The 121,896-nt window shown below is 47.9% G+C and overlaps 1 protein-coding gene across 4 annotated transcripts; it reads right to left on the reverse strand.

Annotated features, from left to right (window-relative positions):
* Positions 1 to 31,022: 31,022 nt before the first annotated feature.
* Positions 31,023 to 119,713, reverse strand: NRP2 (neuropilin 2). Of its 4 annotated transcripts, none has more exons than XM_053947490.1 (17): positions 119,488 to 119,713; positions 107,596 to 107,773; positions 90,890 to 91,071; positions 86,343 to 86,573; positions 85,651 to 85,806; positions 83,621 to 83,790; positions 82,439 to 82,594; positions 74,238 to 74,382; positions 73,590 to 73,939; positions 72,305 to 72,449; positions 68,526 to 68,642; positions 65,832 to 65,984; positions 56,067 to 56,329; positions 53,844 to 53,940; positions 51,377 to 51,397; positions 35,049 to 35,117; positions 31,023 to 34,375 (listed from the first exon to the last, which is right to left on the reverse strand). In XM_053947490.1, the coding sequence occupies exons 1-17, from the start codon at positions 119,558 to 119,560 to the stop codon at positions 34,122 to 34,124; spliced, it is 2,760 nt and encodes a 919-aa protein (XP_053803465.1). In that variant the 5' UTR covers positions 119,561 to 119,713; the 3' UTR covers positions 31,023 to 34,121. The 4 variants fall into 4 exon arrangements, with proteins under 4 accessions (XP_053803465.1, XP_053803464.1, XP_053803467.1 ...); XM_053947489.1 differs by having other exon boundaries at positions 31,023 to 34,426; XM_053947492.1 differs by lacking the exons at positions 31,023 to 34,375; positions 35,049 to 35,117 and adding an exon at positions 42,541 to 45,441.
* Positions 119,714 to 121,896: the final 2,183 nt, after the last annotated feature.

Raw genomic sequence — 121,896 nt, forward strand, 5'->3', positions numbered from 1 at the left:
CTTGCACTTGGGGTATTAAGTTTTATGGCTTTCCCACTGCTGTAAAACCAACACATGCCATTTTATTTTTCATTTTGGACATAATTCTGTTTATTTTTCTTGCAAGGTTTTATACTAAGATAAGCATTCTCAGAGGTTTTTGTTTACTCTGGGAAAATAGCTTGGCAAAGGAAAATATTACTGTGCAAGGCCCATAATGTGAAATTGCTTATTGGCTGTAATTTTAATGTGAAAGATGCCAGACTGTTAACAATCAAGAATTAAGTTTTCTCCATTTGTTTTCAAACAGGTCATTTGCTAATTATTTACCTAGGGATTGTTCCTTGCTAATGGCCTATCTGAGTGCATGGCATCCTTCTAATAATCTTACTGTCATGATCTGTGCAGGAGAGAAATGCTGCTCTTCAGGGTGGAGGTGCAGAGTGAAGGCAGTGGCGCTCTCCTCTGCAGTCACCCCAACAGTGTGTGATGGAGCAGAGCCCTGGTGTCTCAAAGGACGTAATCTGATGCTAGCAGTGTTATCTGCAGAGGTGTGTTTGCCCCAGCTGCAGGGCAGGGCCCAGGGATCAGTGCCTGCTGAGTTGCTCTCCAGGTGGGAGCAGCTTTCTTGTGCCCACACAGAACGTGCAGTGGTGGAAGAGTGCAAAGTGCTGTGAGCACAGACTCAATACAGCTAAGGCAGGACTGTAGGATATTCTTGTCTGAGATTCAGGCTGAATGAGCCTTGCTGTCAGGGGCTCTCCTGCTTAGTCCTTCTGTGCCCTGAACTACACCCAAATGGAGCTGTGTCCTCCAGACCAGACGTGTGGCAGTCCGACAGGGCTCTTTGAAGTGGCCTCAGAAGCGTGGTGCCTGGAAGTGTGTGGGTACTGCTGCACATGGTGCTGGGCCCTGGAAGAAGCAAATAATGAGAATCCTGGTGGATGGCCATGGGCTGGGCAAAGATGTTGCAGTTTGCCCCAGAGGAGGACTAGACCTGCTTGGTCCATCATCCTTAGTTTTGCATTCCTGATTTCATTTCATTGCCCAGACTCTGTAAGGAGCATTGTAAGAGGTTTTTATAAATATAAGTGTAGCCTGAGTTTTAATAATCAACCCAAGGTAGTTCCTGTCCCATGCTGGGTTTATTCCAGAATGGCCATGACAGAGCTGTCAGAGAGCACCTGGTGGCAATGACAGTGACAATGTGTGTGTGACCTGTAGAGCTGGGGATGCTGACAAGCACAACAGGGCTCTCAGTTCCAATTGTTCTTTTCAAACCAAGAAATTACATCCTGCAGTGTGTCGCATAGTGTGTGCAAAAGCTCACATGTGAGCAGAATCAATGCTCCCCAAGTGATGTGAGAAAAGGGAGAGCATGGGGAAGTGGAATATCTTTATTACTTTTTACAAGGGAAGATTCTTTTTCACTTTTCATTTCCTCTTGCATTTCCTTTCTGTATTTGAGCTTTAACATTAGATTTGATTCTGTCTTTATAGCATTCAGGTGAAGACTTACATATTTAATCGGGATTGTCTCTCTTGTTTTCAGGACTGAAAGTCCTAAACAATATGAAGCAATCACAGCCGTGTACACATCTGGAGTCTTTTCATCTGCTCCAAAGAGGCACTTTCCTTTATTCCTATTCACTCTCATTACTTAATTTCCTAAAGAGGCTGCAGCTCTTCAATGCCTGAGTATGTATGTCAAAATGTCTCACTAGGCTCTTCCACTATGTGAAACAGTATATCCCATTGCCAGAACTGAGGAAATACATTTCCTTCATTTTAGCTCATTACTCTTTAAGAAATTGTTTTTCTTCAATTATCCTGACAACCTGGATGTTGACAGCTCCAGACTCGCTGGGTGAAGCTCCTGCATCTCTGCAAACACCTTTCTTTCTTTGAGACTTCTCTATCATCTCTCATGTCCTTCCTAGGGAGGACCTTTGATTTGGGACTTTTCTTATGTCTGCCACTGGAAGCTGGATGTCAGCACACAATTTACAACACTGATTGTGAGGTTTTAAAGTACACCTGGTTTACAGGCCCCTCTCTGAAAGGTAACGCATGGCTTTGCAGGCTGAAGGCAATCTCCACAGGTGAGCTTGTACTACCTGTCCTGTGCTAATGTAACTTCTATGGCCAAGTTTTATAAAAAGAGTCATCACTTGCATTGTCTGGCATAGGATTTTAAAGGAAGCATTAGCAAAGATAAACTACCAGGAGCACTGCTCAGCACTTTCTAATCTGAGAGTCACTTCACCTATCCACAGGAAAACCCACAGATTATCTTGCAGAGAGCTGTTAGGAGAGCTTTCACTCATGACCAAATGCAGGTGAGACCAAACTTCAGGGTCTGAACGCTGTTCTCCTTCCTCCTCTGCACTATTATTGTGCATGTAGGAAGATGGGCTTCCCCTTTCCCACCCTTCATGCTCCCTGAGCCTCCCTGAGCCTCCTCCCTGTTAGCAGCCCTTGCCATGCTGGTTTGCTCAGAAACTTTTCCCCAGTGCTTCGTGGTGTCTTATGAGGCTCAGGTCCAGGGGGAGAGTGGCCCCATGCTGAGACACTTGGTCATCCCATGGCTAAACCAGAAATGTCCCGTGCTCCTGCACATGCTTTTTGATGCTGTAGGCTGCTAATTGCACCTTCCTACCTCTTGGGAATGTCTTGAAGAGGAAGCATGTGACTGTGAGGTGTTGCCATGCCATGTGATGGAGGAGGCAGCAAAGATTGAAATCCAGACCAGTTCATAAGAAGAAAATACTATACCAACACAAGGGGCTATTTATACTTAATGAAAACCCTGCATTTGAATCCTAGACCTTACTAAACCCATTTTTTTCCAAAATTGCTTCACTTCACCTGCACAAAAATCATGACTGCCATCCATCCCACACTCCTAGGGGCTGTCCTGATGCAGCCATTCATCCGTCTGCTGCAGAAATCCCACTTGCAAGCTGAGTGATCCTCTCTGTTTTCAGTTTCCATTGGTTCTAGGTGAATGCAGCACATGAGTCCCCCCAGCCTCCCTTGGGAAGTAAGAGGCTCCTGGCTCTTTCTTTTCACCGTATCCCATTAAGAACTGCATGTTTTACGGTAAAGTTTCCACTTCCTTAACCAGCCCTATGCTGGTGACACTGGGTAAGATGCATTAATTTGCCGGAAACTTGCAGACAATGTTGATGCTACTCCTTTCCTAACCACTGCTCTGAACATGTATCTCATTTTCAGGTGTAATGAACCTCTCTAAGCTTTTCCTTGTCTCATCTTCCAGTCTGAACATTTTTTGGCAGTTACTTGTGACAGTCTGATGGGAAAGAAGCTTTACTAGAAGAGTGTATCACTTGCTGATTATTTTTTTCCTCTTTTGTGACGAAAAAGCTCCTGTTGGGTATTTATCACCTCAGCTCTTCTTCAGGAAAGAGAACAGACTGGCTGGCAGCAGCTTCAGCACTAACTGGCTGTCAGGTAAGTGGGTCTCATGGTCCTTTTAGGGACACAGCAACTGTGCCTGCCTGGCTCCACAGGTGACAACAGCTGCCCTGTCCTGCTGGGATGGCTCTTCTGCAGGCTTCATCAGCTTGCCTGACTTTGATTCTGGATTTTGTAGCTGTTTGTCACTGATTTTAAAGGCAGCCTCAAAACTGCAGGTGTGCTCTCCTGTTGACAACTCTCTTGCCTCCAGTTAACACCAGACACCAAACTGTGGGGAAAATTAATGGCACCTGCAAATTCTGTGCACTTAAATACTGAGATGCTACATTTGCAAGTCCAATGAGGTATTTTGGTGTCTGAGGCCTGTGCCTCATGTATCTGCATATCTTAAGCATGTAAACAGCTGGCATGTGCTCTGCAGACCTGCGGGGCTGGCAGGCAGGCAGGCTGGTGTGGCTGTGCACAGCGTGCTGGGGACAGCTCCTCAGCATGTCCAGCGGCGTGCATGTCATGTTGGTGATCCCTGCCAAAACAGCAGCCCCTGCTCTCCCCCTGTCCTCCAGTGGCTTTGGGAACAGCTCTCTATGGTTCTCTTCAGCACAGCTGATTATAGCTGAGGACTCAAGATCACCTTAAACCTCCAGGGTACCCTAGCCCAGTTGAGACCCTGTATCAGAGCCAGAAAGGGAGATTTAGGCCCAGGGGACCTGCCCAGTCCTTGCTGAGCTGGTCACTTATGAAGAGGACCCATGTGCCCTCAGCCAAGGGTGCAATTTTCCAGAGCCCACCAGGGCTACATTGCCTGGGCTTTGCAGAAGGGCAGCATGTGCATGGTGTGCAAGCAGTTAAATCAAGCAGGGATGTGTTTTGGACTCCCTCTCTGTTGTTTCCCTCCAGCTCATCTCAAGTCATTTTGAAAGCTCATATTTTGATCTCACTGTATACAGAAAACGTAACAGCTCCACACCCTGATCCCAACAGTACACAGGAGGGCCATTGCTGTGCTCTCTGTCAGCACACACAGCTTTCTGTCGTGTCCTGAGGCTTGGGTCAGCAGGCAGAGCTCTCCTACAATGCTCCCAGGCTGGCAGGAGCTCAGGCAACTCCAATACCCTCACAGCCCACCCAGTGGGATGTCACGCTGGGGGAATATGGGTGGAGTTTGCTCCCTGGACCTTTGTGCCCCTCAGAGACAGGCAGTGACAACAGGAGCTTCAGCAGCAGGCTGGGACAGGGGTGCATGGCTGGCCAAGGCAGCAGATTGTTGAAGCTTTGCACATGGCAGCCCCGAGATATTGCCCATAGGGCTGCTGGGGTGAGGCCCAGGGGGCCTTCCTGGGGAAATAGAAACCTTGCTCTTAGGAAACAAAATTCTATTGTAGGCACCTCAGATGCCAGGTTGCTTTGTGGGTGGGTGGCAAGGCTCATGGTACTCACCTATCTCTTGGGCTCTCTGCCAGAAGCCCCAAGGACACATGGAGTACAACACGTAGCAAATCCTAATTTTAATTCTAACATCCAATTGCAGGAGCAGCTGCCTGATCCCCGAGCTCCTCTGCCCTCCATCCCATAGGGGGTACAGCTGAAGAAGTGCCTGCAGTTCCTCCTGCATCGGAGGCTGGCTGGCTCCTGAGCAGATCAGCCCTGTGCCTGGCCAGGGAATGCCAGCTGCCCTCCTTCGCCTCCCCTTATCTCCTCACCTCTCAGAAAGGGCTGAGGCTGCCACCTCCTCACAGTCCAGCTGTGGGCAGTGCTGTGCAAGGCTGGCATTCACAGCTTCAGCTCGTCCCTTGCACTGGGTAAGAAGGAAATGTGTTTCCAAAGCTGAACTGCTGAGGAAACACGGGGTTGAGCATGCAGGTGAGACAGGCAGAGCTGCCGTGGGGGCTCTGCAGGACAATCGGACGATGTGAAGTCATTAGACAGGCAGGTGAGCTGCGTCAAATAGAGCAGAACTCCCTGCAAATGCAAAAAAATCAAGGTTGTCAGGGAAAGCAGGAATACAGATGGGATAAAGAACTCAGTATTAACCTCTTGGGAAGAGTGTCAGGGCAATAATAACTTGCCAGGGCTTTGATTTCTGGTGAATGCCTACGATATAAGTGATTTTTTCACTGCTGGTGGAAGATTTTGTTGGGGGTAAAGAGACCAGAGGAAGCAGCCCATGCTCATTGGCTCTCTCCAGATGAGGAATTGTTTGATAATGTGGCATCTCTGCTTTCTGAGTGAGTAGAGCTCATGGACTGCTCTGCACAGGCAATTCAGTCCAGCTGGCAGCATGCAGGGTTCTTTATTACTGTTTCTTATGATTATTGTAATTTTTGTTATTATGATTACTGTTATTTGTTATTACAGACACCTGCCAAGACACACATGCCATTTTTTCTGCCTTCCTAAATGCCAATACCTAGTTTGTTAGCTGTGAATCTGTGGGCACATATTTGAGCGAGCCACAGCTTCCCCTGCCAGAGCCAATGTGGGGCCTTCACAGGGGATTTCTCAGAATGAACTGGGCCAGGTGTGTTGTGGGGTGTGTGTGTGCATGTGAAAAACGCCAATCACTTGTTTTAAAAATTTATAAAAGTTTAATAAAAATAAAATGGTTATAAAAATAATAATACAAGTATAGTAATAAAAATTAGACAATTAGAGTTAGGACAATTAATGAGACAATAACAGCAAAGAGTTACAGCCCGGGCTGGGTACCTCTCTCTGGACAAAAACGAGCCAGAAAAAGGACCCCGTTAAAAGAGATTTTACTCCTTAAGAGGGGTAACCTGTTGCATATACAAAACACTTCATGATTATGCATATATTTTATTTAAAACAAGAAATTCATATGGTACTTGTCAAAAAGTTTCTGTTAATCCCCAGGCGCCTTCGAGTCCAAGTCAGGCTTGAAGAACTTCGTTTCTGTTGATAAGGAAAACCATAAATTCCTCTTCTCTGGAAAATTTAGGGGTTTCTGTAATTGTTATCTCTGTGTGAAGAATTCCTTGATTATCTTCTCCTTTTCTAATAAAAAGAATATCCCACACACATAGTTTCTATTTTAACTACTAATGCTCAATTTTGATTACAAAACTACATTTACTATATTATTAAAATGTTAATACAGCATAACTTTCAGCAAAATACATATAGTAAATATCTGCATAGAGCCATATAATATGCATTTTTCACATGCACATCCATAAAACAGACTGTCATTTTTTACCTGTCTTGTCCTTTCCTCCATAAGGCAATGGCCAGACCACATAAAATCAAGCTTCAATATATGGAGAAATGTGTTTCTCCATACACTTTTATATGCCCAAGGCTTGGTGTCTCACCGGGCTGTAGGCTGTGTTCTTTGGAGTCAAGTTCTTGATACATCTTGGGAAAGCCAGAACAAAAAGACTTTAAATTGGTGATGTTTTCAGGTGCAGAAAAGCTGACTAAGTCAATTTGTTGTTCTCTGTATGGACTTCTGTCCTGGAGCACCGAGTGCAATTTGGGGATCAGGTGCCCAATGCTATTCCTAGAGAGAGTCAGAGCCACCCCTGCTGCAACAGATGGGTAGCCAGGGCACAGGCAGGAGCATTGCTGGCAAAGCTTTCGCAGACCCTGATTTACAATTTATTCTGTTTTTTCTGGTGGAAGAGGTGGGTGATGTCTGGACTCATTTGATTTGCCAGGTGGAAGCAGCCAGCCGTGGTGTCGGCAGTGCCTGCGGCCCGTGTGCCAGCACAGCACAGCACAGCACCCTGCTGGCTTGGCCATCGGCCCTCCCTGAACCTTTCCAGGTGCAGATGGCACCAGCTCTGAAACACGGCAGGCACGGTGGCAGGGGCACTGCGAGGCCACGGAAAGCCTGGGTCGCTGATGAGGCTGTTAGCGCTCTTTCAGTCCTTTAATGTCCAAGTCCTTACAGAAGACCCTGGCTTAATCTCAGCTCAGCTGGAAAAATGCCGATGACTGGAAATGTCATCAGCTGCCTGTGGGCCAGGTTGGCCCTGAGCTGATAAGGAGCAACACCAAATAAAAACGTCAACACAAAAGTGGAGAAACACAGAGGATGGTTGCAGCTCTTCTCCATCCTGTAGGAAGCAGGGCCCCTCTGTTACCAGGCCTTCTAGGAGCTGAACTTTCCCTATAGCCTCAGTGACAAACTCTGCTCTTCCTTACAAAAGGGAAAGGTGGCTGCTCTCAATGCTGCAGAGAAAAAACTGAGCTCTTGCCCTATTGACTTAAATAAAGACGGTAAGTCAATTTTTGTTGCTTTCTTTAATTTTTTAGGGTAAATCTCACTATATTCTGTGCTGCATCCTTGTTTTCTTTAAGCATTTGTAAATGGTGGGGGAAGGAAACCCAGCCAGAAGGAGGGCTGATCCACCTCCCTCTCATCTGGAGTATGAGCTTTGAACACCACTTGGACACTAGGTTTGGGCAGCAGCTCCTCTCACCCCATGCCAAGTGTGCTCTCAGGACTCCACAGGAACACCAAATACTGCATCCTTTGGGCAAAAAGTAATGCTAGAAGTGACTACCTAACCTTCTCTCTTTGGTGGGAGGGACGTGTTAATTCTCCATGGAGAATGGGGTGCAAAAGCTCAGACCCTGTGACTTCTGGAGCAGAGCAGTGTCTGAAAATGTCACCTAGGCCTTTAATCTGTCTGTATCCTTTCTCCAAGTTTACAGAGAAAATAAAATCTAAAAAGTCCAGGGAACTATACATGAACAGCCAGCAGATTATAAGTAACTTACTCATAAAAACAACCTGTGAACTTTTCCATGAGTGTTTTAGTGAGGAATCTTGGAGAGAAGGAGCAATTTAGAAAGCCTGCAGTTGGAATCAATGCTGGCTTTATGTCACTAAAGCACTGGGGTTTAGAAAGGATGAAAAGATGCAAACATTTCCCACCCCACTGAATTCCTTGGCTAAACTCTGACCCTGGGATGTGCTTGCTCTGCCGCAGGTACCGCAGCCATCTGGGTTGATGTTATCATACCTTGCAACACCAGCCCCGGTGCCGGCTCTGCCCGGGAAGGCCCACGGGAAGCAGTGTTGCCACGTGTGTGTGCTCGGGGTGATATCTGTAGATGGTCCTTTAGAAGCCATTCCTTCTGGGGCCGCCTGTGCGGGGACAGCCCCTTGCCACCGCAAACCACTCTCCCCAGCCGAGTTCCCCGCTCCTTTCGGTAGCACGGGCTCTCTTCGCCTGTCATTACGGGCTCATCTTTGAGATTAACCCGCCGAGCCAGCTGCTGGCTCTGGTCTCCTCTGCACGGACACGGGCCCTGTGCGCAGCCGAGCGGCGGCGGGGCTCTGGGCGAAGGCCGGCAGCGGTGTCCCCGGAGGGAGGCAGCGGTGTCCCCGGAGGGAGGCAGCGGTGTCCCCGGCAGCACGGGGCTCTACAGATGGGCCCGGCCCGGCCCCTGCCGGCCCCGCTAGATGGAGCTCGGGGCTCACGCACCGAGCGGGCCCCGCGCCGTGCCCGGCCGTGCCGGCCCCAGAGCCTGACGGGCCCCGCCGGTGGCAGCCCCAAAGCCCGCGGGGCCCCGCCGGTGGCAGCCCCAGAGCCCGCGGGGCCCCGCCGGTGGCAGCCCCAAAGCCCGCGGGGCCCCGCCAGACCCGAGGCCGCGCTCTGCGCTCTCCTGCTGGAGCCGGACAGGCCCTGCGCTGGGGAACTGGAAATGTCAGTGTGGGGCTCGGGGGAGGCAGCCACGAGGCGTGGGCAGAAGACGGGTGTTGGGACAGCAGGGGGAATGATGCGGCGGTGAAGGTCAGCGTGACAAATGTCATGCTCGCCGTCAGCCACCGCCACGTGCCTTTGAAGCGCTGTGGCAGTGATGGGCTTTCAGGAGAGATGCGTCGGCGCAAGAAGAGGGGGCCTGGCAGGCACTGAGCTCCTGATGTGCAGATGTAGGAGAGAAGAAAAAAGCTTTGCTGAAACGCTTGCTTTTTGAATGGATAATTTAATCAGTGACACTAAGTCCTTCCAATTATTTCTTTCCATGGGTACTTCCTATTTATTAATTTACTTCATATAAATCCATCAAGCAGTTGCCACACAGCAAGTAAACAAAAGCACCCCAGAGTTTTGCTGGGAAGGCATGAAAGTAATCGAAGAGGTTAATTATCACTGTTAATTAATTGCTTAACAGATTTGACTGTGCACAGCATCTCCCGGTGCCCTTGGAAAGCCAGGGCCGTGTGGCTGGGGTGATGGCAGCAGCAGGGGCACCAGGCAGGGTGCCATTGGCAGGGCACTCATGGAGGGATGATGGTCGGGAATCAGCGTATCTAGTCTGGGACAAGGAAGTTTTGTGGAAGCCTCCGGACACCAAGGGTGTGTCCATCAGCATATTTCCTTACCTTCCAGAGTGATTTGCTTAATCAGCTTTGGCTTCCTGCTCAATTAAGCAGCTCCTTTGGTGGAGCAGTGGGGCCAGAGCGGTTGCCAGGGGTTGCCTTGGGAGAGAAGAAGGTTCAGAGGTTGGAAAACTCTCTGAAGGGAGCCATGAAGAACGTTTAAACTAATTTAGCATGACAAAGGAAAGGTTAAGAGGTGACTGGATCATCATCTCTAAGTACTTATTTAGAAATAAGCCTTCTGGGAGCAGAGTGCCCTTTAATTTGGAGGACAAAAGTATAACAATATACAATGCCTTAAAGATGAAGACAGGTGAAAATGGGGTGTCTCCCTTATTAATGCTTAAGATTCCCTACTAATGTATTTGGAAGAGTTTCCATCCTTCAGTATTTTCAAATCCAGACTGAAGATCTCTCTAAGAGACAAGCCTGGGGTCAGACAGAAATTATGGGCCTGTGTTTCTGTGGCCTGTGTCTTGCAGGAGTTCACATGAAATGATTTTATTTGATCCTTTAGCCTTCAGATCTATACATCTCTCTGCAATAGCTAACACTGCCACAAATGTGCTAATTCCATCTGGTTGTTTGCAGATGACCATAATGTGACACATTTTGTGTCTGCCTCTCCCCAAAATGTGGTTCCGGGGCCTCTGTGCCATTGCAGACAGCAAAGTCCCCTGTGAGCTCCCTTTCCCTCAAGTGGATTTCAGTGATGCAGCATTTTGCTGTACTGGTTTTCTCTCCACAGATGGCTGAAAACTTACTGCTGCACAGTCTGGTTAAAACAAGTTTTGTGGTCCAGGCTCTGCTGTTTACTGAGGACTACGCAGTATCCCATCATCTGCAGAGGCCATATGACTTTATTTTTGCTGAGCTCTGGCTACTCTGGAAAGTGACTGTCACTGAAATAGTGGAAACAAATACCTGCTTTTACAGAAAATGTTATAGTTTGGGATAAGGAGTCCTCTTCCCCCAGAAAAGTTCAGGTTGCTGCTCCATGAATCCCAATTTACCTGATGAGGACATTAAAAAGCTCTTGGCTTCCAAATCCATGTGATTTATGATAGCTGCATGGTTTGAATTTCTTCTCCTCGGAGTCCTTGAGTTGCTCAGCTGAGCGTTGTGTTAATGCTGGGCTTTGAATTTGCTATTCCTCCCTTGAATGGTTATGCTCTGTTGCCCAACCGTGTGGTGGCTGATGTAAATCAGTTTAGCTCCACTGCCTTTGCTCCTCTGTCACATAGCCCAGCTTAGAGCGTCTCCCACAGCCTGGTGCCCCAAGGCAGCCACCTCAGCAGCCTCACTTGCCCCCAGGGGCCATGCAAAGGAAGGTGGGGTTTAGCTGGAGTTCCAATTAAAGCTCAGGTGGCTGAGACAGAATTTCGGTGGAGCGGTGCTGTTGGAATCTTGACGAGCGTCCAGGGCCAGGGCTGGACACTCCTGTCTCCCACTCTTTGGAACAGGTGGGTGAAGTGTTGCTCTCCTTGAGCCCCCTTGGTGCTGCAGAGCATTCGACCCGCTGAACATCGCTGTGAGCAATACAAAGGAAGGCAGCGTCCCTGCACTAGGACCTTGACTGCAGCAGGCTTCCTGGTGGATTCAAACTTCCAGCATGACTCAGGGTATCGCAGTGAATCTTTAAGATAACATCTTTTGCTTGCCAGCATGTAGGCTGGCTGCCAAAGGTGGGGGAGGAGATCTGTTATGAGTCTTTTGTATGTGCTCATAGTAAATAGATAGATGCCAAATTGATTACACTTGCCTTTCTATTTCTCCACTAGGAATTGAAGGAAAGGAAGAAGTAGTCCCCTGTGGTCTGCCCCAAACCACTGCCTCACACACTTGGTTTCTCAGGTGCCTATAGGTGCCCACTGCTGCTGCTGCAGCCAGCACACACCCCAGAAACAATGGCATCGGGCTCCAGATTTTGCAGCATGGATTGAGATCCCTGACCTGTTGGGCAGGATGCTCTCCCACTCCATGGTGGGATGCTCTCCCACTCCCCAACGTGCTGCCAGGTGAGAGTGTGCTCGTGTCCTTGGTGATAGGTGAAGGGAACCAGGATGCAGCAAAGCAAAGTGACATGGGGTGCTGCTGGCTGAGGTCTGAGCTGCCCATGGCAGGGACACCCTACCTGGCTCAGCCCTCATTCTGCAGAGCTGAAGAGCATGCTGGGCCAGCTCAGCCCCACCTCATGCCCTTGGTCCTTGACTACTTGCAAAACCCCAGGACAGTGTCAGTTTTTGATCTAGTCTCTCACTGCCAAACCATTATTTTTTTCAGTTTAAATGCTTAATACAATGGCCCTGTTTTGAAGTCTGCCAGCTGAGCTGCCTCTGAGCTGCTTAGGACTATAATTTCCAACTGTTCTCTGGCAAGACGATTTCTCAAATGATTTAAAAAAAATAATCAAAGTTCTAACCACATCTGTGGCTGCCTATATCTCTGGGAACAGGGAAAATTAGCTCAGAGGCCATCAGGTGCTTTCTGAAATGGAAGTCTTCTCCTGCAGATGACACAACTGCTGGCGGTGGAAAGACCAGCCACTAATGTGGCTCTTGCTGAGATTTCTGGCATCAGTGTTTTGTGGCTGAGTGAAAAAAGCAGCCTAAAACCACCTGATTTAGGCTGTTATCCTAAATCAGCTGTGGGTTCTCTTCACACACACCATCCAGCTGTATTGATGCATTGGCAGGCTGACCTGGTAAGATCTACAGTGTTAGTGAGTGGTTTTACTTAAATGCTTCTCTATTCCTATTAGTTCTTCCTAGACTGCAGTATTGGTCCTCCACCCTTCCCTAGCACAGCTGACAGAGGAGGCAGCAATACAAATTTTTACTTCCATGGCAGAGACAAGCTAAGATAGAGTGCACATTTGGAACCTTCTCTGTGACATACCAATGAGATTCTACTTGTGCACTGCGGCTGAAGCACTGCTACCATCATCTCTAGGAAAAGTTGATTAGGTCCAGTGGATTGCTGACTTCTTTTATGAAGAAGCTGTAAAAAGTTTTTTTCTTCTGCTAGTGTTTTTCTCCAGGGAGTTGTTGGCAGAGAGAGAGGCGAGTGTCTCAGCAATAATACATTTCAAAGTTATTATGCCAGCAGAAAAGAAACACAAGGGTTTGAACTTGGTAATATATTTTTTTTTATGACAGGACAGAACTCTGAAGGGGCCCTCCTGCTGTGCAGACCTCCCTGGGTTTGCAGGACTCCTGGCTGGCTGCACTGTGGGGTGACGGTGGCTGCAACTGGAGTCCCACTTCAGGCCTAATCCTGGGGGAGGTTTCTGCCACTGAGCTGGCTCCCACGCTGGCTGGGGAACATGGGGATTTGGATAGAACTTGTGTGTCCCTTGGACATGTCCCTTCTTCTGACTCTGGACAGACAGGGGCCCTTCTTCCTGCACCTACCGGTCATGGTGGCACATTCAGGTAGCGAGCAGTGCCACCGAGCCCGAACCTTTGTGCTGCTGTGGTAATGGTAGTGCTTTCACATAGGAAATCAGTGTTTTGTCATCTGAGACCTCTTCTTTTTGTAATGATTAGCCTTCTGCTAATGATTTGATATAACATTGGGCGACATTGAGTGCTGCGATATTGATGTTTAATGTGTTCCAAAGCAAGGGCTCAGGAAGCAATAAAGATTTACTCCAGCTAATGTGTGAGGGCTGGGTTGTCCCTGGGCCCTGCACTCACTGATGGCCTGATATGTTTGCCGTGGTGTGGCAGCATCGTCTAACAGAAGCTGAATTTCTGGCTAATAATTTAATGAAGGCTTTGCTGTATTTCCAATTACTGGAAAAAGCCATGATTCTATTCTGATATATGTTATAAAATCAGCCCTTCATACTGGAAAGAGCAGGGGAGAGCACCTCATATCTCTCTTTTGGCTCTGATCAGTCCTACAACAAAGCCTGCCGGCCCCATAACAACATGTTGGGCCATACAGAGGTGCTGCCCATGGGTCTGGGAGGCAGGTCCTAAATGGAAGAAAGTAGCAGAGGCAGAGCACCTAACTGGGGCACCCATCCAGCCCCAGGACCCTCCATGCCCCACACATGGCTGAGGTAGATGGAGCTGGCAGAGGCTGACACCACAAATAAGATGGCGTGGGAGGAAAACTTGGAAGGACAAATTACTGTGAATATTGATTCCCCTGACTGCTTGCAGAGGGATTTCATTTAGCAACACTGCCAATGACATTATGTGCAGCATCTTGTCCATGGCTGGTTCAGTGGCATTAAGAGAATTACTTTGGCCTAATGAATAGGAATAAGAATATTTCAACCTCCTCCCTGGAAAGTAATGGTGGATCATCAAGTGTGCAGCCAAGTTCAGGTCTAGTCACTTGCCAAGTGAATGCAAATGACAGGTTGTTTTATTTAATGGATGCCATGGTGTGTTGGCCAAAACTGTTGTCTCTTTTCTTTGTAGATTGGTTTTTCCCCCTCTCTTCTAAATCAGACTGTCTCTGCTCTCTGCTCCTGATTGGCTTTTTTTTTTTTTTTTTCAAGCAGAAGACATTTTTGCTGACTCTTGCACTGAAATCTGTCTGTAGATTGCACCAAAACTCCTCTATCAGCTGTATTTTATGCTGTGCTGAGGGAAGAGGCAGAAGCTGGTGTGCTGGTAGTGGTCACTGTCATAGCCAGTGGGGCCGCAGCTCCCTGTCTCCTTCCAGCTCAGAACCAGTGAGATGCTCCCTCCATGTCACTGCTGCTGTCCCATCACTGGGACCACAGGGACATTTTGGAGTCCCACACTCTGACATTGGGCCATTTGCTGACCATGGTGGCCTGGCAGCAGCTGGGCTGTGGTGCACTTGGGTTTGCTCAGAGCACTTGCTCTTACAGCGCTCCAGCACCTCTGCTGCCAGCTGCCATTCAGCCAGTGCCCCACAGTTACTCTCCTCCAAAGCCTCCTCCTCCGGCATGGCTCGTGGAAGTGCTGCTCGCCTCAGCTGCTGTTGTTGTCAAGAGGTTTGCAGGAGTGAAAGTTCCTGTGAATGGCCAGCCCCTCATCTGCTGCATGCTCGCTCAGCCCAAGAGCGAGGTGGGTGCTCTGAGCTGCAGGGTCTGGGCAGTGCTAAAGCACAGCTGCATCCCCAGTACAGAGTCCAGCCAGCCAGGGGCACTGCAGATGGGGAATCCCATTCCATCAGGGCCTGGATTTAGTCCTACACATACAGTGACTCTTTGAACACGGGCTGTGCCTCACCACGGCTCACAAATTAGAGCAGCATGAGCCAAAATATCATCACGGATGAATATTTTCAGATGAGACATGGTGTTTTGCTTCATACAACAGTGAGGATTTGCAATGGCCAAGGGTGGGTGTAGGTGCAGGTTTTGTGGTAATTGGGAGTGGGGCTGCAGCCGAGCCTCAGCCCTAATGGACTACAGCTGTGAAAAGCAGGTGAGCAGCATTGACAGCAATGAGCCAGAGTGCCCAGGTGCACTGACCAATCACCACAGGGAACAGAGGGCACAGGTGCAATGTTTGAATGATGAGGGTATAAAACATTGGGCTAAAAAACAAGAAGGGCAGATGCTTGTAGCCTTCTGAAGTGATGTGATGTTACTCTGTATGGGCAGATGTTTTAAGCCTTCTGATGTGGTATGCTGTTACTCTGTATGGGCAAATGCTTAAAGCTTTCTGAAATTGTATGGCGATACTCTGTGTATTGTGGCTGTCTCAACTGTAATGTATGCTGTGACAGGTGGGCTTTTCCCCCCTTCTTTTGTAAAAACAAAACAAAAAAAAAAATGAGAAAAGCGTTTGCAAAGTAAACTCTGACATTTCAGCTACAGACTAGTCACCTTTTAAGCTAAATGGCTGTTATTGCTCACTGGCAGTTAATCCTTGCACGGAGACTTTTGCTTAAAGAGCTGGAGGGAGGTGGGGTTTTTACTTATTTGTTCAGAATCAGGGTTCTATCCTAATTAATTTTTTAGTTGACAGGTTTCTGCTTTGTTTTTCCAAGTGTTTTGATGTATGAGTAGAGATGTCGCACGGGATGTGTGTTTGCAAAAGAGGCTGATGGGAAAGATCAAAACTGATTTGTTTTGTTTGCAGAGAAAGAGGCTCCAGATCTGTGGAACAGAGCAGGGAGTGTTTGACGGCCCTAGACACCAGCATTTTCAAGCTGAAAATGCGGCTGTAAGCTGGTGACCAAAGCCCTGCTGACCTTGCAGAAGCCTCAATCTCATGTCAGATGTCTGTCACATCCTGGTGCCCCCCCCCCCCCCCACCCCCAAATCTGCCCTGAACAAAGTAACTCAGCACAGACTTAGGGATGAGCCCAAGGGCTTCTCCATCTCCAAGACTGAGCACAACAGGGGCTGCTGAGCAATTTAGGAATGAGCTGGGCTGGGGAGAATTGCTAAACAGGTCTCTGACTGTTTGCAAATAAGCTGCAAAATCATGCTTACAATAGGGCTGCAGAGCTGCCTTTTGACTGGAACCATGCCTGGAAAATGTATTTCCCAAGTGGGGACTTACAGCCATTACAAATCCCTGACTGATGTGGTCGAGGAACATGGCAAACACATGACCCATTACCACGATCAGCCAGGCTGGATCCTGCTAATGTGCTTGTTTAACCCTCTCCAGCACTACCCAGAAGCTTCTGCCTCTGAGTGTCTCCATGTCAGCCCTTCCTGGTGCAAACCCCTATCCCCACAGGCACAGGCAGATGGGAACTCCCTGGAGGAGAGCTGGTCTGGCTGCTGGGAAAGCAGCAGTGGAGAGCATGGGAACAGGCAAGGAGCTGGCTGCACTGCTCCCACGGTGCCTGGGAGTGAGTGCTTGCTGTGGGGGCTCATTAGGGCAGTGGTTTCAATGCTGTGTGGGGTGGGACAGGGGATTGTCACCTCTTTCCTGACCCCTGTCTTCTTCTGAAAACTGTCAGTCCCTCTGGTTCGCTTTCTTCTGCCTGGTTTGCTTGCAGCCTTTGTCCTTCATGGCAAGCTGTTGCCAGGGTGGATGGCTGTGGTGTGGGGTCTATGATGGGATGGATGGAGGTAGGATGGTAGTCCTATTTGGGCTCCATAGCAAAACTATAAAGCATAGCTTTATGGGCATGGTGTCATGCTTTTGGGGACCCTTAAGGGCATGGGTACCATGTGAGGAGCTCCCTGTCCCACTCTAAATTTTGTTGAGCATGTTCACCTATGTAGGCAGACAGTGAGCTGCCATTGTCCTTCACAAGCTGTTCTAACTTGTCTCTAACAGGGCTCCAAGAGCACAGTTTTCCTGGAATGATTGTCATCCACAGCAGCATTGTGGCTGGGCCTGAAGTTGGAGCTGGCTGAGATGCACAGATGTGGAGCTGGGTGCTCTCACATTTCCAAAGAGCTGTGGCACTGTGTCCTGGTGTTGGCATAGGCTGGCAGTATGCGTGGTTAATTCAGAGGATTGTTTTTAAACAATGGTGGCTAGGAAGGATTGAAGAGGGTTTCTTCATCTTTTTAAACAATAGGTAACAGCAAAATCCATCCCCTGCCTCTTTTAAAGATAGCTCCTTTTCCTGATAGGTAGATAGATATAATGAGATTCTCAAACTCATAAATCTGCTGCGACTTTGTTGCCTGCATGTGTTGGAGATGATGTGAAGAGAACTTCATACAGAGAAGACTCTTGAAAGGTTACAAAGGGAGCCAGCAGTCTTCAGAAAATCTTGATCTAGAGAAAACAGCCAAGAAAACCCCCACAGAAGAAAGCACTTGAGCTGAATGAATAGGTGTCAGGGATGAATGCAAGTGACACTGGCAATGGGGCACCTTGTTGTGAAAGCAAACTGAAGCTAGTCCCCTGTGTGGGGCAGCTCTGGTTCAGGAGCCAGCCTGTGGCTGCTGTGCACAGCCCCTTCCAGCAAGGGGTTGGCCAGCACCCCTACCCTCACACCTGACACCCCTAAGCTGACAAGGGGGGCACGAATGGGGCAGAGTGGAAATGTGTTGTGGCTTTTTTATTTGTGCTCTGGTGAATATTGCCCCCATTTCGGTCTCTGCTCTGAGGCAGGGACACTGGTGAGAGGCATCCCTGTTGCTTAGACCCTTCTCCAGGCTGCTGGGTCCACCACAGTGGGCAGCCCCATGGGTGGGCTGATGGCACACCATGGCCTCACCACATCCCAATGCTGCTCCACCTTCCCTCTGGGCTCTCACAGGGTCACTCGTGGGCCCAGGTACATGGGAAGGGAAAGGGGTTGTGTTTGTTTGAAAAGACAGGAGTCTGTGAAGGAAGGCAGGGGCCTTCCATGAAATGGAAAAGGTAAACCCCTCCCTCCAAATTACCACAATTTCAAAATAAAAAGGCTCTCAGACAAAGATATGGGAATGGGAATAACAGTTCTTTACTAGGAAAAAACTAAATCTAAAAAAAATGTAATTAATACAAACAAAACTACTGATAGAGTCAGAAACCTGACACCCTGATGAGTCAGGGTGTTAGTGATAGTCCAGTTAAATGGTGGCTGCTCCTCCTGCTCCTGGAGTGGCAGATGAAATGCTGTTGAAGTGATGGTCCAGTAGAAGGGTGTAGTTTTCTCTGAAGGTCTGGTGATAGAGTAGATGGGCCTGGTCTTCCTCTGGGAATCCAGTGAAGAGGCTGAGGCTGAGTTGCTGTTTCAAGAAATGCTGATTTTATGCAGGTAGGGATGCTTGGCTCCTCCCTCTGGGTGGAGCATCTTACAATGGGATGATGTAACTTTCTCAGTCATGCAGTGAGCCGTTCAATGGCACATTAACAGAAGATATCGGAGGGAGACATTGTTCTTGGAAAATATAAGAAAACTGCTGTTGGGCAACAGATGGCAAATAGAATATATGCTTATTTTACAAGCCAGGACAGGGGTGCAGGAAATGGCCACAGAAATTAATGGCATGTTAAGCTGGTCAGTAGATCAATGGGGATCTGATCAGCACCCAGATGAGCTGGGGGCAGCTCTGTATTGTTGAGGAGCCCTGGTCCAAGGATTGGCAAAACCCTGAAAAGATTCCAGTAGCTCCTATGCAGGGTGGCTATTTCTCAGCTGGGACAGCTTGCTCAATGTGGCTGTGGCCAAGAGAGTGGAAGGAAAATGAGATGTCCCAGCCTGTGCCTTGCCCCAGGACCAGTGGTCAGGGAGCTGTGATTGCCAGGCAGGGGACTGAAAATAGTGAAAATGGGCTGGACATGGTACCAGATGGTGCAGCCTGCTCCCAGAGCACAAGCTGTCATGCAAGGTGATGACTGTAGTGTGATACAATGATGTCCTCATGATGTCATAATGCAAGCTGGCAGCTATTTTAGTGGCAGAGAGTTAGACTGAAACCTTCCACTTCCCATTGCAAGGGGCAAGATGTGTTTGCTGGTTTTTGTGCCCCAGGTAGCCTCTGCTCCTGCTGACACCTCACCCTTGCTGAGACAGGGAAGCAATCCTGAAAGCAGAGCTGCAAGTGGGGAGAGAGCAGATGACATCTTTAAGCTGTGATCATTGAAGAATATTAACTGCTCTTGGGCTTTCTGACTGCCAAAAAGTGATGCTTGAGCAATGTGGCGCCAGGAATCCTGAAGTCACTTTTGTAGCCTTGGAAAATGCAGCTGCTTTGGGATTTCAGCCCAAGACGGCTGTTATTATCCACTGTGCAGAATGAAGCTTCTGTTGGGAGCTTTTACAAAGGCCATCAGTCTTCCCAAATAGTGGTTTTTTTATCACCTGGCAGTAATGATACTCTCTGGTCCCTTTAATATCTGAGTGTGTTCCCAAAGTGAGACCAGGAAACTCATTTAGGGCTCACCCCCTCCAAGGGAAACAGCTTACAATTTTCTGCCAGGTAGCCCTACTGTTGTGAGAATGGGCAGCACTCACCTAATAAAAACCTTGCTGACAGACACGACCTCCTGGAGGTTTATCGGAGTTGTTTGTTGCGGAGCAGAGCAACATATATCAGGGCTGAAATAGGTGCCAAGCAGCAATCCTAATGCACACCGTGGCTGCTGTAATTGATTCGCAGGCAGGACAAATACCTGGTGGAGAGCACGAGGGGCCCTGCCTACTCTCTCAGCTAAAATGTTATAATGCTCTGAAATCGTATTGCTAAAGCCCGTGGCTAAAATCCATCTCGTGGGCTGGCTGGCTGTAAAGCTGCATCATCCAAAATATCCCTGTCCCTGCACGCACTGGCTGGGACACTTGGGCTCCAGTTCAGAAGGAAACATATTAAAAAATGGATCAAAAGTTATGACTCTTGCCAATAATGTGCATGCAGCATTGCACGTGCATTGGCTTCCATTTTTTGCCTATGCTGTTTTATTGTTCCTCCAGGTAAATGTTGAATGAGGAAAGGCTTAAAACTTGAGGAAGCCACTTAAAACCATGGGGAGTTGTGAATTTTAGGGATGGCTAATGCTGATGGGGATGGCTTGGTGTGGCAGTGTGGTGGTGGCTCTAGGAACATCCCAAATTCCTCACACTAGGAAACAGCCTTAAACTCTGTTGATCGTCTGGCATCTACTACATACATGTGGGGCGAGATGTGGTACTGCCTTCCCATTGCTCAACTGGGGAGCTTGGTGGGAGGTGTCCCCGGAGGAGTGTGAAAAGTCACTGGACAGCCCTAAGCAGTCTCCCCAAAAATATAGTCTGGCTGGGGGAGCAGGCAGGAGAGAGAATCTGTCATCTCCTGCAAGCTTCTTAATTTCATTAGCTGCACAGGGCTGCTTCACCACACATCCCCCTCAGCATGGGATCAGGCGGAATTAGAGATTTGATCCTTGGGAAGGGCTGGGGGAATGTCTTAGAGTGTGAAACTGGAGGAGCTCAGCTTGTTTAGCTTACCAAAAAGAAGATTAAGAGGTGACTTAATTGTGCTGTGTGAGGTACCTTCATGGGGAGAGAAAGGCAGGTATTAAAAGGCTGTTTAATCTAGAGGAGAAAGGCATTGCACGAGCCCGCACCTGGAAGCTAAAGCCAGACAAATTCAAATTGTGAATCAAACAGACCTTTTAAAAAGTGAATGTTAATAAAGATTAAACTACCCAGGAGAGCTGTGCATTCCCTTGCCTTTGATATATTTGGATGCAGATAGGACATGTATGCTTGCCCCACACACTTGAGCCAAGCAGGAGTTACCGGTCTTGGTATGGAGTAACTGAATGCCAGACCTGGCCCTGCATCAGGGAAGGTCAGGTGAGATGATCTAATGGTCTCTGCTGGCCATCAGTGCTCCTATGCCTGGAGGCTGTGATTTGTGTGCTTGTGTCCAGGCAGCTGGCAGAGACGTGGCTCTACCAAGAAAAATCAGTGGAGAAACACGAGGAATGTGGCACTGTGTCAGAAGGGACAAGAAGACAAGTGAAGACTGATGTGTATGTGCAGAGTTAGAATACTAGAAAGGAAAGGCTTTTAGCCAGAAAAAGGCTTTTTATGAAAAAAACCCAACAGATTATTTCTGGACATTAGCAGACATGTAAATTTTTTGTGCTCAGCTACCCCTAATTTTCCTCACAATTCATTAAAAATAAAACCATCCCTCAAGTTTTATGTTGATCAGAAAATCAAGGCATCGACATGAAAGCCTTGTTTGGGGAAAGACAAAGACAAGTCATATCCCAATTTTATGTAAGTACGTGAAACAATACCTGAAAACCTCGGAGGCCCAGGAGTGGCTCAGGAACCACTGCTCACTAGGCCATGCTGCAGTATGGTGCCAATTAATTCTTTACTTTTATGAGCCACTCCTCAGGGCTGGCAGATGAGTATGGATGCAGAGAGGAACTGCTGTGGGGTGTCCCTCATCATTTTTAATAATACTAGGATTCAGAAGAGCTTATCTCATACTCTGTGCTCTGAGTCCCTGTCCTGGCCCTGGGGATGGTCTGCCCAGAACAGGATTCTGAGATGCAGCACAGCAGTGTGGAGGGATGCACTGGGCCTCAGCTGCTCCCAGGCTGAGTGATGGGCTCCTGCAGCAAAGGATGGAGCCCAAGAGAGGATCTTGCTGAGAAGTTGTTGTTCAAGGTGCTTTTCATAATATTTAAAAAATGTGTTTGCTTCCTCTTGCAAATGTTCAAACATCTTTAAAGTGTCTGTGGTGCCAAGCTGCTTCTCGCCCTGTTTTAAGAGAAATAAGCTTTCTTTAAAGAAAAGGAGCCACAAAAAGCGCAGTGAGCCCAAAGTTAACAGCGAGCAGACCGAAACGAAATTAACACCAGCAGGATTTCAGCTGCCCCTCCGAAATATTGTGTCTCACGGCAAAGGGTCTGCGAAAAGATGGGAGAACAGATTGCTTTAGCGCATCTTCATGGTGTCTCTGCGGCACAGATGAAGCTCAGGCTGGGTCCCCTTCCCCTTGCCAAGCCTGCAGTGAGGGCTCACAGCCCCCAAAAGTGGACATTCAGAGGTGCAGGCTCTGCAGTGCCATCAACACGCATGGGTCCAGCACCACAAGGGGATGTGACTCGGGACACAGTAGCCAAAGAGTTTAGAGAAGCATCACCTGCAAAACCAGAGTGTGAGCCCAAAAGAGAAGCAGTGAAGAGAAGGCAAGGGACAGGGAAGGAGAGCCTGGCCCTTCTCCACTGCCATAAATTGGAGGCGAGAGAATGGGAGCGTTGGTCGTTGGCCATGGTGTCACAGCTCTGTGTGGATTACATTGGCCAGCTTCAGTGATGAAAATAGGCAGCCAGCAGTGAGTTCCTCTTTGTAACAGAAAATAGTCAAAACAGCTTGAAAACTATTCATAATGAGAGCTCTGAGAACAGCCAATGCTACACACACAGAGTGAATACTGTCATTAAGCACTCTTTGGATGACAGTCCTAGCAGTTCATTATCCCCCATCACTGCTTGGGGAGGGTGGTGGAGGAGAGAGAGGAGTGAGCTTTTTTTCAAATGATCTTTTTTTTTTTTTTTTTTTTTTAATTAATCTCCACTGTAAAGCAGAGCACCAAAGGAGCAGTATAAAGGCAGCATCCTGCCTTGCCAGTGACCTCTGAGGCTGGAGTGCGGGGCTCTTGCAAAAACCAGTGCCACCAAAACACAATAAACACAATCCCAGCCTTGATTTTATTTAATTTGCTAATGGATTGTATTTATCCTTTCCTTTTTTTTTTTTTTTTTTTTTTTTTTTAAGATATGGTTTCTGGTTCTGTCTTCTTCCTCTGAAAGTGCAAACAAAAGTTTACTCTTAAGACCCTAGCTAACATTTCTCATATTAATATGAGTCTAATATGACTCAGATATTAGGCAGTGTGTCCAGCAGATGTGAGCTCCAGCCTCACCACCCATTCACCATGAATGATGCAGCAGCTGCTGGAAGCCTCTTTCTCTGTGTGAGGATACTCACCTGCAGGTTGTGACTTCTTTGTGTGGATGCAGGTGGGTGTCCTGGGCTGTGTCTGTGAAGCCCCTTCACGTGGGAACTGTGGGGCAGGGGGACAGCCAGGAGGAGCAGGTCTCCCTGCCCTTGTCCTGAAGTGGACCAAATCCTGTAGTTCCCTGTGCTTAGGGAAGAGGTGCAGGATGCCAAGCTGGGTACGGGGGAAGGACTGGCAGCGTTGTCCATGTTTGCAGGCCAAGCCAAAGTCTGGGCCAAATGTGGATGTCAGCTGGAGGTGCTTTATAATTAGTTTATAATTAGCAGCTTGTTTGAAGAAGAAGTGTATGTCAGGGACAGCGTTACAATGCACATTGGGTCTCCTAACCAGAGGTTTTTAGGATGTGAATTGTCCAAGATTGAGAAGCAGGATGTTTTCTATTACCATCTGTGTAGCAGTTGTCTTCTGGGCAGTTTTCCTTATCTCCTGTTAATGGGCCCATCAATGTCTTGCCGCATGACTCAGAGATAACTCCCTCCAGGAGCCGTTTCTGTTTAACAGGTGATGAAGGACCCACCCATGACTCAGAATGACATCAGCCCATTGTGAGATGCTCCGTCCAGGGGGGAGCAGCTAAGCATTCCCACCTAGATATAGTCTGGGATTTTTGGACAGGCAGGCAGCCTTCCCACAGGTTTCCAAGAGGACACAGCTGGGGTTTCCACTGGACGACTACACCTTTTCTACAGGAGCACTGCTCCAACACAGGCTCCATCTGCCACTCCAAGAGGACTGCATCCACTCCAATTTGGACTGCTACTAACACACTAGCCAAAGGGGTGTCAGGTTGTATTCTGACTTTGTCAGTGGTCTTCCTTTTGTATTATTGCATGTATTTTAGTTTTTCCCCCTTTTCCCAATAAACTGTATTTCTGACTTAGAGTTTCTCACTGGTTTTGCTTTCAAACTAGAACAGAATATCCTTGTATGCCCAGAGGAGAACTCTGTGCCCTTGGCTGGTCAGAGGAGCCCAGTACCCTATTACTGCCATCCAAATTCATCAGGGCATCCCTTGGCATCAGGGGGAACACTTCTTAAAACTTGTGCTAATATTTCCCCAGCCTGTAAAGTCACCTGGGCATCTGTGATGAGTCACTGTGGCTGTGTGTGGCTCCCTGCACTTCATCACCATTATCTTTCCTTCATCTCCAGTATCTGAGGAAAGCATCAAACCTTGTTCCTGAGTCAGAATGCTGAATCTCTTCAATTCCAGCAACATTGCTGTGTTCACAACCTTGTCATCATCCTGAGGCTGATAACCTCAGGCAGGGGTGTTAATTTTTTAAGTCATTGAGCAATGTCCTGTTTGTGACACTAGATATCCAGAAATACAAGATACAGCAGCCCTTCCCATCCTCCCAAATCATCCACCAAATCCTCCACCATTCCACCCATCTTCACTGTCCTCCTCAGCCCTTGAAATAGATCCTGATTTAGAGCTGCTCAGCTGCAGGTCCCATTACAGCCCCCTGCTCACGTGCTGTGGTCTGGCATCGTTGCATGGCAGGGACTGCAGATCGCTATTGGAATGGTTTTATCCCAGAGCAGTACACTGCTTGTTCCCAAGTGTGGCACTGCTCTGTTTTAATGAGCTTTGGACATGGCACTGTCAGCAGAGCCCTGGCTGTTTGATGATGGCCACTGGGGATAATTAACCCAGTGTGTGCCCAGAGCCCTGTGCCTGCCTGTGGCCCCGGCTGGGGCAATGCCAACAGCATGGATGGGCTGTGGCTGAGAGGTGAAACTGCCTTAAAGGGGCCTCTTACCCATCTCTTTCTCTTAAGTTGAGGCTAACATTGTTTCTAAGTTCATAGTCTAACTTCTTCCTTGGAAAAAAAAAAAAGACTGTTTTTGAAAAACAATTCCAAGTGGGACTCTGTGACTCACTCTATAGTGCTACCAGGCCCAGATTAGGATGCTCCTTGCTGATACCTGTGTCTATACTTGGCCTTCACAGAGCTGGTGGGGATAAGGGTAGGGCTCCTCATCCCAGGGAAATGGGCTAATGTGCTTTGCACCATCCCCTTCCCTGAATCCCCAAGGCACACAGCTCCATGGGGATGCCTGGGGAAGGGTTAACTGTGCTTTTGCCTTTGCCACTTAAGCGTGTTTCTTCCATGTTTGTCTCAGCCCTTTGGAGTGTGCTGCTGCTGCAGCTGGAAGGAACTGCTTGAATGGCACTGAGTACTTGTGTATTTGAAATTCAGAAAAGCAAGAGTTACTGAGCTGGCTTTCCCTTTCCGGGAGGAAAGCCAGAACTGGAACTTGCTTTTTCTTCCTCCTTCTTTCCTCTAAACCAAAACAAACAGATGTTTTTAGCTGCTTCAGCAGGTAATCACTGCCTGTGTGTCAGAAAGAGCCATGGAAAACTCCCTTTGTTTCATAAAACTGAGGCGGCACATTTGTCACGCTCCTGGACACAACTGACCTGCCACGTGTTGGCAGGGAAGTGGCACCTTCCTGGCACTGGGATTTTCTTGCAGTGGCAGCAATGGGCAGTAGTAACAGGACAGCCTGTGGCAGGAAGTGGCACGGCTTCCCTGCCTATCCCCATCCTCATCCCTCCCCAGGCTGGGAGGCCTCATGTGCTTTTGGCACAGGTTGTTTAGGCAGGGTCACCACCACCACCTGGGAAAGCACCCAGAAGGCTCCAGACCAGGCTCCCATCACCCCCTGTGTGGGTGCAAGGGAGGGATGTGGTGAGCACAGGCATGGGTGCCACAAGCCACATCTCCTTGGCTGAAAGGGCGTGTGTCACCCATTGAGATCGCCAGGCCTGGTTTTCTATGTGTTTGCAGAATGTCTTCTCATCCAACAAAATAAATAAATGGATAAATAAGAATTGCTGGGCGAGATGTGGTGGCAGGGTGCCAGTCCCAGCACAGCCAATTCATTTTAATTTCTCATTAATTTGGACTGACCTTTGCTCACATTACCACCATGAGCACGTTCAAAACAAGGCAGACATTTAACTCTGTTTTGGGCAACGCTACTCTAATATGGCTTTTTTTTTTTTTTTGCATAGCTCTTTCTTTTATGGTAAGCAAATGTACTGCCAACTTTTCTCTTGCTATGTACACCAGCGAAGGGAACCAGATGCTTTGTGTTTTCCTCCGAAATGTATCTGAATGTTGTTTTTTGTTTAGTGTTTCAGAGGGAGGGCTGGCTTACAGACAGCATTTCATAAATCCAGTCCTCACTGCACACTGTTTCCCAACTTACAGTGGGTCCTGGCTGTGGCTCCTGGCTGGATTTGTGTTCTCTCTTCACACAGTGTGGCAGCAGCCCCTGAGGCGCTCAGGGGCTGATTCCCGCCTCTCCCATTCTCAGTGGAGCGTGGCTGCCTCTGGGGGAGACTCCATTGGAGGGGTCCCAAGTGGTGAAGGGTGTGGGGCTGGGCAGGCTCACCCCACTGGCTTCTTGCACAATAGACCATCCACAGCCTGGCCCCGTGCAAAGGCCATGGCTCTTGAGGAAGCTCTTAGTTCAGCCTGGAGACACATCCCAGGGGAAAAAATCTCCAGTTCAGGAATGGGATTTGCTGCTTGTGGGTATCAGGATGTGGGGATTAGCCTGGTGAGTGCTGCTCTGCTTCTGGGAATGGAGGAGTTTCACTCTCAAAGACACTAGGGCCATATGGGGCTGCCTGTGCCCACCCCTCTTTGCTGGGGGCGCTCAGAGCTGGTGTTCTGCATGGTGGGGGCTGCTCCTCCTCCTCTCCGTGCAGACCCGAGCTGTTGAAGCCATCCCAACAAATTCTTGCTGTCCAGGAAAATCATGTGGTATTGGGCAAGATTGTCAAAAATACCTATGCCACCAGGGAACTTCTGGCCATTTAAAATAATTTCTTTCCTCTACCTCCATCAGTACTTCTGCTGCTATTTTTATAATCACTCTTCTGCTTTCAACTCCTTATCTTCTTTAGCTTTCCCTCTCCTTTTCACACTTCATGCCCTAAAATCTTTTCATCACTTTTTTTTTTTTTGGGGGGTCTGATTGGGCTTTATTTCTTCTCCTCCACCAGATTTATGTGAGTTGTCAAGTCCAGCAGCCGTTTGTCTCTGCCTGATGACAGACTTGCGTCCCACCCCCCTCCGAAATCAGATTCATGGCTGTTCTTTAAGGCCCTTTAATATTTTAATGCTTTGACTATAAATTCCATTTTCTCTAAGCTTCAATCCTTCTGCGGGCCTTCCCGCGGAGGGCCGGGGCGGCCCCCCCGCTCTCCGCCGTGATTTGCGGTGTGTCACAGGCGGCGTTTGCCATGGCTTTGCTCCACGCACGGGAGAGGAGGGCAGGGGAGGGGAGCATAGCAGGAATTCGCTTTTCCTTAAGCTCAAACGATTCTTCAAACCTTGACAGGAATTGACTTTTTTTTTTCTTTCAAGACATGATTTGTTGTGGGCTTGTTGTGCTTTTTATTAAAATGCTCTCGTGGAGTGCTTAGAAAGGTTGGCTTTGCACAGCCTCAGCTTCCTTCTTTAATAAATGCAGCCTCGGCTTACAGTTTTTCCCTCTGATGTGTCAGCTGGGGGACTCACTCTCCATCTCAAATACACCCAGACTGCTTAAATCATCCTTATTTCTCTCAGAGGGAAGAGAGACTTTTGCTCTCCAAAACTTTTCACACCCTAAGTTAATAAAACTTCTCTGTTGAAAGGGATGGATGTGACACTGTGCTGAGGATTTCATGGCCGAGTGCTGGATTATTGCTGTGGTGTAAAAGGCTCCCCAGCCTTGGTAAGCACATTGAATGTCTTCTTAAAATATGAGGTTGAAATGCATTTGGCAACAGCTGTGTTGCTCAACACAGCCCATCACTGAGGTGTCCTGTGCCTCTGCAGAAGCCACTCTGCTCGGGAGTGTGCTTCCAGGGCTGCAAAGAGAGCTGGGCTGGGAGCCAGGGCAGAGTTACTCCATATAAACCCGAGAGACCAGGAGGGCAAAAACAGTGCTAGAAATTTTGACAGTCTTTGTAGAGAAGTCAAGTCTGTTATGAAGCATGAGATTGGCAGCTGATCCAAAGGGTGACAAATCAGCCCTGCACTGCACCAGGAGGGACCTGATAGGAAATTATCAGCAACATCTTGGACAGCTATTTCCTCTAGGTTTGTAAACATTTAACCAAGGAAATATTAGCAAAATCTATTGCAGCAAACAGTCCTGAGCCACCAGCACGGGCTGGCTCACCCTACAGCCCTCCACCCACTGCTGCAGCACAGGGAAGCAGAGGTGTATTTCTTCTGTTGATTTTTGGCGCTCAGGCCAAGGCAGGGGTAGAGCTGGTGAGTGTTTAATTCAGTGCTTTCCATTTCGGATATTAGTAGTGCAACTGAGTTATGACACAGGAGCTGAGAGAGGAGTCATTCCCTCTCAACACATTCAGGATTAGTTATTTTCCCATTATACTGCTTTAGACACGGTGAGTTTGTTGCCTCAAACGGGTCACTGCATGTAACAGGAGCTGATAGGAAAGCCTAGTCCTCTCTGATCAGTGTGAGTGACAACACGGACCTATTGAATTCAATGCAAATTTTGCTACAGATGTATACAGACCAAAACTCTGTGTGACCCTCTGTATTTACACCACAGGGTTCTACTGAGCTGCCACAGTAAGGCTGAAAGGACACAGCAGGGACACAGCACTTGTTGGCACTGGCTGCAGTCAGGTCCCCAGTGTTCAGGAGTCAGCACCTGGGGGTTCACCAGCACCTCTCATGGCCAGGTGGGTTTGTCCACTTGGGGTGTAAAGGGGGAAGATGTGAACTCTTTCAGTGCAGCTATTGAATAGAGGCAGCTTTCATGGGAAGGGGCCATTGGGAGCTTCCCAGTGGAGAGAATATGCCTTTATGTGTATTTGTCATCAGGGTTCAGGGGGCCTGATAATTATGGATGCAATGGACAGGCTCCCTGTGGTCCCTTCAGGGAGGAGGTGGAGCACCAGCCTCCCTGAGTCAGCCTGACAAAGTCATTGTCCACAGCAAAGCTGGCACCAGGTTTTGCTCAATCCCGTTGGATAGCTGGTGATAGTGCCAGGCTCCAAGAGACAGAGACATTCCTCAGAGAGAGACAGAAGAGAGTGAGGCAACGGGAGGCTCTACTTGCACCTGCCTGCAATTAATTAATTACGAATCCACTCATTAGCTCAGCCCCATGGCTCCCCTTACTGCCAAGCCCCCAGCTGTCCAGGGAGCAAGTCATTATTTGAAAAGATTTCCCATTAAATCCAAAAGAAAAGGAATATTGGAAAGAAGAAGGAGCAAGAGAAACAGCAAGGGTGCACACACGATTGCAATCAGCTCTAGAGGATGTGCAGGAGTGGCTGGATCCCCATCTTGGAGCAGCCCGAGAATGATGAAATCTATTTTATTAGCCTGCTTAGCCCCTGATTACTCTTGTGCCATGTGAAACACCCCTCATGGCTCCCCACAGTCCGGCCTCTGCTTGCAGTGGGTACCCTTATGTGCATGGCAAATGAACCAGGGCACTCCAGGTCCCACCCCATCCTGCTTGGCTCCACAGCAGCCCCATCCATGTGCAATCCCAGCTTGTGTGGAGAAAAAAATGCCTGAAGATTTAAATTTCCTGAAATGGGTACCTGTCTCTCCTTGGTGCCCAGGCAGCAGTTTCAGCCCAGCTCACAGGCTTTTAACCTCAGCCAGAGCACACATCTGCTTTGCCCGCTGTGTTTCTATTACCTGCTCTCTGCTCCCTGCGTTAGTGGAGGCTCCCTTAAACTGCAGTGATTTACAGGCGGTGTTACGGCAGGACAGGTCTGACACTGATTGAGTCGCTTATCTGCCGTCTCCGTCCTGCTCTCTGACAGCCTCTCCCCCAGGTATCAATCTCCACATCAGTTCTTTATTCCTAGGTGAGAGGAGAGCTGTCAAGGTTGCAGCTACACTGTCATCTTCATCTAAGCTGCCAGCCACCCTTCATCGCTTAAAGACCCTCTTTAACACACAAACGCTTTGGGAGAGGGTCACCGTGCTGGAGACGGCAGCAAAATTTCATTTGCTCTCGAGGTGCTCAGAGCTTGATGGATTGGCTCTCATTTGTCAGGGTGCCCATAAATAAACAAGAGTTTCCAAGCTGTAGGTTCAGCCCCATAGCTTCTCTTTTCTGCAGCCCTGCAGTGGCTCCTGGCTGCCTGCTATAGGGTACCAGGACCCCTCTGAGACATGAGGCTCCCCTGGGCCTGGGCTGCCACCAGGGTGGTGTGACAGAGCAGAGGGAGGGTGGAGAAAACAAGTATATGGAGCCAGGCTTGGCACTGGGGTTTGCCAGGAGTCCCCACTGTCTTTGTGATGAAGAACAGGGCTGAAGCTGAACTGCAGAACATCACCCCATCCCAGTCACTGCCCGCTTCGGCAGGTTCATAGAAACAGGACAGGGACACACTGGGATACCAGCACCTGTACCCTTGTGAGGTGGACAAACTGACAGGCTGGCCCCCACCAGTGCACTTTAATTCTAAATAATTTTTCTAAATTATTTTTAGCCTAAAACTGCACTGGTGAGAGTGATCCTCTCTGGGATCACTGGCAACATTGGGCTATGGCACAGGGTGACAGGAAAGGACCTGCATCCACTTTGGGGTTTGCTATCAGATGCTGCTTCTGGGCCAGAGCAGCTTCCAGCCATCCCCAGCTCTGATAGGAGATGCTGTGTGTGTGCACTGGATCTGTGTTAAAACCCCTTGGTGTGCCACGCAGCCTGGGGTAATCCAAAGGGAGAGGCAGTGCACAGCAAAGGAGAGCAGTGGGCATGGCCCTGTGTGCCTCCAGTTGCACCTCATTTTGCTCGGGCTTCTGCTACCCACAGCCCTCTTCAGTTTGGTTTCCTTATTGCTGCTCTTTCATTAATAAAAAAGCCACTGAAACATAATCTCTACCATAATGTTTATTAAATAGTAATTTTAAAAGGTTTTTATACAAATCATATAAACACAGTTTTATTTTTTGTTTTGTTTTGTTTGTTTGTTACACCGAAGAATCACAGTAAAAGCTCTTTAAGTCCGTAAGTCCTGGCTCAGCCAGTAAATGGTCAAATACCTTGAACTGCAAACCTTGGAGAATTTCCATTTCTGCATATAATTTCTTAATGGTTTAATTCCCATGCTCACCTCCGGCACCTTCCCACAAAATGAAGTCACCCAGAACTACAGCCCGCTCATTAGCAACATGTCCTGCCATGGGAAGCGTGTGGAGGCAACGGCCCATTTAAGCAAAGGCATTAATGCCGATTTTCTTTTCTGAATTTCACAGAGGGAATTGCAATCAGTAAACCAAATCTATTTGCAGAGGAGGATGCAATGAATTGAATGCACTGATGACCTTTCACCCCCTCCCTGTTGAAGTCACAATCAAACACAGTTTTCCGTAGAACAGTAAAGCACCCGGCAGAGGTAAGTGAGGTATTGGCTGTGCAGCATGATCGGCCTTCTCTCGCCTGGCGAGCTCACGCGTGGGCCCTGCCCCAGCTGCCAGGGCCGAGCGGGACACATGGGCTTTGCTGGGCCCGTGCCACGTTAGTGCCAAGGTCAGCAGTACTCCCCTGCCCCAGATCAAGAGATACATTAACACGAGTCAGTCCCACGGAATAAGTCACATACACGATACATACAGAGAATTCACGTGCGTGTGCAAACACACTGTTTCTGAATATATCTATATATGAACTCTTCTCTCTGTACGCCTACTAGACACCATAACATCACCTTTTAAATTATATATTTTCACCTATTGTTTGCCTAAGTTGGCTTTTCTACTGTATGGTCCTTTTCCATTCATCCTTCCCCTCTCTGGTGATTTGAAGGGAATGAAATCATTGAGCAGCAGCAATCCAGCTTTGAAATGGTCTGGTACATTTCCTCTCACTGCCTCTGTTTCTTTTGTACAGTAAAATAACACCCCTGTGGAATTTGTCTGTGAAAAACGCCAAAAGAAATAAGGTGATTCGAAAGGAGAATCAGAGACACATTTACTGCTGTTTTTGTCGGGTGCACAGTGTGAATTAAAGAAATGAAGGCCTTTGTGTGCGCGCATCTCTGCGTGTGTATATGAACCGCGGATGTGCTGATGACGCAGCTGCCGTATCTGTTCCCCCAGTACATGTGCACCTTTCTCACAGCAGAGCAGGGTTTTTTCCCTAAAATCTTATTGTCTGAGTGAGCTCTTCATGAAACAGTAGACAATGTTCCTATTCCCATAGTACCAAGGAGCAGCTGTGGCGCTGCTCATGTGTCCATGCTCATCTCCTCTCCAGATGTTGCTTGTGTCCCCAAACACCTGGACTCCTGCACGATGTGTTTGTGGGGCTGGGCAAACTGAGCTTCACAACACATCATAGCTTTGTCAATAGCAGTTGGTGAGGAAAATAATGTCATCCACAACTCAAACTACTTGCCAGGTAAAATGTAAAAATCAGGACATGTCAGGTATTACCAAAGAGCCCCTTATTTATGTATGTACAAGCTGATAGAGGTGATCCATCTGTACAGAACTGGAAATGAAGGCATTGGTTTGGGGTTCAGCATTTCAACTCTTTTTCTCCATTCAGTTGTTTTCATAACACTCTTCTTCCACAGCACATTGGTAAATGGAGAGGTACCAGCTGCCAGACAATGTAGCCAGACCATTTGAAAGTAGAAGGACCAGATTTCTGCTGGGCTCTAACCAGCAGAGAGTGGTGAAGAAGAGCATTTTGTGGGGAAGGATGAAGGCCTCACTTGCTATTTGCTACAGCACTGATCATCAGCTGGAGGAAAAATATTTCTAAGGCACTTGTTCAAAGTAAAAAAAAAAAAAAAGCTCATAGATAGATCTTGGGGTTTTTGCTACTGATCAGGAGCAGCGCAGCTTTCCTCCAAAGGGGATGTGGTGGCAGCTGTTTGGTCCAGCAGTGCTGATGGCACCAGCTCACACCCCCCAGCTCCAGGGACAAAGGGAGCACCAGGAAGGTGAGGAGGTGCCAGCAGGCACCATGGCCAGGGTCCCCAGTGCTGTGGGCATGGCTCCAGCCTCCTTCCCTGTTCATTTTTCCTTCCTGGCACTTTGGAGAGGCCTCAGCACTGTACCTCAAGTCAAACCCCAAGTGAAGCCCCCTTCCCAAAGCCATTGCCTAAGCACCAGCAGCCCAACAGGCTCTATCTTTCGTTTGCTGCAATTTTCTCATTATAGCAAAAAGAAAAATGGCAGGCTCAAGAGGGGTGGGAGATTCAAATAAAAGCCTTCCTGATGAAGGCCTCCACTGTTGCAATCAAAGATATGGATTTAATAAATGGCTCTTATTCACAAATCACTTTAAGGCTCTTCAGCTTTTCTCAAAGAGGTGCTTCTACACATAGGGTTTCCCTTCTATTTTCTTTCTTAATGATTTCAGAAAGCGCTGTTGTTACTGTTGACAGTAAAGCCAGTATCCCACCTTTCCCCTGCTACCAGGAGAAGAAAAATTGAAGGTAACAACATGCTTCCATTTTCAGGACTGCAAACTGCAGCTTCCTGTTCTTAGTCTGAAGTGCACAAATCCCTACAATGATATCTTGACGGAGTCTAAAATGGACAGGGGCTCCGTGTGTGTGTGTATGTTATTTCTAAAGAAATCCCTCAGCCTTCTCAGCAACTTACCAGAGAAAGGAGGTGGGAAATAACAATCAACATTTAGCTTCTCACATCCAAAATGTAAACCAGGCTCCCTTAACACATTCCAGCCACTCACATTGGCAGAAAATGAAGATGAACCAACAAACAAGGGGTTCAGTCCCCCCTCGCCCGGCACAGTCTGGTTTGCAGGAAAGCCACTCGGTCCTGGTGGAGTGTGACCTGGCAGCAAGACTTGGTGGCAGGACCACTGCCTCCCCTCACTTCTGCTCCCCTCATTCCTTGTTATGACATTCAGTTCCCATAGAAAACAGCAAAAAAAGTACCCCCCTGCCAACCCACCTCACCGGGCACAATGCCAAGGGTGATCCCCAGGCACCCATCAGGCCTCTGAGCAGCACTTCTGGTGGTTCATCTTCACCTTGTGCTTGATGCCATCGTACAGTTCGAAGTTGTAGTTCTCCAGCGTGGTGGAGCTGCGCGAGGACAGCCCGGCGTACGAGCACGTGCAGTAGAGGAGCAGACCAGCGCAGATGGCCCCAAGGAGGACACCGAGGGAGCTCATTGCTATAATGGTCACCAGGATGGGATCCAGGGTGTACAGCCAGCTTTTCTCTTTGTCCAGCTTCGGGGTTCCTGGAGAGTTAGTAGAGAACAGTGTGTCGTTCCTATCCGATCCAAAGTAATCTGCAGTGGAACGGGCACTTATTATCCAGGGATCACTCTTTATTTCCCCCTCACCTTTATAGATTTCTTACTTGGAGTTGTGATGGCTTTACAAGAGTTAAAGTATATATATATATGGGAATATCTCAGCAGGATTCACTAACCCAGGTCTAGAAATCATGTGAAGCACCAAACTGATTCACTTTTAGACATCAGACTATTGACACGGCATGCAAGCATTTTACACCCACCGAAACTCTGGCCCTTCCAGTGCCACTAGGTTCAAAACTATGGAATCAATCTGTCACAGGTCTCAGACTTAATTTTCTTCATTTACAAGTCAAAATGCCGTGCAAGCATCAATTAATGCTTAAAAGATCAGTTTCACTTGTCCTAACACAAATACAATACATTGACTTTGCAAGGTTGCTGGCTGTTGGAAAACAGGAAAAGAAAACCAATGCCTTTGAATACTAAGCCATCACTGCAATGTATGTTCTCCAGTGTGTTCTAACTCCTAACACCACTAAAGCTGAGGTTTGTGAGTAATCTGAGTATCTGTTACTAAAACATAAGCTGCCACAGCTGAATTGTCCATGTGCATATGGATAATGTCCATGTCCATGTCCATTTGCATACCAACCTGGATTGTCGTCATCTTCAAAGTCTTGCTCAGAGCTTGGGAAATCATCCTCCATTCTTGGGAAGTTCACTAGAACAACAAAATGGGAAGCACTGCTTGTTAAATTAGGCCTTCTGGCAGCATCATTGTCACTGGTCACTGGACTGTGAGACCAGCCAGAAGAAAGTAATTGTTAAACTACTACAAGGCTCTTCCTTGTGGAATGAGGAGGAGCTCATTATCTTCTTCCCTTGGCCAAAGTCAATGAAGACTCTTGCACACTTGAGAGAAGAGGATCTTCACACTACATCACATTTAATAACCACCAAATCACCAGCTTTTAAGAAGAAAAGAGAGTGAGCGAAAAGCAAAGAAATCAGATACCTTGAATAGCACTAAAATATTGTCACGGGTGCCTCCATAATGGCCATAATTCACTATTAACATGCTCATGGGTATTACCCTTACACCTTTGAGTAGGATCTTAGTGCCTGTCATTACTTGCCACTAATGCTGGATCCATTTAGCACACACTCTGCTTTTAATCTTTTCCCATATGTCTGACTGGATATAGAGCTTCAATGACCCAGTTCCTCTTTGGGTTTCAGATAAATTCACAGTAATTTGAGGAATTTATGTATCTTCATTATATGTTTTAATACAAAAACTGGTTGAAATGGAGAGAGAGGCAAATGGGTGTCCATATCTAGGCCCTTATGTTAACATTTCCCTGATCCAAATTCCTTTTACTGGTGACATTTCTTTCTGTTCAGCACACACCAAGGACTAGGAACCAAATGCACATATTATAATCTGAGCAGAAGTAAGTTGTTTTCCTGTGCAGTCTTTCTATCATTTTCTCTGCGTAGAGTTAGCATGGCTCTTTTCCACTTTTCTAAAAGAAAATGTCTTTCCCTTTCAATCTGTGAAGAGTTTTCAAAGCTGACTGTGACTTGGGGCTCTCAACTGAAAAGGTGTCTCAAAATGATCAGGAATGCAAAAAATCAGGGACTAGAAAGCGATAGAAGTCACACCTTGGAAGTAGTTGTGGTTGGAACCAAGATTACTTTAAGTCTTGTGCCAAAATGGCAGGAGTTTAAAGAGGTTACTTACAAACAACCAAAACTAAAGATTGTAACTTGTACCCAAAAAGCCACATGCAAAGAAATTATTCAAAACCTTATAAAAGACTATTTCTGCATATTTGCATGGATATTTAGGACTTGAAAAGGCCTCCTGAATTGTCAAATACAGTTCACTTCCAGAGTGGGGTCTCTGCTGAAAGCCATGCTGCCCCAACACCACCCAACCTCTGACAGCAGCAATCCTCTGCTGGTATTAATGACACCTTCTCACTCCTTGGGTAGAATTGTATCTGCACCCAAAGAATTAAGGGATTTCTTTGAATTTGCAAGTGAACCTGGCAACAGGAAGGCTCACAGCCCAACACCTGCCCCTCCTGCCGATGAGTTCTGCATCGAGTGAGTCAGTTAAGCTGACTCAAGGCTGCTGGTACCTTGTCGAAGAAACACAGGTGCACACTGCCTTCTGTAAATCCTCACTTTGGCAGCGAGTTCACCTGATTTCTCAACAGCTCTCAAACTGACAGGCCCAGATGGCAACATCTTAGGGCTGGGAGAACTGCCTGAGGGCCTCTTGCAAACATTTAGATCCAAACATGTGGAAAAATAACTTGCAAAGTAGTTCACATGTGGAGACGTCTGAACTGCAAGTCGCCCATTGGAAGACAAGCAGTGAGATTTGCCGTCCGTGTCACCCACACAACCTTAAAGAAACTGTATGTTGCTCAAAGATGAGCAGAGGTCGAAATTAGATGACAGTCTGCCCAAGGAGTCCATGTGTGGAGAAAGGCTCTTAGAAGTCATTTGACATTCCATATTGTAGCTGCTCTAAATTTTGTGTGAGAACAAGCTAGCAATTTGATCCTTTTGTAATTTCCCAGGGTAGCCTTGAGGGAGAAGGCAGAAATAAAAAAAGTATTGGTTAATCAACACTTTCAAAAGAACACCAGTTCTTCCAGCCTGAAAGGAAGGAGCACTGGGAAAACTTGAAAAGAGAGAACATTTATACAAAAAGCCCAGCCTAGAATCTGTTTACTCTTTTAGTGATTTTCTCAATTCCCCATGCTAATATGACTCTTAAGTCCTGCTTAAATGATATCTTCCTACTTGCCCATTTTCCTTCCTCCTCAGGCCCTCATTCTTCTGCTCCCCACATGCCATTTCATTGCTGTTTGATTGTATGTTACCATGCAGGGCTCTACACCCTCTGGAAAGCTTTAGAAAAATATAATTTGATGTTTCTTTTTCCATACTGGGGCTTCTCGAGTCATTAACTGAATCAGCTCAGGCTGTGTGGGTGTCTGTGGGAATTGAAGCTGGTGGTCTCAGTTCAGTTCCTAGTGGAGATGATTTAGAATCTAGCCTGTCACAGAATCTAGCCTGCTGTTTGTCATCAGTTAGGCTCCTTTGGGACAAGTCCCAGCAATACAGTGACAAGTGGAGCAGGCCACAGAAGGCAAATTCCCTTAGAAAGCGGTCCTCAGAAAAGCCTTGCAAACTGGTGGGCAGAATGGGAGAAACAAACATCGCTCTGTGTTGTAGAAAGCTGCTTCCTTAAAGGGTAGATTTCAGGCACAACTTACATTGCATTTTAAAAGGGAAAAAACATTATGGAGAAAGGTAATCAAGAAAGTTAGGGGTAAACTGTAATTAAATGTGAGGAATGATTTCTCATGAGTGAAAGGCCATTTTTAAAGCCCGTGTGCCAAATGGTAGCTGTGAGCACCTAGCCAGTTCTGGCCAAAAGATGATATTAGCAATGATGTTGGAAACAGCCGGATGCCAAGAAAGGCTGTTATCTGTTGGATCTGAGAGCACTGCCAGCTAAAAGGCTAATTTATGGGACTTGAAAAAAGAAAGATAAAATTCTAATCAGACAAGGGCTGATTTAAGTACCATATTTGTATGAGCTCACATGGAGGGAGAGCAGGAGAGAATTAGTATTTCCAGAGATTAAAGAGTTTCAGTGTACATCTGTTTTAAAATAGTAGCAGGGGTGAGAGGGATTGTGCCAGGGCGGACGAGAGGGGCAGGAGAGCAGACAAGGTTCTCTGGTGTCCCACCACAGACATACACATGCCTCTTGCAGGAAAGCTCTCCAAACCTGCCCAAAGCAGCTCACCTCTCCAAAGCTGAGCTCAGCATGTCTTATGGCCTGGCACGTACTTCCCACCACCGCAGGTGCTCGACGCCAGCCTTCCTGCATGGGCTCACCAGCAGCACCACCACCGCTGGCAGAGACCTCCGCACCAAGCCAAGAGCTATTGCTTTGGAGACAACACCCAGCCCTGATTGCAGGAACCTGGACACATTCTTCCAAGGCAGATGACAACTGTCAAGAAAAAAAATTGCTGTTTCTTCTAGCCTGACTTTGTCTGGTTTATGTCCAGGCACCAGGTGCTGCCTCCTGCCAGGTCACTGAGGGGAGCTCAATCACCCTGGGACAGAGCTCTAACATCTGGCATCTCCCTCTACTCACAGGCATTTGCAGATTATCTGTGGTGCCTCTTGGAGTCTTTCTGACTGAACAAAATGAGCTCTCAGTAGGAGTTGCCTTTCCCAAACAATGTATCAAACTTGCAGTAATTTCCAGATATTATTGTCCGCCTAGAGCCACTCTGGCACAGGACAGCCTGGCCTGGAGAGCGCCCAGGATGCACTCTCACTACCCCTGTGCTCCTGCTCCCCACTTTCTGCAGGGGTCCACAACCTCTGGGGCTGAAAGTGATGCACCAGTTGATGGGTGCTTTGTGAGCTTGCTCCCTACAGTCTTTCATTCCCAGTAATGTCTGTGGCTGTGCCTGCTGGGACAAAAAAAGCAGAGTGTGTAGGAGGAAGAAAAACAAATTGCTGGTTTTGGGGAAATAAGCAGCACATGGTTGTTTCCCCACTGTGGAAAGGACTCTAGGGCAGCCAGCTACATGCTCACCCCTCTCTCCTGCTGCTACAACATCCCTCTTGGCCAGTGCTATCCTGCCCAGTGAAGGGAGCGTAGGAGGTACACTGCTGCTCTGCTGCCAAACAAGTGCCCATGAGGGTCTGAAACATTAAATGCAGCCAAAGCTAGGAAAATGGGGTCAGAAATTGACATTTCCCAGTTTTGGCATAACAAGACAGAGCCCCAGCTCTGCTCTCATCCTTGCTTTCTCTCTTTGCTCATTCCCAGTCCTTTTCTCTCCACAGCAATAGTGTGACTCCAACACACATCATTTTGTTTTGACACAGCAGAGCAGCCGCCGTGGCCTTGCCTTGACACCGCTCTGCTTGGCGGCGGCGCAGCGCTGCTTCTCTGGCTGGGAGCCCCGGGGGCTGGGGGTGACACCTCCCACCCTCGGCAAATGGAGAAGCACTTCTCAAAGCAGCAGCACAGCACAGGCTCCAAGCAGAAACACTCCCTCTGAATCCCTCATTGCTCGATTTCCAGCTGAAAATCCACCTCACTTCTCTCTTTCCCACTCCTCCAGAAACACAGGACTACTTTAGTTTACAGAAGGGATGAATCCCTGCCAAATTTCAAATTAGAACAGTGCTTTGGCTACAGTTGAGCATTAAAGAAAGCAAACAAGCTGCCACTCCCTGGCCCGGCCTTCCTCTGCAGTGCAGGAACCTCTGGACCTTATTCTCAGATCGCCTTCGGGCTGCCTTGGTGGTAGCCAACTGTGCACACCTCAGGCCACCACAGAACCATTGTAAAACTGGGGGGCATGGATGATCTCTTGCAATCCTTGGGCTTCCCATATGAAGATAAGGTGGGAAAGTATGGCTGGGCAGGTGAAGACCCCCCACCAAAAGCACTTGGAGACATGAAGCCAGGCTGGGCATATGGTGTGGAGGTGGCCATGAGCAGGCAGCTATTTGCAGCCCTGGTGCTGCCCTCCAATATGTGGCAGGGCACATGGCTGCAGGCATGGCAGATGGCCAAGGTGGCTACCCAAAATGAGTACCCTGCCAAGCCTTCCCTGCAGCAGCCTGACCCCTTCTCCAGCCCTGCTTTTGCACTTCTCCTCAGCAGCGGCACCAGGCCAAGGGAACAGTGGTGGCGGCATGTGTGCATACGGTGTGACTGTGGCATTACACAGAGTAATCCTCTCCCTCTCCCTCTCTCTCAGCTCTGGACAACCCAGGTCCTGACACGCAGGTCCTGTGCTCCGTGCCGAGCTCACCTACCCCAAACCGAGCAGCATCTCGGCACAAGGGCAGCACTGGCCCCCGTTGCCACCACACAAGGGCTCGGAGCTGGGGGAGAAGCTGGCAGCTCTGTGGCATCCTGGTATGTTTATCACCCTCCCTGTTGTTGCTGTTTGTTTTTACAGTGCAGTGGCTAACGACACGATTCCTCAAGCTGCCAGTCACGCCTGCAGTCTCTGCTAAGAGCCGCCAAAGCCACTGATGGAGGAGCTGTGGCGGAAAGCCAAGCGGCTGTCCAAGCTCGCCTCGGGGCCTCGCCTGCTGTCTGCACGCCTCACTCTGCTGCCCTGACATGGGCTAAGTGAGGGCTGGCCCTGGTAATATCACTAGGTTTTCACAGGGTTTCTAGAGGGAAAAAAATCCAAACACAGCCCCCACGCACAGCCTGGTTTCTACCTTGTTCCCTTGCATGCGGCAGCAGAGGCATTTCCAGCAGGTCAGGAAAAGCCAACCTCACATCCACAGCCCGGGGACAAGCAGCTCTGGGGTCCCTTTGCCAAGTGCCATCCTGCAGGTGTCCTGCCCTGGCAGGAGGCTGACCCAACTGTGCAGCCGGTCCCTCGGCTGGTGAATGTGCTCTGCAGCCTGCTCCTGCTCGATCAGCCATCTCAGGCACGCTGACATTGCCAAGGCACAGCACCGCCTTTCCCACGGCGCCCTTTGCTTTGCCAGGTCAGTGCTCCCTCTCTCACATCACCGTTAGGCACTGGCTTTGCCCCAGTGCTTACTGAGAGTGCCCATGGACTCCCTGCTGCTCCTTCAGCACAACACCAACTGTAGAGATAAGATAAAAAGATTGACACCATCACAGCACATACCACTAGGGAGCTACGCCCAAAGCCTCCACATGACACACAGGACACAATGCTGTTCCCTGAATAATAGAGCCCCCACTGCTCCCCCAAAAAGTTTTCCTCTTTTTTTTAAGTAGACACTTAGATGCCTGAAGTTACTGGCAGAAGAGTTTGCATCAGAATCACACTAAGCTGTATTTATTTCCTTAAACAAAGCATGCTAATTTTAGCTGCTTTCTTCCCTAGGATGTGCTGCAGCCTGAGCAGCACCCAACTCTCCGGCCAATCTGTCTGTGGCGCACGTACGGAATAATTAATCCTGAACGATTTCTCCCTTTTCGTCTGTTTACTTAACAGAATTTTTTTCTTCCTTGTTGGGAAGCCATCAGTCAGTCTCTCCCTCCCTGTTTTTCACATGTGCATATTTGTTTTGAATTTTGCTTGAACAGTCACTGAAGTGTATAAAATGCAAATTACAAGTGCAATTTGCTTTGCTGTACAATTACAGAAAAAAAAAAAAAGAAGTCCTCTCCCAAAAAAGCAGCATGGGTCCTTAGCTTTGCTTGTGTTTGAATAGCCAGTGTGAGGGATCACATTTGAATTATTTTTTGTTGATGGCCTGAATTCCTAGTAAAGTCAGGAAGTTTCATCGCAAAGCTGAGCTTTATGCCAGGGTAAAGGATATGAGAGAAAGAAAATAAAGAGGGAAGGAAAAACCTCTCAAACTGGCAGCAAAATATATTTCACATGAAATGTGATGCTGCTGACTCTACTGAAGGGGTGAAAGGTGCACTTAGGGAAGATGTGAAGCAGAACTGCTGCAGCAGAGGTCCCTGTAACAAGTTGGGAGGACTCAAATGTAGGGAAAGCAGGGGACATACACGTGTCCAAACACTCGCATATAGGTCCCCTGCACAGTCTGATAGGCAAAACCAGGGATTGTACAGAAGAGGAAAGCATTGCTGTTTTCATTATTAATTTTGATAATGGCTTGCCTGTTTTTTGCTGAGCTCAGGGACAGAGCGTGCGGCTCAGCTGAGCTGGCAGCCAGGCCAGCCCCAGGGGCCCTGGAAAGTCGGATGTCCTGTCTCCAGGGGACCCAGCTGGAGAAATTCTGTGTAATCACACTGAGCAATTTAGCACTTAGGCAACGCTGGTGAAATCCCCAAACAATCCCAAGAGTGAGTCCAGCCTCCCAAAACTCCCATAAGGATTGGTACAAATGTAATGGATCTAAAAGCTGCTATTAATGGCCCAATCCTGAGTGCAGCGAGGCAGGGAGCCCACAGCAGCTGTGCTGCTGGGAGCTGGGTCTGCACGCAGCAGGAACTGGAGCTTCCCTTGGCTAAAAGGAATAGCCCTGATGCTCTGAAGAGTTTTGGAACTCTGCTTTGCTTCAACCAACAGCATGCTCATTAGCAAAGAAAGAAGAAAGAAAAACCCCAGATATTTGTATAAAAATATCATCATTTTATTACATTCCACACAATACATCTTCAAAGAACTTCAAATTTCCACAAGATATTTTTCACACACAGGCAACTGGGCAATGCTGGGGATGTCAGGGCTCAAGGAGCAGGGGAGAACTAGGAGTAAAAATCTCGAAGTGACCTGTTTTGTCTTTGGTGATTTTGGTTTAAAAGACAGGGTGCCACATTCTCCTCTCTGACACACCAATGCACACTTGCTAAGTCTGTGGGGGTGAACCTGATCAAAGTGAAATTGTCTGAACTAGGGAGACTGAACTGACTTTGGAAACAGGACAATATCATCTGCTGACATGGCTTGGGCTGACCTGAAAGTAAGCACATGCCAGTATTTCACATCTGTTTTAATTTGCAGCTGACCGAGGGGGATAGGAATCCACATCCCAAACCAGATGCGCTGCAACACCAGTGCTGTGTGATGGGGAGGCTCATGGTGAAAGCACTCTGGCCCTGGAAGCCCCTCTCTAGGGACCTTTCAATGGCACTGCCTTCCAGGTGGCAGGAGCTCCCCGGGTCCATTCTGGCCCGGTGGGACAGGCATGTCCCTTCTGCTCTCAAAACCCTTGTGGGAGCCAGGCCCACGTGCAGCGGTGCCACGAGCACCCACCACGCCTAATGTGCTCACCATGGCACATCACCCTGGGCTTTTCTGCACTCCTTGCTTGTTTCAGATACTTGCTGCTGCAGCTGAGAGGATCCCACTGAAATCTGCTGTGAAACCAGCATGGGGAACTGAAACTGGCTCCATGAATTAAGGCAAGGAGGGGAATAGAGTGACACCCCCATCGACAGACATCCCTTGGGGATAGGGCTATGCTGCAACAGGGGCCAATACCACTTCAGCACAGTTTGTATTTTTACTTTTTTCCCCAGACCAAAAGGCAGCTCAAGCCTGCAGGGAAGTTAACGGAGCTGCTCATCTTGATTCATTTTATCCAATATTAATGGGCAAAGGAGGGATGGGCACTAGCAAGTTGAGAAGGGGGGAGGGAATCTGATCACTCATCACAGATGGACACAAACAAGATGGAGAACCTTGCTCACTGGAGGTACTTTTTTTGCCTGCAAACAAATTAGGGTTAAAAATTCAAACCACTTTTGCATGTCATCATTCAGTAATTTATATAAGGCATTTCCACTACAATACGCTGGGCCATTCAACAGTTGGAGGCGTGTGGAGGCTCCTCCTTGCCTCCCCAGTTAAAGCAGCAGCAATAGCTGGGCCCCCAGGCACACTGCCTGGGCTTGGCTTGCTAGATGTTACTGGCGCTCTAAGAAGCAGAACATTAGCAAACGCAAAACTGACATTCTAGAAAGTCAACAGGCAATTTTTATGATTCAGCAGCTATGGATTGGGCAGAAGGAAAAAAACCAAACCCAGAAAGAGGAACTATACTTGTCCCTTGAACATTTCTAGCAGAAAGACAAGGAGGAGCCCTCTCCCCCTTCTCTGTGTAAAAGCAAAACCATCAGCACCCAGAGTGAGGATACTTATTAAATAAATAAACCTTCAATTCTCAAGAAACTACAGTATTTAGCATCCACTAAGACCTGCTGAAGTCTAGTGTTACCCTAAGGCTGGCTTTAACAGATAGAAACAAAACATTCATTATGAGCTTCTCTGATATAAGGCAACTTTAAATAGATTCACTTGTAGGTGGGGGAAGAGGAGGGCCTCCCCTCCCTCTTCCAAACAATGGCTGTGTTATCATGTTGGCTGCAGAAAGAACAAAATGGAGAGATCTTGCTTTTTGAACAAGTCTATGGACCTCTCTGGATTCTTCTAGCCATCTGAGGTGGACATTCCCACTGTCCAGCCTGGCCTTTTCTCAATTTGCACCCAAGACATTAACACTATCAAACAAGAAACCCAGCCAAAGCTAGATAAGGCAACAAAAAAGCATTGCTCTCTTCCCCAAGTAAACAAATCAGGGCATTCACCATAAACACGTCCCAGACCTTCCAGAGAGGATGTGGGAAGGAGGGAAAATTAACAACAACAAAAACAAAAACAAAAGCATTCCCTGTGCAAGTAGAAGCAACAACAAGCAAATTAAAAAGGGGCTGTTTCTAAATATACATTCAGTCAGTCAGACACACAGAGTCCCATGCACACTCACACGCAGGTTTAGCACGCATGCACACGAGCCTCACACACAAGCTTCCAGGCTCACCATCAGGTTCCCTTGCAGGTTGCCTACTGGGAGGAGAAAAAAACCCCAAACCAAAAGAAGCCGACCAACAACAACAACAACAACAAAAAAACTCCCCAAACAAACACAACAAAACAAAATAAACCCCCACCTGACAACCCAAGTATCCTTGAAAAGTAATAGAAAGGGAGCATTCACTTTTGAAGTGAAGGGGCGGTGTGTCTCTTCTGGCGATCCAAGATGCAGCATTAGTATAGAGTTTGTAAAAGATTCAGGGAGGGCTGGGGGACAGAGAAGGGATGGAGATATCTAAGAGTTCAAACGTATGCTAGGTAAGGAAAAAGTGCAAAACTGAGGCAACGTATTTGAAGTCTTAGTTTCTGTCTGTCTGTTTTGTGTTTTGTTTGCTTTCTTGTTCCTGTTCGGCTCTCAGCAGCGCAAGCTGGGGTCTTGCTCTAGTTTTATGGTTAGGGTGGGCTCCACGGCCACAGGGGCCCCGTTGGCATAGTGGGAGGTTTTGTAGGTGATGGAGTGATCACTCTTCTTGGCCGCATAGCGGAACCGGTGGTAGTGGAGCACAAGGGCCAGCGCGACGGAGACCAGCACCACAACAGCACCTCCGGCGGCAATAACGTAATACCAGTAGGCTGGGATGGGCTGCACTGACACCGTGTCCACTGTGGGCTCGGTCCCTGGCAGGAGGGTTGCCCCTGGGGAGGAGACACAGAACAGGGTTGCTAGGTGGGAGGCATGCAGATGCACAAAAAGAAACACACATGCTTTCAAGACTACAGCACGGAGCAACACGAGGTCCCACAGCCGCCTCCAGATACAGGGCGTGCTCCTAGGGGAGGGCATAGCCTGGCATTTGCTGAGCCCACATATTCAAGGGCCTTTCTCTTCCCTTTTAATTAATCAGGCTGCCTGGAACGCAATACAAATTCCATATGCACTATTATTACTGTTATTTCTGGCATCAATGAATGTTTTTTTCCCTTCTTTATTTTGGCCATCTCCAGATCGGCCACCTGGTTTTGTCTCCACATGGCAGATGTTGTCAAGCAGTGACAAAACACATCACGTTCGTAATTGGAAGAAAAGCATGATCTCAGATGGCCGAGGAAGTTACCACAGGAGACTGGGAAAGAGATTACAGGGAGAAGCATTTGTAATTTTTACTGAAAAGACAGAGAAGAAGTTCTCGGTCTGAAAGTGCTCTGCACACAGGTCTAGTCTCACTAGATGCCCTATTCACAGACCTACACAGATTTCCTTAGTATTTCTTGAAGCGAGAAGGGATGGTTATAATTATTTACAGGGCATGGGCTGCAAAATTCAACCCAATATTCAGACATGGAACTCATGCTCTCTGCAGCTTCAGCAAGCCAGGACTATGAATTCATGCTGATAAAGCAACACACCTCAGGAGGGGTGGAAAAGCACCTGGCTCTTTGAACTCATGGGCAGGCAGTGCCCAGACTCAGCCCAGCAATGGTCAACCCTTCCTACTCTTGCAGCTGTGGCATGTTGCAGGGCACAGCTGCCGGGCTGCTGTCCCTGGCCAGGTCACACGGGGACAGCCCTGCACACATCTGTTGCTCAGGCGGGCCCGCACAGCCTGCGCACAGCGGCAGCGCCGGGCTCTGTGCGCGCCCGCCCACGGCGGGACCGCTCTGCACTACTGCTCCTACCTCCCCAGCAGCACTCGTGGGGAGAGCTGCAAATAACTAGGGAGGGATGTATTTTTGCACCACGTTTATTTACTGGTTACTTCAAGGTGGCTGGAGTTCCCACAGAAATTCTCAGGAGGGTTTGCTCTACTGCTGGACACATTGACCCCCCTCCTGCGCTCACCCTCTCCTCCTGCTCCTGGCTGGCTAGTGGGGGGGGCAGCCCCCTGACTCTGTACTGGCTAGCAGAACTTTGGAGGCTCCTGAGTTTGGTGTCAGCACATTGTTGAGCTCTGTGCTAACTAAACTCCAGCTTGGTTTCCTGAGCAGGCTTGGAGGATGCCAAGGGGAAAATACAAAACAGTGCAGGATGCACTCAGCTTTGCCAGCAGCAAGGGCATCTTGCAGCACAGCCTCTGCCCTCCCCTACTAACACTGCCTAACAGCAGAGTCACTGGCTGGAAATTTGGGATAGTGATGGCTTTGCTGCTAGTGGCACAGGAGATGAGGCAAAATGATGGTTCCTCTGCCATTCACAAGGCTTTTCTCCTGTCCCCATTCCCCAAAAACTGGGCACAGGGACTAAAACCAAGAATGAACAGTGCACCCAGATGAATAGCTACAACAACAACAAAAAAAAAACACCTCAAAAGCTAGAAAAAAAACCACACAAGCAAGACAAACCCTGCTTTTGTAGAGCAGGAGGCTGGGAACCACCCACATATTTGTCATTGTAGGCAAGAAACTCAGGTGTCTCAGGAGAAGCTTAACTGCCATATATGCTGCTCTCAACCTGTCTCACCCCAGCTGCCCCTTGCCATCAGGAGTGGGGGTGGCCCTGTCCCTCCTGTCCTCCAACAGTGCCGGCAGAAGGGGCATACAGGCTGGGCTGTGTGTTGAGGATGGCAAAGGTAGGGAGCAGGCAGCCCTCTGACCTCTTTCCCTAACTCCACTGGGCATGCTGGTTTGGGGGAATGAAAGCAGCACATCCCTGTGCCTCCCCGAGCAGCTGCTGCCCCTCAGCCCTCTGCATGGGGGTGGAAGTGTGGGACACCCTATGGGGGCTGCTGCCAGCTCCCTGTGAGGCTGAGCATGTTCAATGCTGCCTTGAGCCTCACTGATAACCCCCCACTGTCTCCCTCCACAGATCCAGCTGGCTGAGCTGGCCCAGACCCAAATGTGACCCACCACCATCCCCACTGGATCAGCAACACCTCTCCTGTGCCTGACAGCATGGGGGTGCAGGGCTGACCCCAGGGATATCGTGGGGCTGCTTGCTGCTTGTGTTTACACTTGGTGACAGTCTCTGCTTACATAGCACCTTGTTTCAGTGAGAGATTTACAAACAAACAGCCTCTCACACCACTGATATGCACCAGGTCCCATGGTGGAAGCTGGGGTGGGGAGAGGGGCAGGTGTCAGGGGTGACAACAGCTCCTGAGTGTCAAGAGAGTGGGAGGAAGGCTTCCTCCTGATGGCTGTACATTGCCCAGTGGAAGGCTGAGCGTACAAAGGGTGGGTGAGGAGCACATGACATAGTGCCCAGCCTGCAGCCCTTGCTCCTTCCCCGTGCATCTCTGCCCTCTGCCTGTCTGGGGATGGAGGGAAGCAGTATGACGTACTGCAGATGATTCTGCTTGTGGGAAAGATCCCTTGGGGAACTCAAGCTTTCTGCAGCTTCAGGACAGCCACTACTTGGCCCTGACCTACTCCAGATGTCCCAGCCAGGGCTTCAAGCATGAGGGGTGGTGCACAGCCCTTCCTCAACCCCCGTTTCCGCACCTCATGGTCCTGCTGAGGAGATAGCAGAAGTCTGGAAAGTTCATTTAGCAACTGAAGTCATTAAGGAATCACACTCAGTTGTCTCTAAGCCCTAATGAAGCCAATTCCCAACATTAATGATTGTTCTTCCTTACATTGCCAGACACTAAATATAGCTGCCCATCCACTCAGCACACAGAGCTGATGTTATCAGCTCTGTTTTTACTGGCTCTGCTGCTCTCTGGAAGTTTTCTGTTATATCAGTGGAAAAGTTCACTGCTCAGGGAGATGGAAAAAAAATCCATCTTCTTAGCTTAATAATTTTTCCACTCCCCTTTGCCTTCTGCCACACACACACACTTGCCCTTCCTCATTTATTCACTCGCACTCTCGTCTTAATAAAGAACTGCCTCCTGCTGTTGCTGTCAAGTTTGTGGCTGCTGTGTTTATGGCACAGCTTGGAACACCAGTCAGTGGAAACCTGATTTAATCCCTACAGGGTGGATATCTTATGTGGTTGTGCTGCTGGTGCTCACACCTCCAACCTGGCCAGGTACTGCCCCATTTTCTTTTCAATAGGGAAGATTCTATAGGGACTAGTTTTGGAGTTTTGCACTGAGAATCAAAATCAAAGAAGGAAAAGCAATAGTTATCTGGGGAAAAAAAAGGAGAAAATCCTTTCCAGAAAGCTGCCTGGAGGGCTGCCTGCCTTGCTCTGCCACTGCCGTGTCACAGCTCATATTCCTTCCTGAAATCACTGACATTAACTGCTGTGGACAAGCAACACAGCTGGACTTTTCATAGATGACACAGATGAAAGCAAGTATTACACTCATCTAATCTGAATGCCACAAAACCAGTGTCAGTCTCCACCCCATAACTGCTACCTGTCATTGCTCCCGGGAGATATCTCTATCTTGATTTCAGGATACTTGCGGGGAGAGAATCTACCAGTCCCAAAGGCAGATTCTCCCCATGGTTTTTCTCCTGCATTATTTGGAATATATCTGTTATTTTTAGCCTGGTATTTATCTAATTCCTTGCTTCCAGACACTTGTTGTACCCTTTCTTTACGTGTGGAATGCATTAATGCTCAAATGCAGTACAGTTGAAGCACACTTTCCTGGTCCTGTAAGGTCCCAACCCACTAGGTTAAACATATTTCACCTACACAAATTCTCTTCTTATTATGTGCTTTGTGATCCTGGAGCCTGTAAGGTGCATATTTTCAGCTTTGCTCCCAAGCCAGGAGAGGAAGAATTTGCTATTATTTTTTAATGGCATCTGACTTTTTCAGCTCATCATATAACTGCAGGAATGGGGGCTATAGAACATCTCAGGACTTAATGCATAGTTTTTTTCTCTCCAGCTCCATTTTTTTCTCCAGCCAGGGACTTCTTTCCCTCATTTTACTCTCTCCTTCAGGGCATGCCTGTCTCTCCCTCATTTTAATTATCATGTAATTGCCTCCAGTCTTCACTTCTTCATCTTTTCCCTCTGCACTTTGCTTTTTCCCAGGTCACTCCATCCCTCGGTGCCGTCTATTCCTGCCTGTCATCCAGGGAAACCTTTTCAACTTTTTGCTGCAATTGCAATTGCTCCCCTGTTATGACCAATGCTAGGATGTCCTTGAGGAAGCCAGGAATGGGCAGGAGCTGTTGGAACAAGCTGGCAAGTTCCAGTGGGAAGGGGAGGTGTGCCTGTAGCAGCATCTGCCTGTGGTGTTCAGGGACCTCACTGTTTCTCCCAAGCCAGTGTGCCCTGGGGAATACGATGGGGAAGTAGAGGCACTCAGGCAGCAGGGCAGGGGCAAAGGGGAAGACAATACGAATTCGCAGGACTTGAGTATAGACTGCAGAATAGAATGTGAGGACCCAGAGGTTCAAACTGCAACAAGTCCCAAAAGACAAGGATGGTGTTTGCAAAATGAATGGTTGTGAGGCTTTAACTGTCACCTGAGAATATCGCAGCAGCTTTTCAGTAACACCACAAGCCTGAATATCAGATAAATAAGCCTATAAACAAGCAGAACTGAATTCCTAATTGCTACAGTATGGGTGTGACTGTAAAACATGGTGTTAGACCCTGCACTTGTCCCTCACATTGGTAACACTCCACAGCCTGAATCCCCAGGGACAGAGTTGTGCATGTGACTTCAGTCTCGGCGCCTCCTTTGCCATTGCTGCCACTGCTCCCAATGCAAGCAGCCAGGAGAGACAGCTCTGCCCACATGGAAATGCAGATGCTTCTAGGGTAGAGTCCAGCCATATCTTACAGTTCACCAGCACAGTACAGACATCATGTCCCAGTGAGAGCAAAGGGCATGTTGACTGAATTGACAAAACAACTCTCAAAATTAAGAGGAGCTCCAAGTTTACTCTTCATCACAACACAGCCCCAAAAAACAAAATCCAAATTTAAAAAACATGTAAACCCCTCAGACTAAACTGATGTCTTCAAAAGTAGATAGTTTTTCCCCCCACAGAGCAAGACAAACAGCAACCCCCCCCTGAAAGCAGAGAGGCAGTTCCTTGGAGTTCCTCACCTTTTCTCCTACCCTGCAGGTTTGATCAGAGAAGTGTTGGTTTCTATTCTCCAGGCTAGTATTAAGCAGTTAAATGTACCATTTTCACCTTGTTTTCCTTTTATTCACTGTCACCTTCAGAGCTTCTCATGGCAGTTTGCTCTCCCACTTGTACCTCCCAACTCCTTTCCCCTTCCAAGCAGACTGGCCACACCCTCCTTCGCCAGCACTGAGCACCGCTGCCCGAACATCTGTGAACTAGAGAACCACCTTCCCTCACAACAATGTGAATTACTGCCACCAGATTTCACTTTTAACTGGCTACTCTTTTTTTTTCCATTTAAGTCAGTTGAAAACTACTCTTTACTCCTCAGCCTTCCCATTTTAGGCTTAGCTGCTCTTCAGGAGCTAAGTGCTTCTCATGACAGCAGGTTTCCTAATTCAGCCATTCAGTCCCAAGATGGGGGACTTGCCTGCTTGCCTGTTCCCTGTCACCTAGCAGAAGTCAGAGGATGCCATCTCCTGCTGCTGTGGTGGGGGAGGTTTAGTACACACTTGCCATTTCAGTGCTCAGAACATTTGCTGTTTGTACAAGCACACACATTGCTTTCCTTCGATGTAAAAGCCCATGCCAGCAGAAAAAAAACACCGAGAGAAGTGCAGTTTTACCTGGAAAGTAGGAATTCTCACCTGGGAAAGCTGTGATGGGTTCTGCAGAGGAAAAACAAAAGCTTGTATTAGAGAGGGGAGTATTACACACCAAGCCCCCCAGTTCATGTCACCGTTGATTTGCAGTGGCCAAGTGAAGCAGGCATGTGGCTGTGCCCCACAGGAGCCACTGGCTGGGAACAGTACCAGGAGCCAGCCATCCTCAGCCAGGACCATGGGAAACCTGGCCCCAGCTGGGGACCAAACAGACACAAAAAGCTTTGACTCAAACACACTTCAGAGAAAAATATGTCTGAGGTTGAGGGTAATTTGGATTCCGCCTGGCTGGCCTGAATCATCCAATGACAAAGCCTCACCTGGCCCAGTGATGAAACCCTGAAACCCCCTAAATTTCCAAAAGTGGTTTTGGTTTCTGGCTCAACTCTGGCACTGTTTCTCACATGGGAATTGTGTTAATTCTGGGCAGTGATGCCCTGCTCCTCCCTATTGCACAATGACAAGAAACAGAGGCAAGTGATGGTTTTCCTTCTTTCAAGACACTTTGAAGATGTAATCTATTACAAATTACTGGATCTGAAAAGCAATAATCGGTACTTACTACTGATTACTTTCTTGTAGAAGTAATAGACTTCTGATTATTTTTAGATTACTTCTGCATTATGCCTGTGAGTCACAGAAGCAGAGTCTGGCTCTACTGAGTGCTATGAAATCATCACTCGGGTTCAAAATGCAAATGACACATTTGTCAAAGGAAAAAATTATTGTGACTTATTAGCATTCTTTCATGCTAAAAAGGAATCAGATTACTTCCAAGAATTATATTTGAAAAAACAGTAGCCTGTGCTGGTGTCACCTATTCTCATGGCTCTGAAAGAAAGAGCAGCTTGGTATCGCTACCATTTCATTATTATTTTGGTAAAACTGGAAATGACCCCTAAGTTATGTTAAAGTTTGCAGTGGGAACCCTTTGCTGGAAATGATGTGAAACAATCCTTATAGGTTTTAAGATCCACATTCAACTTCCTAGACTGGGTAAAATAATTTTGTGTAGTAGTTGGGTGTCGTTTTTTGGGCTGAAAATGCTCAAAACTTCATAATTTATGAATGCTTTTGTTTTTGAAATATTAAGCTTTAGGTTCATGAGGCCCAAGATACAATAAGACTGGAGCTAGGTGAATTGCTGAGCTCCAAAGAAGTTAGATAGGAAATACTATTAGTGTTAAACTTGGGTCTTACTTCTCTTTAATGCTATAGAAGGCAAGAGATTAAAACACCACTGTCAAGCCTTAAATACCGGGAATTTAACATCTGAAGTATTAGCTCCTTTGACAGATGGGAGACCAGCAGAGTTCAAAGCACCAAAGAAACGGGGACTGACGGTGCTTAAGAGCCTCTCTGGGGCAGTCCTACTCCTCTGTTTAATTATCAGTGCTCGTTTCTGCACCATCTTCACCCTCACCTGCTCGCATAGGGGGGCAAGCAATGTAAGCAGCTCTTCCCAAGCATGGTTTGTCTGGTGCTTCCTCCCCTGAGAAACACCCCTTTGGAGAGAGTGTTTGTCCTGCTTGGGTTAGGAGGCACTGGGATCCTCCCTTGGTGGGGGTGAGGAGAGCAGCTTCACTGAATGGGGCCTTCAAAAGCCCAAAAGGGAGAGAGGCTCTTCTCCACTTTTTCCATTGGCTTCAGGATGGGCCAGACACTTCTAGTGAAACATGCTTCTCCCAGGTCATGCAGAAGAGCAGGACCTCGCTGCTCTGGTCAGCTCTCAGCAGAAATCCCACTAATTAAATACTGCTGGTCCCATGCTCAACTGGGATACCTGTAAATGCACACCCAAGCAAGATGGGAGCCGGAGCCATCAGTGTGATTGCCTGGATATGCCAGCTAGAGGAAATGTGCAGGGCAATCACTCTACCTGCAAACTGCTGAAACACACTTTTTTTGCTCTTTTTTTTTTTTTTTCCCCAAGTCCTTTCCGTTTTTACCAGGCTTTTGGCCTGGTTTGGGAAATGGTGAATTCTACGGCAAAAATTTCTTTTGTTATTCTGTTAACATTGCTGTGAAACCTCAGTGCTGGTTTTTTTTTTTTTTTTCTTATTAGAGAATACTCCTTTTGAACTCATTGGTCCCTCTAAGTGTGTAATACTGACTGATAGCTGGCTTTCTTTTGTTCAGCACTTTCCTTTTAAATTTGGTTTATGTCCTTATCACATAGAATAGTCCTCAGTAACCCTCAGCTGCTCTTTCAGCTTTGCGTGGCAGAGACATGTGCTTCCTTCTCCTCACACCAACGCAGGCAGAGCCCCTGTCCCCCAGAGGCTGAGTCGTCCTCATTTCTTTCATGGGCAATCAAAGTCCCAGCTGAGATCCAGAAACTCCTGGTACCTCAGCCAGGGGAGGTGTGGCCCACTGACAGCTCGCAAGCCAAGGTTCTCCAGCCTGAGCTGCCCCCTCCCTCCCTGCCCCCACGGCAGGCCGCAGCACGTACCCATGCAGTTCTCCAGCGGGATGTCAGTGCCTAGCCGGATGTCATCCAGGGCCAGCTCTCCCGAGTGGCCACTGCGGATAAATCCCTCAAACACGATCTGTGGGAAAGCAGGACAGAAATGTCAATGCTAAGTTGGGCGCTTCCCAGCTTAGAACCACCTACGGAGAGTGGCTGCTGCTCCCAGAGGAAAGGGTGGGAAATTGCTCCGAGCTTTCCCTACAGACCTGTGGATCACCTGACACCAGTCCTGCTTCCTTGCCCTGCCTCTGCCAGCCTTTTCCTAGGGAAAGCTGCTGTGCATGGACAGGTTCAACAGAGAGATCTTTGCCTGGCCTGGCAGTTCTTGGCTTGCAATTTTTTCAGTTAAATGCCTCTCATAAGGAATAAAGACTCAATGAACACCCTGCTAGCCCTTGCACAGATGGTGCAAGTGGCATAACTCTGAGTTACTGCAGCAGCAGCTTTGACCCATGGTATTAACTGAGCTATGATCACAAAAAGGAAGGGAAGGACACAAAATGCACAGCAACATTAACTGTAAAGTGTTGTTCCAATCAACATTACATAAGAAGTATTGAAATGTCAGAGGAGACAGGTCAGTTTATTCCTACTTAATCACAGGCAAAATATATTTACAAAATAAGTAGAGTCGTTGGCTCTAAGAACTGCTGAGTGGAGACACTTGCAATATTTACATAATGACACCATTATTCAGCATGCTGGTATATTCATGTTTAGCACACAGAGTAGTCAGCCAGTGCCCATCATTCTTATCTGTAGGCATATTGTGTTTTCTGGTATTTTATTAAAAAGCCAAACCCATACAAACAAACTAGTCAGGCAGCTCCAGTGCAAAGCTTTTGTTTTATATCCCCCTGCCTACTCTGAAGGCATTGGAATAGGCTGCCAAGTGAACTGCTGGAATCACCATCCCAAGAAGTGTTCAAAAGGTATGTGGATGTGGCACTTGTGGATACGGTTTAGTGCTGCACATGATGATGCTGGGTTAATGATTGGACTTGATGATCCTGGTGGCCTTTTCCAACCCTACTGATACTAGGATTCTAAGGGTCCAAATAATTTCCTAGGGCTATGTACTTCACAAACCTCCTCTCCCCATATTAGGTGCCCCTTTTCACCTAAGGTGCCTGGGATCCATGCCTGCCTGCAAGGACACCTCCCTGAAGGGCTGAGCATCTGACTACACAGGCAATGGAATTTCTGGGCTGTGGGTCCCAAGCTCAGGCTGTCAACCCATATGGGAGGCTGCAGTTTGGAGGGGTCAGTGGCCTGACAGCAGCAGATCCCTGGGTCAGGGTCAAGGCTGGGAGCTGGCTGGAGCAAGGCTCCCCACCAGGGTGGTCACTAAAGTGCTGCCTCAAGCCTGGAAGTCCATATTTCCTTCTGCCTTGGAGGGTGCTGGATGCTGTGCTGATGCTCATTAGCAAGTGACAACAGTAGTGCTGTCTCCCTGGCAAATGGCACGCTGCCCGGAAGGGACAGCCATGCCAAAGGCACTCCTGGAAGCAGCAGCCTCTCCATGGGGTGCTGTGCCAGAGGGGCTCAGGTGGCTGTGGCAAGGCAGCGCAGCTCCCTTCCTCCCTCCAGCTCATCCCTTCTCTTCTGTTGATCTCTGAGAGTGGGACAGGGCCATGATCCCACAGCCCTGCACCAAGCCCTCTGATCTAGGCTAAAGTATCAGAGAAGAGGATTCACAAACGAGCCTGCATTCCCTCTTCCTTCTCCTATGTCAACACTTGCAGCTGAGGCTGGAGAATGGCTGTTTGCTGCCCACCCTTAAAGAGTTGGCTGTGCTCCCTCCCAGCTTCCCACTTCTCCTGGCTGCTGGGTTTGCTCCCTGGAGCTGCATATCTGCCTCTGGTCAGACTATCTGATGACCTTCAGTTGGAGGGGAAAGAAATGCACAAAACAAAATGAAGGAAAAAAAAAAAAAGGAGAAAAAAAAAGAAAAAGGGAGAATATTTGCAAAATGGGAGATCTGAGGAATACGAAAGGCAACAGGATGAACAAAGGCCCAAGTCTGTGCAGAAGACAGTCACTCTCAGAATAACAAACAGTGTAGCTTAGTTACTATGGTAACTTGAGAAACACAATGAAAACAGCCACATTTCCCAGTGATGAATGGGTCTGAGCTCTGAAACACTGAAATCAAGATGCTGGAGAAGTCTACCTGGTCCAGCACACTTTCTGCAAGCATCTTACCCGGTACTCCATGTCGTAGCTTGGCAAAATGATGCGGCCTTCCCTCCACTCCTCCCCTTGGTCCTCAGTGATGACCCACAGTGCCTTGTGCTCCTGGCTGGCTTCCCGCCAGACCCGCAGCATCACCCCATTGCTGCCCCATGCCTGGTACTGGAAAACCATGCAGACAGCACTCTGGGGCAAATAGATGGTGGGGCTGATGAGCCGGGCTCGCTGGCCTTCCCGCCTTCCACTGCTTTGCAGTTGCAAGTAGCTCTTGACATCTGTTCAGAGAGAAAAATACCATTCTATTATTTTCTGCAGCCACTGGCAACAAGTGTCTCAGCCACTGCCAAGTAGCTTTGGCAGTGCTGCATGGCAGTGCAGCCTCATGCCTGCAAAAGTGGGGTCTCACACCAGCACCCTTTGTGTGCTCATCCAGCTGTGCCACTGCTGTAGCCGGTGCAGCCCAGGCAGGGCATCGAGTCGCACACTTCCCTCACCAGCCACCACCCTCTCCCTGGGTAGGAGACCAACAGCAGAAAGTAGTTAAGAAAAAGACTGACATAATTAGAAGAAGTTAAAAAGCTGGAGCAAGTTATTGTCAGAGGAAGTGATGCCACGATAATTGCATTGGCAGGGGGTATGTGTGTTTATTCTGCTGGGAGCTTCCTCAGTGAACAAGCCTGAGGTGGGTTTTTCTAAATGCCAGTGCTCAAAACTCATCTTGTTTTGAAGATACACACAACAAAATGAAACTCTGGCTCTCAGTTTTTCTGTAATGCAGCAAAACAGCCTCTAAAGCACAGCACAGAGGAAAGACGTGGACCCAATGCGTGAAGCATGCATAGGTGACAACTGGGTGGTTGCAATCTTGATGGTAGCTGAAATACATACAGCAGAGGATTCACTTGCTCTAATATTACATTTAAATTGTGCCACATTTTTTGTCAGTCCTAAGGGAGGAGAGATGTGATACACTTGATATCTCAGGAGAAGTTCAAGGCTGAGGCTGGAACTGGAGATATTTGATCTGAATACCAATAGCAGCGAAAGCGCATGGATACAAATCCCCAGGCACACTTGACTTTATCTGGAATCAGTGGTTTCCAGTGGTCTCTGATGAAAAGCCTCCTCAAGGAGTTTCCCATTTGCAGCTTGGAAGTCCCTTAGCACAGACTGAAAGCCAAGTGTGTAGCTGAAGTGATCTTTACCTGTCCCTCCATCATGACCAATGTCAGGACAGAGTCCCTTGGGTCACTCCAGCTGCAGAGCAAGGTGACCCAGACAGGCCAGCTACAAATATTGCTAGATTTTGCATTTTGCTTAACAGAGGGATGTGCACACTTGCTCTTGCTACACAGTAGGCAAGTGCCACTGGTGCTTCATGCCAGCATATGCCAGCCCAGGCACAAGAGGATTATCTCTGCCTCAGAGCTACATTGAAGGGTTTGTTAGTTCCTTCCCCCACATCTTAGCCTGCTGTGCCTGATGGGCCAAACTCTGAGCAGCAGCTTGGCCCTGCCTACCCTGCTCCCCCTGTGGCTTCAGTGCCCACAGCAGTAGCAGGAGCAGCATCTGTACTCAGAATGTTTGCAAAGTGCACTCAAAACACCTCCAAAACTTAAACCAGAGAGACCTGAACTTGGAATCCATGGAAAGATAGGTCCCAACAGAAAACAGCAGCTGACATCACTGCTGCTCAGCAGTCAGGTGACATCACAGCCCAAGGGAGATCTATGAACAGTGCTGGCCCTGCTACAAGATTGTCAGTGCCAGAGAGCAGAAACCAACCACTGTGACCTACACAGCCTTCTAAATAAATTTAGGACAAGATAACAGGAATATTTGCCATCATTCTTCTCCTAGCATATGTGATCAAAGTACTTCAAAAGCATATCCACTCCTATGAACTTTCACTGATTTTGCTATTTGAAGGACAAATCTGTTCCCGACTGGCCATATAAAGAAACAGCAACACTTTAGCAAAATTTTCCAGCACCTGTGAAATGTCCCTGGGACACTTGGCCCTTTATGCCAACAAACAGTAGCAGAAAAAAAAGGATGAAAGTGTGTTTGCCCACTCCAGCTTGAGTGAATCACTTGAAAAAGTACCATGCTGTTTTCTAATGGAGGAGTGTTCTTGTGATTTACCTCAGAGTGGTAGTAGTGGAGGAGGAGATGTGGGAGATAAACAAGTGGAGGAATTAAAAAAAGAACAAGCTGTACTCCATGCCTAAGGAGTGATAAGGCATAATAAGTCATCAAGGTCTCCTGAATTAAAATCCTCTTTTTATAATTCACTACAAGCCTCTTCAAATAAAAAAGCAGCAACAAGAAAAGAACAGCAGCAACAAACAAGGGAGCAAATCAGTCTGCAGTCATACACTTATCTCACAGCTGAAATGGTCTCACAGGCAAATCTTAAATAAAAGCACTAGCCAGGTTCAAGAATGATCAAATCCAGATCCTCAAAGTTCAGGACCAACCTTTGGTGCCAGTTTCTAAGCAGCCTAAGTGCAGGGTTTTGGGGCATCCTTGGATCTACCCATAGCCCACAGCTGACTAGAGGGGACTGACTATTCTAATTTTGCAGCTGGACACCTCCCATTATCCACACCCCAGAAGCCAGTGGTATCTAGTGTGGCTGCCTTGCCACTTCAGCAGAAGAGCCTGTGTGCCTCTGAGTTACATCCCTCCTGCCAGGATTGACACTGACCTTCTGTTTGTTCCCATTCCTATCAAACAGTGAAATCAAAGAAACTCCTAAACTGCAGCCAAAACTAATGCTCCCCTCAGCAACACAGGATCTATCAGAGACTTGGGAACCTTCCATCTCCTGTGCTCCCTGCCCAATTCTTGCTGGAGCCCACAGAGCTCTCCAGGACCTACTGTCAGTCCCAAGGGCTGCAAGGAGGCTCAGTCCTTGGGTGGTGATTCCAGTTGCTCCCCTGCAAATAGCAGTGGGTTTGGGCACCGCGTACTCTTGCTCCTGGTACCAGTACCAGTTTCGGGGGTGGAAAGCTGAGTGCAGGCAGGCATGACTTTCTATGTCATTTGAAGATGAAATGGCTGGATCACTCTAATGGCTAGTTGGACCTTTAGAACAGCCCTACAAATTTGCTGAGACTGACTGAATAAGGGCACTGTGGAGTTAATTGTTGGAACAGCATGTGGAAGCCTGGTGGTTCCAGTAGTCACTCTGTTTGATACAGTAAATGGAAGCCTTTGGCACAGAAAGCATCTGAAAGGCTTATTTCCACTGTTAAAACACTTGAAGGGAGCTTTGCAATGATGAGCTGATCAATTCTTCCGGGATCAGAAATGCATTTTAATCTCTTTCCCCGAACTTTGCTTTGCAGTCTCTGTTCCTAACACGATAGCTACATCCTCCACAGAACTGGCACTGCTAGTTCAAAGCACCGGCTCAAAAAAAGCAGGAAAGCCCACTCAGGCATTTTACCTCTGTTTTGCAACTGATGGTACAGAATAAATCTCATGGACGATTTATGGGATCATCTGGATGTAAGGGAGCCAGTAATGTGAACATGGAACCACCCCGGCCAGATGATGGCAGAGCCCCTCGTGTGTGCATGGCAGTGAGTCCTGGATAAATCACCAGCTGGGCTCTGCAAACCAGCCATCTGGGCAACGTGGTTTTCTCTTGGCACACCTGCCCCCTCCTGCTAGGAAGCCATCTGAGAGGACATTAGGGGCAATGGGGGATGAAGCCTCACAGTTTGGGTCAGACTGCAAGCACAAGCCACAGCAGCCGCCCCCTCTGCAAGGTCAGCCAGCCTTGTGCTTGGGTCCTGCACATCTCACACCATCTCTCAAGGAAAGCACCTTCCCGCATGGATCTCAGCAGCACATCTGGGGGTGTTCCAGCAAAACGTGTTGGGCAGCATGTACAGAAGCAATTATTGAGATTTCAGATTCCCTCTGCATTTCCCCCTCACTGGATATTGTTGAGTTACAGCTGCTGCTCCTGTGGAGGAACCACGTGAATTGCTTTCACTTACGTCCCTCCAAAGGTCACTGCACTCTCCTTTGTTGCACGGCGTGCTTTAGCTGGCAGCACTGCAGCCCAGTGGCAGCCACCTCTTGTCTGTCAAATCCCAGAGGTGAAACACTGCTGTGGGCACTGTCTGCTACTTGCACAGTCCCAAATGCCACCCTAACCACACTGTGTTATGGCCAAGGGGACATCGCAGTGAGGCACGATCCTGCTGTTCTTCTGGGGCATGTGAGGTGGAAGCTGCATCAGCTCTTGCCATTCCTGGGGAGCAGATCAGCTCAGATGCTCTCATGACTGTAGGGTGGTCTGGTAGCAAGGGAATGGCAGCTGCATGAATATGCAGATTGAAATTGGATAGTTATCACATTTTAAAATTTTTTGGCAAATCATGCAAATTCACCTCAAAAGACTGCCACTATAATTTCATGACAGGCCTCTCCTCAATGACAGACTTTCATTTAGGATGGGAAGTCAATCCTCCATAAAACTAATATTTATATTAACTAGATCTCTGCATCTGCTGGAAAATCCCCTCAATTTTGATTATGTGTTAATTAGCCTGCCAAGTCGTTGCCATTTCAGTCTCTAAATCAGCCCGTCAAAAGGCATAAAATCCCACACTTTCCCAGAACCAGGCTCTCAGCCTCTCTAATGGACCCGCCATTACATCCTCCCAATTAAGCCTCACACCCTCAACAGCATGGTGCAACTGTGAGTCCTAGTACATCCCCCAGGGAGTGCAGGGAGGACACCGTGTCCCTGACAACTCAAATGCCGATTAGAGCCTGACATTTATGCTACGTGAGCTGCCAGCCACCAAAACTTGTCCTTTGGCAGCCTGGCGGGCACCCTGGCTGCCCCTACATGAAAGGTGTGCACAGCCCCACCAGCCCAGCGCCTGTGCCTGCACAACTGCAGACATGAGCAGGCTGGTGCTGCACTGCACAGGCTGCACGCACTCCTTTCCCCAGCCCTGCTCTGGGGCTCACTGCTGCAAAGCCATGGGGTGGTGCACAGCTAAGGTTTGAGAGACGGTGTCTTGCCTTGCAGAGAGCATTCCAGCCTGCTTTTTTAAGTGGGAATGTCACTGGTGTTTGGGTCCAAAAAGTGACTGAGGCAAGCAGTGAGCCACAGAGAAATGGCTTCTTCTCCTCTGCCTCCAGCCCAGCCCAAGCAAGCAGGAGCTTTGCTGGAACAGACCATGGCCATACCTCCTTCTCTCACATGAAAGACATTATGGGCACATGGAGAGCCAGAGCCTGGCCCTAGCCTGCAGCCAGGGAACTCACACAGAGCAGCTGACGCTCAGAAACCTCTTGTGATCGGGGTGCTGGGGTGTCCCAGCTCTGCCATGCTGTGGGCAGCCAGGGCACGAAGAACTTTCTAGCATTTGCTGTCCTCACTGTGCAAATGAGAGTCAGGAGAGACACGTACAGCTTTGCTGAGAGGCAATCTGCACCACACATGAGGGGAGCGAAGAGAGACAGAGATGGATATATGGTCTCCTTCCCACAGTGTGCAGCTGCTCACTCATTGCACAGAAATGCTTGACTTTCATACCACCCCACATGTAAAACTCCTTCCTACTTCAAAGGACACAGGATTGACCCTTGAGGTCAAAATGTGTCCCCAAGGCACGAGCCCTGAGACTCTCGTGAGAGTAAGTGCAGAGCCACTTCAGTTCAGCCTTGCCCTGTTAACACCATGAAAACCTTTCTGCTGGTTTGGACACAGTAGAATCAAGGCAGCAGTTCTTATGGATTGCAGGAAAAATATGAAACTTTCCCTTTTAAAGGTCCCATGGGAAAAACACAGGACTGGTAAGGGGTCCCCATCAGCTTAAAAACAGCTTAACATTTGTTTCTCTTAAAAAATAAGCTCTTACGAAACTTCAGAGCACTATAAACACTCCTCTGCTGAAAACACTTTGAAACAAATAAACCTTTCCCTGCAGTGCCCGCAACCCTAATGAGCAGCATTCCTGACCCTCAAAGCCAGCAAGGCTGTGGCCCACAAGAGAAGCTCTCAGTGGGTTTTTGCAGCCCAGCCCAAGAGCTGTGTGGTCAGGAGAGCTGCAAGGTTAAAAGTGCTTCCTTTTCTGTGCACACGTACAGCTGCCAACATGTGAACAACACAGGGTTCACAATGCTGCCAGGGCTCTGACCCTGATGCTGTGTTCACCCGAAGGAGAAGAAATACATGGTAAAGCTGCAGATCCCACAGTTCTCTTCTAGAAAGACAGGGTATTTACTTAAACACTGCAAGAAAAGGGAAGGGGAAAAAAATGGGCAAAACACAGAGATTCCAGCTCTTCAGCACTGGCTTATTAATGTAGCATCACTGAGAGCAATACAATCACATTAACCAGCTAAGGATACAACCCAGGATCTTTAGACCCTTCAGGATCAAGACCCCAGTGAAATTCAAAGATAGTGAAAAGTTGAGGTGCCTAAGTTATTAACCCAGACTTATTTTCAGGTCTTAAGACCTTTATCTTGACACCAATGGCATGCTGCCATTGCATGCAGCAGGAGGGGGGATGAAATCTCATTGAAACCTGAACTTGTTGCTCCATGAAACTTGCTAGGTGCAGCTAAGGGGAATCTTTCTACAGATGGGAAGCATCTGAAAGTCCATAGAGGGAAAAATCCTGACAATCTCTTATGGGGGGCATAGAAAAGGGAGCCAATGGTATTTTCTAGTCTTGCAAAGGGCAGGTAGCAGTTGGAACCATGCTGGGCTTCTGCTGAGCTGGGCATTTTGGGTCCATTTTCACCAATGAGGTCCCCAGACATGTAATGGGAGCCTGCAGGAGAGGACGTGGAGTTAATCCATGGTGCGAAGAGCCCAAGGAACACAGGGCTAAAAAAAGAAGTGCAGAGCTGCCTGAAAGAGTATCTTGGAAATAAAAATAGTGGAATGAGAGCAGTGGGTGTCTTGTCAGTCTTGAGAAGTTCTTCGTGCCAAAGACAAGGAGGAATTGCATGCAGCGCATAAAATGAAATTGGGAGATATCTGAGGAATTCAGGCCTGTCTCTCAGCAGACTTTTCTAATCAACTGCCTCACAGAGGATATTTCACCATGGTCATTTCCTTTCCTCTCTCTCTTATGCAGACCGAGCCAGGGCTCCTCCTTTCATTATTATTTTTTCCTTTTTAATTTTAATTTTTGTTTTGCCATTTTCAAAAGAAGTAGAAACACATTCCACATTGCTCTTAAAGGCACAGCACACTTCCTTGCTACTGTGGAGCAGCCATGGTCTCTAGCCTGGGCCAGCACTTTTAAATCAGAGTAAATTTGGCTCCAGAAGCCTTGAGTTCTCCTTAACTTTTGCCCTGCCTCTAACCAAGCACAGCTGCTCTCCTTCACCCAACTGCTCACCCCAGGGTGGGGAATTCACAAGCAAAGACCACCCTGAACAACAGCTTTTCATTCCTTGCTCCCTGGAGTCTGAGTGTGAATTTTCTAACTAGAAACAAAGTGCTGGAGGGAGCATGAGGGAAGGGCAGGGGAAGAATGGAGGAGTGTGAACCAAACAATGCTTTGATTCTGTCCCTACCAAGGAGCTGGCATTGCCTCTTTTTCATGCTTCTCCAGTTGCCTTTAAAAGCTCCTTGGGGAGGAAAAAAGCAAACAGTTGCTTCTTTTTGTGTCATGTCTTCTTAATTTCTAAGAGCAGGACCAAAGTGAGGCATAGCAGTGATGCCTTTGAACTCCAGCTCCTCTGCAGCCCTGTGCTGTGGGGGCAAGGCAGCGGATGCCCACAGATGCTGGGATGGCACACCCTTGCCTGAGCCAGCCAGGAGGCAGATCCATGGCAGTGCCAATGCTGATCCCTCAGCCTCTGCTGGTGTTTGCTGCTGGCTTCCCCCACTGCTATGGCTAAGTCACTCCAACCCCCTGGAGCCACCACCTCCTTCTCCTCCCCTACCCACACAGCCCATGACTTACAGGGCAGTGCTGGAGTTCCTGCCTACACCCCCTCAGTGCTTCAGTGCCTGACTCTGCACAGCACTCTAAGAGAGAGCTCTCCATGCTGGCACAAAAACAGACCACAGAACTCAGTAGGATGACATTCCCCAGCCCCAACAGTGAAACAGTGCAATTCATAACTGAGAAAAAGGAGAAAGAGCAGAAGAAGGGTAAAAATCAGGACTGCATGCTGCTGTCTGAGGCAGCTTCAGCCTCTCCTGGGCTACAACAGGATCTTCTAAGAAACTATGGCCAACTAATTGTAGAGAGACTCAGGGGAGAGGAAATGAAATGAAAAATTGAGTCTGAGTTATAAAAATAAGTAATTTTTATCCTACTTGCAGGAGACTGATATTAATTAAACATTATTACAGTGAATGAGATGGGGAGGGTTATTAAGTCTGGGGCTGGCTGTAAGTGTTCTCTCCTGTTGCCTGAGGCTCCTCTGAGCTCCAGATATTAATCTTCTGAAGCACTCAAATGCTGAAGAGATAAACACTTGAAATATGAAAATATTTTTCTCCATAGTAGACACTGTATCCCTATGTCACGCCAAAGAATTTTTCAGATGTCCATATGGGCTGCACTTACAGCATTACCGTGTCTCTTAGAAAAAAGCTAAGCACCTCAGGAGCTGAAGAGAGAAATGATGTGTGCATTTGTGTGGGGGTGATTTGTGTGTGGAGATGTAGCAGATTCTCCTCTTCCCATATGTTTCTGGAATACATATTTTCCTCTTTAGCACTGCCTACCAGGTGTTGGCTGCACGGCTTTCCAACTGGCTGGCGGCACTGCCAATCTGGCCAGCGCCTCTGCCAGGTGGCTAACAGGTTCTCCTGAATGTTTGCATTCTGAGACTCAACCTTACCCTGGGGAGGGCGAGGAGGGGCCCACATCATGCACAGCTCCCTGGGCACGGGACACACAGACACTGGGGTCACCATGCATCAGGGCAGAGCCCAGGACAGGTAAGCTCAGCCAGCTCGCCTGCAGGAGCCTTGGCTTGCACAAGCAATGACTGAGAGTGAAGCGATGCTACGGTGACACAGCCTACTGTTATAAGGAAATTGGCAAATGTTCTTCGTGCCAACCATGCCACAAAGTCAATGAGGGATAAGGAAAGCACACTAGTCCTGGCGTGAGTTCCAAGATGTGAAGCTGAAGAACTTGATCTATCAACTGCATTGCCAGAGGCAGGCTCCCTTGCAACCCATGCCAGCACATCTCAGTGAGGTCCTCCATAAATTAGGCTCTGTCACAATCATGCAAATCTTCTGCTTCCAAAGCACGAAGAGAAAAAGAGCAAAAGTCAACAGCAAGAAGCTGGCATTTCCAGCATTCTTAGGGCTTAGCTCATCCTTCAGTTGGAGGAGACTGAAACCCAGCCTCTGCAAACCCAGAGTGCAGAGTAGCTGAAGACTATAGGCAATCTGAGTAGCATATGGGAAAGGAAGAAATACATTCTGGGGGAAAAGCACTGGATCCTACAGAGGACATTTGGATCAGGATGTGGAACAAAGCCTGGGCTAGCCTTCACAGTCCCATGGGATTCAAAGCCCAGTGTCTGATTCAAGGCTATCTCAAGAGGACAATTAGTATAATTCAGTGCCAGTGGTCACAGTCCTATAAATAAGTCATGAACCATACAGTAAAGCATCTGAAAGTTTCCATAAAAGAAGTTCAGCTCTGCACAGCCCTCACAACTCATGATAGCTGTGCAATAATCATTTATACTGTTCACATGGAGAAAGCCCCATCAGCTCTCTCTTCCCTGCTTTGGTATTAAGCATCTTACCAGGCACAGTGTCAGGGCTTAGTTCAGAGTTGCCAGTCCAGGTGCCTGTGGGCTGAAAAGACCATGTATAGCCAGTTGCCAAGTCATGTGACCAACCACAAAGGTCTTCAGGAAGATCAAAGTTGCAGTTGAAGTTCACAGGGAGTTGGAAATCTTACAAAAAGAAATAGAAGCAAAATAAAGTCAGATTAAAAAATGACCTACCCATGAAGGGCTGCTATTAAAAAACAACCCAAAACTAAAATAGCTGGCAAGCGATCAAAACTGAAGAAAGCATGAAATCTCACTCACATTGATGCCTTTAACCTATCTCACATTTCCTCAGCTCCAAGGATCAGCCTTAAGTTCTGCATCATCAAAATGCTCACACCACGTCCTGTGGCTAATCCACCAAACTAAGCAAATATAAAAGCAAGAACCAAATGCTTCCAGACTCCAGTCAGCACCTTCTCTTCCTCCCCTAGAGTGGTCAATATTAAATGCCTTTTTAAATGTCAGGGAAGAGTCCTTCCTGAGTGCCCCATGGTCAGAAGTTCCTGCCTGGCTCCTAAAGGAGAATCTCAAGTGCTCCAGAAACCCAGCTCCTGAGTGACAGACCTAGCCACTTGCACCAGACGGGAGCTGTCTGTCATCCTGGAGAGCTGTCACTCACTGCTTCCTACCTTCTCATGGAAATGTTACCAGGGAAAATGTGGGGCCACCGTGAGCTCAAGTTTTTGGATTCTAAGTTAAAGAAGCCAGCCTTTATTTCTAGCTCTGCTATGGACTCACCACATGGTCGTTGGGCAAGTTCTTTAACTTTCCATCTTGAAACAGGAGCAGAGTTAATTCCCCTGTGACAACAGCTTTGAAAGCTCTGGAGAGCTTTTCTGCAGGCTGTGGGCACATGCCAGGGGCTGCATGTGGCAGTGAGGCAGCTGCTGGCTCCTTAGGTTGAGGGAATCAGTCACATGGCATGGAGGCTGCAGAAATGGGCTGAATCCATACCAAGCAGTCAGTGGACATGCATGTCTGAGCCTAATTATAGGCCATGATTTTCCTGAGCAAAGAGGAAGTTTTAAATCACAGTGCCCACAAAGTGAGTGATAGCCAGAAGGAGGTGAGTGACTCAAGTGATAGGCATCAGGAGAACTTCACTGCAAGGGGCAGCAGGCTTTTTTTAACATGCTCCCACTCCAAAATAAAACAATGTAGATCATGGATCCTTTTATTTCAATCTAATCTCATACCCTGGAGAACAACATTGTTTCTGTTTGGCTGTCATAAATCTGATTGTCCAGAGAAACACACTCATTGTTTTATGGAGTATGAGAATGAAAATTGTTGCTAAATCTGAGGGAAGCTGACAGGGAGGCTGGTTCCACGCTCCACGACATACTCTGCTTGCTCTCTTGCCCTGGATTGCACCCAGGAATTGTGTTCTTGCAGAGATTGTTACTGGCCTAAATTTCCTCTCAGCACTTTCCCAAGTGCCTCAATGGTTGTAGGGTTGCACAGGCTTACCACTAAGGCAAAGCAATGAGAATCAGACCCTTTAAGCTACTTCTGCAACTTACATTTCTAGAACTAAAGTACAGCAGAATCCCCATGAGAGGTATGAAAAACCCAATTAATGTTCTTTTATAAATTTATTTATTTTTAAACCCATTATTTTTTTAATCTGGGACTGAAAGCTGAAGTGACAGAAGTCCTAGGAGCTATCTAAGAGGATAGTTTTTCCATGTGAGATTCTTGCTGAAGTCCTTGTGTACATGCTTCAGTGCTGAGGCCCAGGCTCTGCTGTTGCACCCAGGTGAATGCATTTCCTGAACATTGCACTGTACAACTAAACTTGCACAGCTCTGTCAAGCTCTCTCCTCTTCATCTGGACATTTCACAACCTTTAAATGCTCACATCCTCCTTGCAAGAAGCAGAAGAATATGATGTCTGCTTTTACAGAGAGGGATTTGAGGCAGAGAAGATTAGCCCTTCCCCAGCACTTGGTTCTTAACAAGCACAGCATGGAGTCTAAACTAACATTCAGCTTCTTCCATCTCAGAAGAAGTAGTCAGGTGCTACAGTTACCAAATCATTTCATGCACATCTGACAGCCATCTAAGACAGGGCAGATGAAATCCTGAGTGGAGTTAGTGTTCCACTCTCTCTACTGCCCACACAAGGAGCCCAGACTGTCCTCCTAAATTTTAAGCTGCTGATATTAGGGAAGATGATCCTTAAGCAGATAAGTGTTCAGGATGTTAGTCTTCGATATGTGTTGTGATTTACCTCCACAGTTGTGACTTCTGCAAAAGGAACCCTACATACCAGGCAGTCTAAATCACCTTCTGAGTTTATGATTTCCAGCCAAGAGGTGATCTGGAATGGAGATGGTTCCAAACAGGGCACTAAATGAGTTTCTTCAGGTCATGTAAGGAAGCTGGGAGACCAGCTCTTCATCTCTTGTTCCCTAGGGACCGAATTAGTTGCTATCTCTTGCTCTTCCATCCTTCCTTGATAGAACTTATCAGATTTTGGCAGATTTGTTTATGGATTGGTTTTGTTGTTTTTTTTAATCCTGGCCTATCACTAATAATATTACTCTAAGCTTTCCAGGAATCAGCCCCATGTATTGGCACTAATGGGAAGATAAGAGTATTTTCCTAGCTCTTAACCCATCAGTTATTGAGATAAAGATGTACTGCTCTGATACATACCCTCCTCTTCTCCACAGCTGTCACCACAGTCAGTTGCTTCTGTATCAGTTGGGTAGGGAGTGGTGGTCTCTTCACTCTTCAAAGTGGGCACCAGCGTCTCTGCAGTGGGCCTGACATCTGGAAAAAATGGAGTAGAGAAGCTGTTTGCAACAGACAGAAAAAGAAGCCCAGGTAGTAGAAACAAGGCAAAAATCTTTTTCTTCATGTTCTTATAATGGCAGGAAGAGATAGAACAAGTATGCCATGAGATTTCCACATGCTACAAATGTCAGCATGGTTTGAACTTCAAGTGAACTGTCTTTCCATATGGGAGTTCCATGGATTTGGAATTCACACTGAACAAGCCTCTTCTCTAGACATACACACTACTTTTTCTCTTAATTTTTTAATCTGCAATCTACAAGGGTGTTGGAAATCCACTTAGCTGTCATTACTGGATAAGTGAGATCACAGGCAGAACATCTTTTTCTTTCATAAAGGCATATGACACGTTGAAAAAACACACACAACATTCCCACCAATTGTGCCAATTTATAAAACAAGTCACTCAAACCCACAAATGATGTAACCGCAAACGGACCCAGAGGATCCCCTAGTGAGCTCTGGCTCACTGCAGAAAGCATCTGGTTTCACACTCCAGGCTCCTGACTACACTTTCAAAGGGTCTCTGTCCAATTTCCCTTTCTCTAACATGGCCCATGTGTAACAACCTCCAAGCAGGTGTCAGGGGAAATTTAAGCAAGAAAGGGAAGGATATTAAGATCAATAGTAAATGACATTAGGTTCCAGCAAACTCTCCTTTTATGGGTGCATTAAGTGGAGTACAGCCAACTTGATTCCTTCCACTTTTAGAAAGAGTTAGCTTTGCCTAATTATGTGTGATTGCATTTCTTTGTCGGCACCCTTCAGGATATCATTTAATAAAGCCAAAAGCAGGAGGAAATGGCTAAATACATTGAATATTTTCCATAGGCTCCTTTATGCCCTTCTATTTTCCTGTTATTAAACATGTTGTACATAAACTCTCAGGGTTTGGGTTTTTTTTGTTTTGTTTTTTTTTTTTTCCAATGGCTGTCTTTTGTTCAGAATAAATTAGAAAAATAGCCTCAAATTCTTTTAATTTGTAAGTTCAAATTTGTTACAACCCCATAAAACTCCAAATGCAACCAAGAAGCAAATTGCAGGCAGCCAGGCACAGAAAAATGTCATAAAAAAAGAGAAAAAAAAAAAGCAGCAGGTGAAAGCAACATATCAAAAGCTGGAACTTATTTAGAGCTGGTACATTTTTTTAGGTTGTTGTTCCTGTATATCAAGATTTATAGCTGAAGTGTGACAATGTGGAAGGACCTTGAAAGCAAGTCCCATATGGGACACAGATGCAGAGCGGATGTAAATCAACGGTGTTGCACTGCCCTGGACAAGCCGCAGAAATGTATATTGAAAAATCAGTTACCATGGTAGAGCCGCAACACGATGGTTACAAGAGATAATGGAAATAGCAGGCAGGACAGTGTCATGTGTGAAATGGAAAGTGAAAAAGAGAGGGTCTTGCTTGCTCGCTTTCTCACTCCTCCCTGGCCCTGCAAGTGTCTGTTCAACTGGTGGTAACTGCTAATCAAAATGCAAAGTCACTGAGCAATTGAAACCAGATGTTTGGAACTTCAAAGAACAGAAACCCAGCTGCTAGTGAACATTCATCATTCTCCACTCTTCAGAGGAAAAATTTCGGCAGGTCTTTGAAAGAAGCCAATTGCTGACTGCCTGCTTCCCAATTTTTGAGTTAGTAGCCATTTAGTCTGTGAGTCCAGTTGCAGCTGTTACCTGTTTAACTCAGGAATTAAGATCCTTGTTGTTGATAAGAAATAGAAGCACCTGGGCAGGATGAACATGGGCTTAGACCCTCTCTTGAAAATATTTTTAATCATCTTGTTTTAATCCATTTCTTAATCTTGTTCTCAAGTAAGTGCAATTGCCTGGGTTTCTGCAGCCATTTTTGTAACACGCCTGTGTCCTCCCGGCAAAGGAGGGCCCTTTCTGGGGATTGTCAAGGCCTGCTGCATGTAGCCAGTCTGGATTAAGCATGCAGATAATGCCATGGGCTATCTCTGCTCCCCAGGTTGCATCAGGGATATAAATGTTTTTTATAACATGGTGAATCCACAAGATTACAAGCCCTGCTCTGATTACAAAGCTGAATGCCTGTAGATTAATAAAGCTACGGATATTTATGACCTGGCAGTTGAGTTTTAAACATTACAATGTGCAAATTATTACCCAGACTCGGATATGACCATAAAGAACCTTGCCTGGAAAAAACATGTGCTATTGCTACTGATATTGAAAATGAGCATGGACACACATGTAAAAGAAAATTTGAGCCAAAAATAGCACAAGAAGCTAGAGACGACCCCCTCATTCTCTAAGCTGGAGGAGTGCAGTGGAAGGGCTGGCATGCACATGGCTGGAGGTCCTGTGTGACTGCCTCCCTTTATGGCAGTGATGCACTGCTGTGATGCACCATCCAGCAGTGGTCTGCAGAGATCTGGCAGCTGGAGACTCCTGGGAGCTGCAGGAAGCAGCAATGTGGGAGATGCCTGACCACTTCTGCACAAAGCCCTCAGCTCTAAATTAAGCTCTAATGCAATTTAAAGTTTAGATAATTTACAATGGATTGCCAGTCCAGGGGGATCTTTACCATTGACTTCAAAGGTGAAAATATATCATTATTAATAGTGTGTACATGTGTTGTGTGATTTGCTGTTAAGTGTTTGCAATGCATCTTGCAGCACATCACAGGAGGAAATGCTGGTAAAGATTGCACAAGACGGTAAAAAAAGTTTCTTTCAAGCTTCCTAGAATGGGAATTCTTACAAGAAAATGCCTTCTACAGATGTGCTTATAAAATGGAAATCATACCTCTTTATCACTGACATCTGGATTCCAGATTCATATGTATGCAGATTATTAAAAAATAAAAGATTAAAAAAGAGGATAACTAGCCGCTGGCACTGCAAAGTTAACATCAGACCCAATGACCCTTTGGGCACATTTTTTGCTTTTGGGCAAAACTGTGGAGAAATCAATCACCACTGAACCTCAGAGGGTCAGAGGTACAACCTCTACTGATCCCAGTAAGTGTGTAAAGCCAGTTTTCATCTCTGTATTAAAAATGGTGGCTGAAAGGCATATGACATGTGAAAAACAGGTAGATAAAAGTGAACAAGTTTCCTGGGTCTTAGGGATGTTTGTAGAGATGTCATAGAGTTAACTTCCCAACCTTGTCTGCAAAAAGGTTTCCACACTGGGTTCAGTGAGAGAGGGACTGTTGTTTTTACAGCAAAGCCTTGTTGTTGCAGCTCAGGATATGAAGTATTGGTCACTGCAATTCTGCTTCTCCTCCTACTTTTTGTCTTATTATTTGGACTAAAAAGCCCAAATGTCCTCTAACGTAAGAGACTGTGAAAGACTGCACAATGTCCAGGTAAAAGATCTGAAACGAGTGTGAAGGGAGTTGAGAACAAATTCTGCAAGGGGCTCTGTGTGAAAGCTTGGAGTCCAAACATTGCTGCTACACCCTGCATCAAGGCCAGTTCTTTTCAAAGTGGAAATAAAAAGGTGGGGCCAAGCCACCATACAGGTGCTGTCTTCATGGCTGCAGTCTCCCTGCCACAGCATGGCCGGGGTAGGACAGCAGGAAACAACCTGAAGTTTGTTTGCACCTTGCCTGTTTAGTGTCTGGCCCCTGAGCAGCCAGTGGGCAGAGGCGCAGGGGCTCCTACCTGTCCAGTCACAGCCCAGCACCTCCAGGCGCATTCCTATTCCCGCTGGGGACCACCGCTCTGGGTGCACTCGGACGTACTGGGCAGGAACAGGGTCAAACCTCCGGACTTCAGGTATGTCGTAGTGGATGTTGCCTTCAAAAAGCTACAGAGAGAAAGAGAGAGAGAGAAAAGGCGAGAGATGTGTGTATTGTGAGCATTTCAGGTGCTCTCAACCAGACCTGATATTTTGGGTCTGGCAGAATGTAGCCACAGTCTGAAGTAGCTTAGCTGCCTGACTCCAGGCCATTGAGCCCAGCTGAACAGAAACTGGGCTGTTCCTTCTTTGTTTCAAGAGGACCAGCCACGCTGTTTCTAAGAAACTTGCACAATCTCTCCTGGCCTCTGCTCAGAATCCAGGAATTAGATTCTGATCCAAGCCATGCAGGGGAAGCCTAGGGAATATCCACTAAATTAATATATAAATGTGATCAGATTTGTCCTTTGGTAAATAAAGAATCTAGTGCATGTTCTAGGATGGTGTAAATGGTTGGTTTTCCTCACAGTCCAAGTACTGCTGTTTTTCAGCTTACATGAACAAACTAAAGCCTGTGGGGAATAAACAGAGGGCTATAGATAGCATCAGCCCTCATTTGAAGGATCAGGAAAATTTAAAACTTACCCAAATTTTAAGCAGAGGAGTATGCATAAAAACAGAACAGGCAGTAGCAGAGAATTTATTTATTCCTCAAGCCCCCTGCCACTCCCATAGCACTAAGCAGAAAGATTATGGGGAAGTCCAATGATAAAGAAAAAATATGGGGAATTTCAGGGTCACACCAGTGTTGCAAAGGGACTTCAGATATAGAAAATTTCCTAAAGAGAAGTTGTGATTCATCTTCCTCTTTCAGAGGTGCACATCACAACAGCCACACCTTTCCCCTTAAAATATGTAATTAGGTTGTGTAAAACATAATTGTTTTACACAAAACATAATAAAACACACCATCTTTTGGACTCCGACCTGCAGGAGCTGGGAGAAGCAGCAGGTGATGTCCACATCCCCATGCCTGGTCCACAATAGAAAATGAAAAGAAATTGCCATCCCTGGGGAAGGGTGGAACTTACGGCCTCTAGTACAGATTTGGAGCAGCAACAAGGGACACAACCTGGGATTTCATGGTGACAACCCCAAGCTCCCAAAGTCTCTGTGGGAGTGCTCGGCCAACTTCCCAAGACCCCATCAGGCAGACTAAAGCTAGTCAGAAAAATGTCCTGTTTCGCAGCTGCTCCAGGCAGTGCCTACCTTGGCTTGCATTGTTTTGGGGTCCTGGATGAAGTCCCAGTCCTTTCCATTCATGCTGTAGGCCACCTTAAACTTCTTCACAAAGGAACGGGACTCAGTGGTGGTCACGCTGTCCCCTCCACGAGCCCCCTGAATAATAACACCTCTAATGTTCTTCGGGACGCCAAGGTCTACCTGCAGCCACTCCTCCCCAGGCTGGGCTTGGGGCACACGGGGAAACCAGCCCGAGCGGCTGCTCACCAGGCGGGCCATGCTGGGAGACCAGTCATAGCCTCTGATGGAAGAGGCAGAGATCTGTGAGTCAGGAATGAGGCCAGAAAGCATTCCCAGCAAGTTGGAGCAGGGTGAATCTGCAGGGAAGGAAAGGCCATGAACAGTCAGGGTAATTGAAGTGAAGTGCTTACAGTTCTCCTCATGGCATTAGGCTCTGGACACTAAACCAACACCAGCTGGGCATTTCCCCCTCCCTCCAGGAGCTGCAGTCCTGTCCCTCCAAGAGCATCCCTTGTGATGGATGTCTCGGTGCTAGTCACAGTGTCACCATTCTCACCGCAAGCAGCCATGAAGTGGCAAGGGACAGCACGCCAGGACAGGCTGCTGGAAGGACAGAGAGGAGCACTGAAGCCAAGGCAAGGAGAGGACCCTCACCAGTGATGCGGCAGCCATACAGCTCCAGCCTCAGGGCGATGCCGTTGTGCCAGGTCTGGGGACGGATGCGCACAAAGCGTGTGAGCACTGGGCTGTGGATCTTGTTGAGAACAACCTCTGTGGCATCCTCATTGGCCTGAAATGTCTGCAAGGGAAGGGAGGCACAAATGTACATTTGCACACGCTGTTACATCCTCACCAGATAAACAGTCAAAATAATCTCAGCAGGGAAAACCAAGGAAAGGCTTTCTGGTCAGGGCCAGCCTCCAACCAGGGCAAGCACCAGAGGCCAGAAGGGACATGTAGCCACTCACATGTCATAGGACAGCATGGTGGATGGACTCACCTACCAGGCAGGAGGGCCAGGAGCCTTCTGCCTGACTGCACTCACAGCACTTCGAGGCACATCAGACTATCAGACCTCAGCTGCCTCAAGCTTGCCCCCAGACCTAGATCTGCTACAGCACAAATGACAAGATGCCCCCAAACATCCTGATGCATCCTTACACTGAGCTCCACTCAGAAACATCACGTGCAAGCAGTGATGTGAGCAGGAAGGATGCACCTCTGCCTGGGGTGACAAGCTGCTGCCTCAGCCAGCCCCTTGCCTTTGCCTCTCCCATGCACATGCAGCCTGACACATGGAGACAGCTTTTCGGGAGTTTATGATCCCACATGGTATGAAAAGGCCGCTGCCTTACCAGATGGCCATAATCAATAACTACCAGATGGATGTTAGATCCACCTCTTCTGCCCATTTTTAAAATAGGCTGGACAAGGACTGGGTACATCTGTTTCTATTTTAGGCTGCAAAGCCATAGTGGGAAAGAAAAGGGAAGGAAAAAGGAAATACCCAAGGGGAGGATAATTTTCAACCCTTTCTCTGCCCCAGCATAAAACTCTAGAGATCACTGACCAAGGCTGCAGGCATTGCCTGCTTTCACTCCAAGCACTTCAGGACAGGGTTAGACTATCCTCCCATCTCAGCTAGGAACCACATCCACACTGAGATGCTAGGCTGGGTTCTTCTGCAAGCTCCCACAAGTACCATGTGTATGTGTACTGAGCACAAGAGTTCCCAGTAAGTTTATCTCAGGAAAGCAGGAGAGTGTAATCTCTGGCACCAGTCTCCTGTGGGAGGCAAGAGTCAAACAACTGAGGACAGAAGAAGGGGTGAGGCAGTATCCTGGCCCCTTGCCTTGAATAGCAGCTAGGAAGCATTTTGTGAGCCTCCTGTGGCTCTAGGCTTGCAGATGGCACATGTTACTTCTCTTTACCCAAGATCCAGCACAGCAGGGTGTGCAGAGGGTGTTTACGGGGCTGTTCACAGCACCCCAGCTAGCTCTGGGCTGCCCCTGCACATCGCTATCCACTCCTTCAGGGCAGGGAGCAGCCACCCCACAGGGGGAATCAGTTGCAAATCTGGCTGGTAATTGGGATGAGGGGTTGATGTGAACTTGAGCAGAAATGCTAATCTAGAGAATATATATCACGCTGCTACCGTTTAGCAACACAGCATGGTTTATGTGTTTTTAATATCCTATTTTATTCTGTCTGACCTCACTTCCCATCTTTTTCCTTGCTCAGCAGACACCAAATACCCCTTTTTTCCAGCAGGAGGGCTATAAGAAGAGTGGTCACAGTGAAACACTCTCCAGGCATATGTGTGTGTGTGCATGTGTGTGTATGTGTCTTGTAAAGCTGCGGGCACAGACACACAGACACATACACACAAACAATTTAAAAGGATCTATTTCCACACCACAGCAGAGCCTTCAGCTTTATGCCAACACAGAGGCTGACACACAACACCTTACCTCTGAACCTAACACCGGAGGACAGGAAGTGTTTATCTGAGCCCGTGCAACTATTTTAGCACAAGGAGCAGCATTACAGGTCAGACCAAAGGTCCCTCTGTCCCAGAGGATGGCTCCTAATGGGGGCCCCAGCAGATGTCCAAGGGCAGCAAGTCCAGTCTTCTCCTGGCAACCTCTATTTGCTTCCCACCATCAGCACTGTGAAGACTCCATGAGCCAAAGGTTGCATATGGACCAGCATGTTCAACAGTCACTCACGAGGTTTGCTGCTCTTTTTGATTTAACATATTTCAAGTTTTGTTCTTTTTTAGCTCACTTCGCACATACGAGCATCAGGGGCCAGAATCCAAATTTACACCAGCATAATTTGTTGCTGACTTCTGCATAGTCAAACTTGATAGAAAGCAGAAGAAAGACTGAGCCCAAAAACTTTATCATTACTATAAGCATCGCTGAAAACATCTCTTAGGCAACCTTGGTCCCAACTACCTGCTTCCAAGAAGAGCAATTTCAATTCTGCTTTAGGTTAAGAAATCAGCAACTTACTCAGGCTAGATCACATTCAACAAGCTATGAACTCTGAATCTGGGCCATGACACTCCAGACTGCCAGCTTGTGAGGGCAGAATTGGCACCTGACTTCCAGCTCTGCTATCAGCTGCACTGGTAGGATCTGTTCCATTGAACCTCGCTTCTGAACAGCCCCAACTGATCACGGCAAGTCATCGCTTCACACCCTGTTCAGCATAACAGAAAGGGGCCACTTTCAGGGGGCATGTGCTTGGTGCTGTTAGAGACATGAGGTATTCCCACATGCCTGCTCTTTCAGCCTCCTTCTCAATGCATTGTGAGCCTGCAGGTCGTGATGCTGCTGACCAGAGTCTGACCCTGACCGTCTGGTTTCCCTGTCCTGAAAATGCTGACCCCAGAGCCCCAACACACTGTGGAGAGAAGCCCATTGACTTCAACAGGCTCTAGATCCTGCCTCAATTTAGCACTCAAAGCATAGGAAGAACTAGCAAGAAAATGTGTGAAATTGGGAGTGCCAAGAAAGCAAAGATTTCTTCCCTCTCTACCAAAATAGAACATTGCTATTCCTCCCGTCCTATCTGCTTCCCATCCCACTCAGCACATATTTCGAGCCAAGTCTTCGAATGGTGTAAATCAACATATCACCATCGAAGTATAAGAAGTCACAGTAATTTACACCAGCAGAAAAAAAAAATACCTGGCTGTGATCTAGGGAGATAGATAGATAGATAAATAGATATACACTCAGTGGAGAGCATACATGTGTATGCACATGCACACACACTGAAGGGTAATGGAGCCAAAAGACGAATGGGTAAACCATTAACAAATTAAAAGCACCTTCCAAGAAACAGTCAAGGGAACTCGCTTTCACTGCTGCCCATCATCAAAGAGCTGCCCATCTTCTCCTCATACACTGTATGTTTACTTCCAGACTTTTCGTCCAGACAGCAGGTCTGCATGTGAAATTAAATTGATAATCAATGAGAGCTGACCTGCTTAATTAATTTGCTGCAGAAAGAAAGTGGTAAGGGAAAGGCTGTAAAAGTAGGGGACATGATGTCTAGGCTAGAGGAGGACTGCAAAAGTTTTCCATGTGCATACACATGCAAGCTCCACACCAGCATTTACAAGTTGCATTTTTGACATGTTGGAACCATCATAGGGTGATGGGGGGAATTGCTGAAGCTACATTAGTTCCAGTGGATATGGGAATTGTGCCATGGGCAGTTTGGAGTGAAGGAGATGAAGGACAGGGAGACAAAAAAGTGCCATGAAATTGAAGAGGCAGTGAGTCCGGGAGGGGGAAGAGGTAACCTCTCTCCTGCTTTATTTATTATGCTGCTTGGCTACTATGCAATTTCTTTGGATGCTGAAGAAAATGACTGTGGGAGGAAGAGGAGAAGGCCAAGGACGGCAGCAGCCCTGCCTTCATCCCTATGTATGTGTCTCTTTGGACCCACTAGATTTACTGCAGGATTATGTTACTCCTGTGGAGACAGAGCCCTGGAACAGAGCATGCTAACAGGATTAGGGCTTCAGGATTTAGACAGAGAAGCATGAAGGAGAAAAGTAGGGGAGATTATTTCCCTTGTCAGATAGGGAAGGCATAAAATGGGGCATGTTTGATGGTGGGAGGATTCTGGCTCAAGTGGAGGGTGGATAGTTCTGGATTTATTAAATCCAGGAACAAGGAGTTAAAAGAAAAATGATACTTGGCAACACTTAACAGAGCACTGTGTCTGGGCAAGGCACAGTGTGCTGGGCTGGGCTTGCCAGCTCCGTGTCTTTGAGAGGCTCCACTCAGATTTGGGAGTCATCAGGGACACGAGGAGTAGTACTATGTTAGCCTGCAAAGGAGATATCAGGCCCAGAAATACAAAGCTGCAGCCTTGCTAGGAAAGCCAGGGCTGTAATTCTCCCCAGGTACTGCACCAAGGGTGAATGCACAAGTTTGCCTTTGGCAAAGCCTGATGTCTTTGTCCTGCCTGCAAAAGCAGCAGAAGCAGGCTGGGACCTGGATGTTTCTGGGCAAATCCTCTGCACCATGATGTCTCTGTGCAGAAACACTTGTGGCCCTCTGGCTCATTGCACCAGCTTTTCCTGAATTTTCCAGATAAAAAAAGCCACAGGACTGAAAGCTTTTCTCTTCTTCCTCAGGTGAATAAATACAGGAGACCTGATTAAGAACTGAAAAGACAGAGGAACACTCCTAAGGGAAGGTACAAGGGTCTCCAAAGAGTCATCCTCAATATTCACTGCCAGTGCCAAAAACCTCTGATGTTCCCTGCTCCAGTGTAACAGCTGAGATACTGCTCCTTGCAGCAATTCAGTCTTTGTGCACCTACCACCTGAAATGCCACTCAGGAAAGTTAACTAATAACAAGCACAAAACCATCAAAATTAGTAAGAAATGAAAAATGCACATCAGCTGGATCTTGCTGCCATGTCTCGTCCATTGACTTCTATAGATTCTGAAAAGAAATGTGTCTGAAAACGCAGAGCAATGGAGACAGAGAGCAGCACTCATTATGGCCCAAACCTACTCCAAATCCTGAAATCCATCCCATCCCAGTCCCTTGCCACACTAGGTGATTCCTGCGAGCTCATCTCCACAGTTACTTAAGATGGAGCGGCTCACACCATATGGGAGCTGGAACCCGAGATGCTACAAAGAAGGAAGCGGATCAGAATGGAGGAGAACTTGGTTTTCTGATAAAATCTTTGTAGTTGAGCCTGTCCAAAGAAAAATAAAAGGTCAAATCCTGCCAGGTGAAGAAAATGGCCAAAAACAAAAGGTCAAATCCTGTCAGGTGCTCTTTTCCTTCCTTGGGTTCAAGAAGAGTTGTTTTCTAAAGACATTTGCAAACCATTAGATAAGATCTCGGCACAAACACCAGGCTGATGCCTGGAAGATAACCTCAAACCTCAGAGGCCATCTGCCTGGCCCCAGGTCACAGGAGGTGGACATAACAGGGAGGGCAAGAGCCATACCAGCTTTTCTGCAGTAAGGTTGGTTTGGCCCTGTCCCGTGGTAGGGGCATGCTGGTGAGGATGGCACGTGGTGGTGGCCACTCTTCTCCCTGTCTCCCCTCTCAGGGACACAGTGCAGCACCTCTGGCCAGGTTGCTGGGTTAGCCTCCCACCCTGGCTCCATGCGTGAGGGAAAGACAGAGCACCACCCCCTGGACACAGGGATGTCTGGGCCAGGCTTTCTGGGGAGTGGGCTGCCAGGAAGGAGGAAAACCTGGCAGGAATGGGGTAGGAAGGGGAGGGAGTGAGTGTGGAGCTCCACTCCTGCCAGCTGCCCTCCCACTGCCTCCCCATCCCAGAAACATAGCACAGCACGGAAACAGCCCAGCCAGCCCTGTCTGCTGTGAGCACATATTAATCACATTTTCCGCTGCTCCATCCTGCCTTTCCCATTTCCCTTACTGCTGTGTGCCAGCAGCTGGGGACTCAAAGGTGAGCCACCACATTTGGCAGGGAAACACCCTGGCCCCACTGTCATCTGAAACACCGGAGGGAGGGGAAGCAGGGGGCAAAAGAGAGGCGGTGAGAGCTTCCCATCCTCTGCAGGGAGCATCATCCCCTCCCCACACCTCCTGCACTCACTGGTTTTCTCTTGCATTAGCTCCCTGATGAAGATGTGAATGTTAGCTGACCCACCTATACATGGCAGAGCATTGCTTTTGGCCCACAGAGCTGGCAGAAATTCCAAGCAGTGTTTGGTACACCCCATATGCCTATGTGTGCATGTTCATATATACGTGTGTATGTGCAGATATACATATGTGCACATATGTATGTGTCTGTATATATGTATATGTATCGATCTGTATATATATATATAGAGAGTTCCTGTCTGTCCACACCTTCCCCTCCCTCCCTGCTCCTCATGGCACCAAATCAAGCTGCGGCAGACTTGACGAATCTCTTTGGCATGGTTTGCTCCAGTGCTGCAGCCCGGGCTGCGCCGAGCTGCGCACTGATGCAGGGAGGGACCTGCCCCGCGAGCACAGACATCTGGGAGCTTGCCCAGATTAATGCGGGCACGGAATGTGGGACCAGCGCCCCCCGGCACCAGGTCTGTGAGCAAGTGGCCTTGCCCTGGCCCCACTGTAGCTCAGCAGCTGGCAGCCAGTTGTTTGGCGGGGCAGGAAAGCAGTCACCCAGATGCAAGGGGTAGCCGAGCCACCAAAAAGCAATTACTTGTCCTCCAGCCTTGGGAGGTGTCTGCTAAATGAAGGCCAGAATGTGGGAATGAATTGATACTGGAATAGAGGAGTAAAAAAGAAGAGGTTTGATTTTTTTCCACTTTTTTAATGAAAAGAGAAAACAGAGTAGGAAAAAGCTGACAGAAATCAAGGGCCAAGTCCTGAAATGGTGGCGATTCAGGTGGTTGTAGGATTGTTTTGGATTGACACCAGCCAGGTTTTATTTAGGGTCTTTTAGCACTTAGCAGCACTGAAACCCATCATGCTGTCCTGCTCCACCCTGGCTGAGGATGCAGTGTCCAACGCCCAGCACTGCAAGGATGGAATATTTATTCTCTTCTGCAACTAAAACCACCCTCCAGGCCAGCTGAGGACTCCCCTATGTGGTGCTGGGCTGCCCTGTGCCTCCACTTCCCTACTTCTAAAATAGGACTAACACTCCCTCACTGGCACATGAGGAGCTTAAATACTCCAAATATTGCAGGTATGGGACCCTGATAGGTACCTCTGCACAGAGAGGACTCATTCTGGGAAGTAGAGGGAATTTGAACCTAAGACACACTTGTGGGGCAGGGGAAATCACACAGCCCGGAGGGGAAGGAAATGTCTGGATGAATCCTGGACAAGGCAGGCTACTGCATTTCACGCCAGCAGTGCCTGTGCCAGCAAAGAAGAGGGACAGCTAATTTAATAGAAGTGCTGAGCAATCAAAAATTACTGGGACATGTGTGTGGGGGGAGGTGTGTGGGACCCCAGCCAGAGTTCACAGAGACACACTACGGCACATCAGCAGGGAGGACCTGAACACAGCAGCAGTGCTGGCGGGTGCCACAGAAGAGCAGGGAAGCACTTTCTTGAGGCACCCTTAACCAGGGAACAACCACATGACCAAAGCAATAGACAGAAAAAACAGCCCGGCACCATACATACGTCTTCCCATACACTTCCCATGCAGACCACTCCAAGATTATCCTTCCTGGCCACACACCAGCATCCATACAGTGTGAAACAGATGAATACCCATATTTACCCTCCCTCCTCCTTGCTCCCACCTCTGTGGGTGTCCCAGAAACACAGCAAGAGCATGCACAGCTCCCAGGGCTCAACGCAGCCTTGCTGACCATGCCTGCTTAGCGCAGATCTCACAGCTCTGGCAGCTTGAATTGTTTCTCCTTATTTATTGCTCATTTTGTTCTCTGGGATGGTGCAATTGCCTCTTAGGATTTGTGCCCTTTCATTTCCAGGCCTCAGTAACTCCTGAACTACAGTTTCATGTGGTTTTGTGATTGTTAACCCTGCATGCAGACGGGTCTACGACCACAAAAGCTCCAGAATCTTATACGGCAAAACACAGGCTGTGAAAACATTTTCTCCTTCATTTGCAGTCAAAGAACATACTCTCACCACCATGAAAGATGCAGCAGCAGCCAGGTTTTCCAAGGAATAGTTTCCTCATTGCTGTGCAGAGGAGAAAGGACTATTTCTACTCAGAGTATCATCAGTCTTTTAGCCATCATCAGAAAAAGGGTCCCTCATCGATTAAACCCTCTGGGCCTGCAAAATCTCTCAGTTCTCTTCCCTCTTGTTGGCCGCAAGACTCACCAAGGTACAGGCAGAAGAGACAAAAAGGACATTACCTTGTGGTTTTTCCCGTGCCGGTACATCATCCAGTCCTCCCCGTTGGTGCTGATCTCCAGCTTGTAGGTACGGACATAGTAGCCCTTCTGGGTTTCTCTCGAGATGGCACCCTGTGTGGCAATGGCTGTGAGCACAGTCAGGAAGTGGAGGTCCACCTTGCCAGGGGAAAAAGGGACAAGAAAGGGAGTGGTGACTTGAGAGTCTAGTGTGGCTAATTAGTTCCTCTCTGTCTCTGAAAAATTAAAAGGTTCAAATTCAGCCTGTCTCACTTTATCTATGGGCGCACAGTTTAACAGCCACACCCTTTTTAGGGCTGACAGCAGGATAGGATCCTGGGACAAGAGTAGCTAAGAATCTTGATGTCTGTTTATATAGGACCATCACAAAGCCTTTTTCCTGCCTCAGACCAAGCAATAGGATCTGCACAGAAGCGCACATCCATTAAAGCAGGACAGAGACTGACTTTTTCCATGTAAAATAAAAGCATAATATCCAATTAGTAAGTGCTGCAGCTCTTGGTTTTGCCTTGCTGTTTTTTTTCTGTGTTTTACAACACGGGTTGAGAAAGGTCAGCAGAGCTGGCTTAGTAGCCCTGCCATGAATGAAGAATGAGATGTCTGCTAGAGGCAATGACATTCACCACCTCCTGCTCGTAGTGCCCTTTAGCAAGCAGTGTCTCCCGGCGATGTGACACAGCCAGAAGCTGTGTGTGGACACACTGTGGCTCTAACCAGCTCCCAGGGAAAGCCTTTGCTCTGTCAGCCCCCCGCCTGACATCAGCCCGCTCACACTCCCTGCATCACTGATGAGATAAATATTATTCTAGTTGTTTTTCTATGCACCCCCTGGAGACTTTGGTCCTCAGGCCAGTGGCAGAGTCAGTGGCCCTTGTAAGTGGCAGAGGTCTCTCAGTCTCTGTCAGTCTGATGGAAAGTCCATCAAGGTTTGGGCAGAAAGGAGGGGGTGGGAGAGAGACAGCGGATGGAATCAGTCCTTGTGAGGGCAAGCTAATGGGAGAGCCAGCCTGCTGCATTTCACCGAGGCACTGCAGCTCCCCTGCTGCTTGCTCCCCATGAGCCACAGAGGCAATAAAAAATTCAACAACCCTTATGGGCAAGGGTCAGTTTAACAGCATGACACTCCATTTGGTGGGGGGAGAGGAGAGGGGGCTGGAAAGGTACCTGGAGGTACTCTTTGTTGCTGTCTACATTGGGGGTCCAGCCGTTGTCATCACTGTTGAGCCGGCTCTGCTGAGGTGTCCATCGCCCATCTGAATAGGTGGAGGAGGCACTGATCTGCATGTTGGAGATCCTGCCAGACTCCATCCCCAGAGGCATATTGCACTGAAAGTCTAGAGCAGACACACACACAGAGATTGGTTTACAGTCTCAGTACTTCACCCCCAAGTGAAAGGCAGCCCTGAACTAATCTCTCCAGCTAACCCTGAGTAAAGCTGCCTGTCTGGAAAGATGAACAGATCTGCACCATCTTGCATGTTGTGTGTTCACAGATGGCACTGAAAAATTATAGATAGGGCAGCTTTGTGTTTGCATGGCCCTCTGAACACTAATACAGTCTGGATCTTTGTTCCTTTCTCTATCTTCTTCACCTTTGCTCAGTTTTGACACAATTCTGTCCCTTCCCTCCCTTCACCTCCACCAAGATATTTCAAGTACCCTTGCCACAAAGCTCCCATTTTGAAGGCTGTAGGTGAAATCTAAGCACTGACAAGGCAAGGAATAGGACAGACACATTAGGAGGGTGCTTACTGTTGCAAGCAGGAACATCAAGGATTGGAATGGGCAGCTCTAAAGGTTTTGTGAGCATGTGAGAGCAGGAATGCATGTGTGTATGTGTCTGTGTCTATCTGCATGCACTGTATGTGGTATCAGGCCCATAGGGATTAACCAGACAAGATTATGGAAGACACTGCTATGCTTTTCTTTGGATCTCCTCACTTCTAAGGCTTTAGAAGTCACAATTAGCTCAGTTTTATGGCACATGCCATCTATTTTATAGCAGCTGTCCCATAAAAACAATAGCAAAGAAAACAGTGATAGAAAATACTGCATGGGTCCAAGCGTGCTGCTGCTGTAAACCAATGGGGCTCCACCAAACTGCCTGTGTTTTTAATGTGGTCAAGTCAACCTTGGGTGGAAATGATGGGCCAGGTTAGGATGTCAGTGCTATTATTAAAGTTTCAATTTACACCACCATAAATAAAAACAGGCCTGGCACTTTAACAAAGGCTCTTGTGCTTGATTTCTCAAGCTTTGTGTTTAACATCTTATTTGCAAATCCAGAACAGAAAAGGGATTAAAGAACAGATCAACTGAGTGTGGCAATAGGTAGTGGTGAAGAGCTCATGCTTGTCTGTAACTCTCACAGTCTCAGCAGAACATCCCTTACTCAATCACAGTCTAAGAGGTTGTAACCCTGCCGCCCTGGTGCTGCACAACCTCTACTCTCCCCTGCTCTCTGTCACAGGCTTTCAGTGGCAGGTCAGGGACTCCCTCTCTTTCTCTGGGACTGAGAGGTGTCCTGAAGGCTTCTTCTGTTGTATCAGAGATTCACTGCGAACAGAGGTCAAGAACAGTAGCTCTGAGGCAAAAATACCATGGGAAAACAAATGAAACCTTTACTTGCCTGCAAGTGTTATCAAAAAGAATCAAAATGCTCTTCTTTCTCAAAACACACAACTTATTTCCTCACTCCATATCAATTTACCTCCCTTATTAAGGGTTATAAAACAAAATTTGGCTGGAAATTCTTAGAGCTTTAAGCAATCTTTAATTAGACAGCCAAGAAATTCCAATTTGTGGTTTGGGACTGTGAATTTCTGGAAAACTAGAGAGAGAGAAAGAGCGCATATTTTCCCCCATGCTTTAATGAATCTGCTGCACATGCTGGGCTGAAATCTTCCCCTAAATCCTTTGGGCTGAGTACATACATGAAGGATTCAAGCCCAAAAGGTATTGAGAAGACTTCACAAGCAAGTGAAAAGTCAACAAAAGGTCAGAAAGTGAAATTCTTACTGATATCTTACTTCTATCAAAATAGAGAACAGACCTGAGTGAAACTGCTGTCTGCGCTGCTGATGGAGAACCAGTCCCTGGACACACTTTTGCCTGCTTCACTCTTGCATATGCTAAATGAAAGATGGGAAACACAGGGGACACAACTAAGTCATGCACACACATTTCCAACTTACTTTCTGGGACTTCCTGGTGGATCAAGTAGTACTGAGCAGAGAAACCATCCTTAGCCACTGCCAGGTCTGTGTGGAAGGTGAGGGAGAGGACGCCGGTGGTCGAGCGGATGTCCGATGGCATATTAATACCGCAATACCTGCCTATCAAGGGGCCGACTGCAAAAGAAAGAGCAGCGAAGGTAATGCCTGCTTTTCCACTGGCCTCCTGGGTCACCAGCTCTTTGCTGATCAGGATTAAAAAGATAGGCTTTGGGGATGGGCTATTTTTTATATACATTGGCCTGGTGCCATGCAGTGCAGAAATATCCACTGCAGCAGACATTGCTCTGCATTTGCTGGGAAATGCTCCAGGATGCTCTGTTTCTCGGTTTTGCTATAAGGTAGGGAGGTCCTCCCATCGTTGCATGAACCCACTGCCCTTCCCTGAGGGAGAACTGCTGGTGTTTGGAGTGTCCCATGGGGCTTTTCAGATCAGTGATTACAACAGAGCAGTAGTTTGTGGTTTAATGAATGCTGCCTTCTGCAGGCACACTGTCCCCAAGCTAGCTATGGAGTGCCCTAATGGCAGGTTGCCCATGCAGCCACCTTTGAGGTTAGGCACCCTTGGTGTTCAGACACAGACTGCACAGTTTTGGAGCTTTGTGAGACACCAGGAAGGGCCAAGGAAAGCAGTGCAGCACCCTGTGGCTTACCCTGAGGGATGCCATCCCAGATGTCTAGCCAGTCATACTTGCAGTCTCCTTCCCCTGACTGCAGTGGGTCATGCTCGAGGTCAAAAAGCAGAAAGTGGAGGAGGATTTCTGTCTTTGGCTTGGCTATGATGGTGAAGATGCAGTCCAGGTTGTGTGGATACTTGTCAGGGAAACCCGGAGACTCAATAGTGCCGTTGGAGGCAGTGAAGTTTCTGGAGCAGTCCTCGGAGCCTGTAGCAGCAGGAAAAACCCAGAGCCTTAGCAACAATGAAGCTTAATGCCAACAACTTGGCACTGTGAAAACCTCATTCTGAGTTTAGTAGGGCTGTGTATTCACTTCTGGAAATGTCCTGCAGCTCAAGAGCTGTGGGAATTACTGCAAGAAGTGAGAAGGTGATTTTCAAAGCTTTCCACATATGGAGAGACAAGGTCCATGAGGTACTGTAGTGGACAACATGGTTCAAAATCTCTTAGACAGCTTTGCAGACATAATCTGTACACCACTGCTGATCATCCTGACAATTACCTCAAAACCAGGACTAGACTTTTGGATCCTATCCAAAGCCATTGCTGTCATAGCAGGCCAGCACCGTGCTATGTCCCTCACACCAGTGGTGGTGGACAGGGAGGCCACACTAAGCTGGCCTGTCTTCCCCAGCTGGCACTTTCCACTTTAACCCATCCCCCAAACTGAGCTGGCAGACCTGTGTGCTGCTGCAGAGCCTGCAGAGAGGCCGGCTGGAACGCAGGGAGCTGCTATCCACAGTACTCATGACACAGCTGCTACCTGCAGCCATACAGGCAAGGTGCCACAGCGACCCCAAGTCTGGTGGAGGAGCCCCGTTTGGGGAAGGAGCTGCCTGGGATGGGCCAGAGAGGAGTAATGGGATGTATTCATTTTGGAAAGGCTGTTCCCATGGGCCAGTCACCTGCAAACTCCAGCCTTCCAGCACAGATATCTGTGCCTCAGTTTCCTCTTGAGAAAATCCGTAAGCACAAATATTTACACAGTGAAAGGGCCTGTGGGAGGGTGCCAATGTCTCCACTGTTTGCTGCAAACCCTTGAGAAGTGCACAGTTAGCCTGCAGCCTCCACCTCCCTCCCGAGACCCACACAAGGGACAGGGGCCAGCTCCAGCATACGTCTCTACAACGTGGCCACATTAAGAGTGGGGATAACAGAGGCCATGGCAGGGGGGGTCTCTGCTGAGAGCAGGAACAGAGCCCTCTTTTTCACAGAATGAGCCATCCACACCAGAAATGCAAGTTATTTCTATCCTTAAGGAAGACCTTTGCGTGGTGGGGAGGACAGACAATGTTGCCTCTTATTTATTGCTGACCTCAGCACTGGCCTTGGCTGCAGCTGGGCCAGCTCGGTGCCCCCTCTCATACAGCCAAGGTGCCTCGGGGTGCTTGGGGAAAGGGCAATTTGTGTCATATTCATACCACGGTGACTTTGAAACCCTTGCCAGGACAATAGGCAACAGAAATCTGCAGCCTGGAGCTATCAGAGGAGAAAGGGGGTGTTAGAGAGGCTGCTGGCCACTGCTGCAACCTGGCACTAGCATTCACAAAGGTTTCTGCTTCACTTTTACTGGGACACTCTCCTCCTCTACAAACCCTCTTGCTCCAGCTCTTCCAGGCAACACCAGCCTTCCCAGGACTAATGGCAGACTTGTTATTCAATTCAGCATTAACCTACAGAGTCAGGCCAGCAGCCTGCAGTAATAGCACTGCATTATCTTGCACTGCATTATGCAGTGCCTGGCTGGAGAGCTACTCAGGAGAGGCTCTTAATTGATTATCTAATGAAGCAGCCAGCTTTTCTGGTGTGAACCTGTGGGGTAAAATGCAGAGGCAAAAAAAAAAGGCCAAGCACAAATCACAGCATAATGCCATGAACAGGGATATAGGTGTACTTTGTTCCAAAGAACCTGAAAGACGAACAGATAAATAGTGAAAATAACACAAGCTCCGAGCTAGGGAGGAACCCAAAGGCTAAACCCAGAGTCAGGGACTGTCCTCTAGAGACAGGCAAGACGTAACTATTGTCACCACATTAGACAACACTTGTCTCACTTGGACTTCTTATCGCATTTGGCATCTTTGTCTATATTTTGGCTAATAGCAGCAAACACAATCATCAGCTTTTTATAAGGAAGCTGCAGATAATCAACGGGAGTCATGCTGACTTCGGCAGCACAGGCCAGCCTGAGAGGAGACTTTGATGCCCAGCCCTGGAGAGCTCAGGCCGGCCCTTCGAAACTGACTCACAAAGGGAGCAGCAGGGAAGCTGGACCAGCCATGGCAGGCCTCTTGTCAGCCCACAGACTGCTGACTGATACCCATCAGGGGATTCAAAGAATGGCATGTGGTTGTTTGTATGCAGATTGCTTCTCTCTCACACTGTGATAAGGGAAATTTAGCACAAGGCGGTGAAATAAATGCTCCATTGAAAAGATTTGGGTTTTTAGGTCACCTTTAAGACAAAAGGAATCTGCAGCCACTGCTGCCTTTACTGATGTGGACAATGACAATCTAATGACCTTTTAAAGCTGGTGACACCCTTGCTGGTTACCCTGACAGCTCAGATGGAAAGTTGGCCCCTGCCTGCCTGCCAACAAAAGGCAGGGTTTGCTTGTCCTGCAGCAGCCCTGCAGGCAGCACTGCCCACCACCACCCTCTCTGGAACCCTGACGGGGCCTGGGGCCAGGCAGATGTGGGTTGGGAGTGCTCCTGAGTCACAGGCTTGTCCTGTGCCAGAACCTGCCTTGCCAGGCTTGATTTCCTGAGCTGTGGCTGTAAGAAAGTGTGGCTGTATCTGGAGAGGATGGCTGCCTGCAGGGGTGGCAGTGACAAAAGGAGCCCCAGCACCACTTCAGACCTGAAGGCAGTACTTCAGGGACTTTCATGGAGGGACACAAACTCAGCTCCATCCAATACCTGCTCTCCTCCAGATCAGCCCTTGATTCCTCTCTCTCCCTCCCAGGAACAACTTCTCCTTTCCTCATAGATTTGGTCCCTTACTGACTCCCAACCAGGCCGACAGGGTTCCTGTCTGCCATCCCTTCCCACAGCATGGCCAGGCCACCTCAGCCAGCTGGACCACTCCACATTGCTGGACCACTCCACATGTCCCTGAGTCAGGACATGGATGCAGTGTGAGGTCAGGCACAACCCAGCACATCCTGCTGGGCTCACAGGAGGTGTGAGCAGGGAGGGAGAGGCAAGGGGGGCTGAGGCAGGTCATTCTTTGCCACCTGACACCTTTCACCTGGGTCATTCAATGCCACCTGCATTCTTTGCCATCATCACTGATGGCAACTGGCCTTAGCAAACCTCAATATCTGACTGAATCACTCAATTTTCAGGACTAATCTGCATCCTAACCATAAACTAACAGTGGTGGTGAGCTGGCTGCTCAGCAGCTCAATAGCCAGTTATGCAGTCCAGGCAACCACCAGCAACAGCACTTTCCTCATCTATCTGAACCTTCACACATGTCCTGTCCTCATTGATTCACAATGAATTTAGGGCGTCTCATTCTCTTGCAGCAAAGTCTCCACATTCAAATCTACCTACAGCCAGGTTGTGGGCTGTCTGTGTACCTCTGCCTGCTGCACAGCTGGCCCAGGGCCCCTGGGCACTGCTGCCTGTGCTCCCCATCTTTTCTTTAGAGATGCTGGATAAGCAACCCTATTGCGCTCCTTTTTGGTTCTTCCCATGGCACAGACATTTTTTTTTTGTGCTGGATACAATGACTGAAAGCCATGTGTGTTGTCTTCCATCACATCACCGAAGGAATGTGGGCGCAGGGCAGGTGCCCGCGTGCTCACACAAAACACTCCCCTGATCGCTCAGCATGCAGGCACACCTCTCTCACATGCACACAGAGCAGAGGCTATTTTTTCAAGCCTTTATTCCCAGGCACAAAATTCTGGCAAATATTTAGACAGAAACACTATTAAAAGGGCTTTGAGCAGATTTTTCTTTCCCCAATAGTAGTTAAGTATTAAATAGAATTATGAACAGTTCCTCTTATATCAGCCTGGAAGGGTGCTGCCTCAGACTTTGACAGCATTGCTGACAGCAATCACTTGAAGACTAGAGCTCCCCAGCTACAAACCCCACATCCGTGGAGAGAAAACACAGCATCATTGATTAACCCTGAATCACAACTCCACAGGAGGGGGAGCTCCATGCACTTCTAACAGAGGGACAATCCCCTTTTAGCCCTAACAAGCTCCACACATGGCAGGGAGTAAAGATACATGTTTCTAGTCCTCAAATACAAGAGAGCATTTAAGGAGGAGCCCAGTTTTAATTGTCACACTGTGATCCAAAAATGCACTGTCATGTGCCACTAACATCTTTACCTTCTTGGAAATGTGATGCACAGACTTGCTTCAATTAAAAGAAAAAAAAAAAAAGTCCTTTATCTCTGGAAAATATGCTAGAAATCACATTGAAAAGGTGGTCAAAAGCATCTTCAGACAACGATAATTGTGTCAAACAGTCTGGGAGACAGGCACTGACTCAGACACTCACCTGTCTTGTAGATCTCATAGCGCAGAGAGAAGCCGGCACCTTGCCGTGCGTAGTCTGAGGTGAACTTGATATAGAGAGAGGGGCCAGAAGAGATGATGGTAGGAGGTGCAATGTTCCCACAGTGCTTGCCCAGCAGGTCTGCCGCTTCATTGTCCCCATCACGGATCTCGATGTAGTCGTACCTGCAGAGGCAGGTGAAATGGCAGGGAAACCATCTGTCAGGGAGATGCTTCAGGATGCCAGGCACAAACAAAAACCACTCTTGGTATCTGCCTATTTCACAGAACATCTTCCACACAGGTACCTGGAACTCTCTTAATCACAGCACACCACACCACAGACCCCAGAACATTTTATCTCTTTTGTCTGACTACGTTTAGGTCCTTTCCTCTGCTGTCATTCACATCATTAGTTTGTTGCACATATATCCGCTTCACCTTCACAGCCAACATGCAAAATTTAGGATACGCTTTACCTCCATTTCCACAAAACTCCTTTGGCATGGGAAAAGCTCAGACACAGCTGTCCTGGGGTTGCTCTCCTCCCCTGAGCTCTCTTCTGAAGTGCCATTGTGCTGTTTGGCAGAGCTCACTTTATTCCAGTATCCATGTGGGATTTGGCCAAGTACGTGCCAAGTGAGACTGTCAGTGTTCAATCTCTGTGAGCAGGTAGCTCTTTTGTGCACTAATACCAACTGGTATCAAGCATGCATGGCAAACATGGCAAGTACACTCACTTAGCACTTGGACATTAATATTAATCCTCTTCTATCAAGTGCTAGTGAAGATTTTCTGTGGATGAGAAGTTTTGTGTAAGAGCTGGGTACCCATACTCATTATTGCTGATCCTGTACACCCTGTAACTGCAACCTGCCTTTGCTAAACCCCAATTGAAGATGTTCCACCTGCCCACTGGTCTGGGTATGTGAATGGTCTGGAGGAGGAATGCATAGGGTTAGAAGAATTGCCTCCTAGTGCAGAGACAAAAGCTTGTTGCAAAGCTGGGCTGGAAGGTGAAACTGCCACAGATCCCTTCATATTTTCTAGGCCATGAGTAGGCAAGGTAGTAGTATCAGGCTCTGTGTACTGTGAAGAAAAAAACAGCTTTTACGTGTACATCTTGTTCTTCAGCTGCTTTCTAACACCCACGTTCTCCCGCCCCTCTCCTCTGTGGCCAGCAGGCTGCTATTTACAGAAACTGACCATCTCTCTAGGACTGTTTATTTGCTTTGTATCAACCTGTTTGAACAACATACTACAGCTCTTCTTAAGGGGCCAGGGAGAAAAAAAGCAATTCCAGGCTGCCAGGAATCTGCCTTTCTTCTTTGTCACAAGATCTTCTGTTTGAGAATGGAGAGTTGAAAGGAGAAGTAGCTTGCTGGATACAGAATGATCCTCATGTGACTCATTCCCGTTCTGCAAAGCACATATCAACGAGCAACAGCCTCAAAACAAACTTACAGGGACTTAGTGTGCTCCTCCACAAAGAAAGATGGCCCAGACAGCTTTGGTTTCACTCCTTTCTGGGATTAAATCAGGCTGAGAGCCAGAAGCAAAATGCCTGCAGATAAAATCCTGTCTACGCTGGACTGAGCACTCAACTAGCTGCAATTGCCCAGCCTTTAACTTCATTACAGAGTCAATTGGCTTGGCCAAGGTGAAATCCAAGCGGTCTTGGGAAGTGGCACTCGAAGAGGAAGAGCATTTGGCTTAGCTGGTGTGTGGACACACAGCAATGCAAATGAAGATCTGCTCCCCCTGCTCTCTCAGCTCAGCCTAGCCCCTATCACCTTGTGACCCTTATTACCCTGACACCAGTCAGCAGCACCCTGCGTGACCCCACTAATGTCCATCATGTGTAGCTTCATCCTACCATCTCTCCAGGGAGGAGGAACATAGAAGGCAGTGTTAGGGCTTCTTCTAAGTAGAATTTTTTCCTCCTTGTTTGTCTATTTGTTTAAAGTAGTACTGAGCAAACAGCGGGGACATTTTGTTCTCTAAATAACTACTTGCTTTCAGCATGCTTGCAGCCCTTCCACATCTGAAGTGCACATCTGTGCTGCAGAACTAGTGGCTACTAGTGAAATTGTGAGTATGTGGCAAAAAATTAATTTGGCAAAAACATGAATGTTGGCAAAACACAGTTAATGGAGTGGACTGTAAAAATGCCATTTTCATGCACAGGCAGAGGTTAGCTTCATCCCAGGGAATCACATCTGTTTGTGCCCTCATGGGGTTGTACCTTGCCAACACAGTACAAGGCTTCAGCTGCTTGACTGCAATGATCACAGCTTCTGCTGTGGCCAGCACAACAAATATCCTAGTGCTGTCCACATGGCTCCTCAAGCCACCCAGTTCTGTAGGAGCCCTGGAGTTTCAGAAGCAAGTTCTGGACCGAGAAATTTTTGCTTATTGAATGGGTGACAGACTTCCAATAATACATACAATTAGGGAATATTGCAATCTGCTCATGGGCAATCTCCAAATGGAAAATTAAAAGAATGAATCTAGTAAGTAAATCATCAGGAAATATTTGCCTCCTGAAATTAAGCCCTATTTGGCTTCATTCAAGCATCTAACTTTGCTTTCTCACACTGGAGCTAATCCTAAATAAATCAAATGTTAAAAGCAACTCAAAAAAGCCTTTAAGAGAAGGTCAGGAAATAATATTTTGCCAAATGTAAAATTAATAGAAATGTGTAAGAGTTTTCTTCCCTAGTCAAAAAATCTTGGCCCAAGTTCTCTGCTCTGCATGAGGCAAAACCTTTTCTTTGTGTCATATAAACAGAGTGTGAATTGCGGAAGTATTACACTTGGGAGATAGCACCAGCCCAGATGAGCAGGAGCCCCTACTTCCTCTCCATCACAGCAATTAAGCTTTAGGCTTTCAAAATGAAACACCAAAGACAGCCAATCAAAACTGTTAAACTTCCAAACTTCAGCAAGAATGCCAGCTAATCCCCACCACAGATTCTTTTGGAACCATGCACTTTAGTCATGTCCATGCCTTGGCCCTCCATCAAACAAACTGATAAACCCCATTCTCCTCATTCCGGGTCACTGGACAAGTTACAATCCAGTTTGGCCAAATCTTCACTCCTGTTAAGCTTAAGTATGGTTTCTAGACTTTCTTCTTCCCTTGTGAAAAACAAGAAGAAAAATTGGAAGAAAACCCAACCATGCTTTCTACTTGAACCATTTCATTTTCAGATAACTGTGGCCTAGGGTGCAGCTGGGTGGGACACATTTATGCTGCAATGGTGTTCAGACTATCTCATACAGTGCCCAGCAATTTGCATTTCACTCATGTAACCAAATCCGTTGTTTCAGTCAACATGCACCAACATTCTTGTGGGCTGACCTCTCTGGCATTACCTCCACTGGGAAAGCTGCCATCTCCAAGTACATTTCATGGCCACCTCTCCACACCTAGGCATTGCTCTAATGAGCCAAGCATAAACATGTGAGGGCAGGGTGCAACCTCTGTAACCCACAAGTATAACGAATTGATTAACCATCTCTTCTTTTGCAGGGAAGGTGACCACAGTTGGCTGCTTCTCCAATGGCACAATGGCAAGATATTCTGAACTGTCACTTGAGTGAGAATGCCAGTGAATTGGTTTGAAACCACCTCAGACTGCTTTTCACCAGGGAGTTTTGAGGCTGGGAGGCAATGCTGAAGTGCTTTTAACTGCCCAGACAATGGAGGCTGAGAAAGAAGGGAAATACAAGGCTTAGATGGTCTTCTTGAAGTCATTTAACAGAATTAAACTAGAAAGTACAATGCTTACAAATATTGCTGCATTTTTATTACAGATTTTTTAGTAGAAAGTGCTTTGCTGATGTTAAGAGAGCTTTTATAAATAATTATAAAGCACTTCTACAGCCTGTATTATTCATGCTTGTTTGCTTGCTTTTTCCTCCACTCAACCTCACTGCTTCCCAGGCTTTCCTTTCTCCCAAGTCACTTTGCTGCTGGCTTCCCAAATGAGGTGCAACAAAGGCAAACAAGCCCCAGCTGTAGCGATTATGAGAAGACCTCCAGCTTTTCAGTCCTTTTCTGCTGTAAAATAGGCTATCTGCTCCCTGACCACTGAGCTGTGCTCCATGATCCCCTAGGGCCAGGACAGACCTCCCAGGTGCCCACCCACGCACTGCTGAGCTCCAAAAGTGCTACAACCTATCTGGGGAGCAGCACCAGAAAGCCTGTGACATTCCTCTGGGTGCTCCTCTCCAGAGGGACACTCAACAACACAGTTTAGTGACCCATACTGCTGAACACAAAATCAACAGCCCTGTTGACCTTCACCCCCAGGTGCCAAGAGATGCTGAGTCCTTCCCCCCGAAACCTGTTTCAAGGGCATTACAGGGACATCAGCTTAGGATAGGGAGAAACATGAATAACAAATTATTCATATGTTCACAGCCATATCACGAGTCCTCTGAATACATAAACTTGTGCAAGCCTTGCTTCAAAGCCTAAGGAACACTGGCCAAGCTCTGACCTAGCTGGCAGCTTCCTCTGTCTCTCTCTAGAGCTATGATTTGAAGTAGGTGAGGACTTGCACTCAGCAAAGCCCCATTTCCAGTGCTTGCCAGGACTGGAGAGAGAGGCAAGGCTCTAACCTGAACTTCTCCAATGTTTAATTTGGAGCTATTATTTATAGGCGTTTCCATGGGGCTCAAGACTGCAGCTGGCAAACAGTAATGATGGGATTCTCATGATGGGAGGTAGGAAGGCAGAGAGGAGCAGTGTCTGCCCCAAGGTCACACAGGAAGTTTGCAGCACAGCCAAGAATAGAAGCCAGTCTTGACTGGAGAGATTATATTATATTGGAGAAATCTGGCCTAGATAGACAGGGAGACAAATTGGTACAGACTGCATGCCAACAACCCTAAATTTGGGAATGCCCAGGTCTGACTTGAGCCTTCAAGACCTCTGATCTGCTTGAACCACATGTCACTGTGTCTTGAATGCATCTGCTGAGGAGAGGAAGAGAAATTGCAATTCTAGTGAAATTTGGCAGGTGTTAATGTTCTGCAGGTAGCTGGGGAAGGCCTGTGCTTAGCCACAATGGCAGCTAGTAAATGCAATTCTTCTTCCTTTGAAAAAGTAGTGGGAAGTTTATTTCTCAGAAATTGTTATAAAAATCATAAGGTTTTTTGAACATCCTCTAAGAACAGACAGTTTCTTAGAAATTGAATAGCAGCAGCAGTATAGATATAGTTAAGAAATGGTGAACCAGCATCTCTGTGCTGGTTGTGCAATCAAGAGGTGGCTAGAATTAATGTCCATTACATACTAGCTGGCTTAGTAGATTTTTCTGTGTCACCACCCATCTTCATGGTCTTTTGTATTCCAACCAGATCCTTATTTCATGGGTGGTTACATTGCGAAAGGCAAAAAAACTTTCCTGTGATGTTTAGACAATCTTGAGCAACTGCAGGACATGCCCTTCAAAGGTTAAATTGTTCTAGAAGCTACTGAGGACTTTTAAATTATTTTTTTTACAGCCATGATAGCAGAGGCAAGCACCACTGTTGTCTGATGAAACAAGAGCAATGAAGTTTGATCTTAGCTGCCAGCCCTTAATCAGAGTAATTAATTATAAATACAGCAGATGAATTGGATTCTCCTTTGACTTGAACTGGTTTTACACATGTGTAAATCATCATTTTAAGGGTAATCACTCCTAATTTATCCTGGTGTGAGAAGAGACTCAGTCCTCATAGACACAGGCTCTGATACGGCTTTGTGCACAGAACTAAAAAGCCTGTACCACATCTAGGTTTAGCCAACTAAATGTCCTCTATGCTCAGTGGAAGCAGATTTCTCACACCCAGCTTGGGATGGGATTAATTGTTCTTCTGCACTGACAACAGAAGTACTTTAAATCACTCTTACTGACTAGACCTGGGCTTTGGGTGTCTGAACAATGCAGAGATGAATCTGATCTCAGTCTGAACCTTTTGGGGCCATTTTTGCCTATGCTGAGGCAAAAGATGCTCACAGAGCTTGCCCTTGTTTTGCCCTTATGGAAATAACTGACTCTGACAACAACAGAGAGAAACGGGCTATAATTGCTCTGAATCTGAAGGGATTTCACTGGATTTCAGTGACTAAAATGACAAAAAACCAATGGCAGCAGGGAGAGAGCTAGGCTGGTGTGGGGGGAGTGGCGGGCAATGGCACAGACAAAACTGCTTAGGATTTCTCGGAAGTTTGTTTTGAATTTGTTGTATCCAATTATGTCTTGGGTAATCATAGTATTGTGGGGGTTTGTAATCATTCGACTGTGCTTTGGATTATTTCCTTATCTCCTCAAAAAATCTGACCAGAATTTCTGAGAAATGAAAAAAATGCAGTTATCCAGTTAAAGGGAAAGAAAAAAAAATAAAGAAAAGGAAAAAGGGAGAGAAAAAGGAAAATAGAGAAGGAGAGAAAACAACCCTATTAGATCAGAAAACAACTTCAAAAATGCCTTGAAGACAAAAAATGGACGCTATAAAGAGCCTCTATTTTTTACTCTTCGTCTTGTTGTTTTCACCCCCTTATAAGCACTGCTGATAGGAAGAGGCTTCCAGCAGTCACTGCTAACTTATGCGGGGGGCTAGGTGGGGAAGGTAGCCAAAATACTTCGTGCAAAGGGAGGAATAAAATCCAGCTGCAAAGTGCTCTTGAGGCAAGTTCTGATTCAGGAGGGAATTTCAGCTGCTAGCATGCTGCTGCCCTCCCTTGAGACAGGAGAGCAAAGGCTCCCCTGTGCTTTGCTGCTCATCCCCAGGCTGCCTCCCTCAAGCCATGTTGCCAGATCCCTGTGGAAAGGCGCCTTGGAGTGGAGAAGTGCTCTCATCTGGGGCATGTCTGGAAAACCAACCGTTATATAAGGAAAGAGATGTGCTAATGTGCACCTCGGGGGTTTTCTGCAGGCTGTTGTTCAGGAGTTACACATGGCTGTTTAATTTTATTTCTGCCTCCAAAACCATCTCTATAAATTCCTTTCTCTTCTATTTTTAGCTACAGGGGTCCATTGTTGCAAGATGTCTTTGGTGTTCATTGGTGAGGGGAGAATCATGGTGAAATCAGGAATAAAATATATAAAGCATGCTCAGAATAAGCCCCCTTTCCATGGCATTCTGCCTTCTGTTGCTGCTGTAAGGGAACTGAAGCAACTCACAACCCTTTCATACCCCCAAACACAGGACACTTGAGAAAATGCATTTGCACTTTTCTCCTTCTGCTACAATCCATCTGTGGAAAAAATTAGACTTTGGTTTCTATGTCATTTTACTGTCACCACTCACAGGCACTTGATCACTAACAGAAAGAAAAAAATAAATATAATAAAAGATAACAACCAAACAAAAGGGAAATTTACTGCCGAAAAGCAGCAGAGCAGGCAGAAGGCAAGGGCAAATGCTCACTTTGATCTCTTTTGGGGTGGGGGGGGACAGATCTCCCTTTTCTGATGGGATCTAGTGCCTGGCAGCCCAGGCAATAGATGGAAATGAGCTTAGGTCAGGCTGTCCAAGTTCTAGGGTGCTGATGAGGATTAGGGAGCACTCACATGGCCTGCTGTGCCAGCTCTATTCCCAGAGGAGTGAGTGATGTCCCATCACACTTTGCTGGTGCGGTATCAGCCACAGCCTTAGACACAATATGCAGTGAAAAGGAAAGAGTAAAAACTGGGATCAGATGGGGATCAGAGCTTGGTAGCTGGACTTTCTACTATCACTCATTTGCACTGGCTTTTTTTCAGCACAAAACTGAAATAAACACCTCGTTAAGCACCAATTGTATGAAGGAGGTAATAAGAACAGAGCCCTGACCAGCCCACCCTCACCCTCCTGGCTGTCTACATCCCTCATTAATGATGGATGGTCACCCTGGGACTGGCCCACCATAGCATGACTTTCTGACCTTGCATTTTCTCAGACACAGCCTGTTCACAGCCCAGATTCTGCCTTAGCTGATGCACAAGTGAGTAAAGCTTTGCTGCCAAGACTGGCCTGCAGCCTCCACTATTTGGGCATTCCCACAATTTGGCTGTGCCAGCTTGTAGTAAGAGCTGTTTCTGGGGCAAACAGTGCACCAAACCTGCCTGATCCCTCCTTGCTTACTGCATAGCACAGCATCTCCTGCCCCCTTCTCTCCTCACAATATGGGCATTGCAGATCAATGGCCACCTGAACCAAACGGTGCCAAGTCTGAGCACAGTCAATGCCTGAGTGAGGGCGAGTGCTGTGCCATGCACATGCCACACCTTGCTGTGCATTGGCAGCAGCAGTGACCTCTTCATGGTTCTCTTTGACAGCAGTGACTATCTGGAGGTGTGGGAGGAATTAGCTGCTGGCAGGGGCTAGTTGGTACCCCTGAGGTGAGCTCAGCCCAGCCTAGGACAGCAGGTCAGAGAGGCAGCCACATCAAGATAAAAGAGGGAGACCAAGGCAAGGGAATGGGATGCTGCATGAGGCTGGTAGGTACCTTTTCTCCTTAATGTGCTCTGGGAGCAGGGGCATGGGACTGTCCCTGTTTCTTCCACAAATAAGGACCCTGACACTGCTTTGTTCAGAAAGATTTTCTTTCAAGCAACCCTTGTGTCACCCTCCTGTTCAGCCGTGGCAGTGTGTCTGCTTTGTCCTGCCAGCTCAGCCATGGAGTGTTTACAAGCCTCCCTCACCCTTCCAGGCTGTGGTTCAGCTCCATTGACACTGAAGGAAACAGACTCCTCTCTTGGCGTGTGATGAATCAATTACTTCCTCTGACACTCTATTACTATAGCCCTTACATCTCCAGATTGCAGATGAAAAGACAGGCTGAGAAGGGGGACAGGGAAGGGGAGAGGTCTCCTGAGGTCTCCTTCAATTGAGTTGTTGGACATCTGAAGAAATCCCCATCTGCCATATTTAAAGACAGAGAGATATTTTTCTCTGTAATGGCAGAAAAATCAGAGGGCTTTCACAAAAGAAAACCTAAGAAATCAAATGGGTCAAAAAACTTCAACAAGATGCAGTGAACATAGATCAGTGGTGAGTCAGTCCCCTCTGCTGATGGAAATCCCAGACCTTGTTCCCACCCATGATTAACAGCTAAACATTGGTATTACCAAAGAGACAGTCATTACACCTTCCTTCTCACTGCAAAATAACAATGTAAATGAAACCTCATACCAACACTCACAGAAGAGGAAGGAAGCTCAGCACATGCCTCAAACTCTCGTGCTGCTGATGGAGGGGCGGGGGGACACTTCTCCTTGTTGAACATCCATCAACAACTCCAGCTCTGAGGTTTCCCTGGAGGTTTCTAACACGTGGAGCACTTCCCATGCAAACACCCTGCATGCAGCATGGCCTCGGCAGGCACGGGGCTGAGAACAGGGGCTCTCCCATCACCAGTGGATGAGTACTGCCTGTCTCAGGAATGCAGAACTCCACCTCAAAAGATTCCTCACACAGTGTCTTCTGTACTGCTGCAAGAAGGTGGGGGCAGTCACATAACACGAGCAGCCACCTTGCTAGTTTCTGTGCCTTTTGTAACAGAATGAAGTCTTTGGCAGAGGATTTCTGCTGTTGGACCCCACTGCTTCAGGCTCTGCTTCTAGGAATTCATTAAACAATTATATCTCCATGTGTGACCCAGTGTTACTTTTAAATCACACCATACTACTGTACTGTGGTTGCTCACTAAGGCTGCATGTAGATCTCAAGAATTTCTTGGGATTAGCCGTGGGGTGGGGTGAGAAACCAACAGAAAAACCCTAGGTTATTCACTCTTTCTAATGATCTACTACTAAGCCAGCATAAGGAAGGCTTTCTATGGTGTGTATGAACTAATATATCAAAGACAGTTGCTTACAAGATCCTAGCTGTGATTAGTGGATCATGACTGCTATTAACTTATAAGGAATTCCAGGATCACCAGACTGTGGTTTGCAACATATTATTATGATACCATTCAATGGTGGTGTGCAGCCGCTTGATTTTAAGGAAACTGAGAACTTGCCTCAGACTAAAACCTCACCTCCCCCAGTTCCTTCAAATATGTTCTATGCTGAGTTCTGGCTAAAAACAACCACAAATTTCTTCTGTTTTTCAGTCTGCTCTTAACAGTCTGTTCTTTTTATTTTGCATTCATATTTAATTGCAGAATTCACACCCAGCCAGAAAAGCCTGAGAATAAACTGGTCGTCTTCTGCTGCACTCTGACCTACTCCTGTGTGATGCTGCTGCTCAGCAGCCTTTGGAAGGGAACGTGCTTTGCACTGTTGCTATCTAGACTGGGTTTTATGCCTGCAGATGCCCAGATCTTCTTTTCTTTATAACACGGGGAATTTTAAGTGATTAACCAAGGCAGGAACAGTAAATCAATAGCAGGGAAGGGGAAGAACCCAAATCTCACAACTCCCAGAACTGGTATTTGCTGGGGAGTCTGCCAGTCCCCTGTTACAGCCTGACAATAGGGATTATATCCATTAAAAAGGCTGCAAGTGGCTAAGTCAAACAGTTGCACATTAAAAGGCTAAACTAGCTCCTATGTAAATCAAAGTAAAATTTCACATTTCTTTTACTGGGCTTTGCATCTAGTCCTTAACAAAAAATTGATGACTTTTTAACATCAGTCTAGCACTCCCCTTACATTCACTAAACCTTCAAACTCCTGCATCCAGACAACAAACCCATGATGTAGAAGAGCATTGCTAAGCCCTCTGTACAACACAAAAAAAAAAAAGTGACCAAGACTCGTAGTCCCACAGACATTTATTTAGGCTCCTGAGACCTGTTTGGGATGAGCCTCTGTTAAGAGTGTCACCTGGTGTCACATCGTGGGCTGGAGCACTGTTGCAAAGATAGTCAAGGGCCTCAGGCTCTGCTGAAAGCAGGAGCACCTCAACACTGTGGTTATCAGGCATTCCAGTGGGATTGCTCTACTCCTATCCCACGGTCTGTGCACTGAGCAGGGTCTGCAAAAATGCAGAAGATTTAGGGCTGGAGTGTAGCTTACAGAGCTTGCTCAAAAAAGGCACATGTTTCTGACACTTTTAGCTGAATTCTGAACCCACTTAATCAGGAGTCAGCACAGCCAGCCCTGTGCTTTCTCCCTCTCCAGATGCTGTGAGGTCCTATTCCTTCCCTCGCTGGACAGAGAGGCTGACTAAGAAGCGAGTACACCACCACAAATACCAGTTCCTCCTCAACAGCAGGAAGGAGGGGGAGAGGTCTCTGTCTCTAATCCTATTGTTCCCAGTGTCACCAGCTGGCCCTCAATTTGTCATCATGCCAACAGGAAGCAAGGTGCAAAACGAGATTTGACTCCTATGCACCGGATGTTAGTGAGCTGGCGGGTCACAGGAGACCCCATGAGAGTGTATTTGGGGCCACCATCTTCTGCAGAGCCTGGACTGGGCCTGTCCCTCCAGGAAAAGGCTCTGGGGCCTAGAGAAGCACAGCCACAGAGCAAGCAGAGATGGGAAGCAGAGAAGAGGGATGTGAACAACCTCGAGCTGTTAACTCATGTGGCTGGTCTCACCATCACAGCTAATCCATTCACTGATGTTCCATTTTGGAAAATGACCCGGGCTTGATAGGAATTATGAACCATACAGCAGATGCTAGATGGAGTTAAAAAACAGTAGAAGCTCATTTGAAGACAAGTTGAGCTGCAGTGTCATGTTACCCAGACTGAATAATTTCCTGTACATTAGAAATGTTGCTTCTGGCTACTCATGCCACAAACGTATGAGCAAGCAAATGCCTTCCTTTACATCTAATCTTTGACTTCCCCTCACTGCGAAGTTAAAGCTCTACTCCCCCAGTACTTCAGGAGATGCAGTCACTTCCCCTTGCATCCTAGCAAAGAACCCCTCCAAGCCCTGGCATTCTCTAGTGCTCCAAATGTATTTCTCTTTTCTAAGCATTTTGCCAATCATGGGATGAACTGCAATTGTTTCTAAAATGTTTGCTAATAAGCTACTTATGCATACTTTTCACAGCATTTACTAATTAGCTGTCCATAATTGCTGCCTTGTCTACTCTTAACCTTCACGATGGAAGGATGGCTTATCGCAATATTATGCTCTTGTTTGAAGGGGATGGCAAGAGAGGCAGGCTGAATGCTGCAGCCCCCAGCTGCCTGCCTGGCTGTGGGTACTGGGTCTGAATGCAGTTCTGCCTGCCACCTCAGCTCAAAGGAATTTGAGCCAGTGTCTCTGTGGCTCTCTAGGAAGAATGCAGAGCTGGTTTGTTCCAGTGCCCAGCTTTTTGGATGCTCAGGAGATGGCCATGCTGCCATAAGAGGCCTTCACTGGCCGTCCAAGCTGCATGTCTCACCCTTTGTGCTGTGGCATGTTGCTGCCAGTGTCCCCTGGCCAGCAGTGCTCTGCGAGATGGGCACTAGGAGCGTGCTGTCTGCCTGGCCAAATCTTGTTTCACTCTGGCCTTCAAGCTGGGAGCAGACATGTCTCCTCCTGCCATGCCTGCCCTGTATCCAGCACACATCAGGATGATTCAACTCTCTTTGCACCATTAGGGCACTTATGAGGTCACAGTGACCGCTGCATAAATTTCCTCATGATAGTGGACCCAGTTCCCGTTTCTTGAAACCTTCGGGACTCAACAGTGGGACTCAAAGACAGGAGGAAGAGTCTGACTGCAGCTCAATTTCCAGTTTGCCACCTCCAGCCTATTTTGGGAGTCCCCCGCCCCTGTCTCCAGAAACTTTCGCCAGCGTTTGGCATGTGCCACCAGAGGGGGCTGCGAGCCGCGGCAGCGGTCCCCTAACTCCTTCCCAGGCAGGGATCCCACCGACGGCAACCCAGTTGCAGTATGTGTTGGAAATGGCTGCAGAAAAATCCACTGGCCATAGTCTGACTTTTTTAAAGCACCGTTCCTCTGGAGCAGATGTTATAATTCAGCTGGAAGGTCTTCTGCTGGCAGAGGAAGCACGAGTATGTCCACTGCAGCCTGGAGGGAGTGTGCCTCTGCTGCGTGCGCATGGCCCAGCCTAACTCTCGGGCAGGGTCAGCTGAGTGTGCCTGGGGGTGGCAGAGTCAGTAGCCAAACGCAGGAGGGAGCTTTTAGTGGTTCAAGGAGAAGACCAGCAGCGGGAGGGTGGCACAAACCGAAAAGGTGGTTGGTCATAAACACAGTGACTCATGCATAGCTGAGGTTTTGAACTTGGATTTTCCAAGCAAGCAGAGCAGACAGTACAGCAAAATGACAATTAAGAAGGAGTGGACAGCTTAGCTACATGACTGCAAAAGCTGGGGTATAGCTGTCCCTGTTGCCCACTTATTGCAAACGGTTCTCTCCTGGGATCCCAAATAAACCCCAGCATGCACAAGACTGCCCAGCAACCCCCATATTACACAGAGGTGGAAACATTTCACCACAGCAGCAGCCTGCTCTTTTCCTCTGGATGCCACTTCCCTGTTCATTGAACAGATACCAATGTGGGGTGCAGTAGCTGAGCTACAGCTGCACTCGCAGCACAGACGGCAACAAACAGCCAGGCACTAGGATGATCATTTCCGAATAGCTCGGCAGATCTTTTATCAGACCATCAAACTTCCCTTTTGGCTCTGTCATTGCTGCTGTGGCCCCACAGCTGCAGGACAGCACAAACAATGGCCCAGGCCTGTACTCCCTGTCACAGCATGCCCACCCTCCCAACCACGGGAATCCCTGCTGGTGCACAACAGCCACAACAGCAGGAGGACACCAATTTTCTTAACCTAACGTGCTCCCAAAGCAAGACACTTCCTCAGAGCACAGATACAGCACTCAGAGAGAGATGTTCTGGGGCTTCAATTACACCAAATTACTCCTTTCATGATGGTGGTGATAGAGTGCAGTTATTAATGCAGCTGGACACAGCTGAAAAATAAAAGCCCAGATGTGCCTCCAGAAAACAACAGCAACAAGCAGCACTGAGCAGCCACCTCTGTCTGCCACCTTGGGCATCCATCCCTGGCTGATGCTTCCACCCTCCAGGCTGCCAAAGCTGCTCTCTGCAGCCAGCTCTTGCTCTGGCATCTAGGCAGCACCATGTTCATAGGCCCCTTCCAGCCAGCAGCTGGCCAAGGGGAAATCACTGACCTTTCCTCAGAGGCCCCCAGGGTGCCAGGCACAGTACAAAACACAGGAGGAAATGCCTCCTGTCCCAAAGGGAAATCCAAAGCAGATACAAGGAAGGCCAGAAGGGACACAGTAAAACTAAAAAGACTTTTGGAGACATTTTTGTAGGCTTTCAAATGGGTTTTAGGAATGTAAATGTTATGCTTTATGAGGGAGAAATAGCCTAATAAGGTAAAATGAAATGTTGAAAGAAGAAGCAACAGAGGAAGGGGTTATGGTGTTTACCTCTGGCAGCTGGAAGCACAGGCTAGCCCCATTGTTGCTCCAAGAGCTGCCAGGTAGCAACAGCAGAGCAGGGGACCTTGTCTGCCCAGAGAGTGAGTGCCTCCATGGAGTCCATCTGCCTGTCACCTTGATGTGAATGTGCTCTATATTAATAATGAGATGTCAAAAGGAGGGCTCTGCCCTGAGACTTTGATGTTGATCTCCTGCTCTTGTTAAGGTTCACACCTGCAGCTGCAATGAGGTCTTTGTTTCTTCATAAAAAACCCTCTGACACTCAGATGAGATTTATCACTGAATGGTGACCTATTATTAATGTAATGTAATGTAATTTGATGTATTAATGCCCAAGCTTTACACAGTGTCCATATTTGCCTCCTCCCGGTCAGTCACTTGAAATAATCTCACTCCTATCCATTTCTTTTAGGCCATGTTTATCATGCACTGTTTTCATTGTTCTGTTATGCTTCCTATCAAGCACTGTCCATGAAGCTCTTTCAAACCCACTCCTATTCAGTACTGGCTTGAGAGAGCAGGCATCCTAAGTCAGCTTGGCTCTCAGCTCACAGCTGTGGCCAGCAGAAGCTCAAGTGCAAGTGGATAAATCATATGTCACTTTAAGAAAAGCTCCCTTGAGCACATACACGCAAAAAGGGAAAAGGTGAGACCACACAGCAGCCACCCAGAAGATTGCCACAGTAAAGCAAAAAACAGCAAAGGGATAACCAACACCCCCAGAGCTCAAGCAGTCCTACTGAACACACCACCTGCAGCTTGGGACCAGACAATGCTCTCTCACAGGCAGCAAAACATGGCAAAAGTTGCAGAAGATGCTCAGAGCTAAAACTGGCACCTTCCTACAGGTAGAGGAAAAGTGTGGTGCCCATGGGGATTTCCAGCTCTCTGACCAACCTGTTTTTGCTTGCCTGAGACTTTGAAGAGGCAGAAGCTGGAGTCCTTCCTGCCCAGTTTGATCCCTGCCCTGCACACAACACTGTCCTGGCCAGTACATGCAGCATACTCTTCAGACTGCAAATGTGGGCCTATACAGCTTTATTACTGTGAATTTGGGGCAACTGCATTAGCTATGAGGAGGCTGTGCAGTTCAGCATTTTATGCAAGCAGCAATAAAATCTGATAGCAACTATCATTCTCACATCCACTGCAAGGCCTTGTTGTGTTCATCTATGCCCACTTTAAGCCTTTCTGTTCCTTCTCCCTTCTTTATACATAGGCCTGATCCTGCAAAGTGCTAAACACCTTGCACACACAGTGACTTCAGGGAGAGTTCATGGTGTTCAAAGCCTTATTAGCCCAGACTTTATCTGTAGGGGGTGACAAGATCCCCAATGACATCAATCAGCACACCTTCATTAGAGTTAGAGGAGCTATGCTGATTTATGATAGCTGAGGATCCAGCTCTGCACTTCATAACCTTCAGTACATCATCAAACCCATGCTGAATTCTTTGTTCTCCGCAGGACTGATTCTGCAGCTCCATAAATGCTTCCCCTGTTCCTTTGTCCTTTTTTACAAACAGAATTTCCCTCTCCATATGCAACCCCCTTTTAATCAACAGGACCAGTGTATCAAGCAGGACTGCTATGTCAGGCCTGTTTTAGGAGACCCCAAGCTCCTTCACACTCAGGCATCCCTGTAGTTGTGTGGATTCCAGATGAAACCCTCAGGTTTCTGTGTCTGCTGAGACCATGTTATTAACTCAGCCTTTTATGGCACCCTTTGATGCCTTTAATTATTCTTTACTAGTTGTTAATTGTTTTTCCCAGACATCTAGTTTCTGGGTCCTTTCTTAGAAGAAAAAGGGAATAAAAGGCAAAAAAAACCCCATCTCCCCAGTTTACCAAACACAGCATAAAAAGCACTATGGGAAGTCAGATCCAGCCCAAACGGCTCAGACCACCATGCCTGCAGCCTCACATGGCCCGAATTTGTCTCTCCAGCCACAGGGTGCTCTGCCATACCTCTGCCTAGTTACCCACCAGGAAATTGCTCTGCTCTCCCAGCATGGTTTAAAAGAAGAGTGAGGCTACTTCAATACAGAAAAAACAGTGGCCTTTTAACCATTTAACTAGTTGGATCTTGCTTTCAGGTGGTATCAGGCCAAGTTAAGAACTACAGGTTCATTGCAGAGTAGGCTTATCCTATGTGTCAAAAGCAGCATCTTACAACCTCACAGGCAGCCCTTGCTCTGGAAAGGTAAGGAGATGCAGCACTGTGGGGGCTCAGGGTGATGCTTGATTTCAAGTGGAAGGAAGTACAAGACCCATACCACTAGGCAAAAGCAGGAAGAGGAGGTAACTATGTACTAGAGAGCAAGAGGAAGGCTCTTACTTGCAGTCATGTTTTTCAATTTCGAAGTGAGGGTTGAAGTTGAGGATAATCTTCTGGTTGGATTCAGGGGTGTAGATGACCCATTCACAGTTCTGGTGGGAGGGATAGTCATTGGGGTACCCTGGCGAGGTGATGTACCCAGCATCCTTGGAGTTCAGGCGACCCCCACATGGCTGAGCTGCAGAGACACAGAAGGGAACAAGGCATTGAAAGACATTCTGGGCATCAGGTGTGCACAGCAGGTCTCCCTGGGCCACTGATAGGAGTGGTCTGATAAAGACCATTCTCCAGGCCATTGACATCCCTTTGGTACTCTAATATTGATATTCATCTCTGGGCAAGGAGAATTATTCTGCAGAACAAATATACTCCTTCCCCTCCACCTCCTGCCACACTTACATACCACATTTCACACAGACCAGAAAAGAGAAATGAATGCTCTTGCCAAGGCAATTACAGAGCCATAAAGTAAGAGACAGATTGATATCAGATCATCTGTAGCTGCCTCATTTTATCCCTTCTTTTGCCTCCTTTGCAAGCTGCTCTGTGTCAGTCTCCCACAGCTGCCTCAGGAGACACCAGAATTTAGACACTACAAATTCAATCCAGCTGCAGGAGGGCAGAAAGCTGTGTTGTTTCCAGAGAAGGAAACTGAGGCATGTCAGGCATGCTGGTGAGCCCAGACCCCCCTACACACTGTGTGGCAGAGCTGAGGACAGTACCTGTCCTTTCTGGCCCCAGCCTGCAAGTCCATGAAAACCCCTCTCCGTTTGCTGGGCTCTCCCTCCCCAACCCGCCTGCCCCAGCAAACACGTCTCAGCAGACTTGCAAGCTAACCCATCCACTGGAGCTGCAGACACAGATAATCAGCAGCGGTGGTTTTGTGGGACTAGCCCACAAATGGCTGGCAATGGCTGCGTGGTAAGCAGAGGAAGCTCTCTCAGCTTTGGGCTAGAACAGGCCCTAGAGGGCGATTTTGTAATCAAAAAAACATTTAATCTCATGAATGCTGCAAATCAAATTTATTATTGCATTACTTGCTGGGAGGAAAATCTGCATCATGGGGTCACTTGATAATGCACTACAAATCCCAAAGTCCCTTTCTCCATGGGGCCCCCATTGTGTGTCCTGCTTTCCCTACTCCCCTGCCACCCCCTTGTATCAGCATCCAGGCCCACAGGCTGCAACAGCTGCCCCCAGAAGACAGTATTGCCTCTTCATACCCAGCAAAACACACAAAACCCACCAAAATGGACAAAACCCAACAAAACCCTAAGTCCCTCCATAGGGCAGGCTGGCAGGCACACGGGGTTACCCTGGTCCCACACTGTGGAAAGTTCTCCTCCCTGACAATAAGCAGTGGGGTACAATGTGGGATAAAAACCTTAATGGGATGTTCCCACCGTCAGACCCTGGACATGCAGGAGGGTGCAAGTGGGTTTTCCCAAGGCCCATGTTTGCATGCCCTGAGATGGAGGCTGCAGCACAACCCACACCCCCCAAGGGAGCCAAGGCACAGAGAAGCATCACCCTTGATATAGGAGGGTAACCACACATGCCAGCAGCTCCCTGAGCAAAGGGTGTGTTCCATGGTGCTCCCCACTGCCTCGGTCCTGAGGGATGTTCCTCTCCCTCCACAGCAGCACTCACTGCAAAGCCCCAGGACCACCCAGGAGAAGCAAAGCAGTGCAGATTGTGTGGCCTCAACCCCTTGCTGTGGGTCTGGCTCTGTTCCTCTGCCACAGGGTTTGCCAGGTCCCAGGGGTGTCCCCTGCCAGGCTGTCACAAGTCCACCAGCTCTCGGGAGGGACATCCCAGCCTGCATTCAAACTGCCCTCTTGCCAGAGCCAAGACGAGCAGCAGGAGTCAAGCAGGATGCCTCAGCAGTAATGCTTCCTGGTAAAAACGCACTTTGAATAAACAACGTGCTGCCTGCACAAAATGCACGTGTCCTGTGCAAAAACAAGGGCAAAAAGGAGGGCCCTTCATGGGCCAGTGAGGCTTCCTTTGCTGTGGAAAAACTCTCAGTTTCCCCCATGTTTTTCATGCCCTCTAACACATTCATTCTTCAAAATAACTTTCTTCTCACACACCCAAAGGGAGATCTGCAGCTTTCCCTTTTTCTTAAAATAATCCTGTAAGTATCCTGAAAAATACAAGGGGAAAAAATGCAGCACTGCCATGAAGAGCTGAGAATACCAAAAAACATCTGGTTTTGTTCCACAGGAGAGATTGCTCAACACACAAACATTTACAAACCTACATTCTTGCACAAATATCTTCTCTCAGGAAGGCATATTTGCCCACACATGTGTTTATGTGGGTTTGGAGGGAGGGAGAGAAAGAGACATTCACGTGGAAAGAAGAAATTCGTGGACTTGTTGACATCAATGTACAAATAGACGTGTAATTCACACTTCACTCATGTACGCACTTTCACACCTTCTCATAAAAATTCACACCTCGTTTGCACACATGTCCACCCCCTCCAGCAAAGAAAAATATTCAAGCTGCAGATTATTTTTCTTGGAAAGGGCAAAGTCTCGAAACAATGAAAATACAGTCGATCCTTCCACACCTCGTGATTCCCTCCCCGTCTCTCCAGCTTTCACACACATGCTACCCGCTAGGCTGATACCACCAACATCACCCACCACTCAGAAGCTGCTAGCCCCTTACTCATGCCGGATACCGTGAACACCCTGTGAGCCCTTGCAACTCAACCAGTTGGAGGGGAACTGTCATGTGAACAGAGATGTCAGCTCTTCCCCAACAAATGAACTCAGGAGCAGAAACACAGTTCTACCCTGACCTTGAAACTTCTCCTTTGCCCTGCAAGGCCATCGCAGTTCAGTGGGACTGAGCTAAAGAAAATCCTAGCCTTGATCCTAATTTCAGGTCAGCTTGGTACCCAAATTAGTCTGTTGGTGCCAGTGAGGACAGCCTGAGTGAGAGGCGCTGGAGCCCAGCTCCCTGCAGCTCAGCTCCCTGCAGCTGAGATCTTTCCAGCAAAACAGGACCAGCAGGTGAACCTCCCAAGTAAACACAAGCACCAGCCACATCCCTCAGGTGTTCAGATATCACCAGGAAAATGTCACCATCTTCCTGGATCAGTGAAAGTCTCCCAGCTGCAGGAAAGCTTATCTGTGTCTCTCAGAGAAACATATTTTATCCTCTCATTCATTCCTACCCAAGAAGTCTACAGAAATGAAGGGGGCTACTTCAGTACAGCACTGCCTTGCCCATATGGTGGGCAATAGCATACCAGGAACTCAAGGCTTCTTAGACTTATCTGAAGAGGAAAAATTACTTCAATATCTATGTAATTGTTCTGTTGGGCTTTTTCTCTTTGGACTCACAGGTATCTAGCAGGTGAATACCTGCAATGAGAACAAAAAAATCTGTCACCATGTCCACTGATGGGCATAGGGTTTGACTCAGCAGTTATGCCAACCACTGTCCTTCTGTATGAAATATGGCCTGCTTTGTATACAGTAGGGGCTCAAACTTTTATGTAAATGGATTCTTACAAACTGATGCATTGCACCCATGCAAAAGAAAAAAAAAAAAAAAAAAAAAAAAAAGGTTAGTGTCATGGCTACTGCTCAGTCTGTATGCATTGGAAGCAAGACATGTTCCATAGCTAATGGACTTCAGCAGCTTTTGCCAGCCCTGAATTCACTTAATAAAATTAAAATTAAATTCTGAAGTACAAGCCAAGTCTGCCAGGTGCATGGGACATCCCGTTGCTCAGTAAGCAAAATGCAGGCATTGAAAGCAAACTGCTGTGGCCCCTGCCAGTCCACATGGTAGAGGGATCAGTGGAGTGCTGTGCCAACAAGGCCACAGGAGAGCAGTAGGGCTCCTCAAGGGAGGCTAGAGAGGTCAATACTCCTTGGCAGTGTTGGAGTAGTCTATGGTCAGGTTGGGAAATCTGCAGACTCCTCTTTTCATTAAGGTTCACCATAACACAAATTATCCCTGCAACCTCCTCTGTGCAGGGCCACCCCAACAGGGGAACTATACCAGAGGATGACAACCAAGCCATAGGGATGGGAAAAGAAGACCTGGAGAAGGTCATGAGGTGCAAAATCCTGCAAATGCTGCATTGTACAGTGCACAACTCCAAAGTTTCCCACGGAGATGGGTATCAGCAGCTGAGCTCCTCACACTTTACAAGGCAGACAGACACCTCTTTCTGTGTGTGCCTTGGTCTGCTGGAGACACCCAGCCTGATGAAGTCTCCTCCTGCCTCCCCCAGCCCACAACAAGCAATCATCACTCAGAGGACCCAGAAATAACAGCCAGGCCCCAGGAACCTTCACCTACACTTGGGGCTTTTCAGCTCTGCAGCTCATCAGGCACATGCTGAAACCTTAGGCCGGGAGCAGAGCATTCTCCTACTTGAATTTCCTGCCGATTAAACCCCTCTGGATTTCCCTCACCCCAGGAGAGCAGGGCTCACTGTTATTGTTGGACCTTCCACACAGAAACTAAAGCCAACTCTGCCTGTAACAAAAATAATCATCACCAGAGAGGCCCATTTCACAACAAACATACATACTACAGTCTCTCAGAGCTTGCAGTGTCCAGCACAAAACTACCATGTGTTTTGATCTACTGAGCTCCATTTACTTTTGGGATATCTTTCAGGGCTGCACACAAAAATTAGGGTGTTCTGGATGCCTTACAAGGAGCAGCAGCATCACTGTCTGTGCTGCTTGAAAAGAGCAGCCTTTGAGCACAGCAAAGGAACAAGGGAGAGAGACATAGGCATTCCACAGCAGGCAGATGCACTGCCTAGCCTTGCCATTTCTCTTCTGGCATGAGGCCCTCCAGACCAACTTCACACTCTCATTCAACCACTGCAGAAGATTTCCATGTCCCAGGATTCAGCACTGATTCAGCACTGTCCCAGGATTCAGCACTGGGCAGAGATTTGCACCGTCAACCCTCTGACCGCACAGCAAAATACAGGTGCTGGCACACATGACCCACTTCTCTCAGAGCTGCTGAACTTGGCTCGAGCCCTTGCACAGGAAACCCATGTTTCAGTTCTGTTTGTCACACAGCTCTTCAAAGATTAGAGTTTTTCAAGGTCCATGCGTGTCCAAGCACTTTGCCAAACCCTGGTATGGAGGAGACAAACAGATCTCTTCTGCCAAGGATTCATTACCATTAACGCTCATCCTGCCTCACTTCCCGAGCTCTGACCCTGGCTGGGCACAGCTAACGTGGCAGGGGATTTCACCCCAAACCACAGAGCACAACTTTCGCAGGAGGCACGAACACAAAATATGAACTCTCAGACTTAAATCATATAGTTTAACCATTGGCCAAGGAGAGAGACATAGTGCAGAGGAAGCTAATAAGATTAGATGTTTTATCCCCAGTAGCATAGATCATTTTAGCAGAAGTGTGTTTGCTTTGGATTGCAAGATAAAGCTTCAAAGGCTTCCTGAACAAATTAATGGACAAACACACCCAAACAACACAAGGCTCTTACATGCACATTTCATTCCGGAGCACTACCCACATCCACATCTTGAGATTTCACACAATCAGGGAGAGTCTCCTGAACATTTAATTAAGGAATTTTACCAGTTTAAGTAAAATTTCACTTTAAAGTAGAGACACAGTGAAGTAGAATTTAAAGACTGCTTTTGTGATTTGAACTAGGATTGTGTTCAATTGAAAGTGTCTCAAGCCTGTCATGAGACAAGCTCATAAAACACTGTCTGGGCTTAAGCAAGAAAGGAACTCGCCAATCCATCAGTTGAGGAATGCAGCCATTTGACTGCTTCCTAAGGCAACTGGGAAGGGATGCAATATATTCATTTTATAGCACTGGACAGCAGTGAAAGGGGAACACCAAAAAGCTCAGCAAATGGGATATTTTAGCTCTGAGCCTTTGCAAAAAAAAAAAAAAAAAAAAAAAAAAAAAAGGATATAATTTCAAATTATTTTTAAATAAGAAGGAATGTTGGAGGAAGGAAGAGAGAGAAGATTTGGAGACTTCTGATAACTGCAATTTCTCCCCCCCCCCATGTTAATCCACAAAAGAATTAAGTAGAAACCTTGAAATAGAGACCTACTCAAGCTTCACCATGAAAAATGAGAGGGCCAAATCCTGCATGCAAATCCAGGTAATTTGCTTTGAAATCACTGGAGTTCAGCTGATTTCTACCCCTGGGGCTCTGGATAGCCACCTTCCAGGGGATGACATCGCTCTATAGCACTTGAGCCAGTGACAACCTTGACCTTTAAATGTCCATCCTGTCCAACCTCTGGTCTGATATATTTGATGAGATTTTATATGGTGTTTATCCACCTTCATTAACTTTATTATTTGTCATATATCAGAAGCAAATGCAATTCCAATAGGGTAACCAACTTAATAGTGATAGTCTTTCTATAGATATGTGTACACACAATTCTCCCAGCTTGCCTGCGAATGTAATCTGTGGGTCTGGAATTACAACTCTTGGCTGCTCCAGTAATCATCCCGGAGAGCATGCGAGTGTGTGTGTACACATGCAAGAGAGGCAGATTACTGCATTTTGAACTTGGAGAAATCATGCCTGCCTCTCCGTTAGGCTCCCAGGGGCTTGAAATCTCATGGAAACACACTGCCATCTCCCAGGAATAGGTGGCAGCTTTAGGAGACCCTCAAGCTGCACATCAGGAAGTTTCTGAGTAAAACTCTCCCGTACTGCAGGCAGGGAAACAGAAGCTTGAACCTTCCTGCATGGCAGCCTGCCACCCTACCTATAGGCTACATGAGGAAAAAATATGATGGTGAAAATTTGCTGAGCCATCCCCATTAATGCTGTCAATAACAAGCTCATTCAAGGGCCATGGAGACAAGAGACATTTCTAGTTGTACACATGGAAAAAGGTTTCCCCTAGAATTCCTCTCTAAACAGCTTCAGCCTTGATGAAAGGTGTTCAATGCCTCTGAAATACTAATTAGTATTATTATTACAAAAATTCCACCAAGAAAAAAAGCTTATCTATCTCCCCCCACCCCCTCCCAGCTTCCTCACACCTTTTGAATTCATCTGTCAGGGTCCATTCTGAAACTGAATCCTTTTTTCCCCATCAGGCAGTGGCAGTTTACCCCTGACTCTTTCCCACAGCGGCTGGCAGAGCCTCTCAATCTCACAACACCCCTGGCTTGGCCCTCCCTCCCAGGGGCCCTGATGGAGCCTCAGAGCACAATGCAGTACCTTGGCTGCAAAGAGCCCCATGGATGGGAAAGGAGGGAAGCAGCCTCTCCTGAGCCACTCAGAGAGCCCTGCCATGGGTCCCCCCCCATGCATGCTGCTGAGCAGTAGTGGCTTCAGCCTTTGGTACTGGTGGTGAGGCTCAGAAGTAGCTGGGTTTGAGCATGCTGTCAAAGTTATTGCACATTCTGGTGAGTGCCTTAAACACATTGTTACCTGCTGAGCACATATTCCACAGTCAAACAGAAAGGGAGGAAAGCTGCAGTGAGCTTGGGGTGTGCATGAGGGTGAAAGTTGTCAGGGGGCTCTGGGTTTGTGAGGGACAACGCAGAGAAGGGATGGATGCAGAAGTGTGCGTGTGTGACAGCAGCAAGGCTGGTGTGGCTCTGTATCTAAGAGGCAAGGTAGAGATCTGTGTGCCTGTGAAGAGATAGGAGGACTCAGGGAGATTATGTGTGTGTGTGTCTACATGCAGAAGGAGTTTTCCTCCTTCCTCTTTCTGCATGCAACCCTTTAAAAAAAGGGGGTTCAAAGAAGCCTTTCAATAAAACGTAAGCAGAATAAAAGGACAGCATCCTTTTGGCTTCACCATCTTCCTAGAAGGGACATAGAAAAGGGCAAGCACTCAAGCCCTACAAAGACAGCATTTCACAGCGACGGGTGACCCACCAGGACAGCTGGGCAGATGTCTTGCCTTTGTCTCAAATGCACAGGGAGAAATGAGGGCAGGTTTCAAAGACCTGGAGCCCAGTATTTTGTCTCTGGAGCCCATTTTCTTTGACTCATCAATTATGAAGACAGGGGAAGATGCAGCCAGACAGAAAGTCCTTACAGCTATCCACCCCTGCAAGTTATACTTCAGGCTATTTTACATGCCAACCTGTTGCTTGTACCCCTTTTCCCAAACTGCTTGGGTCACCTCAAAGAGGCTGTAGCTGGAGCCCAGCCTCCCAGCATTACTCTAGCTGTCCTCCCTGATTCGTGGGCACCGCTTGCACATAGAAAGGGTTACAGATCCAAGTTGTGATTTCGAGTGTTTGGCCCCGTGCCTGCTGACCTCGTGCTGACAAACCTCTCCTCTGTGTCTGTGTTTGTGTCTTTTCACTGCACAGGCATCAAGCTCGGCTCAGGATCTGGCCTTCCGAGATTGCGTTTTGGCTCAGGCAGGGAGCAGGCTGACCCTTGGATTCTGAGTGTGATTAAACGCATGCTACTGTAGCGCTAAGCCGTGTGCAACACTGTTAGCAACAGCCCTGATTTATGTTGTTGCTAGTATTGCGGTTTCCACCAGGGTGTAGACAGGGATTTCGAAAATAGCCCAGCTACCTCTTTGTCTGTGTGTGTGTATTATAATTAGAAATGTGTCAAAGGGCTGTTACAGAGTGAGGATGGAGCTGGAAACGTTCACACCCCACTTCTGCCCCCACCCCCGAGCTGACACCATCAGCCCCAGCTTGGGTGTGTGCAGGCACATCAGCTCTCTGCACTTCCCGGATTAGACAACTGTATTCCCAAGGCTCCATGGGGGCACGGTGGTGGTGACTTCACTACACAATGGAGAACAAGTTTAACAGCTTCCAATTTGCTCTCAGGTTGCTGCAATCTGCCCCCCCCACCATGGCTAAATGACAACTTTTTTCTATTTTGATTTCAGATAGGATCATGGGGCTCAGATGTAGACAATTTATTTTCCTAGCACAGCTGGTCTGTCAGAGGTCATATAATTTGGCAGCAATCCCAGTGCTTAAAAATTAATTTTTCCTTATTAATACAACTGGGGGTCCCACAGGATAGGATCCCAGCCTTATCTGAACCTGACAGCTTCCTAAACCCCATGAAGGATGCTTTCTCCTCTCAAGCTATCTGCAGTACAAGGCCACCGTGCCCCGGTGCCTGGCAGCACTGGAGGTTTCTGCTAGGAAACCAACCCGCCTGCCGGGACCGGAAATGCTGCCTTCTCCAGCCCAGCAAAGTGGGGTGCTTTCTCTTTTTAACCTTCTAAAGCCACACACAAGGTACCAAACACAGAGAAGATATTGGGAAGGAGGGGGGGGGGGCGGGGAGGGGGGGAAGAAGGAGCAAGACAGGGAGATGGGAAGCGCTTCCATAGAGCCTTCTGGGACCATGCATGCCTGTCACTCCAGACACCACATACTATGATTTTCGGTAGCAGTAAAACCAGGAAAACAAAATGCAGCATCCTAACCTGGGTCAGAGCCCCCCACCGAGCTTGTATCAATGGTTTTCAGTGATGATCTGACGACTATCTGATTCCTCGTCTAAAAAAGCTTTTGTTTCCAGTAAGAGCTGAGTTAACAGCACACAGGCATAAGGCACTACACTCAGTGCTTGTGTGGGTGTGTGTGTGTGCATGTTTGTATGTGTGGCCATGCGCTTGCTTGGCAGCAATTTGTTTTGGTCCCACTCCCCACCTTGCTACATCTCCTAAGTCACTACTAAAAATAATAGCTTTTAAGTAAACTGTTTGGAAGGCTTCAGAGTGAGCTTTGCTCAGAGCTGCATAAACATCATTCAAACAGCTCAGTACTTGGGTCACTCAAATCTGTTACTTTCTTACTTCATTGCTTTTTACGGGAAAATGAAAAACACACAGCCATCGAACCTTTAGATTTATCTTCACGGGTCTCCCACCCACTCTCCTCCATGGTTATCTCAGGGTTTGCTTGGCTACATACAAATTGGTAGCTGCACTGTTTATCTCTTACTGTAGAAATATTGCATGAGGTTTTTTTTCCATGTGGATTATCATATTATTGTCTATTAAAAACGTCTCCCCTCTCTACTAACCTCCCTTAGGGAACCTAAAGAGGGACTTTCATAATGGGGGAAGGCTTTCAGATACACCAGACTGAAACATAAATCCATCTACCTCTGGCATATTTCCCTTACTAGGCTGGCTAATTTACTGAAGCTGAGTGTAGCCTGATCGAGGTTTGCATCCCATTACCCCGTACCTTTGCTCGCCGTGCTGGCAATAAAGTCATTTGACCGGATTTGCAGCCACACATCATTATCTCGCCAAACCACCGCTGGTGTCGGCCACAGAGAGACAACTTCCTTGCTGGTTCCAACACCATGTGATGCTCTGCTTAGCCGGGAAAATCCCGCATTCAAATAAACACTGCTTACAGCGCCTGAATGGCCTGAGGGACACGGTTTCCTCAAACATCTTCCTAGTTAACAGTCCTGATGCCGATCTCACTCCAGGATAGAAGGAGGTGAACACGTGGACACAGGCACACACTCGGGCTCAGCGGCCACAGGGATCACAACCAGACTGGCCAGTGCACCCTCAGGAGCCAGCCTCAGGTTACAGCCCGATCTGCCACAACACAAAACCTGCTCCAGGAGATCAGGAGCAGGCAACAGGGATCTTCTGAAAACACTGTTGCACTTAGCAAGGGGCTCCCAGGACACTGCCCTTTCTCTTCATCCCATCAAGTGCCTATTCGTTTTCCTGCTTGAACAAAAGATGAGATTTTTTTTCTTTCCTTTTTAACTGTAAGGAAGGAGGTGATGCCAACCGGCAGCTGAATGTTTATCGGCAATGTCTGCGCTTCGCACTGCAAAAGAGAGGGATTTTCTCAGGCAGCAGAGACTCCCTCACTTCCCCTTTTCAAGGGGGAAGTTGGGCGGCCACACAGCTCCGGGGCAGAAGGCAGAATGTACTCTGCCATCATCTAACGCTGCTCGGGTCAGACCGCAGCTCAGGGCCCGGAGCCATGTCCCGAGGCCCCGACTAACGGGAAGGCAAATCCACAGCCCAGCAGCTGCTGGCTTGGCACTACCGTCCTGCCAGGCAGCTCCTGGGCACAGAAGAAGCCCCGAGAGAGCACTGGACGGCAAATCCTTTTCCTCCAGAGACTGTTCCAGATAGGGACCTTATTGCCCCCACTAGCGAGATTCAAACCCAGTGGCCGGGGAGCACAGGGCCCAGCGTCAGCCTGTCCCACTCCTGTCCCCATGCCGAAGCAACGCGAAGACGGGTTTCATCCCCGCACCTCCTGACTGTCCAGCCTAGCTCGTCAGCGAGGAACTGAAAAACACACTCGCGTCCCAATACGTGCCATGAACCCGCCTTGTCCTGGGACAGCCCAGCGTTTGCAAAGTGCGTACAGGTCCCGCACGTACCGCGGGTAGCTTTTCCCGAGGGTGCCGCCGCTGCCGCTAAGCTTCACCCGCTCTCAGCTCTGCACGGCCCCGGCTGCCTGCTCCCGCCAGACGATTTTAATTTCTCACCTAAAGTTTCCCGAGGTTGCAACCGGCGCGGGGCCGCGGACATTCGGATGCGGGTGTTCGACATGTGGCTGGTCCTTACCGCTTCCCCCCCCTTCCCCGCAGCTCCCCAAAAAACCAGCACGCAACTTTCCAGTGCGGCTCCATCGCCTCGCCCCTCCACGCCGGGCACTGGGAGCCGCACGGCTGCAACCGCTGCGCTCCTTGCCGGGGGTGCGCCATCCCCGCCCCGCCACACGCATGAACCCCTCCAAAACCCGTGCTGCGAAAGCTGCGTGGCGCGGCCGATCGCTCATGCATTCCCTAAATTTATTCCCACGCAAAGCATCTATACGTGAGACCGGGACCGCGCCCGGGAACCCGAAAGTTGGGCGGACGGGGACATCCCCCATTCCTGAGGGCGCCTTACCTGTCTCCGCCGTGCCTCCAGAGCCGGGCAAGCACAGCCCTAGAAATCCCCAGGCGAGAAGAAACGTATCCATCCTCCGGAGCAAATTATAAAAAAACCCGAAACCCACAACGCAAGACCCGAGGCTGCGGGGCCGGGCTTCGCCTCTCTACCCCGGGCGCGCCGCGCCCCGCGTGGGCGCCCCACTCGCGACCAGCTCCGGCGGGGCTCAGCGAGGGGCGGCGGCGTTCCCCGCACAGGGGCTGCGGGGCGGGCGGTGCCGGCGGAGCGCCTCTCCCCTAGGGCGACCCGCGGGGCCGGCGCCTCGGCATCCCCCGGGGCGCGGCGGCGGTAGTGCGGGCTGGGGCGCCGTCTGCGCCTCCTCTCCCTCCCCGCCGGCGCCTCGCAGCCTTTTCAGGCAGGGCGGCATGTGGCTGTCAGCGCCGAGTGCCGGCACCGCCCCCCGCGCCCCCCCGCCCGCCCGCGCACCGCCCCGCGTCCGCGCACCGCGCCGCCCCCGCGCCCCGCCCCGCTCGCCCCGCCCGTGGGCAGCGCGGCCGCCCCGCTGCGCGGGGGCCGGGGCAGCGCGGGGCGCGGGGTGGCTCCGCGGAACCGGGCGCGTCCCAGCCGCGCTGCCCTGCCGCGGGTGCCGGCCGGCCCCCGCCCGGGCGCTGACGGCCCCGCAGCGCGGGCAGGAACCAAACCCGATGGAAATAACGGCAAAAGAGTCGGCTGTGCGAAGGGAGACACCCAGAAATTGTCGGATGGGGGAGCATCAGGACAAGGATTGTCCCTGCTCGTGGGCTTCCGCCGCTGCCGGCCGAGACCCAGAAGCGCCGAGCCTCGACCAGAGCCGCCTGCGAGAGCGGAGAGCGGCAGCGAGAAGCAGACGCTGGCACCCACGGTGCGGTGCAAAGGCTGCTACAAGGGACAAATGCAAACCCCCTCCGGGACTGCACCACAGTTGACTTCCACGCTCCAAACCCGTTTTCTCCGAGATGCTTTTTAAAAACACAGACCAAGAGCAGCATTCACATAGCCATCCTAGCAGCGCTCCTAAAGTTTGTTCGCCTTTGCCTTGTGAGGGTGGGGAGTCTCTGACCGAGCTGGAACTGCTGGGATCGTGCGTTAACTTGTTGCTTATATTCACAGACCACAACAGGCTTAAAAGCTGGCATCTGGCAAACTGGGGCTCACACCTCCATCCTCTTGGCGAGGTGAAATTTCAAAGCAAGTGAAATGAGCCCCAAAACCCTGCACCAAAAAGCTGTTTAAAAACAATTCCTTTATGTTGTTGATGAGTCCCTAGATTTTAGATTCCAACTTCCAAATAAACAGTAGACAAAACGATTAAAGCTATGTTATCTCAGTTTTTTAAAGTTGGTAATTAGTGAAAAGATACTGGCATGTGGCAGAAGTGAGATACATCATTGTGTGGGTGAGAGGGAAAGTAAGAACATTTCACTGGTATTCATTTAGGGTGATGAGACTAATTATTTTGTACTCTGCTGTCTATCAGTTACGAGTAGCATTACCAGCTCACGTCAATGAAATCACGATGCCAACCTGTTTAAGCACATTCACACAACACAAATGCTTAGAGTTCCTCTGAGGCCAGTGGAAGTTCATTGACAGCAACAGATTTGGCCTGACAGATAGATCTGATATTTCAGCCGTTATCCTGAGGCTGTAGCATCCTTCTTCCTTCTGTGTGTTTTGATACCTGATTTTGCATCTTCTGTGGCTCAAGTCAATGCAAAGCCAGTGGCAATAGAGTCTACTGTCTTATTTATTGTATTTTGATGTGGAATTATGCAACTATTATTTACTACTTGCTTATAGTTAGACTACTATCAAGCTAGCTAAGTGTGATTTTTTGCATGTATAAATAGCCCTTGCAAAACATAACACAGATATCAGAGTGTAATATAAACCCACAGCATGAATCATTCCTTTCTTAAGACATGTATGGAAAAGGAAGAGGTTACCAAGCCCTAATCAGAGACAGCCCCATCTCACGTACCATATGGCACAGGGGCAATTTTTCTTCCCTTATGTTCAGTTTCTCCTAGTTAAGGTCAATAGAAGAGGGCAAACAAAACCTTGAACTGATAACAGCTCTAATCTGTTACTGAATGAAGAGAAGATAACCCTAGGAAAGAAAATGGTGATGGGAAATGAAGTTACCTGCTGCTCCACAGAGGTTTCTCTCAGCTGCTTTTCAGTTGTTCTCCACAAATCCAGCCCTGTATTTAGTGTCGGATCTCTAGTCTCCTCTCCCCAGCATGCCACTGTCAGGAAAGGAAAGGCACACCTAAAGAACCAGGCACTGCTGCTGTAGTTTCTACCACTGCAAGTGTTCAGGACAGGATGAATAATAGAGCTGGTGATACCTATTACTTCAGCTCAGGCAGAAGAACATCAAAAATA

Source organism: Vidua chalybeata, chromosome 7 (assembly GCF_026979565.1).
Source record: "Vidua chalybeata isolate OUT-0048 chromosome 7, bVidCha1 merged haplotype, whole genome shotgun sequence".
NCBI classification, from domain to species: domain Eukaryota; kingdom Metazoa; phylum Chordata; class Aves; order Passeriformes; family Viduidae; genus Vidua; species Vidua chalybeata.

Coding starts and splice junctions, on each gene's coding strand:
- NRP2 (XM_053947489.1), bottom strand. CDS start 119,560: ATGGATACGTTTCTTCTCGCCTGGGGATTTCTAGGGCTGTGCTTGCCC. Junction 72,450..73,589: donor CCAAAACAATGCAAGCCAAG/GTAGGCACTGCC, acceptor TTCTCTCTGTAG/CTTTTTGAAGGCAACATCCA. Junction 35,118..51,376: donor ACCCATCACAGCTTTCCCAG/GTGAGAATTCCT, acceptor TTGTTGTTCTAG/TGAACTTCCCAAGAATGGAG.